The sequence below is a fragment of the Cibotium barometz genome, chromosome 22 (genome assembly GCF_041138505.1).
Source record: "Cibotium barometz isolate CiBa-2024 chromosome 22, ASM4113850v1, whole genome shotgun sequence".
In the NCBI taxonomy this organism is placed as follows: domain Eukaryota; kingdom Viridiplantae; phylum Streptophyta; class Polypodiopsida; order Cyatheales; family Cibotiaceae; genus Cibotium; species Cibotium barometz.
Genome location: NC_141067.1, coordinates 55,109,308 through 55,253,486, shown reverse-complemented (window position 1 = coordinate 55,253,486; position 144,179 = coordinate 55,109,308). Strand labels below are relative to the sequence as shown.

The 144,179-nt window shown below is 42.3% G+C and overlaps 3 protein-coding genes and 1 pseudogene across 4 annotated transcripts; 2 read left to right on the top strand and 2 right to left on the bottom strand.

Moving 5' to 3' along the window:
• Window positions 1–23,610: 23,610 nt before the first annotated feature.
• Window positions 23,611–24,057, top strand: LOC147626735 (uncharacterized). The gene is made up of 2 exons (XM_086816870.1): window positions 23,611–23,826; window positions 23,919–24,057. The coding sequence occupies exons 1-2, from the start codon at window positions 23,611–23,613 to the stop codon at window positions 24,042–24,044; spliced, it is 342 nt and encodes a 113-aa protein (XP_086672996.1). The 3' UTR covers window positions 24,045–24,057.
• Window positions 24,058–48,134: 24,077 nt separating this feature from the next.
• On the top strand, window positions 48,135–91,398 carry ISI1 (binding protein). Its single transcript, XM_086816753.1, has 5 exons — window positions 48,135–48,632; window positions 90,050–90,255; window positions 90,403–90,498; window positions 90,582–90,655; window positions 90,922–91,398. Exons 1-5 carry the CDS (start codon window positions 48,290–48,292, stop codon window positions 91,175–91,177), a joined length of 975 nt encoding a protein of 324 aa, XP_086672879.1. The 5' UTR covers window positions 48,135–48,289; the 3' UTR covers window positions 91,178–91,398.
• LOC147626734 (uncharacterized) lies at window positions 73,669–75,487 on the bottom strand. Its single transcript, XM_086816754.1, has one exon. The coding sequence runs from the start codon at window positions 74,394–74,396 to the stop codon at window positions 73,782–73,784; it is 615 nt and encodes a 204-aa protein (XP_086672880.1). The 5' UTR covers window positions 74,397–75,487; the 3' UTR covers window positions 73,669–73,781.
• Window positions 91,399–102,227: 10,829 nt separating the features above from the next.
• LOC147626732 (uncharacterized protein At5g64816 pseudogene) lies at window positions 102,228–103,071 on the bottom strand (annotated as a pseudogene). Its single transcript, XR_015268626.1, has one exon. The product of XR_015268626.1 is annotated as an uncharacterized protein At5g64816 pseudogene (transcript).
• Window positions 103,072–144,179: the final 41,108 nt, after the last annotated feature.

Below are 144,179 nucleotides of genomic sequence, written 5' to 3'. Positions count from 1 at the left end.
TTAGTATTTTGGATTGTTCTATCCAAAAGGGGGTGAGTCATAACTGCATTTTAGTGATTCAGATGTTATGACGCCGAGTGGGTTTTGCTTTTGCCTTGGTGATTCATGTATATCATGGCTCAACAAGAAGTAGCCTATAGTGGCCACTTCCAGTTGTGAAGCTGAGTACAGGGCAACTTTTACAACTACAATTGAGTGTGTGTGGCTCAAATGTCTTATGGCTTATTTGGGTGTTGGAGTCGTCTAGCACTACGATTTTCACTGACAATCACAGCACATTAGCACTTGCGAGGAACCTAATGTTTCATGTTTGCACTAAGCACATTGAGATGCATTACCACTATGTCAGGAAAAGACTCTTTGCAGTAGAGATTAGCTTAGTCTATGTGCCTACACATGACAACATGGCAGATTAATTCACGAAGGCTCTTCCTTATGAAAAGTTTGAAGCTTTTTGTAAAGCTTTAGAATTACTTTCTTTTTAGGACTGATTGACCATACCCTGTACATGTTCCCTGAACATCGACAAAATTTAAGATTTTTTTTTTCAAGCTTTTCATGTTCATAAGACTCGTTCTTTAAGCATGAGTAATGTAGATTTTTATTTATCAGCTTTACATTCGCTATCTTAATGGATTCAATAAAGCATCTTGCCCATTCAAGGATCAACAAGAAGCTACATAACTTTATACTGCTAGAGAAGATGGTGCAAACCTAATGAGAATGTCTTCTTAGAAACTTTAACTAATCGAAACATTCAAGAACTATGCACCATCTTTGATGCATATGAGAAGATGTATAAAAGTGAATTCCATAAGGTTTGATCACTTAACTCTACTTTGAGGTTTTAAGAAGAGAGAATTCACAATCTTACATAGTCAATTGATTTTTCCATACTATTTGCATGACTAACTTGTCAAAAAGTAGAAATAATATTCATGGTTGGGCCTTTAAAAAAGGAATTTTAAAGCTTCTAAAGCTTTTGGTTACAGTCATCAAGTATATTCGCCATCCCATTAAGCACTTTGCAAAGGTAAAAAACGTTGTGTTTTTCACTTTGAATATTACCTGCCATTCAACTCAAGTCACATACAACCACTTTTAAAAATATTTATTCGAGTTTTAATTCATTTAATTTGATTCATGAGATAAGACTCAACCATTCAACATCTTGTAGGCTCTTTCATAATGCTCTTGAAGTGTTTTTAGGTTACTAAAGATACAATTATTTGTGTTGTGAGTACTCAAGCTAAGTTTTACATGAAGAACGTCAAAGAGGAGTATTTTAAAAAGTATAAGACATCATTAAAGCATATGATCTCATAAAAAAATCACCATTACTTTAAAATTTTCTATTCCACTTGATTGGTGCTTCATGAGATAAGACTCAACCATTCAACATCTTGTAGGCTCTTCATAATGCTCTTGAAGTGTTTTTAGTTACTAAAGATACAATTATTTGTGTTGTGAGTACTCAAGCTAAGTTTTACATGAAGAACATCAAAGAGGAGTATTTTAAAAAGTATGACATCATTAAAGCATATGATCTCATAAAAAAATCACCACAACTTTAAAATTTTCTATTCCACTTGATTGGTGCGCTTGCTAATATGTAAACCCCAAAAGGAAAAATCTTATGTAAATTTGAGTCACTTAGTGAAAATATCTCGTGTAAAATGGAGAATAAGAGAATTTACACACTTGGATGAATGGTTGGTGAAAATTTAGTAGTATGAATCTACCCAAAATATACAAGAACCCTAAGACATTCACAAGCTGATTATATCAAGTCAAAATAGTATATAGGTTAATCCTCTATTTAAAGCAAAAGAGAATGTATCATTAAAGAAGTTCAACTGTGAGGTTTCTCCTCGTTGAATGAATATTTTTGTTAGAAAGAAATCAATCTTTGGTTTTTGCCTATTCTGTCACCTCCCTACCACAACCCAATATTAATAAGTTTTGCCTTTTCTTAAAAAAACTCAGTCCTCTAACTGTTTGTAATAATTTACATTTTTCAATAAATTTTTTGTGATGCCTTTTTTAGTTCATCCTTTCATCTATTGAAATAAAGCAACTAAACTTTCAAAGGAGAAAGACCTTCACATTCTATTACTAATCCTTTCATGCACATTGTGAGAAAAATGAATCACACAAACTTTAGAAGGAATATTGGATTTACATCTAGCAAAAAGCAATGTGTCCATACAAAATTCATAAAAGAGGAAACATCAACCACCATCACAAAACTTGCAGTGCTTAAAATTTCAACCTCCCTTGGACTTCAACATTTTCAAAGTTGGAGGCCTCTATGGTACATTGCCCTTCATTTAAGACCCATTACTCATCATAAAAATTTACTTGGGGTGGCCTTTTTTAAAACTTGGCTTTGAGGGAAATGATGCCTATTAAAGGCTACAAATTTTAGCACTGCACTACGTAAAGAAAAGTCCATGCATTTAAGAAAACCAAAGAACAAAGTGTCAAAACTAGTGCATCATGTTTACATATCTTGAAACACGAAGTTTATAGATTTTGATGGGTTTCGTAGCATTTATATGCATGCTTTAAGATTGCAAATACCATTTCTAGATACCATTAGTTTGTATATTTGTTTACTTTGTTTCCTTCCATACTAGTGAAGTATTGTCATAGTAAAGCCTAAAAGGGATATTTAAAGCATTTTATGCTTCTTGCCTTCTAATGGATTGTGCTCGTCAAGATTTCCATGAGTTCACCTCACAAACTAAATTTTATTTATAATGGATTGTGTCTCCATGAGTTCTTCTCACATATACTAAATTTTATTGATAATGGATTTTTCCTCCATGAGTTCTTCTTGCATACTAAACTTTCCTTACAAAATAAATTATTCTTTCCATGAGTACACCTCACATACTAAATTTTCCTCATAATGGATTGTGCCTCTATGAGTTCTAACATATCAAATTTTACAAAATAGAGGAGAATATATTCATCCCCTCTAAAAAACACATTGTATATGGACTTGTACATATATTCATCCCCTCTAATGAACACATTGTATATGGACTCGTATATATATATTCATCCCCCCTAATGGACTTGTATATATATATTCATCCCCCCTAATGGACTTGTATATATATATTCATCCCCCCTAATGGACTTGTATATATATTCATCCCCTCTAATAACACATTGTATATGGACTTGCATATATATTTATCCCCTCTAATAAGCACATTTATATGGACTTGGATAATATATTCATCCCCTCCACATTGTATATGGACTTGGATAAACACTTTATCTATGGACTTGAATTCAAAAATCTTGTAAAAAAAGTATTAGCCTTCCAAACCTTACATCTTGACCATAGAATTTAAAAAATGGGTTTTTATTATTATCTTGAATCACTTTTTAAGTAATTTCCCAAGTTTTAAGACGATGAAAAATCTTCATAGGTAATCAATCTATTCACGTAATTGTAAGGATGTAATGTAGACTACTTGGTTTTGTGGTTTGGCAATCTAGGCATTTAAAATTAGCAATCTAGGTATTTAGTTTTCAATGTTTCACAGAGAAATAATTATGCAAGTTAGGATGAAGTTACTATGTTCTCCTTGAAAAAATACCTCCAAATTGAAAGAGAACTCCAAAGCAGGACTTAATGGTGTCAATGAAAGTGGCAATGAGATCTCTTAACTTCATGTTATGGCTCACCCTAACCCTCCTTGAAACACATCTAATAAGAGATTACCTTGTGAACCACAACTGTCGTGATGAGGATCTTTCCAATATTCGAGCTCATAACCCTTGAGGTCTCTAAGCTCTACAACTCCTTGAGAAGCAATTCCACCACATCTCCTGCGAGCGTTGTCACACCGCCGCGTTGCACTACGTGTACTTGTCCCTCCTCTCACCTCACATCACTCACACACACACACTTACTAGCATGCATTAGAGAGAGAGAGATTAGCAAGAGCAAGACTCTATTGCACAATGGGAGTGTTCTTTGTATTATGAGAGATTTTCACTTATATAAGTATTCACACTCACTTAAATTGTGGTTGGTCAGACACTTTAGCCTCATAAGAGGCCTAATGCTATTATAATGACTAATCTCATTATATATCCATGAAGTAAATCACTTGGGACTTCATTCTAACTTACTACCACACACTCTTGAAGCGAGAATCGTCGTATTAAATATTCCACTAGACCATTACGTGCGCACGTCTAAGTTGTAGATTTGGACACCATTCCTTCATATCTTAAATGTATGAACTTTTGGTGTATCTACCTTGACTCTTTGATATAACATAATGGAAGTAGTTCTTGTTAACCCTAGGAATGGGTTAACATTTCCCCCTTCCTAATGTCGATCGCATCCTTGTGATCGCGTTGAAGTCCTTTGTGTGGGGAGAATTGACAAGCTTTGTCGATGGCTTTGATGTTGAGTGATGTTGTTCAATTGTCTTTGTTCCTCCGGAAGAATAAGAAGGGCTAGTTAGTAAATGAAAAGGTTAGAAATTGGCAGGAATTCTTAATGGGTTGGGGGTGGTGGGGTTGTTTGCAAATGATTTCATTGTTATGATTTTTTAGCATGTTTTTTTTTTGGGGTTTATATTTTTTGCTCAATTGTTTTTGGCAATCATAAACAAGGTTACATGTGATTTGTGTTAGTGAAGAAGCTAAGAGATGTTAATGATTGGGCAGAAGAGAAGGAAGGATCCAAAGAAACCTAGACATAATCATTAGAATGAGATTGTGTTTCTCAGTTCCTCAGCTGATTCATTGAAGCGACATTCATTCCTTGAAGAATTTGGTTTTGATGATGTCCCTTTTTATGCAGGATTTGTCAAATGTTGTTGAGTAGGCCCTGTTCTTGCATGCTTCTTACCATGTGCTTTTTATGCTTTTATGTATATTTAAGTGCTCTTATGAGAAGCACATATATATGAAGTACAAGAATTGAGTCACATAGACTCTTATTGAGTTGCTCGTGTTAAAATAGCCACTTGTTAGTAATGTATGAAAGAATTATATCGACTTGCAAGGCTAATATAGATATCTTCATGAAGGATTAGATATCATTGTGTTGTGAAGACTCTAACTTCTTTTGGAGAGGTTTGCAATTTGAAAGAAAGTTCCAGGTAATGGGCTATACCATTGCCCAGGCTTTCGCCCACCATGGCTCCCCCATCCAGAGATGTATCTGGAAAGTTGTTGATGGTTGAGGATTTGGTGCAAATGTCCTCCAGCTGCTACATTAAATTAGCCAAAAGAATAGTAAGCTATAAGATTAACAAAAATGTAATGGCTATTGAAGATTGTTTGGAGTTTCTTGTGATATTCTACCATATGTGTGACTCCCTTGTGTTTGTTTGTTTGTTTTTTTTTGGCTACCACCTTGCGAACAACAGGTTCTTGTGTCTACTCTCCTGTTAACCTAATTCTATGGTTAACAAGATCTACTGCCATTATCTTACATCAAAGAGTCATGATAGATACACCAAAGGATCATACATTCAAGATATGAAGCAATAGTGTCCAAAGCTACAACTTGGACGGGCACCCGTAATGGTGTGACACAGTATTTAAGGTGATTTCCACTTTAAGAGCATGTGGCAAGTTAGGATGAAGTCCTAAGTGATGTACTTCATGGATATATTATGAGAGTAGTCATTGTAATAGCATTAGGCCTCGTATGAGCTTAAAGTGCCCGACCGGGCCATAATTTGAGTGTGAACACTTATGTGGCTAGTATATAACTGAATATCTCTCATAATACAACATACTCTTCTAGTGTGCAATTGAGTCTTGCTCTTGCTAATCTCTCTCCCTAATGCATACTAGTGAGTGTGTGTGAGTGAAGTGAGGTGAGGTGAGAAGAGGGACGAGTACCCGTAGTGCAATGTGCGGTGTGATAACGCTCGCCGGACACATTGTGGACTTTCTTCTCAAGGAGTTGTAGAGCTTGGAGACCTTAAGGGTAGCTTAGCCATTGGAAAGATCCTCACGAGACAGTTGCGATTCACCAAATAATCTCTTTTTAGATGTGTTTCAAGAAGGGTTAGGGTGAGCCATAACATTCTTGGCACCGTCGGGGAGCCATCCCTTGGCTTTTTTCATTGTTTTACCTCCAATCTATGCATTACCCATTGCCTATTATCTTGATTAATGGTTTCCCATAAAAAAGATGTGGATTTGATGGTGATTTAGTGTAGAATAGCTCTCTTTTTTGTTTTTGAAAAGAATGCTTTTTGCTTAATTTTTAGCGTAATTTGTTGTTTTTGTTGTTGTTATTGTGGTTTTTCATGTTCTTAAGTCTTGTACATAGTTTCTATTAGGCTTAGTTTGCATCCATTGCATCAAACAATTTTTAGTGAATATTAGCTCTCTCTTTAGTGTTAAACATAGACCTAAGGTCATTAATTTTAGTTTAATTGTGTGTGTTTTGTTGAAATTGTTTGCATTAGAGTGTTAGCAAGCATTAGGAGTAGCTTAATCTTTCAAAAAAATTCTTAAAACCATCAAAAAACCCTTGAGTTTAACTAAGGGTGATTAATCTTGTTCAAGAGGAAAAAATTTTAGAAAATACGTTAATTGGGGTCTAAATTGATCGTTATCAGTAGTCGAAATTAGTATTTTTGAGTGTTTTGAGAGCATCTAAATACATCAAAACACCTAATTACATCAATTTCTTCATTAATTGGAGGAATTTGACTCTCTTTGCTTAGTTTTGCCTTAATAGAGGATACCAAAATTAAGAGTCTAATTAATCTCCTATTTTAGATTAATTTACACATTTGTTGATGCACATAGATTAGCATTGCCTTGCTCTATCAAATGATGTGCTCAATTTTGGAAATCCCAACTGCCCCACCAAGGTACATGTGTTGAATGTATGCTTAGAGGGAAAAGCTAGTCGATGGTTTGTCACATTGATGTAGAAATCAAGGCCAATCTCAAAACCTTAAAGTCAGCCTTTATCCATGGATTTTCAAGACAAGGTGATCAATGGAGTGCAGCAAAAGAACTCTATTCAATTGAGCGTAACCCAAATGAAACCATTAGAGACTTTATTCTTCGGATAAAACTCTTGGACTCACGATGTGAGTCATTAAACGATTCTCAATTGAAGAGATGTTTCATGATGGGCTTAAAGAAAAACAGTTTACACAACTGGATCATTATATCCAACCTAGAAACATTCGTTCAATGTTGTAAAGAAGCAATAAGACGAGTTGCTTCAATGCAACTTGTCGTACAAAATACAACTCTTAACATCTTAAGTGTACAAAACGGGAAATTGTCCATGGTACCCTAAAAAATGTGCTTACATGCTTAGCCAAGGCACGAGAGACGGTAAAAAAGAACGCAAAAGACAATACTTCAACATAGGTAGAAGAACATGCTTTAAAGTAGAACCCAAAAAAAAAACCTTCTAAACCTAAGAAAAACAAGGGACAACAAACTATCAAAACCAAGGTTGAATTAAAGGACAAGGAAAAGGAGCCCATGGAGGACATAAAACCAAAAGGGGACATAAACCTAAAAGATCCAAAAGCTACACATGATGCAAAAGCATCCACCTCAAAAGCCACTACACAAACCACAAAATCCATATGTGTGACACAGGGTACAAAAGCCCAAAAGAAAATTTAATCTCGTCACATGGGCAAACATAATGAAAAATTGACGATCCAAAGAAAGTCAAAAAATGAAACAAGTTCTAGTACATCACTACGTGAGGATGAAACAAGTTCTGACTCTTCACTCAGTGTAAGAAATTGGAACCCACCCAACCACCCCAAATTGTTGATGATCACTGTCAAAAATTCCAGACACGGAATCACCTGCCTCTATAGCTATCCATCCAATAGCCTTGGAAATACCACGAGCCTGGGGCACCACCAGCACACTGGCTGGAACACTTCTCACACAATTTACCACACCACCCACACCAGACAAACAGCACAAACAAGACTTTATTTCAGAACAAATCTTCATCTCTACAAAGTTGGATATCCAGAATATCCTCAGAACCATCCTCCTCTAACACCCACTCATAATCTACCCACTCCCTCTCATCTACGTAAATTACAAGTGACCAATACCCTGTATCACTATCAGAGGGTTGCTGGTGTGGGCGCCCTCTGGAGATTGCAGAGACCGGGAGATAGAGGCTCGGTTGTCAGACGCAAGGGTGTATTCCCTTGGCAGTAAATCCTGGCCAGAGTCCTGGTCTTTGGTGTATTTGTTGTGTTTGTACATGGTTGATGCTGTATATGTTTCTTGCTGAATGATCATCTGTCCTTCGTGGTTCTGAGCTGTCTAATGGTGTGGGTGGGTGGCAAATGTTGAGAGAGTGTTCCAGCCGGTGGTGGCTGGTGGTGCCCCGTTCGTGGTAGTGTTTCCAAGTTTGGGAGGTGGAAGAGCTATAGAGGCAGGCTTTTCTTTCTTTTTTTCACCTCACATCCTTCTGGTGCCCCCACTGAGGATAGCTCAGGGATTTCTCTTACGAGGGTGTATGCCCCAGAGTGAGAGATTGAAGGAAGGTGTTTTTGGGTTTTTGCTTGGGATTGGAAGTGAAGTTTGGGGATCAAGATGATGTCTTATCCAGAGTTTTATGGTGGTCCGGATGAGGATGTGGCAGATTTCCTGGAAAGGATGGAGGTTGCATGTATAAGCAACCATATTAATGAGTCGGTGCAGGTGTTGCGGCTACTGAGCATCTGTTTGAAGGGAGATGCAAGAACCTGGTACAGGGCTTATGAGGAGTCGTTAAGGGATGCTGTTCCACGCATGGAGATGATTGAGGATGGATTAAAGACAGCACTTAGCAATAGGTTCAAGAAGGTAGAAGACCCTGACAAGGTTTGGCATGAGGTGCAAGCTCTGACACAAGGTGAGTTTGAATCAATAGATGATTATATGAAGAAATTTTCTTTGCTATGGGAGACTCTATGCAGGGCTTTAGGAGAAGATCAGGTATCGCCTGATATGATGAAGAAAAATAAGTTTGTAGCTGGACTTAAGAGGAGTATTCGCTGGAAAGTGGAATTGAAGAAGCCCAGGTCTTATGAGGATGCGGTAGAAATTGTTAAGTCAAAAGATTGGAAACTGCAGCGAATGAATCAGCTGGGGATGATTCCAATTGTAGCACAGCCGGAGATCCGTAGAGTGGAGGCTACACCCATGAATGCAGTGATTGAGAGGATGAAGCCCACTGAAGCCCAAGCTATGTAGATGGTGCCTCAAGCTAATCAAGGAGTACCTATGGTTCCTGCAGGTTCTGATGAGGGATTGCGACAGGATATGAAACAGATGGTTGATCTTATGAAGAATCTGAGCTTAAATTTAATGGGAAGTACAGGTGGGGTGGACGTGGTAGAGGCCGTGGTAATAATCCTGAAGGGGGAGATGGACAAGCAGGGTATGGACGTGGTCGTGGAAGGGGCCGTCATTTCATTCCTACATGCTGGAATTGTGGTGAACTTGGTCATCTGAGTACAGATTGTGATAAGCCTTAGCGTATGGGTGGTGATATGTACCCATTACCTTCACAGCTACCTGACAGGTCAAATGATTATGGTATTGATATCAGGGATCAAGCAGGTCCCAGTGGAATTACAGCTGAAGAGAAGGGAAAAACTAAGGTGATAGATGTGGTCACCCTTGAGAAGACGAAGGAGGCAGAAGCAGATGTGATGCCCTTGGGGAAACGGATGCCACAGGAAAGAGAAAGCAAGGATGCTGCAGGGCCCAGCAAGAAGAAAGGAAAAGTGAAGGAAGGAGAGGATGTGAAGGTCAAGCAGAAGCGGAGGTCTCGTAGGAAGTTTCAGGTAACTGATTTTCCACTAGGGGGTGGGCAGGATAGCTACAGTTTGCAGGAGGACATGGCTGAAAGGAAGGCTAACATTACTTTGGGCAATTGATAGAGTTAGCTCCCAATTTGAAGCGTCAGTGGAAAAGACTTGTGAACCCGAGAGAGAAGGAGCTTGCCAAAGGGATAGTGACTGTTCTATCTGTTCAGGAGTTGCTTGACATATGTCCTGTGGTGAATGTGTGGTACAAAGGGAAGAATTTGGGAGAGGCATACATAGATGGTGGAGCACAGATTTGTGTGATCACATTGGCAGCTGTGGAGAGGCTTGGTCTTAATTTTGTTGAAGCGTCTGGATTCCGTATTCGGCTGGCTAATCATCAGAAGGTCAAATGCTTAGGTATGATCAAGGAATTGGAACTGCAAGCTTTTGATGTAAAGGTGCTTGTGGATTGTCATGTTATGCCTGCAGGAATGGGTGCATTCCCCATCATTTTGGGAAGACCATGGCTGAGAGCAGTGAAGGCTGTTCAGGATTGGAGGAAAGGGGTCATTACTCTGTATGACAGGAGAGGGGATAAGAAGCAGTTTAATATGGATAACCAGAAGCCTGTCAATGATGAAGAGGAGAGTGAAGCTGATTCGAGTGATGATACGACTAGTAGCACCACTACTAGTGAGGGAACAGAGGATACTTCATCTAGTGAGGAGGATGCACAGATGGATGCCGTGGTTATTGATGAGGAAGTGTTTGGTGATGAGGCTGCTGAACAAGAAGAAGCCATACATGAAGAATGCGAGGAGGTACAAATGAATCCTGAACAAAGGTATGCATGTGATGTGAAAGAGCTTGCTTTTAAGTCTTTGGATAATGAACCTGTCTGGGATGAGTGGGAAATAGACAGTCTACATGATGATGAGCCTGAGTTGGAGCTGGATGACCAGATGTGCATAAATGTTAAAAAAGCCATGACCAGAATTAAGGCCATGAAGGAAGAGAAACACCAGAAGGCTTTGAATGATGCTGCTGCTATAGGTCAGTCTATGGATGCTGTAATGGATGAATTTCTTGGTGGCTTTGATGAAGATGAGCATACAGGAACTGAGGTGGATGCTTTGGGAATAGTGTCGGTCGAAGGGGAGTTTGTTTTGCCTATGGTGGCTGGTTTTGATGGTAATGTTTCTTATGCGGATGGACAGGAAAGTGTTATGGTACAGCAGGTTTTTCTTGATGAAGCTTTCATCAATTTTTACCCTCAGCGGGAGTTGCTGCACTGGTTCTCCGATATTGGTGCTGATCATATCAGGGATTTTGGGATTGAGATGAGGCAGGATGGTGTGTATGTCAGAAGCTTTGTTTCCAGAGGTTCTGGTGATGTGTTGTGGGATATGGGATGGAAAATTATGCCTGTGGAAGATGACGGTGTTTCTTGGATCACCTGGAACAGAGATGTGTTGGTTACACTGTATGATGCTCAGAGAATTGATGGAGGGAAACGTGGTCATATGCTTTCTGCTGATCATAAATGATTCAGCAGGCTAGGGGTTGGGCAAAGTATGTCAGGCTAAAATCTGAGAGGTATTTTGGGTCCGTGTACATATGGTGTGGATGGTTTGCAAATAAACTTTGCCCTGAATGCCCTCGCAAGTGTACAGGCCGAGTGGTTTGGCAGTGAGCTGGTTTATGCACGTGTTTTGTTTTCCGGAGAGCAGACGCTGGAGATCTGAAGTTTTATGGCAATTGTGTGATGTGCGGGTGGTTACTAAAAAGAGGGCACCGACTGGAAATTGATGGGCTTGGTAGTCATGATGCTGATGAGGGTGGCCGGGAGCAGCTCTGGTATTGGAAGGTTATGGATGCGGAGATGTGATCCGAAGTACAAAGAGGAGGAGGGCATTGGTAAATGTGGCTATCATTTGGAGCCTTAAAAAAATAAATAAATAATATAAAAAAGGTGGCCACCTTGTAAAGGGGCCATGTGGCGCTTATTGTGGTTGCCAACTCACCATCTAGAAGGTGGTGGAGAGGTGAGAAGGCGTGAAAGAAGGTAGACGGGCGATGCAGAAAAAGGGACGCCAGGGAGAGCCAAGGGAGTCATCGCCCTTGCGAGTGGGCTTCAACGGAGGGGGGGTCCAAAAGACGGCGGCTTGCTGGAGTTCTGCATACAGAGAGTAGCCGCCTTGTTGTGTGAAGAGCTGGGGGCCTCGTAGGTTTTGGTGCGTGAGGCGCTGCAGGTAGGAGACCAGAGGCGAGCTGCTGGGCGAGGGCTACAGAGGCTGGCGACCTGGTGATCGCGGTCCAGAGGAAAAAGTGGCAACTGCAAGGCGTGAGGGGGCCTTACGTGGAAGGTTAGCTGGCGCTGCAGGTAATGGTCGCCTGGCGACTGGGGAGGCAAGAACTGTGTACATGAAGTTGCCGGAGAGAGAAGTGGGAAAGTGCTGGGTGTGAAGGCCGCCTGGTTGATGTGTAGCTAAAGTGGAGGCGACTGGGTGGGCACGTAAAAAGTGAAGGGGTCACCAAGTGAAAAAAGGTGCTTGGAGACGAGCGTGGAACTGTTAGAAGAGGCTAGGTGATGGTCTAGTATGGGCTGGTGATTGGAACAGCAGAGAGGGCTGCTGTTAGCAAGGGACAAGTGATGTGGCTTTGGCTGAATGCAATGAGATGGTGATGCTGTGTTGAACAGTGGTTCGTGGTGCTGAGGATTGTGCAGAGGCTCTGGTGGTTGGTAAAGCTGCTGGTCACGACATACAGAGAGTGGGAGCTGCTGATTTGAGTGAAGGTTAGCTGGTGTGGGCGCCTTTTGGTGAGAGTAGCTGGTCTTGTGTGGGCGATGATTGCAGGCAGTGCGTGGATGCTGACCAGAGAGGGAGCCTTGGGTTTTTGTGTGTGTTGGTGGATGCAGAGGAGGTGCTGATGTGTGGGCTGGAGACAGTGGACTCGCCTACGACAATTGGCAGGTAGCAGCTGGGGACAGAGAGTAGCCGAGCTACAGAGAAAGTGAAGAAGGGTTGCTGGTGTGGGCGCCCTCTGGAGATTGCAGAGACCGGGAGATAGAGGCTTGGTTGTTAGACGCAAGGGTGTATTCCCTTGGCAGTAAATCCTGGCCAGAGTCCTGGTCTTTGGTGTATTTGTTGTGTTTGTACATGGTTGATGCTGTATATGTTTTTTGCTGAATGATCATCTGTCCTTCGTGGTTCTGAGCTGTCTAATGGTGTGGGTGGGTGGCGAATGTTGAGAGAGTGTTCCAGCCGGTGGCTGGTGGTGCCCCGTTCGTGGTAGTGTTTCCAAGTTTGGGAGGTGGAAGAGCTATAGAGGCAGGCTTTTCTTTCTTTTTTTCACCTCACACCCACTTAGTTTGTATCTGACAAAATGTGCCTTTGCAGTTACCAGAGGGATTTTATTGGGCCATGTCATGTCCAAGGATGGTTTAGTGGTTGACCCAAAGAAGATGGAGGTCATCCAATAGTTGCCAGTCCTAATTAGCGAGAGCTATCCCAATTTTTAGGGTAGATCTGGTGGCACAGCTAGTTTTTGCGATACCTTGCGGATGTAGTTCGCTCGTTACATACCCTCATGAAGCATGGGATTGTTTTTGTATGGTCAAAAGAATGTGTACATGCATATAGCCAACTGAAGAAGATGCTCAGTCTGGCACCTATTTTGGTGGTCCTAGAATGGCACAAGCCTTTCCATGTCTTTGTGGATGCTTCTGATGTCACCATCGGTTGCACCTTGATGCAGGCCTCGCCCAACGGGTGGTACCGGCCTATCTACTATGCTAGTCGATTACTCTCGAAAGCTGAAAGAAATTATTCCACTACTGAGCGAGAGGCTCTAGGCATGATTTACTTGGTTAATAAGTTCCAGCACTATTTATTAGGTAATGAATTCACGTTCCATGTGGATCATCAAGCTTTGTTGTACAGGTCTGGTGAATAAGCCCAATTTGACAGGGAAGTTGGCACGTTGTATGCTATTACTGCAGGAGTTTACTTTCCAAATCCAGCACACTCCGGGGAAAGAGCATGCGGTAGCTGATTTCTTATCTTAGCTGGAATCCGACGAAGCCCCTGTTGGTGTTCCTCCAGATCAGTTCCCAGATGTCGATTTGTTCAAGATTCACACCTCCATTGATTGATACGATGACATGCTCACATTTTTGGTTGAAAGCATACTTCCGGCGCGACAATCACAAAAGATCAGTGCAAGAATCTGGCCTTAAGGAGTAAGACGTTTACAATAATAGTTAGATAACTTTATAAAATGGGGGTAGATCAGATTCTTCGCCATTGTGTACCAGCTCATGACCAAGCGGCGGTGTTACAAGAAGCACATCAAGGCATCATCAGTTAGTGACCAAGGGGGGCACTTCCTGAATAAAGTTATCCGGAGTCGCACAGAGCATCATATGATTATTTATAAGAAGTCTACAGTATACTACCCCTGGGCTAATGGACAGGCGGAATTCACCAGCAAGGTGTTGTAGAAAATAATGAAGAAGATTGTGAATGAGCATCACACCAAATGGGATCAGAAACTAGACTTGGCATTATGGGCTTTTCGGACAGCCTATAAGGTGGCTACAGGTCTTACGCCTTTCTCTCTCGTATAAGGTGGTTATAGGTCTTACACCTCTTTCTTTTGCCAGATGGGCACCTTGATCCAATTTAAGAAGACAAACGACTTCGAGTGAAGGGTAGGCTATAGCAACATGGGCAAGGAGTGTATGCTCTTATACCAAATGTTGGAAACAGGATTACAGAAATGCTCACACACACACACACACACAATGGAGAAGCTCAAGGGAGCACACAATGAGATGATAGATAGGAGATAGATAGATAATGAATGTGTGCTGTACAAAAAACAAGATAAGTATACCCCAAGATGGGCGTATACTAGCACGAGGAAAAAATTCTCCTAAAAAAGAAAAAAGTGTCCCAGCTTGTCCTTGTGTGTTTACACACATCACTACCAAGTATGGCTACAATATCAACCATAATCTCACTAACCATGCTAGTGGCATAAGTGTGGAGGTGTCATCCTGGCATATCGTCCATATCCACATTAGTTGAGCTCAATATCTCAACATTTGGCTCTAGAGTTTTAGCTCTTCTTTAATATGATCATATATACAAAACTATATATAAGATTGATTTTTTATCATTGTATCTTTCTCATTTTAAATAAATCATAAATATGAATTGCTTAAATTACTTTATCATTATGCCTTGAATGTTTCATTGGAATAATAAATTGAACTCAAGTCCTTTTATAATTGTATCTTTGAAGGATTCATTGGGATATGAATTGAACACAAGTCCTTAAGCTCTTGAATGCTAGTCTTTAGGAGGACAAGAGCCAAGGGTTCATTAGCCCAATGATAGATTTAGCACAAAAGTCTAAGAGCCAATCAATTATCAAGAAAGTGAGTAAAGGATAGGATTAAGAATAAAGTCAAGAAGATAAATAATAGGTTTAGGACTTGAGGATAAGAGATAAAGGATCGGTTTAGAACTTAAGTTTCATAGCTAAGAAATAAGTTTTCTTGCAATCTTAATACTATGGTTTACATTAGTTATCAATTACCTACATGCATTGAATATGAGGAAAGGTGGATTCTTTGTGCCTTTCTAAGTTTTCTTGTAATCTTAATAACTATGGTTTACATTAATTAATTAATTACATGCATTGAATATTAGGAAAGGTGGATTCTTTGTGCCTTTCTAAGTAAAACATTACCAATTGGAGGTCAATAGCAACTATGGAGAGCAAATATGCTATATAAACCATGGAACTTTTTGGTCTACCAAGGCTTCAAGATTAGTTTTCCAATCAAAGTGTTTTTGGCCATGTCAAGGTATTTTTTTGTACCACTAAAAAATAAAGAAATTAATGGCATTTAAGAGGATCTTGAACTAAAGATAGGATCTTATATTAGTATATAGGGTGAGATTTTTAATATATATTACAACTTCATCACATTATGATTTTATTTATTCCATTCCTTGCATCTCTCTCTCTCTCTCTCTCTCTCTAGAATTAGATTACTTTATTTGAACTAGGTTGTCTTTTGGTCTTGAAATTAAATAAAATATTATGTCTTTCTTTGTTCTTATGTTGATATTAATTGAGTTGAAGTGGTTTTATATCCTCTCTTATGTTCTTATGATAAAATTAGCTCACATTGTCTAGAAATAATTATAAAAATAACTCAAAATAACTTTGTTTTTTCTCGTATACTTTCATAATGAAGCTAGTGTGATTTTTTCTCCGGGGGTTGACCTAAAAATGTGTAAGTATACCAAGTGAGTTGAAATGAAGGGGTTTTTTTATTCAAAAACTTAAAGTAAATTTAGAGGAGGAGTTTTTTAAATGGATTCTGGAAAAGAAAATTAAGTTTATAAAAAAAGATTATTTTATTCATAAAAAACTCACGAGTAAGGGGTTTTTTAATACCCTTTGAATGCACTTGATACATAAGGTTTTTTTAGTAATGCACCCTGTGCACGCGAGGGTTTTTTGACATAATTAAGACGTCTTATAATTCTCTCACAATCTATTTGATTGTGGAGAGTCTTAAGTAAATTAAAGGCATGCAGGCTAAGTAGATATTTTCATGGGGGAGTGTGTGAATGCATGTTAGGCATGGGCGTTTCACCTAGGAGTGGGTGGGTGGGTTTTTTTAATTAAAAATTATTAAAAAAAATTAGGGTGTAGAAAGGTGGTGGTTCTTGTAGCGAACCTGAGATAGGGAAAGAGGAGAGAGAAAGCAGGTGGTTTGTTGCTGCATGGAGCGTTATGACTGACCGCCAGCTCCTCATCTCCCTCTGCAGCTCCCTCGGTTATGGCCATTCGATCATCTTCAACTCCTCCTGTCTCTTCTTCTTCTTCTTCTTATCGTCGCTTGCTCTCCCCTCACCTGCCCTAGTCTTCTCCTGCTGCAACCTGCTCCTCCAATCCCATGGCCAACACGGCGATGGCATTACTGCACGCTCCCAGGAGCTTCAACGCAAGCTCTTTGGTGATGCTTTTTCTCGTTGTTACCCTCTGTATGCGCATGCCCACCACCTGCTCCGCCGGCTATGGCTTCCCTCATCGCAACCGCCTTCATAAATCTTATCAGAAGGGCCACCGCCTCCTCTTGCTTTCTAGCGGCGACGCCCCGATCTCAGCTGCCGGCGACGGCTGCTCCGCCAACTCCACCGTCTGCCTGGACCAGGCTCTCTTCCACAGGCGATCCACCTGCTGCGCCGACTCCTGCGTCAACCCGCGCTCCGACGTGCTGAACTGCGGCGCCTGCGGCGCCACGTGCGCCGCGGGCTTCGTGTGCTGCAAGGGCTCCTGCGTCGACCTGCTCTCCGACAATCGCCACTGCGGCAAGTGTAAGAACCGCTGCCCCGACGCAGACTGCGAGCTCGGCCTGTGTGGCTATGGAAGCTGATGATACTGGTTTCTTGGAAGATCGTAAGCTTAAAAATGAACCTACCATATGTGTATTGGCCCTTGGTTAGCCTTAATTAATTAAAAACCATTACCTTACTTCAACGAGAATGTGTGTTGGCCCTTGTTTAGCCTTAATTAATTAAAAACCATCACTCCTCACCATCTTAAACCGCTTGAGATTGCTTCAATACTTATGAAATAACATTTAGTATGATAGTATTTCTTGCTTCATGTGTCAAATCCATTCATGACCCCTCCATGACCTCCATCTTGGAACAACAATGTGAGCTTTAAATTCACCCCTTGTAATGTATTAAAACTAAAAAATTAAAATTAATGGGAAAATCACACCAATAAGTCATGTGTATGAGGCCTACTTCCATTTTGTCGTATTGGCTTCAAAAGCTCACTATGACATGGATAGAAAATTGAACTCTTCCACCTTTTTATGCAAATACTCAATCAATCACTAGAAGAAAAATATTCCTTTTGACAAAGATTCTTATAACATGCTGTTTTGAAAGACGTCAAATGACACTAATGCAAATACTCATTGAATCACTAGAAGAAAAATTATACTTGTGACAAAGATTCTTAGAACATGTTATTTTGAAAGATGTTAATCATTCAAGAAAGACTTCACAGGTTTATTGATGCAAAACTATATTTGTACATGTAAGCCTTTTATTGTGTTCCCATTGTGCTTAAAAAAAACTTATGTTTGTATTTCTTAGTTAGTTTACATGTTCACTTATCTATTGCAAATGCAACCTAGAAGTGATAGATGGGGCCTTAGTTTACATGTTCACTTATCTATTGCAAATGCAACCTAGAAGTGATAGATGGCTATGTAATATTGCTCATTACTTTCGTGAAAATAAAATTAGCATGAAAACTTATCTAATGTCTTCATGATAGTTACACTTGTCATGTGATTGATCCATAAAAGTGTTAACACTCGTAATCATAAACATCGCTCACTTCATTTTCTTTCCAAAATGAAGGAAAATAAATTCACAATGCCATAAAAGTGTTAACACTTGTAATCATAAACATCGCTCACTTCATTTTCTTTCCAAAATGAAGGAAAATAAATTCACAATGCCATCAAACACTACAAGAGCTTGAGGGCATACCGACGCTAAAATACCGACGCAAATGTCGAACGTCGGTATGTCCGTCGTAATGTTGGAGGAGACAAGTCGGGCGGGGTATTTTCAAATTTTCGTTTCCCGACGCCTATACCGACGCATATACCGACGCACATTCCGACGTATATACCGATGCATATTACGTAGCATATACCGACGCATATTCCGTAGCATATACCGGCGCTCGTAAGTTTTTTACATCCGAGAGCCTATTTTCTGGTTTTTTCGCAGAGCGGCGCACAACAGTAGAGAAGGTCTCTTTCTCTCCCTCTCCTCTTTTTTCCTCTCTCCTCTTTTCTCCTTCTCTCTTCTTTTCTCCTCTTCTCCTTCTCCTAATATATTCTTGCAATTGCTTTTACTTTTTAATTTAAGAATTAGAACGTTTAGGGTTTTGTGTTTTTTTGGCTCTCTATGCATGTTGAGAGCTCTCTATGTATGCATAGATCTCCTAATGCATGCATAGAGATTTTAGGGTTTTGTATTAGTTCTTATTCTTGTGTTTAATTTACTAATTATTTTGTTTAATATTTTGTTTTGCAGCTCTTTCACCTCACCAATCTTTCACCAATCCTCTCCTTCAGCTTCGCAAAAAAGAGGTAGATCCTCTTTCGATTTTTCTTGTTTATGCTATTTTCTATGAATTATTGCATCCCTGTTTTATGGTTTAGTGTTAGTTTTGGGTTCTTGTAAGCTTATACATAGGATTAATTTAATATCTATGCATAAAACCTATCATAAGCTTGCAATCTCTATGCATAGCCTTCTTGCAAGCTTTATGCATAAGCTCTATTCATAGAGCTTGCGAGCTTGTGAAATCTCTATGCATAAGCTCTATGCATAGGCTTTATGCATAGAGTTTGCAAGCTTATAAAATCTCTATGCATAGGTTTCTTACAAGCTTATAAAATCTCTATGCATAGGTTTCTTGAAAGCTTGCATGGACATTGTACATAGAGCTTGCGTAGCCTTCTTGTTGAAAGCTCTATGCATAGCCTTCTTGTAAAAGCTCAATGCATATGCTCTATGTATAGGCTTTTATACATAGAGGTTGTAAGATTATGAAAGCTCTATACATAGGGCTTGTAAGCTTATGCAAGCTCTATACATAGAGTTTATGCATAGAGCTATATGAATCTAGCTGAATGCATGAATTAAGATCTATGCATAAAGCTTAATACATAATGTTTTATGTATAAATCTTATGGATGAGCTCTATGCATAAGGCTTCACATGCGTTATGTTTTTTTGCATAAACCTTTTTTTGATGTAGAGTGCCTTGCATAGATGGAAAGCATAAGCTTTTTGAATGTTTATACTCTCTTATACATATAACATATAAGTCTTATGCTCATGTTTTTCTATGCATAAGGTATTCTCTTTATTCATAGAGTTTATATATGTTATTAAGGTAAGATCTATTATCCATGTAAAATAAGATCATGTTTATTACACCATTGGGTGATGGGATTAAGGGTTAGCATAGTGCATAAGGCTTATAGCATAGAGCTTATGCATAAGACTTATGCATAGAGCGTATGCATAAGACTTATGCATAGAGCGTATGCATAGAGCGTATGCATAAGGCTTATGCATAGAGCGTATGCATAAGGCTTATGCATAGAGCGTGTGCATAAGGCTTATGCATAGAGCTTATGCATATGGCTTATGCATAGAGCGTGTGCATAAGACTTATGCATATGGCTTATGCATAGAGCGTATGCATAATACTTATGCATAGAGCGTATGCATAAGACTTATGCATATGGCTTATGCATAGAGCTTATGCATAGAGCGTATGCATAAGACTTATGCATAGAGCGTATGCATAAGACTTATGCATATGGCTTATGCATAAAGCGTATGCATAAGGCTTATGCATAGAGCGTATGCATATGGCTTATGCATATGGCTTATGCATAAGGCTTATGCATAGAGCGTGTGCATAAGACTTATGCATATGGCTTATGCATAGAGCTTATGCATATGGCTTATGCATAGAGCGTGTGCATAAGACTTATGCATATGGCTTATGCATAGAGCTTATGCATATGGCTTATGCATAGAGCGTGTGCATAAGACTTATGCATATGGCTTATGCATAGAGCGTGTGCATAAGGCTTATGCATAGAGCGTGTGCATAAGGCTTATGCATAGAGCTTATGCATAAGACTTATGCATATGGCTTATGCATAGAGCTTATGCATGATAAGGCTTATGCATAAGGCTTATGCAGTTGGCTTATGCATAGAGCTTATGCATAAGTCTTGCAGCCTTATTATGCAAGCTTATACTTATACTATGCATTTAGATTTTTGCATAAGGCCTTTATAAATAGCTATTTATGAATAGAGATAGCTTCTCTCTTCATCCTTGTTCAAATTCGAGTTAATTTTGTATGGAGAGGAGATAAGCTAATGTATGAGTTATTTTTAAAATCTCCCTCAACGGCTGGGGAAAAGAAGCCCGTTTGACGCTTTTTTAAATATTTGTCAAGTCTCCCTCAACGGCTGGGGAAAAGAAGCCCGTTTGCCGCTTTAAATGTTATTTTTTAAAATCTCCCTCGCGGCTGGGGAAAAGAAGCCCTGTTTTATGGTTTGCATAGTGCTTTGTGTAATGCATAATGATTTGTGTTTAATGAGCTGCATATACATGTTATCCTGCTAGATGGAGCCTCTCAATCTTGAAGAGAGAATAGCGTGTCCATGCATGCGATGTAAGTACCAAATCTTTCGAAAACGAAGGATTTGCAACCAGCATGTTCATGACGCTGGCATATTTCCAATGGAGCGCTTGCAAAATTTGCGGTTTCAATCGTACAACCAAGCAAGTGTGCAGCCGCATCTTGATAACATTGCGCCTGTGAATTCTCGTCCCCAACAAAGGATGAGGATATCGCAGGAGGGAGTGACAGATGGAGCTCAATTAACAGCACCCGAGGGAATGGAAGAAGGTCAGGAAATGGAAGAAGGTCCAATGGAAGAAATGTTGGATGCCTTCATCGAGCAACAAGAAGCTCTCTTTGAGGAGCATGAACATGAAGATCATCAACCACGACATTCTCAACGGTCAAATTATGAACCAGAGGAAGAGGCCATGCGTAAACTTGCACGCCTTCCATTATACAATGGTGCCAACATATCTGTATTGCGTGCATCTCTTACGATGCTAAATTTGTAGTCAATTTTTGGATGGTCTAATACAAGTGTCACTGAACTATTCAAGTAAGGACTTTTTTTGGAGATTACACCTACTGTTGAAATGATAAATTATCAACTTGTATTTGAGAAAATCTCCCATATCCAGAAGGTATGCAAGCTCTTCCGGACTTTCCCACAGGTAGATGGCTAGAAGCTACAATTTTAGAAGCCAAACGTGCTGGTTTACCTATAACAGAGGAGGAGGAGGAGCTTACAAAAGGATGCGATTGGCATGTAAGTGTTTAAATTCTACATGTCTCTCTTTTTTTTCTCTACATGTCTCAGTGTTTGATTCTCCATCAACAATCTTTTTGTGCTATTTGTAGTATCACAAATATGGGGCGTTTTGGTCACATGGACGTCATTTTCGAGTAGAACGAATAGACCAAAGAAGAGCAACCTTTGATTGTGGTGTCACAGCACAGTTTATTCAAGAAAGTCGTGCAAGTGCAAGTGATGATAACACAATTACTGGAATGCTTGATTACTTTGGAACCATTCAAGATATATTAAAGGTTGGCTTCAGAAGTTTTGAGTTGTTTATCTTTGATGTGAAGTGGTTCAAGGTAATCATGAATGGGCCACATGCAACTGTACGTAGAGACAAGAGTGGCCTCATCCAAGTGGACTCCACAAAGGTATGGACCGATCAGCAAGATACTTTTGTGCGCCCAGAGCATTGTGAGCAGGTTGTCTTTAAAGCGGATCCAAAAGATCCACGCTGGCTGTTTGTGGTTCAAGTCGCCCCCCGCAGTAAGCAAATTTTTGAAGAATTTGAGCTACAACAAGGTGACGTGGATGCACAGGGTGGTGGAGAGCAGCAAGAACAAGCCAATATCAACAATGAAGAGGAGCAAGCAAATGAAGAGGAGCAACTAGAGCAAGATCCAAATGAAGAGGTGCAAACCAAGGAAGCTGAAAAACAAGTTGAGGAAGAAGACATAGATGATGAAGACATCCTTCATCAAGGGACTTTTAATGATGAGGATGCTGAAATTACATAGACATAGATCTCTTTGGGGCTACTGATCTTAATGAGGATGATAGAATAGATAATGATTTTTAAAATGATGTATCTTAATGATTATGCAAATAGTTATGACATATTTGTAATGGTTTTATGACATTGAAGGTCCTTTCATTGTTTACCATTGTTAATGTTTACCATCATAATCACTACTGTAGGAGCAAGTTGATATAGTTTTACCAATGTTGTTTATCATTGTTAATGTTTGTCTTATGGTTCTTTCATTCATTGTTTACCATGTAATTTTCATTTCGCACAAGTTTGTCATATGGTTTTTTGTCCAACAGGCCATGGGTGACTCACCGCCCTACGACTACAGTCCAGATTTCTCATTTAATCCTACACCGCAGGGCATGAGTCCCCAGCAGTTATATGGTTTTCTTTCGTCCATGACTCCAGAGCAGAGAGCCATGGCTCAGAGTTATTGGGGTTCTGGAGCAGGGACATCTGCCTCACCATCTGGCTTCCCGACGCCAGTTCCCACACCCATGGGTACGACAGCAGCTCCCACACCTCATACCACACAGCCTTCCACTCCTCTTACAGCTCGATCTACCACCTCTTCACATAGACGGCGCTCACGTAGTAGGTCTTCAGGGGGAGGTTGTTGTGGTGGTAGTGCCACAGATGCTGTGACACCACCACCACGTGAGCGTCGTCCTTCGCTCTCATCTGTTGATAGCACACCCATAGGGTCACCTTCCACTCCCTGGGGTGCACATGACCATGACAACAGCAAGATTTACACAATTAGGGATGGGGAACCAATAATGGATAGTGCAGGGAAGGCAATGAAGACACGCATTCGACAATTGTGCACTATACAGTTTCATGACTCTGTCATGACTAAATGGGATCAGCAAGACAAGGGGAAGAAAATTTATATAAATACAAAGATAAAGCAAGAGTTCCAGCCATCTGACCCTATGAATGTCGTCTCTAATGAGTGGATACAGTATACAGCTCGCATTTTGATGGGGCATCATAGGTCAGAGGCGAGGGACGCATTTAGAGAGGGGAAAGAGAAACCTGTTTGGCTAGATGACAGGGAGTGGGCAGCCATTGCTCAGGAGCTCACCGAGACACCAGAGAGGTTTCAACAACAAAGAGAGGCGGCAAGGGCAAGACTCCAAACAGTAGGGGCTTCTCATCTTGGGAGTGGTGGTTACGAAACCATGCGCCATGAATTCGTAAGTGTTTGTAGCAATTTTATTTATGTAAATGTATGTATGTGGGCTAAATGTTGATTTCTAAAAGTTATAATTGTTAATCGTGTGTGCAGGAGTTGGCCATGAATCGCCCACCAAGTAGGCGAGAGGAGAAGTACGCTCACAAACATGGCCTTGTGGCCTTGTTTGAGATGCTTGAAGAAGAAGGAGAGACCGTCAATTGGGAGGCATTACCATGATGTAAGATGACCTTCAAACTAATGAAATATGATCAAAACATTCTTGAGTATTAATGTTTAATTTAATTTCTTGTTTGTCGATCAGGAAAATATAAAAACGAGCACGGTTGTTTTTGTGCTCTATTTTAGACGGAATGGTGCTGTCTGTTTGCTGTTGTTGATCCTGCTCATTGCAGGCAGCTAGGCAACAGCCAGGCAGCACTATTCTGCCCAAAAAAAAATTTCTGCTAAGCGTTGGTATATACCCCGGTACTGACGTCGGTATATGCATTGGTATATATCTCGGTATTTAAGTCGGTATATACCCCGGTATTCACCCCGGTATATAACACGGTATATACACCGGTATAGACGCCGATTTAAGCGTCGGTATTAACCCCGGTGAGCGTCGGTATATGTACCGGTATAGGCGCCGGTATTGTTACCCAACGCTTATACCGACGCTATGGTTCCGGCGCTTATACCGGCGCTTATACCGATGAACGGGGCTTTTTTAGACCCCGTTAAATAGCGCCGGTATAAGCGCCGGTATTAGGCTAACATGTAGTAGTGAAATTACTTCAAAATTCTTGATTAGTATTATACATCTAAACATGGAGAAAGTTTTAAACAACAAATTGTTTATGTAAAAACACTAAAATTGGCAATTGAATATTGTAATGGCCCTGCTTTTGAGTTGGAGAAACGTGTAAAAAGTAATTTATTAGCTTAATGGAATGCACATGCCAAGTTTATATACATATTTAAAAAAAACTATTTTTAAAACATGCTGAGAATTTAGTTTAAGACATTTTACAGAGAAAACGTTTCTAGAAAAGGATTGTCTAAATTATGACCACTAAAAATATATATTTTTTTAACTTTTCTAGAGCTTAAATTTTTTCTGCCGCTATCATTTTCCCTAGAGGAAATTTCTTTAAACATGTAAAACTAAAGAGAAATGAATATAGTGTAAAAGTATCTAAGCCCTAAAAATGGATTTAAAAGAAGAATAGTGTAACACACAGGTGATGATTTAGTCCTACTTCTTGATTGTTAAATTATAGGGTCTACATGGTTGATTGGTGTGGAAGGATTTATCAATGTTATACGTGTGTGGAATTTGTGCTTTTAGGGGAGGAGTGTGTTCTCGTTGAGTATTGAGCAAGGGGAGGTAAGGGTTCTCTCCAAACAAATGAATGGTTAATGTGCTCTAAGTTTATTTAGTGAGTGATGAATGTAAAGAGAGTGAAAAAAGTGAGAGATTCCATTTAATGTATAAAACGATGTGTACTTGAAGGTGTCATGAGAAAACATGGGCTACTGGAGAGATTATGTATGCAATGATACTTGATGGTGTCATGGGGCCACATAGGCTAATGGAGTGATTCAAGGGTGGCATGAGATGATTTAGGAAGTATGGAGGTATTTGAGGGTTTAAATTAGCAAATCATGCAGTGATTTATGGAGATGTGCTAGGGTTGAATGGAGTAAATCATGGAGTGATTTATGGAGATTCAATGGAGGAGATTACAGATCTAGATGCTTCCATTTGCAGCTATAAATTGATATAATCCCAAGCTCATTTCCTAGGGGGTTGTTGTCAGCTTATATATATGTAACATGGAGGGGTATTTTTTAATTTAAGGGACTTACACACAACATAGTAGGCCTCAAAACCTTCTTATTCTTGACGGATTGAGTTTTGATTAGTTCTCTTTTGCATTCCCAACTTTGGAGAAACTTATCTTTGATTGGATAAATGGAAACCTAAGGGTCTACACAGTTGACTTTGAACTTGAAGAGGAGGAGGACGAATTGTGCTACATTGAGGACCCTTCCTCCATAACTAAAACCAAATGATAACAAAGAGTGCCCATGAACAAGCTAGGATAGTGATAAAATGAATGCTATGACAAAAGTGCCCATGAACAAGCTAGGATAGTGACAAAATGAATGATGTGCTACCTTCTATTTATAAAGTTTATAAAGGAATGATAGTCTCCATAATCTTGGATATGGTGGTTTTGGTGTTAACATAATCACTCAGGATTGCTATGAGTCCCGGGGAAGCCCACCACAAGTTTATAGGGACAAGGCTCGTGGTCAAGCTTGTAGATGAGAACACACCTAAATGCATAGGCATCTTCCAAGATGACAAGATTAAGACTTTCAAAAACTATACTTATATGCCATATACATGTAGGAAGGAACTAAACAAATAGTTATTTCATGTAATTTATGTGTCTAAAATTGGCACACTTTCCCTCCAAAAATTTCAAGATAAACAAATATGCGCTTTCTTGGGAACATTGTTTCTTGTAAGCCTTCATGTTTAAAATATTACAAAAATTTGAATTCAAAAAGCTTATATCTTTTTGCAACACTTGATAAGCTTGATAATGCACTTTCTTAAAGTTCTAATAAGCACCTTGATACTAAGTGTGTAATATTTCAGGAGAGAACTTATGTACTAACAAAGGCATGCAAGGCTAAGCATAGAGCGACATATATGTTTTGTATCTTGCACTTCTCCAACAAGATAATGATAAATTTGGGGTCTCCAAGGCAATGAGCCACTTCCTCTAGTCTAATAAACACAAGCTAGTAGTTTCCAAATATCTATAATCCACAAGGTCAAGGTTTCTTGGCCATGCTCTATGATTTGCTTTTGATTTCCACTCCAAGGGTACTTTATAGTTTCAATGGTGACCTTCATAGATTCAATCTTCAACCACTTCAAGTTTAGGGTTCTCACTCAATATGAGAGAAACTAAGCTCTAAATGCTACTAACGTTATCACAATAGATGACAACCTACCTATCCAAATGTAGCCGAAAATCTCCAAGTAGCTTACATAAAAGTGATGTGACAGATAAAATTGTTAGTGAAAAGTTTGATAGGAACAACTTCCAGATTTGGAAGTACCACATGATAAATTGCTTGAAAAGAAAAGGGCTTTGGAATCTAGTGATAGGTGAAGAGAAAGAGCCAAGGGTTCCTACAAATGCAACTTGGCATAACTTACATCACATAGGAGGTGAATGGAAAGAGCATCAAGGTGTTGCATTATTTCTCAATTTGTGTGATAGATGGGATGTTATGTCATATGTAGGATGCAAGCAATCCTAAAGATGCATGGGATACATTAGTGAAGATGTATTCTACAAACATAAAGGTAAGGAAGATCCAATTGAAACTAAAGATGCATAATATAACATGGGATAATAGGAGTGTGCATGATTATGTATAGGAGATCAAAGCATGCGTAGATGCATTACATCTATCAACACACCAATGGATGGTGATTTGGTTGCTATTACATTAAAAGGTTTGGGCAAGGAGTACAAAACATTTGACAACTCTATCACTGTGAGAAGTGGTGACCCCCTAGACTTTGAAGAGCTAATTTCACTGCTTATGAAGCTTGCATTAGGTAGTAGTGGGCATGCAAGGGACCATGAATTTTACATATAAAGAGGTGCAAGAAGTAAGGGGAGATCCTCATTTAGTGGACGTACAAGTGGACATGGTTGGTAGGATAGATCACTAAAGGGAATGTGGGGGAGAGGGAGAGCTTGAGTTCCTTGTAAACAAACACACACACACGAGAGAATAAGACATAAGAGAGATGGTTGAATTTTCTTATATCTTCTTCTCTTCTCTATAACCATTAATATAAAGAGAGAAGAGTACATACTACTAGGGAAAGTACTCTCCTACTAGGGAAAGTACTCTCCTATGATAATATATTATGGTCAGTCCATAGTGTGAACCCATCGACTACATGAGCTGGCACTATAACTATGCCATAACTCTAGTACTCCAAAGTGGCTATCACATAGCCTATCGTCCCCACTGCGGCAGCATATCAACCATAATTTCACCAACCTTGTCACTAGCATAAGTGCAGAAGCTATCGCCGAGGCGTTCGTAGCACCAGCTAAGCTGGATATTTCAACACTCTCCCTTGAGCTCAACTCCACGTATTGCACTCTATGTAAGCTCCTAAACTTGTGGAGATTCTCTATGCCCAATGCCTTTTTGAAGATCCTCTATGTTGATATATACTAAATCTAGTTCATTTGATAGGACCTTCTCCCTCACAAGTGAGGGAGAAGGTCCTATCAAGTGATAATGAACTTTGTGAAGATCCTCTATGCTGATATATACTAAATCTAGTTCACTTGATAGGACCTTCTCCGTCACAAAGTGATAATGAACTTCAATGTGCTTTGTTCTAGCATGGTATACTAGGTTACTAGCCAACTATATACTACTAGCCAACTATATACTACTCATGTTGTCTTAATAAATGACAACAACCCTATCCATGAGCTCACCCATATCACCTAGTAACTTCTAAAACCAACTATATACTAGGTTACTAGCCAACTATATACTACTAGCCAACTATATACTACTCATGTTGTCTTAATAAATGACAATAACCCTATCCATGAGCTCACCCATATCACCTAGTAACTTCTAAAACCAACCTACCTACAAGCTGTCATAGCAACATCTCTATACTGTACCTCTGTGTACTTGACAAGGCAAGTGGTGGATATTTCTTACTGCTCCAACTCACAGTAGCACTCCTAAAAGAAAACATAAAGCCACTGGTAGATCTGTTGTCTACTACCGGCTCAATCAACATCTTTGTACCCATGTAGCTATATCTTTGTGCTAGCCTCATAGAAAAGTCCATAATTAACTATGGACTTTATGTATCTACTAGAATCTATCTAGCCACATTCAAGTGTAGCTTCTTGGCAGGGCTACATAAATTGATTCACAAGTCCAATAGCATAGCTCAAGTTTGGCCTAGTAATGGTCATGTAGATCAAGCTATCCACTATATATGCCTGTACATAGTGGGGTCCTCCAAAAACTCACATGTATCTATGGAAAACTTTGTGTTATGCTCCAATGGCACTAAAATAAGCTTATAACCTGTCATACCATACTTGGACATGTCTAAGCCATTCTGCCTCTATAATAATAAGATGCCATGAGGTGATCTCACCACCTCTATGCCCAAGAAATATAGTAGCTCACCCAAATTCTTTATCTCAAACTTTTGCTTCAAAAGCCTCTTGACATCATATATGTCAGCATCACTATCACTCATCCACATAAATGATGCATGATTCCTCTATAGGTCTTTTTCAAATAAAGTGAAAATTCTACATTGGATATCTGAAATCCAAGGGTAATAAGATACTCCCATTTGATCTTGTTTGACCATGTCTAGGTTCCTACTTCAAGTCGTGCAAGGTTGTGCATAACCTACAGAAAATTTGGGTGCATCACTCTCATAACTTGGTGGCTTTTTGCATCACTCTCATAACTTGGTGGCTTTTTGCATCATGTATACTTCTTCTTTTGTAGATTACCATGCGCAAGAAAGCATTCTTTACATCCATCTAGTGTAAAGACCAATCCTTTGCTTACAACCACGGTAATGATAGCTCTCACAATTGACATTCTCGCATAACTGGGCTGAATATCTCCTCATAGTCAATGCCCTAGGTCTGTGCATAACCCTTGGCAACCAACCTTTCCTTATAACCTACTCATTGATCCATCTTCTTTATGTTTAACCTTATACACTAATATAATTGAAATTGAGGAAGGTGAGCCTGCATTTGAAAATGTTGTCTCTGCCTTCCAAATTGTTCGTACATTGCCACCCAATGACATCTTGTACAAAATTATTAATGATTGCACATTCAAGGGTAAAGTAAAGGAGCTTCCTAAGGTGTGCAGTGAAAATTGTATTTATGAGCTTATAGATAGGAAGGGCATGGAAGGTATGGAGCACAAGTATGAGGGAAACCCATGGACAAAACCCCAGACACAGACAAGAAATATTAAATCCTTTGTTTTGAGGAAGAGTTTTTGTGGGGGTACCTTCCAGTGCATGAATGAGAGATGCACTTATCGATTGTGAAAAAACGCACCTAATAAGCTCCATTGGAATGGCCAATTTTTAAAAGCCCCAAAAGACGGGTGTTTGGCAATGGGGAGCTATGGGAACCTAGAGTGTTTTTTTTGTAAGCATGTTCCAATGTGCTTACAAACATGTCCAGTGTCTACCTATTATTTTATGCCTAAAGAGCCCTCCCACAGTCGATTGTTTCTTCACCATGGAAAACATACACATAGTTCCTACACACATGTGTCGAGCATCTATGCAAAACATTAAAGCTTTGGTGGCTCGTGTAGTTCAAATGGACCATAATGTAGGTCCATGAAAGGTGCAAATGATTCTTGCTAGGGAGCTAGTGTTAAAGGCACTGATGAGGATAAGCCCACTGGAGGTTTATGTCCGAGAGGAAATTGCAAGAGATGTCTCAAGAGCTAATATCTCTAATAACAACAAAAAGTAAGTTCGTTTCAATTCAAAGTAATTTATTTTCTATTGAATAGATGGTAGGTGATATATGTATGCAATTTTCTAACCAACTTCCAGGGTGAAGCAGATGGTAATGCAAAGTCGGAAGACAAGTCGACCACTAGGTGATGGATTTGAGGCTATCCTAGCGCTCAAGAGAAAATGTCACTTTCAGTTCTTCCATGGGTCAAGGTTTCCCTTGCAAGCAAACAAAAGTGATGAGAGGTGCTATGTGTTCAAGATGTCGACAACTGGCCCTGGCTTCATATTGTCTGTAGAATGGATGTTGTGGGTGCCTCCGACATTCATGGGTTTGTTTTGATCATGTCCACCGAGTGGAGAATGATTGGCGTACTATGGGTGCACATGTGTATGATCACATGTATGTTTTAATTTTTATGCTCTTTTTAAATGAAGTGATTGCCTGAGTTGTTATAATAATAGTAGAATAATTTTCCAAGTACTTATGGCAGGAATCGAGAGCTAAAGAAAATTGCAACTTGTGAGTTTAGAGAGGAGGATGAGCAAGCACAGATCATGTTCTGGGAGAATTTAAATGCGGTTAGGATCGAGCATACTAGGAAAGCAGCAAACTTTTTTAGCTTCATGGACCGATGAAGCTAGTGTGCAAACTGGAATGCTGTTAGGTCACTATATAACAATGGAAACGAGATGGTAGGAAAGCAGAGATCCTATCTTTTTCATTGGAAGCACAATCTTCGAATCCATACACAAAAGTATATCTATGCTCAATATATGGAAAAACACAATGAAATGTGTGAGAGGTGGAGGACAACACCAACCAAAGAGGATGCCCTAGTGCAATTTTGCAAGATACGTGTATGGTGGGCAACAGGAAAGGCAACAGACAAAAACATACCCAAGCTAGATAGCTGGCTAAGTTGGTGTTGGAGAATTTTTAAGGTACTCAATTAAATAACAGTTAAAATCCTACTAGTTTGTCTTTATGCAATGAGTTTTTGGATGTAATCGATTATATTATGGTCTTCAATGAGGATGGCGAGCCTATTGTGAATGCTTTGGTACCACGGACAAACCTCTTTGAAGCCAAGCATGCTAGTTCGCCTTATAGGAGAAGGATATAAAAATAAAATTAGTTTGTATGATGCATGTGTGTCAGATCTCATCAATGCCTACTTCCAGTGTGCTCGTCAAATTTCTTTTATGGAAGGTAAATATATAGGTGGAGGGCCTGACCTGAAGATATTGATTGAGAGAGCTCTTTCTAGATAAACTTCAAGCCCTTCTCCAGCTGCTATTTCAAGGGAAATTGATGATGCAATGATGGACACCCCAATGTTTACTAACAGGATAAATTTCAAGGGTGAGGAAAAGACTACTCGAGCTATACGTGCACTTCATGAAGTCCAAGAGGGGAATGTCGAAGTCCAAGAAGGGAATGTAGGAAGCTCTAGCCACCGGCCAGAGTTTGTGTACGTGACCGTGGACAAGCATGAGAAAGGGCAAGGATCAGTAATACCAAAAGAAGGTGATGTAGCACTTTAATTCATTAGAGACAGATATCCATGAGATAAAGTGGGCATTATGCAGCAGGATACCAATTGTCAACAGGGTAGAATGTAACCATTGGGCACGAGGAAAAAAATGCAGCACAAAGCTACGAGGGGGAGAAGTGGCACCATGTTTCTGGAGTGATTGTCAGTTATCTTCTTGGAGGAAGGAAAAGTATTGCTATTTCTGCAATATTGATGTACGGCATACTTGGAAGATTACAAAGACAATCTTACATCCACCTACAAGTGTTCCAGATGTTTGGCCAATAGTAAGAGGTACACAATTGAAAGTCAGGGAAGCTCGCAATTTAATAAGAGCTAGATTTGAGATTGGTATACAGCTTCAAAATATTTTGCAGAAAGATTGTGAGGAAGATAAGCAAAAAAGTGTTGAGGAAGATAAGCAAACATACCCCTATCGAAAAGGTATATCGAAAGCTGTGTATGCTTAAATTACTGCTGCACTAGATATGAATGCATAAATTGTGGGGGGGGGACATGTAGAAGGAAGGAAACAAGGAAGTATTCAATGTGAAGGAAATATGTAATGAAGAAGTCCTGTCGGTTGAAGTAACCATTCAAAACCACCCACTATGTTCATGTGCAGATTTCAATGACAGGTTTGTAAAAAGAAGGCCATATCTTGCCCGCAAACACATCTACTTTGTTTTCTTAATGGTTCTTGGGCAAGATTTCAATGACAGGTTTGTAAAAAGAAGGCCATATCTTGCCCGCAAACACATCTACTTTGTTTTCTTAATGGTTCTTGGGCAAGATGTGAACAACAATATGCATATCCATCAAGCTAAGATCCCCAATTATATTCTAAAAGAGATGCTCACAAAATCTTAGAGGAGCCACCCACAGCAATTATAGGCATCTCTTAGAATGTTTTGAGAATCTCATATTTTTGTATGTTAGAGAGCCACCCACAGTAGTTATAGACATCTTTTTTTTTTTAGAATCTCATATTTTTTGTACTTTATAGAGCCACCTCTCAAAATGTTTTGATAATCTCGATAAGCTTCAGCTTTTTGTATTTCATGAAGGCGAAATTAGTAAATCATTATAGTTTGCTTACCAATGTCACTCATTGAGAAATTTTGTTAACAACAGTCTTTGTATGTTTGTTTAACTATTTGTTTAATGGAGATTAGAAATATTTCAAGTTTCTTCATTCAACTATTTGCATGTCTGTTTAAAAGAGAGTTAGTAATATTTAGTTTTATCTTCAATTAAGAGTCTTTGCATGCAAAATGTTTACTTAATAGTCTGTTCAACAAAGAGACATAGAGATAGGGAGAAACAGTTGCTAATAGAAAAAAAAAATAGCTCTATTATGTTTAATAGAGAGACAGGGAGATAGAGAGACTAAGAGAGAAGCACTTGCTCATAGAAAAAAGGACTACTCTTGTTTTTGCCCATTCTTGCTAGTTTTTGTGGAGATATCAAGCAGCACTCAACCTTTTTATAGGGCAGAAAGTTATATCTGATTTGAAATTGCTATAGAAAGTTAGAAGTTATAGTCAACTATTAATATTATAACTTTATGGGTATAGTCCTTGCCCTTTATAAATTTTCATTTCAAGTTGTGAGGCATTTTAATATTACCAAGCTAGAAATCCTAGCTAGTCAAATATTAAAATGTTAATGAATTTGAGGGCGCTTTTCAAATTTGGTTATAACCACGTTAAATGTATTTTCCTCACATTGCTCGCCCATCGAGACATCCCCAGCATATCTGCTCGCTCTAAGGAACTAATATATTTTTGCTCTGTGTGATTTTTGCTTTCGGCTCGCTCTGTGGACGCACTCCTATCTAAGGAATCTCATATAGGTATTCTTCACAAAATGATATTAGTATGCACGCTTATTGAAAAAGTGGAAGAAATTTTACAAATTTACAATGGTAAAGTGGATTTTGAGTTACTGAAAGTACGTGATCCTTCATCTTCACCAATGTAAGGAATGGAGCAAGCAAAGGATGGCCATTATTGGGTGAAACCTGTGGAGAGTCACGTAAAGTTTCCCAAAGTAGTCTGAAAGAGTTGTTGTGGAGTTTTGTTTCAGTGCACTCATTCCTTGTGTGGAAGTAGGACTATGAACGGATAGAACATCATGGATTAGTAAGCTTTATACCTTAGTTCAATTCAATAAACATTGATTGATAAGAGTATTTATTGTTGCGACTTTGTATTTTTTAAAATAATAGGAAAGCTCACACAAAAATTTCCCTCACTTGGCTTTACATTGGATGGATATGGCTTGTTTTTATTGTAAGACCAAACCTATATATGAAGAAGCATGTGTGATGCTATATTGTACTATTGTATGCCTCATGACTTGCATATAAGTAGATTGATGATACATTAGGGGAACATTTATATGAGGTGAAAAGGGGCACATCAAGGCAAGCATTACATTGGATGGATATGGCCCTCTAGCTTGTTTTTATTGTAAGACCAAACCTATATATGAAGAAGCATGTGTGATGCTATATTGTACTATTGTATGCCTCATGACTTGCATATAAGTAGATTGATGATGATACATTAGGGGAACATTTATATGAGGTGAAAAGGGGCACATCAAGGCAAGCATTACAAAAGATAAGAATACTTGTGCAAGCATTACAAAAGATAAGAATACTTGTGCTACATTTATATGAGGTAGTGTCAAAGGTTGCTACAAGTGGTCCAAGGAAGATTCAAATGGATATCACAAAACAACTTATATTGGATGCAGTTGTTAGAAAGCATATAAGGGATGGATCAAATAATAGCAACATGGAATTATCACAATTATTAGAATACATGCATTCTCGGATTCAATGTCAAAGGTACGTTTAACTCTATATACATTTTAATTGTATAATTATGCTTCTCAACATGATTTTAAATAAATTGTTAAGTTGTTCCATTCTCTTGTAGATTCAAGAGGATGGTACCTGCTTCTAGAATCAATGGTACAGTGTAAGGTGCAGAGTCTAGTATTCTAGATTTGAAGAGATAATGCACTTTTGAGTTCTTCCATGATGGTAGTCGTTTTCCTAGACAAGCTTTGGATGAGTCAGAGAGGTGCTACATATTTAAAATGTCAACCACAGGGCCCGCATCAAGTTTAGACTTAGTGAACCATATGCGTCAAATAGAAGATGGTGATTTAAAAAGAGCTTGGGTTTATTTTGATCAAGTCAGGCGTGTGTAAGGATGGACAACAATGACTACACGTGTATATGATCCAAGGTACACTATGGTCTTATAAAACTCCTCAAAATTGTGAACTTCTTTACAACTGCTATATGATGGCATGCAGCTTGCAAAAGCTTCTAACAATTGCTTCTTTTTGCAAAATGAAAGAAGAAGACACAATGGCACAAGTTCTATTATAGGAGATGATCAATGATGTTATGGTGCACAAAGGTTTCCCAAACTAGATTTTTATGGCTTTATTGCCTATAAGAGGGGAGCTAATTGGAGGAGGACAGTGAGGACAATCTACAGCAATGGATTAGAAAATAAATTGGAAGGTCATGAGCAGTCATGTCTTTTTCATTGGAAATAAAGCTTGAATATCCATACAGTTCAATATGCAGTCAAGAATTCTCAAGAAGAGCACAAGTGACTTTGTCATTAGTGGCATTGTGCATTGAGTAAAGAAGATGCACTTTTGAAGTACAAACACATTAGATCATGGTGGATGAATAGTAAAGTTGCTGATGGAAAATTACTAGCCATGGATTGCTAGCTTAGTTGGTGGCATATAAGATATCCCCATTAGTGGAGGAAGCACCTTGTAGGGTTAATTATTACTTTTTGAGTTTTTTAAACATAGAGCTTGCACTTTGGATTCTCATTTGTTAAGTTAATCTTTTTCTATACGATGTGGTTGGAGCTTACACTTTGGATTCTCATATGTTAACTTAATCTTTTGTCATAGATGTGGACAATGCCACTTTATCACACATGGGAACCACTAATCTAGCAAAAACAAAACATGCAAATTGGTTGGTAGGAGAGCTTCAAGGGAACCATCGGTTTATATGATGTTGTTGTTTCAGATCTCACTAATGCCCTCTTGCAATCCACAAAGAAGCATGCATTTATGCAAGGAAAATATCATAGAGTAGGCCCTACAATAATAAATATAGCTACCATATTCAAGCATTTGGTCATTAATAAGGTTGGACAAATGGAAGAGTTTGTAATTGAGACCGAGGAATCACTTCTACATAGTGAAAAATACAAGGTGACTATTAGAAAGAATCCATCATGCACATGTCCTAATTTTCAAATCAAGGTTGGGATTAGTAGAGCATATTGCGCTTGCAAGCACCTTTACTTTGTATATTTTCAGGTTAAATGCGAACCATAATATTTTTATACATCAACCCACTCTAAAAAAGGACGACTTAATTGAATGTTTAGCAATAAGCAAACAATCTGAAAAGGAGCTCTAAGTTGATGACAATTTACTATTTTTTTGAAAATGTCCTTGATTTTGCTAGTATATATAATGTCCTTGATATCGTGGTTATATATATTTGAAAATGTCCTTGATTTTGCTAGTATATATAATGTCCTTGATCTCATGTTTTTTTAATGTCTAGTAGGACAATTGATGTGATTGTATTACAATGCTTCGAATGGAAATGAGAATACATTTTTTTTTGTTAATGTCAATGGTTGGAATATCTTCATTTTATATATTAAGTTTTTTAAAATGTTGATGTAAACATCTCCATTTTATATATTAATAATGGTTACAATAGATTTTCTTAAATAAATTATTTCTCCATGCAATTACTTTTTCTAAACAAAGCATTTATCCATGTAATTACTTTTCTAACTTTAGGAATTATCCATGCAGATCACTTTTTGCTTTTAGCATATTCTATCTTACTCTAACCCTCACTCCCATCTCTCATTGCCTCCCTCTATCTCACTATCATTCTCCCCCTCCCTATTTATCCTTATTTCCTTCTCTCTCTCTCTCAACCATCATTCTCTACCTCACCCACCCTCATTCTGACCCTCTCCCTCGTTCTCTATCTTTCTCTGGCTCATCATGTCTTCATCAAACGCTCTAAACTCTACTCTCAAGGATACCCTCAAGGATTTTTACAAGAAGTCGGATAAAGATATGCAAGAGCATCTTAGAATTATAATAGAGGTTTATAATCTTTGGGGCAAGCTTCTAGTGGTGGATGAGCCCATCGACTCAAGGGATCTATATGTGTGGAACATGAAGAATCTTCTGAGTAGAGTTCTCTCTATGATACTTCCTTGAATGACATCCCACAATTATTCTATAGTCTCATCATCGTTGTCATCAAATTGATTGAGCAACATATGGTTTAACGTTGAAGATAATAAACGTATGTGCCCGAGCATCCTTATCAAGCCAATCATTAATCTCAACCTAAGGAGAAGTCGTATTTGGCTTGGCGTCGATTACGGTAACAATACCCCATAGCCAACGATACCAGAGTAAAGTCTTCATCTGCAAAGACCAATCAAGGTAGTTGGTCCCATCTAAGATGGATTCCTTATTGGGAAGTTGGGGAATAGATGAAGAGATGATAGTCGGTGTAGAAGCCATGGAATCCTCCTCTTGAATCCCTAACTTCCCAAGAAATCCATCCTAGATGGGACCAACTACCTTGATTGGTCTTTGCAGATGAAGAAATGATAGTTGGTGTAGAAGCCATGGAATCCTCCTCTTGAATCTACAACAAAAAGGCTACAAGTAGGTACCCAGGGGCTACCCACTCCTCCCTAGATGCTAGGTGAGGTGAAAGAAAGATGTAGAACTATGCTCCTTTCGAGGATCAATGCACATGGGTGAAGTCGAGAGTCGACCTTATGCGCGATGAAATAAGGGAGGGAGAGGCTAATGGAGAAAGTGCACAATGCTAACATTAGTTCGGCATATGCATGAAATACAAAAATTAGGGAAACAAAAAATTTGCTTTAAAAAAATTGCCTCTTAAAAAATTAGGAGAGAGGGCTGGAAAAAAGAAAACGCTTGGCTAATAGTCTTCCTATAGAGTGTAGAAGCAAGGGTCGGAGAGCCACAGTGCTCTAATACCATGAGAAGATGGTTGAAGGCAGCAAGTGACATCAGTACTTAGCGGAGCTATGGCTACATTGGTAAAGAAAAGGAGTAACCCCTCCAAGAGGAGCTAAAGAATAAAGTAGTCCTTAAAAGCACTTAGGTGTAGGAACCCTTATGTAGTTATGTCATGTTGTCTTTAGCAAACAATATGTAAGGCTGTAGCCCTTAAAATCACTTAGTTGTAGGAACCATTATGTAGTTATGTCATGTTGTCTTTAGTAAACATTATGTAAGGTTGATGTAATAACCTTTTTGGAATAAAATCATATTTTAACTATAATTGTGATTGTTCTTTGCCTTGTCAATTTTACATTATTTGTTGTTTTTAGGAAATAGTATGTAACCTCGATGTAATATCTTTTGTGGAATAAAATTATCTTTTACCCACAATTGTCTATATTATTAACCTTTACAATTTCACATTGTTTATTATTTTTTATGAAACATTATGTAAGGCTAATGTAATATCTTTCCAAGAGTGAAATTATCTTATATATATAATTGTGTATATTATTTGCCTTATCAATTATACTGGCATGTAATGACATGAAGCCACATGCAAAGGCATGTAATGACATGAAGCCACATGCAAAGGCATGCAATGAAACGCAATCACATGTAAAGACATGCAATGATGCAAAGGCATACAATGACGTGTAATACTATGCAAGTGCATACAAAGGCATACAATGACGTGTAATACTATGCAAGTGCATACAAAGGCATACAATGATATTAAATCACATGCAACACTATGCAAATAACATGCAACACTATGTAAAGGCCAAGTAGTACCATGCAATGTAATGCAATGACATGTACATGTAATAGCATTCAAATGCAATGCAATGTATTGTAATGACACATACATGCATTGACATGCGGGAGAGGGTAAATAGAGATAAAGAGGGAGTGAGAGAGATAAGAGAGAGAAAGTAAGACGAGGTGAAAGAGAGACAGTTGGACAAAGGGAGGGAGAAAGTAAGACGAGGTGAAAGAGAGACAGTTGGACAAAGGGAGGGAGAAAGATTGAAGATGAGTGAGAGAGAGGTAAGAAGAGATTGTGCATAGGGAGGGATGGAGAGGGAGAAAGAGAGCGAAGAGGGAAGAGGGAAGAGGATGTGAGATGGAGAGAGAGGGAGGGTGGGAGAGAGAGAGGGAGGGAGAAGGGTGGGAGAGCGAGAGGGAAAGGAAGGAGAGAAAGAGGAAAGAGGGTGGGAGAGGGAGAGGGAGAGGGAGAGGGAGAGAGAAGAGGGTGGGAAAGGGGTAGAGAGAGAGGGGGAAGAGGGAGAGATAAGGAGAGATTATGCATAGGGAGGGTGGGAGAGGGAGAGAGAAAGGGAAGAGGATGGGAGAGAGAGAGAGAGAGAGAGAGGGAAGAGGATGGGAGAGAGAGAGAGAGAGAGAGAGAGAGAGAGGGAAGAAGGTGGGAGAGGGGGAGAGAGAGTGAGAGTGAGGGTGGGAAAGGGATAAAGAGTGAGAGAGAGGTAAGGAGAGATTATGCATAGGGAGGGTGGGAGAGGGAGAGGGAGAGGGCAAGGAAGGAGAGAGGGAAGAGGGTGGGAGAGGGAGAGAGAGAGAAAGGGAATAGGTTGGGAGAGAGAGAGAGAGAGAGAGAGAGAGAGAGAAGGAAGAGGGAGAGAGAGAGAGAGAGAGGGAAGGAGAGAGAGAGTGAGAGGGAGGGTGGGAAAGGAAGAAAGAGTGAGAGGGGGAAGAGGGTGGGAGATGGAGAGAGAAAGAGAGAGAGGAAAGAGGGTGAGAGAGAGAGAGAGAAGGGAGGAGCTAAGTTGGGCTAGAGGGGAGAAAGTGGGCAAGGCTGAGAGGTGGTAGTGGAGGTAGTAGGAGGAGATGGAGTGGTAGTGGTGGAGGGACTAGAGAGAGAATGTCCACATTTTTAAGAGAGAAGAGTTGCTGGCAAAAGCTCCCTCCACCAAGCTCCCTAAAAAATCACACTCTTAATTCAAAACACACAAACTTTGAGTTAGAGGAGTATACACACACATGGGCACACCTTCCATCCATTGCCCATCTGCATATTTCATTATGGGTATCACATTTTTTTTTCACACCTTGCATCTCATGGGCACACACATACCCATGCATCTGCATATTTCATTATGGGTATCACATTTTTTTTTCACACCTTGCATCTCATGGGCACACACATACCCATGCATCTACAACTAACCTTGTCAACGCCAACCCTCAAGGTACATCTCTGGATGGGGAGACCATGGTGAAAGAAAGTAGCTTAACTTCACCAGCCTAGATTAGCCTAGAAAATATGGATTAATAAAGATTAGAGAGCTTAGAGAGATTAGCCTATGACTAGGGAAATAAAGATTAATAAAGATTAATAAGAGCTTAGAGAGATTAGCCTATGACTAGGGAAATAAATGGTAATTTCCATCAAGAAAGTGATTATGAGGGTTAACAAGAGATTAGGGCCCATATTGACTTATATACTAGGCCACCCTTTCACACTACACTTAAAAGTGTCCATGGCATGCCCAACCCCAGTCCTAACCCTTGGCCCTGAAAAGATGTAGGGGGGAAGAGAGCTTGAGCTCTTGCAAGCATACACACACACTCACAAAACCCTAATAGAGAACACACAAGGTGAGAGGCTGAAAATCTTCTTCTTCTCTACTCAACACTCAACACCCCATATACAAGATAAGAGTACACACAATATAAAAGGTACTCAACCAATACATACACGGGTTCTCTATAGTGTGAACCCGACTAAATGAGCTGGCGCTATAACTATGCCAGTCTCTAGAATAGCTGTCACACAGCCTGTCATCCCACTGGCCGCATATCACCCAAGATCTCACCAACCATGCCAGTGGTGTAAGTGCGGGGCCTATCCCCAGGTCATCAGTGTCCACCGCCTCACTAGAGCTCGATATCTCAACACTCCCCCTCGAGCTCAACTCCATCTCATGTACACCAAGTGAAGCCCTGAATCTGCGGAGCTTCTCTGTACCCAATGCTTTGGTGAAGATGTCAGCTACCTGATCCTCTGTGTGCTGACATAAACAAGGTCAAGGTCTCCTGCCAAGACCTTCTCTCTTACGAAGTGGTAGTGGACCTCTATGTGCTTCGTACGAGCATGAAAGACTAGGTTCCTGGCCAACTGTATACTGCTAATGTTGTCACAGAAAATGACAACTTGTCTATCCACTGATAGACCCAAATCTGCAAGTAGCTTCCTCAACCAAGCTGCCTCACATGCTGCCATAGCAGCTCCTCTGTACTCGGCCTCTGTACTCGATAGAGCAACCGTAGGCTGCTTCTTGCTGCTCCAAGTCACAGCAGCACTCCCCAAAGAAAACATGAATCCACTGGTAGATCTTCTATCTGAGATACTACCGGCCCAATCAGCATCTGTGTACCCATGTACACATATCTCTGTCCCAGTCTCATAGAATAGTCCACAATGCAAAGTAGACTTCACATACCTCAGTATGCGTCTCACTGCATCCAAATGCGGTTTCCGTGGAACTTGCATAAACTGACTCACCAACCCAACAGCATAGCTCAAATCTGGTCTGGTGATCGTCATGTAGATCAAACTTCCTACTATGCTCCTGTACATAGTAGGATTCTCCAAGATCTCTCCTGAATCTGCACTCAACTTGCCATTCTGATCCAATGGCACAGAAATAGGCTTACAGCCTATCATACCATACTTGGACAACATGTCCAAGCCATACTGTCTCTGCAGTAATCCAATACCATGTGGTGACCTAATCACCTCAATGCCCAAGAAATATCTGAGCTCCCCCAGATCCTTCATCTCAAACTTCTGTCTTAGCAAGATCTTTACATCAAAGATCTCTGCATCATGGTCCCCCGTAATGATCAAGTCATCTACATAGATGACAACAAGCACAACCCCTCTATCACCATGTCTCACATACAATGAGAAATCTGCATTGGCTACATGAAAGCCAATAGTGACAAGATATTCAGAGATCTTGTCAGACCATGCTCTTGGTGCTTGCTTTAAGCCATACAAGGCTTTCTTCAACCTGCAAACATGCTCGGGGTGACCCACATCCTCATAACCAGGTGGCTGCAACATATACACCTCTTCTTGCAAATCCCCATGCAAGAATGCATTCTTTACATCCATCTGATGTAAAGACCATTGCTTTGACGCAGCCACTGCTATCACAACTCTCACCGTTGCCATCTTGGCAACTGGGCTGAAAGTTTCCTCATAATCAATCCCATATGTCTGCGCATATCCTTTGGCTACCAATCTAGCCTTGTACCTGTTTATGCTCCCATCACTGTTATTTTTAACTTTGTACACCCACTTGCATCCAATGGCTTTCTTGCCTTCAGGCAATTGCACTAAATCCCAAGTTTCATTTCCATATAGTGCATCCATCTCCTCATCCATAGCTTTCTCCCAATTCACATTTCCAACAGCCTCATCAATGCATGTGGGCTCAACAACCTGCACAACCTTTGCCATATATGCATAGTGATGTGCCACATAACCATCATATGTAAATCTCTGCACAGGGTTCTTCACTCTCCCTGATCTTCGCAGCTTTTCATTCATGGCTTCCATAGCCTTCTTTACACCAGGTGTTCTCATAGCTGGGATCCCAAGCTCCTCATCAAGGCTCATATCTGAGCCACTAGATTCTCCATCAACATGAGAATGCCCTGCAGAAATGTCAGGCATACCAAGGGGCTCAACCACTTTCTCTTTTCCTTTACGTGATGTACTAACCACATTTGCAGGACTGGTATTATGACGCAGCCTGCCACTCCATGGTCTATCAACAGACCCACTAGATGAGGACTCTCCTGGTCCACTCAAAGACTGTGATTGCTGACCTGCATTCTGTGCAACCACACTTCCACTCACATCAGCCCCAACAGCTTCTTTTTCAGCAGCATACCAGCTGCTCATCTCATCAAAAACAACATCCCTGCTTACCCTCAACTCACGTGTAGTAGGGTTATAACACCTGTATCCCTTTTGCTCAAGGGAGTATCCAATAAACACACATTTTTCAGCTTTTGGATCCAGCTTAGTTCTCAGCTCATCTGGCACATGCACATATGCAATGCATCCAAAGACTTTTAGATGAGACAAATCTGGTTTTCTACCAGTAAACCTCTCCTCTGGAGTTACATCATGTATGGCTGCAGTTGGAGTCCTGTTCATGATGTATACTGCTGTAGAAACAGCCTCAGCCCAATAGTAATGCGGCATATTCTTCTCTTCCATCAATGCTCGCGCAATCTCAGCAATGTGCCTGTTTTTCCGCTCAGCAACTCCATTTTGCTGCGGAGTGTATCTGCATGTATACTGTCTCCGAATACCATTCTTCTTCAAATATTCAGAGAACTCATTGGAGAAGTACTCTCCCCCTCCATCTGACCTTAGGCACTTTACATATTTCCCTGTTTGCTTTTCAACCAAAACTCTGAAATTCTGAAAGTGAGTGAACACCTCACTCTTCTCCTTCATGAAATATACCCACACTTTCCTTGTGTGGTCATCAATGAAAGTGACATAGTACCTGCAGCCTCCCATAGACACGGTCTTCGTAGGACCCCATACATCTGAATGCACAACATCTAGTGCATTTCTGCTCACATATCTGTTACGTGGAAACACATGCTTTGTTTGCTTCCCAAATTGGCATGCTTCACAGATTTTATGCATACCTTCCACTTTAAATTTTGGCAGCCCTGTCACAATTCCTTTTGTCTGCATAGACTTCAATCTCTGCACATTTACATGTCCAATTCTTTTATGCCATATATCTGTGTCTGCAACAATTCCTGAACCATTTGCAAACATCGCAGCACTCATCTCAGGCATGTCTACATCCAACGTAAACATTCTGCCCACTCTGTTGCCTTTTGCAACCAACCTGCACTTGTCTTTAAAGTCTTCGACATAACACCCATCAGGGTTAAACCTAACCTGCAAACCCTGCTCAATCATCTGGCCAACTGAAACCAGATTCTTTGTTATGTTCGGTACATGAAGTACATCTGCAAGGTACTTCACTTTGCCATCCTGCATAGACAATGGCACATCTCCAACGTGGGCAATTGGATGAGCAGTGTCATCCCCTGTTTCCACAAAACCTGGTCTTTCCGGGTTTTTCATCTCCTTGAACCACTCCCCATGACTCGTCATGTGGTTCGAAGCGCCTGAATCCACATACCATACATTATCTTTTTGTGCTGCATCAACATTTTCAGACATGGCATTCACAACATGCTGCATAACAAACAACCTTTCATTATCCTCATTATTTCTGCTTGAGGATGCATAGTTGTTTTGCTGCAATTTCCCATTTTGCATGTCAGCTTGCTTCTTATAACATTCTGACTGCACATGTCCAGGCTTACCACAATAATAGCATTCACGTGTATCATTATATTGCCTTTGCCAATTTCCACGGCCTCTTTGACTCCCCCTGCCTCTGAATTTTCCTCTTCCACCTGTGTGTTGTTGTTGTTGTTGTTGATTCTGGGACTGTTGTTGTTGTTGCTGCTGCTGGCCATAATTCTGATTACCTGTTCGGCCACCTCCTTGACCGCGTCCACGGCCTCCTCTACCTCGTCCTCTTCCTGAACTCGTGTAGAAGGCCTGTTGCTCTGAACTGTTTTTGCTTTGTGAAGACTGTTGGTCTTCACCCAAGCTCTTCTCTTCGATAATCAGCATAGACACCAAATCTGTAAAGTTGGGAATGTTTTCCCGAGTCTGAATAGACGTCTTGAACGCCTTGTATTGCGGCCCGAGACCACGTAGACAGACTTCCACCTTGTCATCATCATCTACTGACACACCAATAGATGCAAGGGATTCCACAATACCCTTTATCTTCAATGCATAGTCATTCACAGACATGCTCTTTTTCTCCACAGTATGAAGCTCATTCTTCAACTGTATCTTGCGTGCCTTGGTATTTGTTTCATAGAGCTTTACCAAGGTGTCCCACGCCTCCTTGGGGGACTTGGCATCCTGAATGTGCCCAATCATGGTGTCCTGTATACTAATGGAGAGCCAATACATAACCTTCCTGGCTCCTTGGTTCCAGTCTTTAAACTCTTTCACATCTGCAGCAGTCGGATTTATATCCGGTATCTCCGGTGCCTCTTCATGCTCACCTTCTATGTAGTCCCAATAGCATTTTCCCATAAGGAAATTCGTCAACCTGAACCTCCAAGCATGGAAGTTATTCTTATCCAGCTTCTCAGCCACAATCTGAGTTATCCCATCATTTGACATCTTGCCAAACACACAATTTCACCAGAAACTGCACTCTGGTTTTTCTTGCACAAATGCTGTATTTTCTGCAGCGGTACTGTAGTACTCTCAAATGTCACAACTAGTGACTTCAATGCACATACATACACCCAATGGCAACTGTAGACCTCTTTGCAGCACCCACAGTGTCTGCACAGTCAATCTGTCTTCCTGCAGTTCTTAAAACAGAGTTCTGCAGAGAATCGATGACTTACCCGCAGTGCTCGAAATCGCCTGCTTTCTGAAAAACGGAGGTCCAGACGCGCCCGAAACGCGTTTTCGGTCCTGAAAAAGGTAGTCCGTAGGACTGTATAGTTGCCCTATAGCTTCACTCCCGCGAAGAAAGCTCCTCAATCAGAGACCGTTTGCCGGTGCCTCCCGTAGAGCTCCCGACAAGGGTGTAGTCACCAACACAAATAGGGAAGAGTAGTTGCAGCTCTTACCCTCGTACCGCTTCCTGTGGTTCTCTTACTTGCAGCTCAGCCCTTAGCACGAACCAGGCTCTGATACCATGAAAAGATGCAGGGGGGAAGAGAGCTTGAGCTCTTGCAAGCATACACACACACTCACAAAACCCTAATAGAGAACACACAAGGTGAGAGGCTGAAAATCTTCTTCTTCTCTACTCAACACTCAACACCTACACACAATATGAAAGGTACTCAACCAATACATACACGGGTTCTCTATAGTGTGAACCCGACTAAATGAGCTGGCGCTATAACTATGCCAGTCTCTAGAATAGCTGTCACACAGCCTGTCATCCCACTGGCCGCATATCACCCAAGATCTCACCAACCATGCCAGTGGTGTAAGTGCGGGGCCTATCCCCCAGGCGGGTCATCAGTGTCCACCGCCTCACTAGAGCTCGATATCTCAACAGGCCCCTTGCACATCTTCGTTATCCCTTGGGCCTTGGGCCCAAATTGACTAATTCCCTTTTACTTTGTTACACATGGTGTAAGCGTGGCCTATGGTATGACCCATTGCTTGGAAAGTGTGCAAGAGCAAGCCTAGCCTATGGTGCGACCCATTGTTTGGAAACCCTTAACTTTATAGGAGTATCTCCGAAAGCTTCTATGCATGGCAACCTTTGCTGCTTCAACTCATTCAACACACATAACCTCGACCTAAAAAGGTTATGTGTGTTGAATGAGTCGAAGCAGCAAAGGTTGAGTATGACACCTAAAAAATATTTTTGCCTATTCACCCTTAGTAATGGACTAAGGTTCACATCTTGCCTAAGCTAAATACTTGGCATCTTATCCATGCTCCATGACAAGTTTTATATGAGATTCACAAAAACCTTGCTTGGCTTCACACACTAGAGTAGGACTTGGCTACTTTCCACCTTGCCTAAGTGAAACACTTGGCATCTTGTTTATGCTCCATGACAAGTTTCACTTCCCATGGAGCTTCCCACCACAAAGCTTCAATTTTGACATGAAGTACTTCCTTAGGGTCTCAAGTTATGGATTCATGGATGAACCCATTTATCTCCACATTGTACGTGGCACATACCATATGCATATAGGGATCAACCTCTTGAGTGTGGCTCACATAGGCTTTTAATAAAGATAGGTAGTGAAGAGGCACCCATAAATAGAGACGAAAACAAAAGAGCATTATATGTTTAGATGTCCATTACATTATAAGATAATGTTAAACCAATCAATGCCTTGAACTAGTCAACAAGGTTAACATGGGGATGAGTCAATGTGGAAGTGCCAAGGATACAAAAAACAACTACAAGGCCAGTATGTGTAGAAGTCAAAGCTTTATTTAAGGGATAAAGCTCATTGGATGATTTCATATGATGTAAAAGCACCAATACTAAGGCCAAGTATGTTGATTAGATGCTCTACATCGACCAAAGACAGTCTTTGAGTGCTTAAAGATTGAAACCCAACATCATGACATAAAGTTGTTTTTAACTTAGAGCTTCATTTTATCAGGTAATTATAGTGTGAGAAGCCTGTGTGATAGCACTAGGGTATTCCCAAAAATGTGCCTAGGTCTTATTTTCTAAGTTAGAAGCTAGGAGAATAAGGAGTTAAAGACAAGACTAGAAAGCAAGTAAGTTTTGGGCAGTGGACAAGTGTGAACACCCATACTTTAAGTTGTATAGAAGTCAACATCTTCACACTCAATACCCTTTTTACATGCCATTTTACACTTGGGAGCTCTTCTTTCCCTCTTTCCCTCTTGCCCTTTTGCGGATGTTTTTTGTTCTTCTTCTTGTGTGTTGCTTGCTCGGAGAAAGGGGCGAGGAAGGTGCTACGATTGGTAGGATTCATTGGACATTGGGCTTCTCTCCCGTCGTGTCATACATAGGGGGACTGGGTGTGCACATGTAGAGGGGCATCACCTTAGTATAGAAATCATTAAAGTGACCGTAGGGGCCAGTGTAATTCTTACACATTTGAAATGTGGAGGGGGTCACCTGAGTATAGAAATAATTAAAGTGGCTGTAGTCATTAGGCTCTCAGCCGTCTCTGATGGGTTGACACCTCTCTCTCTCTCTCTCTCTCTTGTAGTCATTAGGCTCTCAGCCGTCTCTGATGGGGTTGACACCTCTCTCTCTCTCTCTCTTGTAGTCATTAGGTTCTCAGCCGTCTCTGATGGGGTTGACACCTCTCTCTCTCTCTCTCTCTTCGACACTTCCCCCCTTCTCTGTCCCCTCTCTTTGTCCACCCAGCACTTTGCATTATTTGATGTTGACAAATGTCAAAAGAGACTTAGGTCTCCTTTGCACCATGCCTATTTAGAAATTGTGAAAATGCACTATTTTAGATGACAATATTAACCCCAAGATCCTCTCTCTTTCTCTCTCTCTCTCTCAATGGACAGTAGTGTTCTGCGCATGGTTCCTTTTTGTTGGCACGAGCTCAGATAGTGGAGAAATGAGGTGGGAAAGATGTTGCACCTGAAACCACCTCCGTGGGCTGAAGAATTTTCTGTCAGTGCCACCACTTCCAACAACAAGGCCGCCTCCTCGTTGGGATCCTCATCCTCGTCGTCCTCTTCGTCTGCTTCCGCGTCGCCCTTGATCGCGGAGTTGGGTACCTCCCTTACCAATCGCCGCTTGTATCGGGAAGTGGCTCTCTCCCTCCGTTCGGGCCTCCAAGATGCCAGGGCTGACTTCTCCTTTCTCCGCCTCAAGGGTCTCAAGGCACTTCTCAAGCTCCTCGCTTCTGTCTCCAAATCCGAGACCCTGATTCACCACTTCCAAGACAGCCAGACCGACAAAACATTGCAAGGTTGGTCTGTACAGTGTTTAGTCTTGGATCACCTGTAGAAATCCATTGGTAGTGAAATCATAATTAACCCACAACTGGATTATGCATGCATAAGATGTCCATACATACGTCATTGCAGTATATTAACAATACTCGGTTGAGCATCATAAAGCAGAAACACCAACATAGGCATCTCTGTAGTATTGATGTACATATCTGAAATTTTACATTTAAGAGAGGTTCCCAGACTTCATGCATTATTTTTATCTTTCTTAGTGATGTAATCCTCGTGTGGATACATGCAAAATATATTCCCCAATAATATATTACATCCTGTAAATGTAGATCATTCATAAACAGTCAAAGCTCCATGGCAGCGAAGTAGATGTGCAAAAAAATAGAGAGAGAGAGAAGAAGAAGATTGTATTATCATCCACTAGGGGCCAAATATGACCCATGGGACCAACAAACTAGTACAAGACCAAAAAAAAAAAAACTCTCCTTCTGTTACTATGAAGGGTAAAACTAGCAAGCTAGTGTGTGGTATAATGTGACTCAAGCTCCTCTCTATGTTTGAAGAGTCAAGTGATGAATGCCCCCAAAACAGTCGGTGTGGCTGTAAGCAATACTTGTGGCAGCTATGTGTGGCCTTCAAGGAGTTTGCTGAAACCGCCTCGAATATGTGTATATCGAGGACAAACCATGACCATATGTTCTTCTGTCTCCGTGGCCTTCATGTCACAAAATTTGCAAATTCTTTCTTGCCTTGGCACCTTCTGCCATGCTCCTCTTTCAATCTCAAGCTTGTGTGATCCTGTCCGAAGACATGCTATATTCCTGTGTTTATGTATGCTTGAGTGTTGTCATCTCCTTGTGTGTAGAATGACCAAAAATTAGGATTAATGGCATCACTATAGTATTCAAATTTAGCCTTTTTCTCAGCTGATTGCCACTTGTTATAGAGTGTCTCTAGGAGGGCGTGATGGAAAACTTCCATATCCATATTTGTTCTAGGTATTTGTCTACCTTCCATCATTTGAACTAGCCTTGCAAATCTTGCATCCATCCGGAAGATAGCATCTTACTTTTATGATTCTTTTGTGGCCTCTTACTTGTCTCCCAAGCCTTCTTGGGTAATCTATCATCATTATATGTTTGATCTTGATTATGTATCAGAAAACCCTCTTCATTGCATGACATTCAATTGGTTGACAGCTTGTCTCTAGGAGTAGTATTGAGTAAGGCGTTGTAGTTTGACATCCAGATGTCTTCTTAGGAAGGACTTTTGCATTTTCTCAATATCATCGCAAGTTGATTGTGAGATGCTTCCGCCCCATACTTCGACTTTGCACAATACTGTCTGCAGCACATATGAATCAAATAACATTCTGTGTACGTGCCATCTTCTTGTATCACTGTGGCTGCAATCATTTTGAAATTGGTAATATTTGCTCCACCCTGTATGCATTGGCTCCATCTATAGTTGGCAGGTATATCGATGCCAAGGTATTTGAAAGATGACACCGCCTCTATTGGCTGCCCATTGTACACAATGCATGGGAGAGTGTTTGGTTGCCGTGTTTTGACCGCCATCAGCTTAGTTTTGCTCACATTTATAGTTAGGCCGCTTTCCATGCAGAAAGTATGTAGTACAAGCATTAGCTTTTGCAAGGTAACTTCATTATGATTCATGTGCAAAAAAAACCACGTCATTTGCATATAATAACATCAAGACAACAAAGTGGCCAATGGTAGGCCCATACAAACTCTCTTTGCATGCAGTTTCCTTGATCATCTCTTCCAGTCTATCTGTGCATAAACCAAACAGAGTGGGTGAGAGCGGACAGCCTTGTTTGACGCCCATATTGCTATAAAATTTCTTGAACATACCATTTGTGCATTTCAATTGGCATATTACCCTTTCATAAAGTATGCACGCAGCCATTCTTAGCTCTTGTGGCACTTCTAGATGCTTCATCCGTTCCCATAGTCTATCCTGTGGCACAATATCAAAGGCCTTCTTAAAGTCTATGAAACAACATTAGAAGGTTTTGCCTTTTAAGCGACTCTCCTCCATCATAACCCGTAGAGCAACAAGATGGTCTATAGTGCTATGTTCAGGTTGTCAGAATATGCAGCGGAAATGATAACCAAACTTGGGTAGACAAGAGCAAGTAGAATGCAGAAAATAGACAGCACAAGAAACACAGAGAGATAGGTGTGCAAACTCTTCTCTATACACAAGATCCCGCAGAAAAACTGAATGAGGAAGTGGTGGGGGCATGGGGCCTATTTATATGCCCCATGTGAGCAGTCGGCCAGCACTGGTGGCCCTCCACGACTGCATGAGCAGTTGGCCAGCAATAAATGAAGCCCACGCTTGCTGATGGGCAGTCGGCCAGCAATAAAACACTCCACGCTTGCTAATGGGCAGTCGGCTAGTCACACGTCTGCTGATGGGACAATCGGCCAGCCATTAGGTGCTCCTGCCAACCTCTGGCATCCCTCCACACCACTGGAAAATGGGGAAAAAATACGGGGAGTGAGGAAAAATGACAAAACACCTCATAAGGGCGGGCACACCCACAACAAAGGCCCTGGTGTATAAAAGTAGACAGGAGATGACTTCTAACACAGGTCTAGAAGCAGCCTGGCCGTGAGCTCTCTTTTTCTCCTCTTTTGCCCAAGTGCTCAGCTTTTGTTCCACAATAGTGCTATATAGTTTGGCCATTGTTGAGCCTACCATGATGGTTCGGTAGTTAGTCAGTAGATTCCGGTCTCCTCCCTTGTATATTGACTTTATCTCCTCCCTTGTATATTGGCTTTATCCAATTCTCTTGCCATTCCACTGGGAAACCAAATTCTAAAGCATGGTTCAAGATCATTGACATACATTTTTGCGATTCCACTAAGAGAGAAGGAGAAGAGGACATAGTATTGGGTCCCAAATACCCTCTATAGGGCCCCCACCACGAATGGTGTATTTGCTTTATTAGAATGATGCAGATCAGAAAAATAAAGATTGAAATCTTGACTTGCACTTTTCACCTTGATTGAAGCTTTTCCCCTTGGTTGTCCTGGCCCTTGGAAGCAGCAATCCCTTGTGAATTATGAGATGATCTAATCGTTTTCTTGGCTGTGTTTATATACTCTCTCATGCTTCAAGTCGGCCAGCATAAACAAGTTGGCCAGAAGCAGAATTCTCCACAACTTGGAAAAATAGCACAAAATGTCATAAAATCCAATGTTTTCACACTATGCAAGGGCTGGCCACTCCAAGCAAACCTGTTGGTTGCTGGGCTGGCTGCTTGGGCTGTCCCACAACTGGCCGACAGCCTCTCTAGGCCCTGGGGCCCGGTGGGCTGACTATCCAGTGGCCGTAGGATTGGCTGACAACCCCTCCAGCCCAAGCCAAGGCTGGTGGGCACAACATAGGGCCCTCCTAGTCCCTTGGGGGTGGTTCTACACCTCTCCGACAGCCTCTCTAGGCCCTGGGGCCCGGTGGGCTGACTGTCCAGTGGCCGTAGGATTGGCCGACAACCCCTCTAGCCCAAGCCAAGGCTGGTGGGCATAGCATGGGGCCCTCCTGGTCCCTTGGGGGTGGTTCTACACCTCTCCCATGCCAATTCCGAATGGTTTCAACCTTAGCAGGATCCATTCTCACACTCTCTTTGGATACAATGTGCCCCAAATAGTGTATCTATGAGACAAAGAACTCACTTTTCTTGGCATTTATGAAGAGTTTATGCTTGTGCAAATCTTCAAACACTGTGGCCAAGTGAATTCTATGCTCTTGCTCATTCTTGGAGAAAACCAAGATGTCATCAAAGAATACACCCGTGAATTTACGATGGGCTCGAAATATCTTGTCCATCATACGGTTAAATGTTGCCGGGGCATTGGTAAGGCCAAAAGGCATCACCAAAAACTCATACAATCCAAAAGTTGTCCTAAATGCTGTCTTATGGACATCCTGGGGTACCACACGAATCTGGTGATAACCACTCTCCAAATCAATGTGGCTAAAACAAGTCGAACCATCAAGTTTATCCAAGATATCATCTATGCGCGGAATCGAGAACCGATTGTTGATGGTGAGCTTGTTTAGAGCTCAGTAATCCACGCACATATGGAATGAGTCATCTTTCTTTTGCACAAGAAGCACGGGAGAGCAAAAAAGGTGAGGAGCTTGGTTAAACCAAACCCTTCTCCAAAAGTACATTAACTTGTTTATGATTTCCTCTTGTTGTGCGGCACTCACATGGTATGCGGGTTTGTTAGGTGGGAAACTACTTGGCACAAGATCTATGCGATGATCCTCGGGCCTCTCAGGAGGTAGTTCTCTTGGCAATGCATCAACAAAATAATCTCTATATGCATTAAGATAATTCGGCCTATCTTGAGTCAATACATCCACATTCACATTACTTTGGTCAATCTTATCACAAACAAAAACCAAATACGAGGAAAGACTCTTTTTCATTGCCTTCTTAATCTGGATGTGTGATACAATTGGGATGGAATCCCCTTCTTTGCCAGCATCAATGACATGCATGCGGCCTTTATGCATAAAAGTGATCTTGTTTGTTTTGTACTCTTGCGGGGCTCAAGCCTATGATGCCAAGGCTTACCAAGCAATACATCACATCCATTAAGTGGAGCAATGAACAAGTGCTCATGATCTAGATAACCCTGTATATGTATGTGCAACTTCCCAATAAGAGGAGTAACCTGCACCTCTTTGCCAACAAAGGCGGCCTCAGTCTCAATCTGGGGTCCCATGTCCCCAATCTCTATACCCAAGGTGGCTGCCATCTGTGTAGAGATGAAGTTATCCGTCGCACAATCATCAAACATAAACAAGGCGGGCTGATCCTTGATTTGCCCCCAAGCTTTGCATACCACCCTCTCTTTGCCATCATGCTTAGTGCTACCTTGCACATCGGGAACGGCATGCACATTAACCTTAGGCTGCTTATCCCCTTGCTTTTGCTTGCGGGTTGGGTATTGCCTAAACATGTGCTCTTTACTACCACAAGAAAAGCATTTCCCCTCTTTTGCATATTACTCCCTTTGCTCGGGAGTCAAGCCAAACTTGTTCTTCTTTGGCTCATTATCCTTAGATGAGGTATTTTCTGCTTTACCTCCCTTTTGGGCTTCCCGAAAGTTCTTTTTAGGTGGCTGTCCATCTTTTTGTAGGTTTGGGACAGCCCTCTCTGTATGGGCTTCATGAGCAATGAAAGGTGTTTCACGAGGCACGGTGGCATGTGCTCTATGAATGTGTGGCCCAGATGCATGTGACCTCCCTGAATGATGCAATGTCTCGCTATGAGACAATTCAATGGTCAAAGTTTTTTGGCTTGCATGCCGACCACCTCACCATGAAATACATGCTTTGAATCCACTAGGCCATCATGTCTTCCATTGGCTCCAACATGTACATACCTGTTTCCTCCTGTCCCATGTGGAGTAGATGCATGGCGAGAAGTGACCGACACCTCTTCCTTGTGCACATAAGATCTCAACCGTTGAGATGCTGGGTCATCAGGCTTCAAACAAGGTGGGTTCTTGAACATTTCCTCTCCCTCTTTGAGATCACCCTTTCGGATGAGAGGAGAGTGCCAACTCCCTTGGCTGCTTGCCCACTTCACGAACCATGGACTCAAAGTGTCATCATTTGGTCCCTTCACGAGTCTTGACCAGTGTTTCACACATTGGGTGGAACCAAGGTGTGAACGGGGATTTTCTACAGAAGCAAGCGACAACATTTTATTGGCATGGTTTGGCCTGAAAGATGGCCATACAGCATGAACAGCGTGGGATTTTATTCATCAACGTGACTTCTAATATTTATAAGTCACATATCATTAATGATGGGCTGGACATATTATTGTTTTTGGGCTTGGACAGGTGGACAAAAGGAGGCGCCTAGATAAAACTTGGGCATCAAGCCAGGAAAAGCATAAAAGCTGATATATTTGGACAAGTTCAGTTATTTTTGGGCTAAAACTTGGAGTACAAGCCAAGGAAAGCATAAAGTTGATATTTTGGGCTAAAACTTGGAGTGCAAGCCAAGGAAAGCTAAAAAGTTGATATTTTTGGGCAAAAAGGGAAAAGTGTTGCAAATATAGTGTCATGTGCATCCTGCACTTGGATGCCACGTAAACATATCTGGACAGAAGGTGCAGGACCTGGGGTGGAAAACTGGTCCCATGTGAGCCCAGCTCGGGACGAGTCAGCTAGGGTTCCACTCCAATCGTCCGAGGTCAGGTCACAGTTGCATAGAAACGCGTTTCATATAGGTTCGAAACGTACGAAACGTTTCGTCCTGTATGAAACGCGTTTTTTCATCATCCCAATTTTTATTTATTAATTATTATTATTATTATTATTTTTTGTAGAGACGGATTGCATTGAGAGTTATCTCCCAGGATTGCAGTTCAGGGCCTTGTGAGAGAAACTGGAGTACATGGGCTCTTTTTCACACGAAAAAGAGAAATAGACTCTCCTCAGCACAATTGGAGAGGCTTGTCTTTTGTCATTGCAATCTCTGATTGCTAGAACAAAAGGGTCATCCCATTGAGCCTCGCCAAGTGAATCCAGATAAGATTGATATCATGAAGTGCAAGGAGATTCCCGTATTTTGTTTTTATTGAAATGAATTCAATGTGGTCTCTTATAAGTTATGTCAACAGTTTTTTCTTTTCCATATTTCAAGTAAAAAATATACATGTTTTTTCTATTTTGTATGAAACCTTTTTGTACCCGTTTCTTACCTTTTATGAAACGTTTCAAAACGTATGAAACCCGTTTCATACCTGCCGTTTCTGAAACGCCTGGCAACTATGGGTCAGGTGTGCATTGTCCTGCACATGCGTCCAAGGTCAGGTGTGCATTGTATTGCACATGAAACAGTGCCAGTCCGCACTGGGAGTCTCCCTCTGGAATGATGTTAGTGGTTCAGTGTATTTTGTATGACACCGGATGCCAAACCACGTAGACAGCTAGGGTTTGCATATAGGAATGGGGCCAGCCCATAGGGCTGCCCCAAGAACAATTATGTGGGCATGGGGGAGGTGTAGAACCACCCCCAAACCCCAAAGGGGCCAAGAGGGCCTTGGCTGTGCTCACCAGCCATGGGATGGGCTGGAAGGGCTGTAGGCCAGCCCTAGGGCCTCTGGACAGGCAGCCGACAGGGCATCCAGCCCTTAGAGGCCTGTCAGCCAAGTGTGGGGCAGCCCACACAGGCTGCCCAGCAGCCAAAGGCCATGCGCATAGGTGGCCAGCCCTCCATTGGTGTGAATCGTAGGATTTAATAGCATTAAATGCTATTTTTAATGCAGTCTTGAGGCTTTTAAATCAGCCTCCTGGATTTATACCAGCCAACCAGCACACTGAAGGGGTATAAATACCCATAGCATAAATTCAGTTCATTTATCTCATAACTCACAAGGTGCTGCTGCTACCCAAGGGCCAGGATAGCCCAAGGGTGAAGGTGTGAAGGTGAAGGGCAGAGATCTATCTCAGCCAAAACAGGTTTAGCCAGTCTTTTATTTTCAGTTTTGCATCATTCTAATAAAAGCAAATACGCCATTCGTGGTGGGGGCCCTACAGAGGGTATTCGGGACCCAATACTGTGTCCTCTTCTCCCTCTCTCTCTCTCTCTCTATTTTTTTGCACATCTACATTCAATTTTGTGCGTTAATTTCGTCGCGACAAGTGTGCTGATTTCTGAGCATTGAAGTTACCGATCTCCCCCGAAGCTTCCGCATGTTACAGTGGTATCAGAGCCTACTTCAAGTGTAAAGATTTAGCAAGAAACCATAAATTTTTTCTCGCTTGTGTGGTTGGTTTTCAAACTCCGGTGGACCACCCCTTTCGGAGTGACTCCTGTCCCTTGAAGGACGGTTGGTTTTCAGCCTCCGGAAGTCTCCCGCACACATAGTGGATGGTCAGATTGCACTCTAGAAAGGAGGTGCATTTTCCTGCTATGGCGAGCTTCGACGACGGGAGAGACCAAGAACCTTGGGAGCAAAGTGCACCAGGAGCCCGGCTAGGGCATTAGGCATGAGTGTTGAAGAGATGTTCCAACAAATGATGCGAGCAATCGTAGACCAGAGTACCAAGTTGGAAGAGCAGAAGGCGAAGATATTGGCTCTGGAAGAGCGCACCCGTTCTCCATCGTTGCGTTTTCCGTCTCCTCCTTCCTCTCCTTCCGTATCCCAAATTCCAGATCCTCTACACAGGGACCCTCTCGAAGGGTCACGACTGCAGCCGAGTTCGATGCTTGAGTTGTAGATGTGTGGATTGGAGATCCGACATCGTGAAGACGAAGCCATGCGACACATGGAACATGAGCGTTACCTTGCGGCTTTGGACGCAAGACTGACACCAGCGGCTTCCTCCAATCATTTTTCCGAGAAAATGAATTTTAGTAAGTATAATGGTAAACTCGACCCCACAACTCTTTATTCATGGTTGCATCAATTTGAAGCTTACTTTGCCGCAGATAGAAAGAATGATACTGACAGGGTGATCTTAGCTAGTTGGTACTTGGAAGGTAAGGCCATTCCTTGGTGGACCCAGTGGGCTCATGCCCACACCAGATTAGGTATGGCAGCTTATGTTTGGGACGAGTTTGTCCGTGACCTTAAGCAGCGGTTTCTACCACCCCATTACCTTGAGTGACTCGAAGACTAGTTTAAGGGAGCGTGTTAGAACGCGCAACTAGTCCTTCAGTTTGCCAACAAAATTTCGAACTTATGTTTGCAATTAGGCTTATCTGATACGGACAAGAAAGGGCAATTTTTGTATGGCCTTGACATGCAAATCCAGTGGGAGGTGCGTATGTTTCGGCTAGCCACCTTCGAAGATGCACTCTAACTTGCGCAGAGTGCTGAAATGAAGCACAATGGTGGCAAGCCCGAGACTTCCCAGCCGGTACTGCCAAGGTTACCACTTTGGGAGGAAAAGGCTAGAACCAGACGGGGTCTTCCCCAAGATAGACCATGGGAGCCTCGGGCTTCAAAAACTCGACCAATGCGCCCAAGCTTACTCTAGACCAGAAAGCGGAGGCAGGCAAGATCAGTGGCAAGTTGAGTGCTAAGGAGATTGCTTAGTACAAGAAGGAGGGTAGGTGTTTCTTTTGTCATACAAAAGGACGCACTTCTCGGGAGTGTTCTAAGAAGACTACCGCTCCAAAGACCGTTGCCTCAGCCTCCACGGCTTCAGCGGTGAGCCCAGCTCCCACATAGACCCCGGTGGTTGTCCCTAGTTCTTCGAATCCCAATGCTTCAGTTGGAGCAATCATTAGTTGGGAGTGAAAGAGTGCACAGAGCGGAAGCAGAGTGGCACTAGAATGTGCTGAACAGAGAGTGCAAGAGAGAGAGAGATATGGAGCAAACTATGCTGAATATACTGAACCAAAACAGTCCCAAGCAAGAGACAGTGATAGTCTCATAAGTGAGGGAGCAAATAAGTACAAGACTGAATGAAACAAGAGAGGCCAGCCCCACCTATTTATAGGTGAGGAGGGCTGGCCGACTGGTAAAATAGCAAAAGGGCTGGGAAAAATCCCAGAAAAATATGTAAAATAGGGGTGGCCAGCCCACAATCAAGGGCCATGCAAATGGGACCAAAAGGACACCATAAAGAGCAGAAACTGGGGATGAAAGTGCTAACACCCCCTCTCAGCACCAGATGCTGAACAAACTCCGAGAATCCGAAGATGAGGAGTCGTCCTCTGTCAAAGACAAAAGAAAGCAGCACCAACAGGTACCAGGAAAGCTCCACAAGCAATCTCCACAGCAACTCAGCTACAAGAGTAACAGTACAAGCTGCCAGGTACACTGTTCTGCTAGAAGAAATCAACCATGAATGTTGCATCGTGCTGCTCCAAATATCGGTGCCAAAGCCAAATATAAACACAGTGTCACAGGAATCCCTAGAAGCCTGTAGCTCCAAGAAGATAATACCCTCAAAAGAAATAGAGTCCATCTGCTCCAACTCTGTACCAAGAGTAGCCAAATGCTGTATAATAGCACCCTCCTCGAAGGTCGGCATCGCCAGATGTAAGAACTCAACTGCCCCCTCTGAAAACTGATGTCGGGACTCCACAGGCCGAACCAAATCCAAATCCCAATCCTTCAATCCCTGGAAGTACCACTGTGCCCCAGGCACGGTCACGGACATACCTGACCACGATCCAAAATCCTCACTTAGAGTAAGGGAAATATTCACTGTAGCGGTAACTGAAGTAGTAGTAGCCTCCTCAATAGCATCACAGAGCGTAGAAGCAGGCTCCTCCATAGAAGGCAAAGGGACCAGCAACACATCCTGGTCACTGGTTGTCGAAGAAAGAATCGGAGGCGAAGCAATAGGAGAAAAATCCCCCTCAGAAGTTGTGAGCAAAGATAGCCCACTGTCTTCCTCAAAAACATTACCAGAGATATCATCCTGGCAAGGAGAAGTATGCATGGAAACTGAAGGCAGGGCAACAGGAGAAACAAACTCCTCAGATGCAATGAGCAAAATTGGCCCAATATCCTTCGCTGCAGGAACATCTCCAAAAGAAGTATCCACAAAATCACTGGCTGCACAACACCCAGAAGCAGAAAGCATCTGCCGATCACTGGCATCACCATACAGGTCACAAAGCAACTGCCACACATAGAAGGTAGAAGCATCATCAGGAGCATAGATGAAGTGTCGAAGAACCGAATCCTGACAATTCAGGAGAAGAAAGCCATAGATCTGTCCGTCAGTCTTCCTCCACCGACACACATCCTCCGCAGAGGCAAGGTCCGGCAAGCACCGATTCTTGTACGAGAGAAACTCCATCAAACCATACTCCCTGAGAATAGAAGTAACCTGCAACTTCCATGACTGAAAGTTACCACCATCCAACTTGTCTGCCTCATCAAGGAAATAACAAGAGAGTGGTACGGGAGCCAAATCTGAAGTTGTCATCATTGATCCAATCAATAGGACCAACCCTCATAAGATAAAACTGTCCAAATCAGAAAACGCTGATATAGGGTCTTTCCTCCCACCAAAACGCAGCCCTAAGAGGCTGGACAGCACCCGAGAATCCTCCTGTAGCAAAAAACGCAGAAGCTTCTGTCGACTGTACCACCAACCTTGAGGTCACTAGAAGAGGGAAGCAGAAAAAATGCGGATTTGATATAGAGAGAAAAGGTAGCCACACAGGGCCAGGGAATATGCTGTAAGAGGGTGCAAGAGGGAAAGGCAACAACAAAGACAGTAGCTTGGACTCTCCTCAAAAAAACGCACAATCTCTGAAGAAAAGGTGTCCTCCACAGGTACCAAGAGTGCCACCAAAGCCTGCAACACCACAAGCCCCCTCTGCAAAGGGAAAGGACCACTGGAGAGGAAAACGCAGCAATGAACAAGTGCTGTCCTGTAGAAAACAGGCCGCCTGCAGTCCAATCTCCAAGTGGGCAATGAAACGCTGATCTCCAAGAGCCAGACGGCTGAATCGGTGAAGCCAATCTGAAGAAAAAATGACCAGCAGAGTGCTGTCCAGAAAACGCAGCAGCAAAAAGCTATGGATCTGGAAGAAAACGCAGAGGAGAAGGTGCTGAAAACAGGGCTGAATCTGGGGCAGCAGAAAGGTTGCTAAACCTAGAGCGATGATACCATGAAAGAGTGCACAGAGCGGAAGCAGAGTGGCACTAGAATGTGCTGAACAGAGAGTGCAAGAGAGAGAGAGATATGGAGCAAACTATGCTGAATATACTGAACCAAAACAGTCCCAAGCAAGAGACAGTGATAGTCTCATAAGTGAGGGAGCAAATAAGTACAAGACTGAATGAAACAAGAGAGGCCAGCCCCACCTATTTATAGGTGAGGAGGGCTGGCCGACTGGTAAAATAGCAAAAGGGCTGGGAAAAATCCCAGAAAAATATGTAAAATAGGGGTGGCCAGCCCACAATCAAGGGCCATGCAAATGGGACCAAAAGGACACCATAAAGAGCAGAAACTGGGGATGAAAGTGCTAACAGGGAGCTCGAAGATAAGAAGAAGGGTGCCCATGACTAGGAGTACGAGCGCAACGAATTGCTCAAGACCTTTGGCTACATAGGTGGTCAGAGAGTCGTTGTCTTGTTTGACAGCGGCAGCACGGAGGACGTGGTCACGGAACAAGCCGCTCAGCGTGCCCGTTCGTCCTGACTTAGGTGGACAAACAAGTTGAGGGTTTTAGCACAGGCATGACAACGAGTGTCAAGTATGAAGCCCTAGGTGCTAAATTAGTTATTCAAGGCATAGAGTTTGTGCGTGATTTTATGGTTGCCCCTCTTGTAGGAGCAGACATAATATTGGGCATTCAGTGGTTTCACAAGTTCCTTCCTGATGTCAAGTGGGACGAGCACACTTTCCAGATAAGTCGGAATGTGTCAAACGCCCCAATGACCATTAAGTGTGAGCTAGGAATTCCGAACTTTCCGCTCATAAGCCACTTGTAGGCTAAACGAGCAATTAGGAAAGGCGCACATTGTGCGATGATATACATCAAGACTGCTTAGACGGTGGTCAGTGCTTTCGAGAAGTATTTGGCTCTCCATGAAAAGTTCCAGAAGATTTTTCTTCGAGACAATCTCTCTCCTCAGCTCTCCCCGTCCAGACCGGAGGACCACAAGATCGATCTCCTCCCAGGCTCGGAACCCGTGAGCAAATTTCCATATCGCCTTTCCAAGGCAATGGAATTGGAGTTAGACCGCCAACTCCAAGAAATCTGGCTTTATTCACCCCAGCGTGTCGTCGTTTGTAGCACCGATCCTATTTGTCAAGAAGAAAGATGGGTCTTCTCGTTTGTGTGTCGATTATCGTGCACTCAATAAGCTGACTATCAAGAGTAGATTCCCGATGCCTCGAATAGATTATATTCTCGAGAGGCTAAATGGGGCTAAGGTGTTCTCGAAACTCGATTTAAAGAGTGGGTACCACCAGGTGAGGATTGTTGAGGGGGACATCCCCAAGACAGCCTTCCGTACAGAACGGGCCCCCTTATGAATTTGTGGTCATGCCTTTTGGCTTAACGAACGTCCCAGCCACATTCAACCGCATGATGATGCGTGTGTTCGTCATATGCTTGATATGATTGATTACATGCAGTGTGCAATCGAGGAAAATGAAAGAATGGACCCTAGCATTGACACGATTCCACAACTGTGCCTGTGCCTCGCATTCCTTCCAAATCGAGGGTAACTCCCCTTCCTCTAACTCTGGCCGTGTAAGCCCTGCAAAGTCGTTGACGATGCGGGAGCATATTAACAAGCTGCAGGCTCTTCAGCAGGAAGTTCTTCAAGCTGGGAAGGAGATATCATCAGAGGACATGGCCATAACGTTGCTGTCGCACCAGGAGAACAATTCACGAACCCTCCTCAAGGTGGAGGTTCAGAGGCCTTAACTGGCCAACGGTCGAAAGGCCGTAACACGGGCAAAGGGAAGGCTTCGTCAGAGAAGTCTTCTGAGAAGAAGTCCGTTTTACTGATCGCGAGAAACTAAAGGCAGAGAGGACCTGTAATGATTGTGGCGAGAAAGGCCACTATTGGAGGCAGTGTCCCAAGCGGAAGACCGAGAAGGGTGAAGATTCCTCAGCAGCAATCATGAAGACTCCGGCTTTTGTGCACCTGGAGGTGATGGACACCGATGTTTCGTTTTCTTCAGGCAGGGAGGAGGTTGGAGGATTCTCCGCAACGGATACTCGAGAGTGGATTCTAGACAGTGGTGCTTCTAGGCACATGACTCCTTCCCGTTCTGATTTACAAGATCTCTGCAAGTATTCTGGTCACATTCTTACTCGGGATACATCCACTATCCCAGTTCACAATGAGGACAGGATGGAGATAGTTCCCGATGGCAGAGGGGGGAAGCATTTCTCCCAGGTGTTGTATGTTCCGTCACTTGGTTTTCATCTGTTGTCAGTGCATCAGGTTTGCAAGACTGGCATACGGGTGGAGTTTGATGAGCATTTTGTTGCTCTCCGGGACAAAGCAACAGGCCAGGTGGTTTGGGAAGGCGGAGTGGAGAATGGAGTTTACAAGCTTTCAGCACTCTCTCTCTCAGGTCCTCAGGTTTGTGATGAGTGGCAGTCTGGTAATGGCCACTTCAGTGTGGATACACTGCAGGTGCAGGCTTTCCGGGACCAGATGGTGGATAGCTTGCCAGTAGATGGCAGCAGTTGGCAGGAACTTTCCAGTACTGATGTTGGTGGTTCTTGTGTTCGTCAATCAGAGGAAACTGAACAGGTAACTTATGCTCTAATGTCTCGTAGTATTCGGGACAAAGAACCTCCTATAGTTAAGAATGTTCTTTCCACGGGGACCTTTCGGAAAGCCAAGCACGTGGCAGTTGATTACTTGCAGAAGGAGGTGCATACTCCAAGCTTTGTGGTTCCGGATTCAGAGGGGGTGGTTGACAGGTTTCAAAAGGCCTTGCGTGGTCTTCAGCAGGTTTCCAAGACTAGGCTTTGCACCGTAACAGGTGTTGATCCTTGTGAGCAGTGTGATGCCTCTTTGACTCGGAAGCAGAATGGTTCATTGATCTGGTTGATGGACACCAGATTGGACGGGAGCTTCCTGATGAGGCAGCTGAGCTCATGGTTCCAGATGACTCTTTGGGAGGTAGGATTGCGTTTCCTGTGGTTTCTGCGACATGCGAAGGATCATGGACTCTTTTACACAGGAGGGGGATTGATGGATGGAGTCCAACTCCACGGTTGGAGTGACTCGGTTTGGGGAGGAGATCCGGACACGAGGAGATCTACTTCAAGCCCAGGAGCAGTTTTACGGAGCAGTAAGAGGCAGTCATCTTTTGCCTTGTCGACGACAAAGGCAGAGTACCGGGCTGCTTGTGATGCTGCTTGTGAGGTGGTGAGGATGCAGAGGTTGCATTGCAGGATTGGGCTTCCACTGGAGGAACCCATGGTCATCCAGAGGCACTTTGTTCGTGAACAGATCGTTGCTGATAACATCTTGCTAGAGTTTTGTTCGACGGAGGACAGTACAGTGGACCTCTTCACGAAGTCGCTAAGTCATCGACGATGCGGGAGCACATTAACAAGCTGCAGGCTCTTCAAGAGGAAGTTCTTCAGGCTGGGAAAGAGATATCATCGGAGGATATGGCCATCATGTTGCTGTCGCATTTGCCCTCTCAGTACTCAGCATTCTACTCTTCGTTGATTACCAATGGCAGGCTTAGCACCATCACATGGGAGGAGCTTGTGCCCATGGTCTTGGACCAAGAGGAAAGATTCACGAACCCTCCCACAGGGCGGAGGTTCGGAGGCCTTAACTTGCCAACGGTCGAAAGGCCGTAACAACAAGGGCAAAGGGAAGGCTTCATCGGAGAAGTCTTCTGAGAAGATGTCTGACTCAGACCGCGAGAAACTCAAGGCAGAGAGGACTTGTAATGATTGTGGCGAGAGAGGCCACTATTGGAGGCAATGTCCCAAGCAGAACACCGAGAAGGGTGCCGAATCCTCAGCAGCAACTGTGAAGACTCCAGCTTTTGTGCACATGGAGGTTATGGACACCGGTGTTTCATTTTCTTCGTGCAGGGAGGAGGTTGGAGGACTCTCCGCTCTACGGATACTCGGGAGTGGATTCTAGACAATGGTCCTTCCAGGCACATGACTCCTTCCCATTTAGATTTACAGGATCTGTGCAGGTATTCTGGTCACATTCTTACTGGGGATACATTCACTATCCCAGTTCACAGTGAGGGCAGGCTGGAAATGGTTCCCGATGGCAGAGGGGGGAAGCATTCCTCCTAGGTGTTGTATGTTATATCACTTGGTTTTCATCTGTTTTCAGTGCATTAGGTTTGCAAGACTAGCGTACGGGTGGAGTTTGATGAGCATTTTGTTGCTCTCCGGGACAAGGCAACAGGCCAGGTAGGTTGGGAAGGCGGAGTGGAGAATGGAGTTTACAAACTTTCAGCACTCTCTCTCCTAGGTTCTCAGTTTTGTGATGAGTGGCAGTTTGGTAATGGCCACTTAAGTGTGGATACGCTGCAGGTGCGGGCTTTCCGGGAGCAGATGGTGGATAGCTTACCAGATGATGGCAGCAGTTGGCAGGAACTTTCCGGTACAGATGTTGGCAGGAACTTTCCGGTACAGATGTTGGTAGTTCTTGTGTTCGTCAGTCAGAGGAAACTTTATAGGTAACTTATGCTCTGATGTCTCGTAGCATTCGGGACAAAGAAACTCCTGTAGATGAGGAAGTTCTTTCCACGAGGACCTATTGGAAGGCCAGGCAAGTAGCAGTTGATTACTTGCAGGTGAAGGTGGATGTTGCACATTCTCCAGGCTTTGTGGTTCCGGATTCAGAGGGGGTTGGTGTCATGTGCAAGCATTGCCATGAACATTCCCAGAGCTAATCCAGAAGGGGCCAACAAGAAAAAGATCATTAGAGCTAGGATTTGGAGCACAAGGTGCAGAATGTGGCTAGGGTGGACTTGGAGAAGGACGTGGATACTCTATCGGCTGCATGACTTGGTGCTGTCGGCTGCATACAGATGTTGTCGGCTGTACCAGAGGGGCAAGGCGGCTGCAGGCGCTCCAGATTCAGGCACTTATGACCAGTCGGCTGGCCGACTGCTGGTTGGCCAGCACTCCAAGAAAATCCAAGAGCCTATAAATAGGCGTGTATGCCCATTGATGAACGCATTCATTCCACTAGGGAATGGGTCCAAGTTAGGGACAGATTTTGGTGATGTTCACCTTTTGTATGAAGGCAGCCTAGGGCTGTAGAAGTAGGTACCTTTTTGTACCATATGAATATACTGAATTTCCAGCCCCTCTCTCTCTACTCTCCCTTCTGTCTGCGTTTTTGCATCAGCATGTTCTAGATGGTGTTTAGGGCTGAAAGAAGACCCCCAGAGCTTCCGCGTGTGATAGACTCATTTCTCAGGAATGAAGACCAAGACAATGTTCAGAGTTAGGGCAAGAATGGATTGGGGACATAGATATTATTGGAGACCGGGCCGAGTTTTCAGTGAAAAGGGTTGCCAGAGTTGGATGGATGATAGAGGGACTCCGGGAATAGAGTGGGATGATGACAGTCATCCAAGAAACAAGTTGGAAGCCCGTCATCAAGTTTAGTAGAGGGGGATGTCATGCGCAAGCATTGCCATGAACATTCCCAGAGCTAATCCAGAAGGGGCAACCAAGAAAAAGATCATTAGAGCTAGGATTTGGAGCACAAGGTGCATAATGTGGCTAGGGTGGACTTGGAGAAGGAGGTGGATACTCTGTCAGCTGCATATAGATGTTGTCGGCTGTACTAGAGGGGCAAGGCGGCTGCAGGCGCTCCAGATTCAGGCATTTATGACTAGTCGGCTGGCCGACTGCTGGTCGGCCAGCACTCCAAGAAAATCCAAGAGCCTATAAATAGGCGTGTATGCCCATTGATGAACACATTCATTCCACTAGGGAATGGGTCCAAGTTAGGGACAGATTTTGGTGATGTTCACCTTTTGTATGAAGGCAGCCTAGGGCTGTAGAAGTAGTTACCTTTTTGTACCATATGAATATACTGAATTTCCAGCCTCTCTCTCTCTCTCTCTCTACTCTCCCTTCTGTCTGCATTTTTGCATCAGCATGTTCTAGATGGTGTTTAGGGCTGAAAGAAGACCCCCATAGCTTCCGCGTGTGATAGTTGGTTACAGGTTTCCGAAGGCCTTGAGTGGTCTTCAGCAGGTTTCTAGGACTTGGCATCCCACCGTAATAGTGTTGGAAGGTTGGCGATTTCGAGCGTGTGATCTATGGCTAGAAGGTGCCTTGGATTATCCCATAAGTGGAAGCATGGGAAGTTGAAGAGCCATATATAGGCTAGAGTGGCACCTTGTCATAGTCATCTCCTCCGGTCGGTGTTTTGGGAGGCAGCTCACCGGGAGATGGGAGCCCGGTGGAGGGATGCTGCAGTGCTCGTTGGGGGTGTTCGTGGAGCTTGATGGTGATGCGTCTCCTACGTGCGTTAGTCTTCCGCTGCGCATTTTGACATGGTATCAAAGCTCGGGCGTGTGTGGTCCTGGACGGCTCAGGCGTGTGTGGTCCTGGGCGACCCCCTCGCGCCTCAGTGGCTTGCGGAGCTCGAATCGAGGGAGGGTGTTGGAAGGTTGGCGATTTCGAGCATGTGATCTATGGCTAGAAGGTGCCTTGGATTATCCCATAAGTGGAAGCATGGGAAGTTGAAGAGCCATACATAGGCTAGAGTGGCACCTTGTCATAGTCATCTCCTCCGACCGGTGTTTTGGGAGGCAGCTCACCGGGAGATGGGAGCCCGGTGGAGGGATGCTGCAATGCCTGTTGGGGGTGTTCGTGGAGCTCGATGGTGATGCATCTCCTGCGTGCGTTGGTCTTCCGCTGCACATTCTGACAAATAGGTGTTGATTCTTGTGAGCAATATGATGCCTCTTTGACTTGGAAGCAAAATGGTTCATTGATTTGGTTGATGCATACCAGATTGGACGGGAGCTTCCTAATGAGGCTGTTGAGCTCATGTTTGCAGAGGACTCTTTGGGAGGCAGGATTGCGTATCTTGTGGTTTCTGCAGCATGCGAAGGGTCTTGGACTCTTTTACATAGGAGGGGGATTGACGGATGCAGTCAGACTCCACGGTTGGAGTGACTTAGATTGGGGAGGAGATCCAGACATGAGGACCTTGACATCAGGCTACAGTTTTTCCCTTGGCTCGGGAGCAGTTTTATGGAGCAGTAAGAGGCAACCATCTTTTGCCTTGTCGTCGATAGAGGCAGAGTACCAGGCTGCTTGTGGTGCTGCTTGCGAGGTGGTGAGGTTGCAAAGGTTACTTGGCAGGATAGGGCTTCCACTGGTGGAACCCACGGTCATCCAGAGGCATTTTGTTCGTGAAAAGATTGTTGCTGATGACATCTTGCTAGAGTTCTGTTCGACGGAGGACAGTGCGGTGGACCTCTTCACGAAGTCTCTATCTCAGGCTTTGCTCCGGCGGCACTCCAGCTCACTGGGGTTGGTTCCACATCCAGGAGCTGAGAGGGGGTGTTAGCAGTCATCTCCTGTCTGTATATTTACAGTAGGGCCTCTGTTGTGGGTGTGCCGGCCCGATTTAGGTGTTTTCTCATTTTTCCCCACTCTCCATATTTTTTCCCTATTTTTTCCTATTTTTACTAGGTGTGGGAGGCTGTCCTGTGGTTTTGGGATTGATCCAGGTGATGGCCGACTGCTCTTGTTGCTCCCCGTCTCTCTCTATGGTTGGCATGATGTTTTCCATGTTTCTTGGCTAAAACCATATGTTGGACCAGAAGTGTTTGATGTTTCAGATGAACAGCATCCAGACGTGGTAGACGAAGCAGAAGTCATTGAGCCCGAGGAGATCCTTCTTCATTGTTGGAAGCATGGTTCCGATCGACGGATACGTGAGTTCTATACGAAATTCCGAGATCGAGGTACCCATGAAGTCATATGGCTAGACGAGGAGTTCTTTCAAGAGTACCTCCAGTTGTTGGCGGACTACTTGGAAGCCATGAACCTGCCGCCAAGCTAAGCAGGAGGGAATGTCACATGCACTCTGCACTGTAGTGTATGGTGACAAACTGGCTGATCATCATCAGTGCAACATCTGTACATTATTAGAACCCACTAGGGTGATATTTGTCGTACGCCGTGACCCCATTGTATATCCTCAATCCAGGATAAGTCAGGCATGAGCTACGTCGGTCATTCTCGGCCATAGTCAGTCAGTCAGTCTAAGTCCCTTAACCCACTTAAAAAGACACATTCATGCAATATACAGTTAGTAGAAACCTTAGGGTTTGCATCAGAAAGCATCCTGCATATTGCACAGCATTCATGCATAGCATCTAGACCATTGCAAGAACCTCAGATAGTATCCAAGATTTATATGTGAGGATTACTGTTATTGCTTAGTATTTCATCCACTTATCTGTGTATTTAAGACTGAAAGTAGACTCGAGAGACTTGAACACAGATGTTTGATTGATTGATTGAATGATTGAAATTGTGATACAACAGGCTCCTTATATAGGAGTTCAAGAGACACGAATGAAAAGACACATCCCATGACCAATAGTCATGACTCTAGGCGAAGAGACACATCCTTTGGATGAATAGCTGCAACCATTGGGTGAAGAGTTGCAACCCTAGAGCGAAGGGGTGTGACCAGTCGTCGAAGGAGTGTGGCTCTTGATGAAGAGGCATGTCTCTAGAGTGAATAGTTGTGACCATCCGAGTGTAGGGGTCCTCTATAATCATGTCTCTAGAGTGAATAGTCGTGACCATCCGAGTGTAGGGGTCCTCTGTAATCATGTCACTTCAGTATCTGTAACCATGAGGAGACTGTGTATAATGAACTAAGTCACAATCGTGACATTTCCTCCCATTTAAAATAAAACCCATGTGATTAAATGAGAGTCGGTCGTCTGCCAAAGAATTCTTGGAGGAGTTGAGGATATTGTTGCATTTCTTCATCTGTCTGCCAAGTAGAATCTGACTCATCCAAGTCCATCCACTTAACAAGAAATTCTGTAGTAATCTTCCGTCTTGTTTCTTTCTGACGAACGTCAAGAATCTTCTCAGGAACAAGAATAATGTGATCATCTTCAATCTCAGGAACATAAGAAGATAACTCCGGAATAGATGAATCTCCTTTTATGTATTCCTTGAGCCAAGAGATGTGAAATGTCGGATGAATTTTTTCCCAAGATGGTGGAAGATCCAACTTATAAAATTGACAACTGAAATCTTCTTTATAACTTTAAATGGACCATAGAAACGCGGTCGCAACTTCGGAAAGACTTGACTTTACTGTCTTATATCGATGCGGTGCAACATAAAGCAAAACCAAGTCACCTTCTTGAAACTCAGTATGCCTTCTGTGCTTATTTGCATACTTTTGATACTTCTGCTGAACATGAACCAGTCTGTCTCGAACTTGCACAAGAATATCTTGCATTTCTTGAATCAACTGATCTGCTAATGCCACCTTGTGTTGAAGAACAAAGTTTGTAGGCACAAGCAGAGTGTGACCATATGCTGCTTGAAAAGGAGTCATTCCAGTGACTGAATGCGGAGAATTATTATAAGCAAACTCCACAAGAGGCAAATATTCTTCCCAAGAAGCTAATCTTGTCTGAATATAATGTCTAAGCATTTCTTCCAAAATTTGATTTACTCGTTCTGTCTGTCCGTCTGTCTGAGGATGATAAGCAGAACTGAACAAGAGATTCGTACCAAGAGATTTGAATAAGGAAATCCAAAAATGTCCAGTAAACTTCGGATCTCTGTCTGAAACAATAGATCTTGGCAATCCATGAATTCTGAAAATATGCTGTACGAACAACGCTGCAAGATCTGGAGCAGAAACTGTCTTCTTGCAAGGAATAAAATGTGCCATTTTGGAAAACCGATCAACCACTACTAAAATTTGAGCATTGCCTTTCTGCGAACGTGGCAAAGTAGTGATGAAATCCATGCTTATGCTTTCCCATCTTTCCTGAGGAACTGGCAAAGGCTGAAGCAATCCTTGAGGAAGTTGTCGTGAGGCTTTCATAATTTGACAAGAGTGACAAGCTTTAACAAACTTAATAACATCCTGTTGCATCTGAGGCCAAAAGTATGTTGCTGATAACAGACGATATGTCTTTTTAATTCCAGGATGAGCTGCAAGGGGTACTTCATGATGCTCTTGAATAAGGAGTTTCCGCAAAGATGCATTGTGAGGAACACAAATGCGATCTAAGTAATAAAGTAAATCATCTGCAATTGTATATGCGGCAAACATATTCATTTCTGCAACAGTAGGATGAAGAGATTTGAGAGCTCGAAAGACATCTCCAAAGTCTCTATCTGTCAAATACTCATGCTTAAAACATGCAGGAATCTCCATCTGCACATTTGAGATAGCAAAGTTCGTAGCTCGAGGCATGCGGCTCAAAGCATCTGCTACCACATTCTGTAATCCAGGAACATAGAGTATCGCCATGTGAAAATTCGCCAAAAATTCAACCCATCGTCCTTGACGAGGATTCATCACTGGATGAGTAAAGATGTAGGTCAAAGACTGATGATCTGTCTTAACCACTGAATCTGCACCAAGAAGATAATGCTTCCACGTTCTATAAGCATGAACAATTGCCAAAAATTCCTTGTCATAAACGGGATATCGCATTTGAATAGCCGAAAATTTATGACTATCAAAAGCAATAACACGATCATTCTGCATAAGAACGCCTCCAGATGCTCTATCCGAAGCATCTGTCATGACGTCAAACGCCTGAGTTGGATCCGCAATAGCCAAAACAGGCGTAGTTGTCAACGCATGCTTAAGATCATTAAAGGACTTTTCAGCTTCAAGTGACCAATGCAATTTATCTAACTTTGTAAGGGCCGTCAAAGGAGCAGCAATATCTGAGAACTTGTGAACCTTGGTGTGGTAAAAATTTGCTAATCCCAAGAAAGATCGCACATCTGAAATTGTAAGTGGCAAAGGCCAATCAACAATGACCTTTATCTTCTTAGGATCAACTGCAATACCATGTCCAGAGATGATGTGTCCAAGATATTCCACATGATCTTTGAAAAACTGACTCTTCTTCTTGTTGATGTACAAGACATTCGTACGGAGTACGTCGAAGACAATCTGCAAATGCTGCTTGTGATCTACTAAAGTCTTACTAAAGACCAAAATGTCATCCAGATAAACGATGACAAACTTATCCAAGTAAGGACCAAAGATGTCATTCATCAAAGTCATGAAAGTAGCTGGGGCATTGGTTAACCCAAAAGGAATGACCAAAAATTCATAATGTCCATACTTTGTTCTGAAAGCTGTCTTATACTCATCTCCAATTCGAATCCTGATTTGATGATAGCTTGACTTCAGATCAATCTTCGAAAATACCTTCGCACCAAGCAACTGATCAAAGAGCTCATCGATGCGAGGCAAGGGAAACTTATTCTTGATTGTCTGCTTATTAAGGGCACGATAATCAATGCAAAGTCGCATAGATCCATCCTTCTTCTTGACCAATAAAACTGGAGCACCAAAAGGACTTTTGCTTGGACGTATATGACCTTTATCCAACAACTCTGCCAATTGTCTCTGAATTTCTTGAGATTCTGAATAAGAAACTCGATAAGGAGCTCGAACTGGCGGTGGTTGTCCAGGAATTAGATCAATCGTATGATCTACAGAACGTCGAGGAGGCAATGTCGTTGGCAGCTCGTCAGGAAATAAATCCTTATAAGGTTGAAAGAAGGGCTGCTATAAATAAGAAATATCTGATGGCGAGGATTCCGATTGGTCAACTGTATTATCTTCTGCTTCTCGCAACATAACTAAGGCAGAAGTGCTGTCGCGTTTACGCACTAAGCGTTTGACTTGCATAGCAGAAACCACAGTAATCGGCTTAGAATTAAACAGACCTCGTAATTCCATTTCTCGATGATTATGATAAAGTCGAATGGAATGATCTCGAAAGCTGATCAAAGGATCATACTCATATAACCAAGACTGTCCAAGAATCATGTCATAGTGTGACAAAGGCATAATAGAGAAATTCAGCTGATCCTGATAATCTTGAATCTGAAAATGCAACTGCTGAATCCGTTTACTGCAATGCAAGAAAGAACCATCTGCAAGTTCCACTTGGAAAACTTCCGCACTCTGCTGAGTAGGTAATCGTAACTTGCTGACGAGAGTAGTTCCCACAAAATTAGTCGAGCATCCACTATCAACAAGAACATTGATAGGATGCTGGCCAATAAATCCCAATAAGCTCAAAACTTGATTGGAAAGGTTAACAGGCACTGAAGTATGGTTGTGGGCATTTAGCATTAAAGCACTGACAACTTTAGAAACTCGCACTGCATGAACCACCTGCTTGCCTTTTTCTGACGCAGAAGGATGATGATGTCCATGTTCACCTTCTGGGAAACATTCCATGTTGGAATTCTGGCGAGAATTACGCTTTGGGCACTCATACCACCTGTGTGGTCCATTGCAAATTGTGTAAAGACCTGGAGGGTTGCCTGGAGAGGTTGAAGGTGCCGATGAAGAGGCTTGCTGACCCGCTGAGGTATCGCGGCGAAAATTGCGGCGATTGTTGGGTCGGCGACCTTGCCAGTTGCGTCCTCGATTCCGATTGTTGTTGTTGGAAGAGGATCCTGTTTGGGAGGCTGCTGCCTGACCTGAAAATCTAGGCCGAAAGGGCTGTTGCCGAGTAGATTGCTGACCAGAGGATTGGGAATATTGAGACTCAGGTTGAGATAAATTTCCTCTGCGATTGTGCTGGGAGAAACGAGCACTGTTTGAGGACCGATTGCCAAAGAAGGATGTCCTGGGTTGTCGTCGTAGATCTCCAAGGCGCTCTACGTAGGCAATGGCAGCATCTATGGTGAGAGGGTTAAACTTCTGCACATCTTCCTGTAAGTTGGGTTCAAGCCCATCGATGAAGCTGTGTAGCTTGTCAGCGGGGCTGAGGCTCTCAATTTCCAGAGTTAAACGTTGGAACTCTGTGATATACGCGGCTGAGGATCCTGTTTGCCTCAGGCAGCGGAGAGCAGACCGGGCATGGTAGTCCGCACTGGCAGGTTCAAAGGCCTTGCGGAGGGCGCGCCGGAATTTATCCCAAGTAGGAGTGTGCTTACCATCTGCAACACGTCGTTGCCACCATAGAAGTGCTGTATCCTTGAGTAGTGAACTGGCTAAAGCAACCTTCTTGCTTTCGACCAAATCGGTATTGGTCAAATATACCTCCATTTTGAATATCCATTGGTCAAGCACGCGCTTGTCGCGGGCGACCATTATAAGGGGCAGGCAGTTTGACATCGAGTTTCTTTTTTTGTGCAGCATTAAATATTTTATAAAGAAGTTGGAGTTCTGCATTGTTTACCTCGGCAGTTGGATCTGGTTCATCTTCATTTTCTGCTACCGAAGTCTCTGAAGAAGATGGTTGTGGATCACTGGCTGGTGTGCGCGCTGGATGGGGCCGCTGCAACTGGTCGAGTCGTCTGCTGATGGTAGAGAGACTTGTCGAAAAAGTCTGCTCGAAAAAGTCTCCATCTGCTCGCGTAATGATGTAATGGCCTGCATTTGCTCGTCTTGTTGCGGGCCCTCCTCCTCTGAGATAGATGGCATGTTGGAGCTGCTAGAGTGAGTAGCGCGGAGAAGCTGGTGAAATATGTGGTACTGCTGGAGGAGAGAGTGACAGTGAATCGTCTCCCAATTCTGCTAAGAAATTGGAGCCTAACTCTGAAGGCTCGAAGTCTTCCACCTCGTCGAGAGGAGGTGTCTCTGCAGGGGTTAAGGGAGTGTAATCTGGCACAATGAGCTCGCTGTATACTCGAACCAAGGGCTGAAGGGAGATGATCCGGTTTACTGCATCCACACGGCACTCGTCCAGGAAATATGCAAGATGTGGGTACCGTCCCAAAATAAACTCGTAATGAGCAAGATGGTGTGCTGGACACGTCAAGTAAATATGCCAGATCACCCACGCCTGTAACTGAGTGGCGTGGCGGTGACTGACGTACAATAAAAAGTCCAGGGGACCTGGTACATGAACTGGAGCCGGAACGGGCGCAGGTTCGGGTGCCGGAACAGGCTCTGCAACAGGTTCGGGTAATGGGGCGGGCTCCGGTGTGGGTGTATCGGGAATAATAATTATTTCCGGGGCTGGGCGAGGATTCTCGGGCAATATGGCCTCCGGGACCTCGTCTATGTACGAGATGTAAAGCTCTGGCTGATTGCTGTTGGGTTCCATTGGACGCCTGGTTGAGAAGGGGAATGTGTGCCAGAGTGGAGAGAATTCCCTGGCGTGGCAGCGTGGGAGAGGAGCGAACCTTCCCTGGAACAGCGTGCGAGAGGAGCGAATGGGCTGGCCTGCGGACTAATTCGTTGCGCTGGCCCCATATTCGCTTTGTTGTTTTTTTTTTGACTTATCGAAAGGGCACGTGGGTTTAATAAAAAGGGCCACCCAAGTTAATTAATGGGCTGGCCGGCTGGTAAGATCGCCGTTTAGTAAACCCACGAAGGGCTGCGCTGGCTGAATTGTGGGACGTAGCGCTTATGCACTGGCGGCCAAGAGGTGCGCAGCCATGAGGAATAGCGAAGAGGTGCCATGCGAAGAGGTGCCATCTCTTGGTGCCACCGTTCGTGTGAAGGGATGCGAACCCATGCACGAAAGGGCACAACCCGATGAAGAGGCACACGAAGGGCTACCAGCAGGAAATCTCTGCGCACTCACCGGGTACGCCACACACACATCTGTGCATCTGTCTTCTATATGTGAATTGAGAAAGAAGGTTTAGGTTACCTCATACTCGTAGATGTAGGTTCCATCTTTCTTCTGCTTCCATACAACGCCGGGTAGGGGAGTAGAGCGGAGAGGGTGAGAGGCTCACAACCGTAGGCCTGGGAAAATTTTTTGCTCTGATACCACTGTGAGGATTACTGTTATTACTTAGTATTTCATCCACTTATCTGTGTATTTAAGACTGAAAGTAGACTCGAGAGACTTGAACACAGATGTTTGATTGATTGATTGAATGATTGAAATTGTGATACAACAGGCTCCTTATATAGGAGTTCAAGAGACACGAATGAAAAGACACATCCCATGACCAATAGTCATGACTCTAGGCGAAGAGACACATCCTTTGGACGAATAGCTGCAACCATTGGGTGAAGAGTTGCAACCCTAGAGCGAAGGGGTGTGACCAGTCGTCGAAGGAGTGTGGCTCTTGATGAAGAGGCATGTCTCTAGAGTGAATAGTTGTGACCATCCGAGTGTAGGGGTCCTCTGTAATCATGTCACTTCAGTATCTGTAACCATGAGGAGACTGTGTATAATGAACTAAGTCACAATCGTGACATTATCTAGGATTTTTTGGGTATTTTTCCCAGCATTTTTAGCATTTTATACATCATTTAGACATTTTATTTGGACATGTGCAATTGGCCAGCACTGTAGCCAGCCGACTGGCACACTTGTCCATATAAATAGAGGCTTTGCATAATCATTTAGTCATTCATCATATTCAGCAAGCGAGACATCAAGCGCTTGTCATCCTCAGCCTCAGGAGCATAAACGATTGCAGTTTCAGCCCTCTCTCTTCAGCGTTTGTCTCCTACAGCCCTAGGCGCCTCAAACGCATGAGCATTCAGCCATCTACATCAGTCAAACGCATCAGTTCAGCATTCAGCCAGCATTCAGCCTTGCGTTTTCTGCATCCATACAGTTTTCAGCATTCATCCATTCATCGTTTTGCTCCAGCCACTTGGTGAAGGTAAAACGCAACAGTCTCTATCTCAGGCTTTACTCCGGCGGCACTCCAGCTCACTGGGGTTGGTTCCACATCCAGGAGCTGAGAGGGGGTGTTAGCAGTCATCTCCTGTATGTATATTTACAGCAGGGCCTCTGTTGTGGGTGTGCCCACCCGATTTAGGTGTTTTCTCATTTTTTTCCACTCTCCATATTTTTTCCCTATTTTTCTCTATTTTTACCAGGTGTGGGAGGCTGTCCTATGGTTTTGGGATTGATCCAGGTGATAGCCGACTGCTCTTGCTGCTCCCCGTCTCTCTCTGTGGTTGGCCGACTTCACACGTGTTGGCACATGCACTCTGCACTGTAGTGCATGGTGACAAACTGGCTCATCATCAGCAGTGCAACATTTGTACATTATTAGAACCCAGTAGGATGATATTTGTCGTACGCCGTGACCCCATTGTATATCCTCAGTCCAGGATAAGTCAGGCACGAGCTACGTAGTCATTCTCAGCCATAGTTAGTAAGTCAATCAGTCTAAGTCCCTTAACCCACTTAAAGAGACGCATTCATGCATATACAGTCAGTAGAAACCTTAAGGTTTCTACTGACTGTATATGCTTAAAGAGACGCATTCATGCATATACAGTCAGTAGAAACCTTAAGGTTTGCATCAGAAATCATCCTGCATATTGCACAGCATTCATGCATAGCATCTAGTGTCACCAGCCTGGACATTTCCTAGTATGAAAAGGGGTCTGGTGGACTCCAGGATGTCTAAATATTTGGAAAGTACAAGCTGTGGGAATGGGGGATTATCCTAGAATACAAAGGACCACACTCCTAAAATTTAGGAGAGTTGCTATTTTTGGCCTGACTCCGATGGAAATTCTGTTCGCGTCATTACATCTGGAATTGAGCAGATACCAGGCGTTGGCAAAGTGCCTATGACAGAATGTCTACTAGTTGGGATATTTTTAGAGATAAAGTTTATGGAAGGACCCATCTCTTAGATTGGGACATGTGGCAAGAAAGTGGACCAAAGTGAGACAAGTGGCCTGACACTTGTTAGAAAGTGGATCAAAGTGAGACAAGTGGCCTCACACTTGTCACTTCAGCTATTGTGTGGCTCTCCACTTGTCATTGTAGCCTTCTCTTGCCATTTTAGCTCATGGGAGGCCCAAATCTATAAATTGGAGCCCTCTCTCTTCATTAATGGAGGCTCTCTTGCTGCACACTAGCCTCTACCACCGTTACAGGCTGCCCTAATGATGGCTACTCTCTTTCTCTCTCTCTTGAAGGCTGCCCATGAAGAATACCGGCTGTTGGGGACTGTTTTGGAGGCTTCCATCGCGAAGAAATACTGAAGGCAAGGGTATTTAATCATTTATTATGATTTCTAGCCATTGTACTTGTTGTACCAGTCTTTGTACTTGTTGTACCAACCATTGTACTGGCCGTACCAGTCCTTGTACTTGTTGTACTTGCTGTACCACCCATTGTACCGACTGTATCAGCTTCTGTACTTGCTGTACCAACCACTGTACCTACTATACTAGTCACTGTACATGCTGTACCAGCATTTGTACTTGCTGTACCTGTTATACCAGTCAACCATTGTACATGCTGTACCAGCCATTATACCTGTTGTACCGGCTGAATGGAGAGTTGTACTTGCTGTACCAGCTCTATTGCATGAAGACCCGTGGTTTTTGGGGAAGAATCAGTACCCACACGGAGGTAAGTGGATTATGTTGTTGGCTCGGCTTTTCTACAGCCTATGTTCCGGCTTGGTTGCCTTGTGTTGGGCTGTGTTATGGCATTTGTATATGGATAATCCGGCATCTCCCGTGGGGAGAGTAAGGCCCTCAAAGCTTGTACATGATATTATTCTCTTTGGGTAATAAAATACTCCAAGGGGGGGGTCGGCCCATTCCGGCCTCTATGCGGTGTCACACGTGCAAGCTCCATTTTCAGTATTTGTGGATGTTATGTCCAAACTTTTATGTTTTATGCAAAGTGATGATGGATATGTGTTAAGGCTGTGGCCATGTTTAAATATTTTAACATGCATTGATGGTATCAACAAGTGTGTCAAAGGCCCTAGTCCCTCGGGCATCCGCCGCAAGTTACATTGGTATCAGAGCATGGGCTTTCTTGGAAGCGGAGGCTTCCTTCTATCAATAAGGAAGAGAAAAGATCTCAAGTGGGGACCACACTTACCATCATTGCTTTTAAGCATGGCGAGCCGCTTCATAGCTTATGAAGCAAGAGCATGAGCAGTAGATAGCTTGTTGGTCTAAGGATTTATGAATTCACAGAATTTATCTTGGAAGTATGGAGTTGGCTTTATGAGCACATGTTTAGCACTCTTTCCATATGGATATTGTGGATTATATTATCAAGCTTACAAGCAAGCTATATGGAGATATATCTCAGGATATCTTAAGGATATGGTGACGAGATATTTCTCTTGGCTTCATGACCAACCTGGCAAAGAAAAGCTAAGTATACTTTGAGTTTGCAAAGTTAGTGCTTTTGCTATGAAGTGTTTTTTATGTTCACTAATCCTTGTGTAGCCATGCAAGGAGAAAGGTGGTGTTGTTTGCCTTGACATGGTTTCAGGGAATCATTGTTTATTGGCTCCCTTTATTCGGATGGATTATATCTATGGAGATTTCTTTCTTGGACGAGATTTATATAGATATTGGGCTTCACAAGCAATTTCTATGGACGAATCTATCCGAGTTTATAGAGAAGAAATATTTGGATATCTCATGGATATAATGCTTTTATGAATAAAAGTCTACCTCTACTCCAAGGTGTGTGGTTAGCACGGAGTATGTGGTAAGAGTTATGGTATACAAGAATTATGGTATACAGGTCTATGGATTCCTGGTCTTCTTTTCTAGGGATTTGGATCCATCCTCAGGTTTATGGATTATGTTTATGACTCCCTTTTATTGGGATGGATTATTCTATATGGCTCCCTTTATTTGGGATGCATTGGACTTATGGAACTCATGGTTCACATACCTTGTGTAGTGTTCTCTTGTTCTACGTGCTCTCTTGAAGATTGTTTCTACCATGTGTGGGTGGAACAATAGAGAGCAGATGGAAGGGAACATGGGCACTTCAAAGGGTAGTGACAAGCACAACATACCCTGTGTAGTGTTCTCTTGTCCTACGTGCTCTCTTGAAGATTGTTTCCACCATGTGTGGGTGGAACAATAGAGAGTAGATGGAAGGGAACATGGGCACTTGAGAGGGTAGTGTGAGTTGGTGGCCAAAATGCCTATAAACTATGTGTAGCAGAAATGCTTATGGAACACCAGGTTATCTATGCCTGTGAGTGATTGTTTTATCTTGTTACTTGAGTCCACCTCTCATCCAAGGTGTGTGGTCAGAGTACCAACACGGAGTGCAAGTGGTAAAGTGGACATGACGCCTGGTTGGCACGGGACTTATGTCTATGCCAAGGGTCATGTGGACCGATGCCTTGTTGGTAGGAGACTTATTTTGTCTCGCCCATTTACTTGGGACATGATTATGATATCTTGACTTATGGGACTGTTTTGGCTCGCCCATTTATTTGGGACATGGATTTATTTATCTTTATGCCATATTAGAATCACTATCTCCCCATACAGAGGCCAAGAGGTTCATTGTTAATCTCACCATGCATGTGGATTCATGTTGGGATTGTGAGAGGGTAATTCAATGAACACTCCACCATACACGTGGATTAGTGTTGCGATTGTGGAGTGAGTGTTTCATTGTTTCCACACCATGCTTGTTGATCAGAGTTGGGATTGTATGGGAGAACATGGGAACTGTTGGGATTGGGAGAAAGGATTGCCAGATGAAACCGATCCCGTCAAGTGGGAAGACTCCGTTGGACACCCACACGCGTAATAGCACAACTTTAAAACCACAATTTGAAATGGACAACTTAATACAACTTGAAATTGAATTGAAATGAAATGGAAAGATGGACACCAGCACTGGGGCCGGAACAGGCCGACCCCCCCTCAATATATGATATATTTATTGGGAGTATTTAACAAATACAATGCTCCATGGGTTCCAAGAACCGGATGATGTCCATGTACATATGAATACAGTACCAAACAAAATAGGCTTGAAGTCGAAATTCGATGTATATGCTCGAAGCAGAATGACCACTAGCGTGGTCCAATCTCTACAGTCCTGTGCTTTCACTGGACTCCGCGGAGAGCGCCTCACTGGTGTTCTGAGACCACGCACAAACAGGCGCTCTCGTACTAACGCCTGGCTCTCCCCATCTCAGCACCTTTGGACCGAGGTTCTTCAATAGCTTGGACTACTCGGCACCGAACGGGTGTTTCCGTGGGGGGTGAATCCCTTATCAGATTTAACACACAGTACTTTATTTAAATCTGAAAAAAAAAATTCACTTACTTGTGTTTGCCTGCTTGACGTGTCACTTACTGAGCGGGGACGCGTGCCAGTGAGTCGTGAAGTCTGCTCTGTCTTCTGACGAGTTTTAGTGCATGTGAACAGGTGGTAAGTATATTGCACATGTTATTTTAATATTTCATATTCTAACCTTTTGTTTTATAACGTATGTTCACATTCATTTAGAAGTGGGCACCCACTTAGGGGCCAAGGTGGGGAGTCCCACTTAAGTGTGTGTGGGGGTGGGTGCATGGGCACCTACCCAAGCCACCTTGGAACTGGCCACCCACATGCAAACGTGGGGAGCCAGCCCAAATCTAATGGTTTAACTCCACTTTATTTTTTATAAAAAAAAGCCTTCACCTCCATCGTAGTCACCCCCGACGATTGGCTTCCATCATCTTTCGTAAAAGAAAAACAATTCGGCGACCACCTCCTGCGCTTGTTTTCCCAGGCGGCTGGCTGCCCTATCGACTGCACTACAGGCTGCTGCGTTCATGCAGCCAGGCGGCTGCAGCCAGGTGGTGATTGCTCTTCATAACAGGCTGTGCAGCCTCCTCTTGCAGGCAGCTGTGTGTGTCCACTCCCTTCATAACAGGCTGCACTTCATCCCCAGCAGGCGGCTGTCCTTCACAGCAGACGGCTGCCCTCCACCTCCAGTGGGCGGCTGCCCTTTCCTCTGCAGGCAGCCATAACAAGCGGGTTCTGCACGCTTCCTCCTTCTCACGCTGCACATACACTCCAGAGGGTTGTGCGCCTCCTCCTCCTCCTCCTCTGCACAGCAGCTGCCATCACCAGAAGGATACAGCCGGTTGCTCCTCCACGCCATCTTCTCTCCACGGTAATGAAATCCATGGAAATGCTTTCCCATTTCCCTTGAGGAATCTCCAGCGGATGGAGTAGTCCTCCAACCTTAAGACGTTCGTGTTTATTGACCTGGCACTTACTGCATTTCAGCACATAAGTTTGGACGTCCTTAAACAAACTAGGCCAATAAAACTGTCTTTTTACTAGTGCATAGGTCTTCTGAACCCCGGGATGACCCGCACTTGGACTATCATGACTTTCTTTAAGAATTTGGGTCCGAAAGTCACCAATAGTTGGTACACATACTCTATCCTTGTAGAGTAAGTACCCGTCGTCAATGGAGTAATTAGCATATTTCTCCCCCTTGACGAAGTTTATCACTCCCCTTTGAAGCCGTGGCAGTCAAAGGTGATGAAGGGCCTACGTCAGAGCTCTCCGGCTCCAAACTATACCCAGAAGACACGGCTAGTCTCTCCGGACTAACTCTCGCTTCCCTTCCCGTTGCACCTTCGGCCAGTCTCTCCGGACTAGCAATCCGTGCCAACGAGGGAGGTGGTCGCGTCTGTGAAGAAGTGCGTACGCGTACAGCGTGCCAGACCTGTGTAAAAGATGGATCGTGCTCACATAAACCACGTAGTGACTCCAAGAAATCATTCTTGAAGACTGTGAAACTAAGTTCATTAATCTGTGGCATGCGACTAAGTGCATCTGCCACCACGTTATACTTACCTTTCTGGTAACGTATCTGAAGGTCAAACTCCTGTAGAATCTCCGCCCACCGAGCTTTTCTACCCTTCAGTTCACTTTGACTTGAAAGCCATTTCAGACTTTCATGGTCCGTCCGGACCTCAAAAGAAGCACCATATAAATAGTGTCTCCACTTTTTCAGTGTATGAACTATCGCTAGTAACTCTCGCTCGTAAGCCGAGTAGTTACGTCGCGCACGATCTAACTTTTTACTCTCAAATGCAATTGGGCGTCCTTTTTGCATAAGTACGGCCCCAATGGCCTCATTACTAGCGTCTGTTTCCAAGACAAACGGCTCATTTGGATCGACAATAGTCAAAACAGGTGCAGCTGCTACGGTCACCTTGAGCTTATCAAAGCTCTTCTGTTGGGCTTCCCCCCAACTAATGTTTTTAGTTTTTGACCGTAACTGGTTAGTCAACGGGACTGCGATCTTCGCGTAGTCCTTCACATACTGTCGGTAGAACCCCGACATGCCAAGAAAAATCTGCAGTTCCTCGAGATTCTTCGGCGCTAGCCATTTAAGAATAGCCTCTACTTTTTCTGGCTCCATCCGCGTACCATCGGCGGATAAAATATGGCCAAGGTAGTGAATTTCTGTTTCAAAAAATTCACATTTGCTCTTCTTTGCAAATAGTTTGTGCTCTCGCAACAACTCGAACACTAGACGCAAATGCTCTGTGTTCTTTCTGTGTCTTACTGTACACAAGAATATCATCTAGGAAAACTACTGCGAATTTTCCCAGATATGGACGTAAAATGCTGTCCATCAGCGTCATAAACGTCTCTGGAGCATTGGTTAGCCCAAATGGCATAACCAAAAACTCAAAATGCCCGAAACGGGTCCTAAATGCTGTCTTCGTAACATCTTCTGCTTTAATTCTAACCTGATGATACCTTGATCTTAGGTCTACTTTTGTAAAGTATCTCGATCCATAGAGTTGATCAAACAACTCATCCATGCGTGACATCGGATACTTGTTCTTAATCGTTATCTGATTAAGAGCTCTATAGTCTATGCACATCCGCATAGATCCGTCTTTCTTCTTTACCAGAAGAATAGGTGATGCCCACGGACTTGAACTAGGCCGAATAAAGCCTTTGTTCAAATATTCCATCAATTGTTTTTCCACCTCCTGTGCCTCGGAGTGGCTTAATCTATAAGCACTAAGCAGGTTTGCTTATAGGTTTTGATCCTGGCATAACTTCGATGCCATGGTCTACTTCTCTAGATGGTGGTAAGCCATCTGGCAAATCATCAGGAAAAACATCCTGAAATTCCTCTAATAAATTCATTAAAGTATCTACGTACTTTTTCTTTAATGTCTCTTTCACCTTGGATTTTTTCTTGTTTGAATCGCATGCATGCCAAACAGGGTTTTCAAACAGTGGGTCTCGTCCAAGGCTATTTTGTTTTCCTTGTTTATCTACGTAAACATCATCTACAGTTTCATCTACGGAAACAGAATTTAAAAGAGGGTAACAAGCATATAACTCTGCTATCTGGTCTCTGCGGACCGCTGTGCACAGCTCCATGGAGGAAATAAGTGGTGTGGCGGGGACAGTACGGTCGCTCTGCAGGGTAATGACTCTACCTCCATGCTCAAAACGTAGCGTATTATGTAGGTAATTCCGAGCTAGACTAGGGCCCAAGCCATACAGCCACTCCCTGCCTAGATATACGTCTGCTCTGGCTAAGTGCATGACCTGAAAGTCAAGCGGAGCCTCGTAGTCCTGCATAGATAATGGGACCCCCAATACTACGGTATTCCATACTATTTTGTCATATCCGTTGGCTAGGCCAACAGTATACTCATGATCGCTCCGGGTCTCAATCAACCCCAACTTCTTGACTAACGAGTAGTTCAAGAAGTTGTGGCTAGCTTCATCATCGATAAAAACTGTGACTCTACGGCCACCTATGGTGCCATACATGCGCACCATGTCATGCGGACCTACAGTAGGCTGCCACATCGCTGGTGTCACCGAACAAGCGTGATGCTCATCACTATGACACACTGTCACCTCTTTGAACTCTACGGAACTGAGAGGGAGTCTGCACTGTGTGCAACTGCCTAGAGGATTTACCATCTCTTTTGGGCTCGTTGCCACTCGTGCTGGCTTTAGGCTTTGGACACTCAGCCTTCGTGTGCCCTACATCGTTGCAATTAAAGCAGCGATTTTCCTTTTGCGCTTTAATATACTGCTCTTTCTTTTGGATTTCGCTGTCTCTTTTCTTCTTGGATGGTCGCAGTTTTTTAGACCAATGACCACCCTGTTCTTCTTGGTCCATCCTATCCCCTTGCTTATCACTGCGGAACCCTTTTCTTTTAAGGCATGACCTCTTCTTCTCACTACCTTCGGCCCTGCTAGAACCACCACGCGCACTACGGCGCTTGATGTCATCAAATATCTGCGCATACTTAATTGCCTCTGCTAAGTTTTTAGGCTATAAGGGCTCTACGTACTCAAGGTAATCATCTTTGAGGCCTCTTTTAAAGCCTCGCAATGTCTGGAATGCATCGATCCCCTTTAGCTTGAGTACTATCTCCCTATAGTCTGAGATGTATTGAGTAAGGGATTTGTTCTCCATCGAGCACTTGTCCCATAACTCCCAGCTTCTCTCCACCTCATTAACAGGCAAAAACTCTTTTCGAAACATCGTTTCAAACTCCGTCCAAGTGGCAGGACGAGTTGTTAAACCCATCCACCTTTTGTACGCTTTGCCGGTTAATGAGAGGCTAGTCTCTACGGGCTGTATCCGGCTAGGCTGCTGTCGCAGCGCGTGCAAATCTGACCACTTCGCTCTAGAAACAGGTTGACCGAGTCCTTGTTTCTTTCCTTCTCCTCGCCACCAAAACTAGGCGGCTTTAAGTCTTTTAATAACGACGAAGCTGTCTCTACGGACGGCCCCGCAGGCGCATCGGCCTGTACTCCTGCAACCACTGGCGAGGCTACGCTCACCCGTGCCGCAGGAGCTCGGCTACCACGAGGAGTCGGAGTACTAGCCGAGGCGGTTGTCAGTGCATCTAACCGTGTGGAGATGCTCTGTAGCATCGTGACTAAGTCAGCCTGGACTTAACCCATATTGTTCAGTTTTGCATTAAGATATTTAAAAAGTCCACTAGAGAGCTCCGTCTCTGTCAGGACGTCGGCAGGGTCCAATAGGTCATAATCGTCATCGTCATATTCCAAGAGGTCCTCCTCGGTCCCCTCGGCGACGTCGGTGTTTATGTCCTCTGGCTCATCGGCCAGAAAGGGGTCATCTGCTACTGCGGCCGCTGCGGGCTCGCTGGGTCCTAAGGCGGGGTCAACAGACGAGGAGGGATTGGCGGATCACGCGTGATCGACGAGCGCACTCCGGACCGGACAACGGTCGGGCGTATACGGCCTGACAATTCGGTCGGGGTCAAACTCGCGACCGAGGACAAGAGACTTGAAAACCCTAGAGAAGTAGAAGGCGGTGGGGACACACTACGCCTAGCAGACATCTTTAATTCTTGCACAAAAGACAATGCGAGAACTCGGAAATTACAAAAAAAAAATGCTAATAAAATGAGCAGTGGTGGAGAGAGAATAGTCACCCCCCTTACGGTCGATTGCGACTGTCGTCGACTGCCGATTTGTGTTGCGCTGCGAGCCTCTACAATCGTCGCTACTCCGGGATGCTCCGATCCGAGAGAAAGATGTTAGAAGTCATCTCCTGTCCAGTTTTATACACCAGGGCCTTTGTTGTGGGTGTGCCCGCCCTTATGAGGTGTTTTATCATTTTTCCCCACTCTCCGCATTTTTTCCTTATTTTTTCTATTTTTTCTGTGGCTTGGGAGGCAGCCCATGTGCTGGCCGACTGCTGAACTGGTCCACGACTGCATCTATGAGGTGGCCGATTGCTGATGATCTGGCTGACTGGAGATGTGTGCTGGTCGTGGAGTTCTCAGGGCCAGTCGGCTGCCTACAGCAGGCCGATTGCTGATGTGGGGGCATATAAATAGGCCCCCAGCCCCATACCACTTATTGTATCAACTACGGGATCTTCTTGTGTATATAGAGCAGAGTTACACGCCTTCTCTCTTGTGCTGTGATTTTCTGCACTGCGTTTTGCTCTTGTGTTCCCAGATCTGGTCATCATCTCCGCTGCGTATTCTGACATGGTATCAGAGCATAGGCTCTAGATAGGTCTTGGGATTTGTGTGAGCAAGAGGGGGACTGTTGTGTGGCTGATTGGTGGACTGTTTTGGACTGTTTGGGAAGAGGAGAAGCAAGAGGACGACGGGCAGATTTACTGGACAGCCACTTGCAGGTTTTAGTTCTTCTTTGTTCCCACCCACCCACCCTATTCAGAGTACATCCCCGCAATGGCAGATCTGTTTGACATGGCCGAGAGACATGTGAAGAACCCGACACTCCCCACGTTCCCGGTGGACCGTCAGTTGGACGGGAGCAACTACGGCATATGGAAGGTTATGATGGAATCTGTTCTGGAGTCTTACGACCTCGCTGATTTCGTCGTTGTTGGTAATCCACGGCCGGAAGTAGAGGAAGGGGAGTTACCGTCAATCCGAAAGGACCGGGAGGCCCAGACACAGATATGGGACCGTGTCAACGCCAGGGTCCGTTCGTTTATCTTTCTCAACTGCACACCGCAGGTAATCAATCATGTAAAGCACATGACGCTGGCCAGAGGTATATGGCAGCATTTGGCCTCACTTTACAACAGGGTATCGCCCATGAAGAGGATTTCCTTGGAAGTACAGATGCGGGTTATGAACCCTGCAAAGTCGTCGACGATGCGGGAGCATATTAACAAGCTGCCTGCTCTTCAGCAGGAAGTTCTTCAGGCTGGGAAGGAGATATCGTCAGAGGACATGGCCATCACGTTGCTGTCACATTTGCTTTCTTCGTACTCAGCATTTTACTCGTCTTTGATTACCAGTGGCAGGCTCAGCACCATCACGTGGGAGGAGCTTGTGCCCATGGTCCTGGACCAGGAGAAACGATTCACGAACCCTCCTCAGGGTGGAGGTTCAGAGGCCTTAACTGGCCAACGGTCGAAAGGCCGTAACTCGGGCAAAGGGAAAGCTTCATCGGAGAAGTCTTCTGAGAAGAATTCCGACGCTGACCGCGAGAAACTGAAGGCAGAGAGGACCTGTAATGATTGTGGCGAGAAAGGCCACTATTGGAGGCAGTGTTCCAAGCGGAAGACCGAGAAGGGTGAAGATTCCTCAGCAGCAATCATGAAGACTCCGGCTTTTGTGCACCTGGAGGTGATGGACACTGATGTTTCATTTTCTTCAGGCAGGGAGGAGATTGGAGGACTCTCCGCAACGGATACTCGGGAGTGGATTCTCGATAGTGGTGCTTCCAGGCACATGACTCCTCCTCGTTCCGGTTTACAGGATCTCTGCAGGTGTTCTGGTTATATTCTTACTGGGGATACGTCCACTATCCCAGTTCACAGTGAGGGCAGGATGGAGATAGTTCCCGATGGCAGAGGGAGGAAGCATTCCTCCCAGGTGTTGTATGCTCCGACACTTGGTTTTCATCTGTTGTCAGTGCATCAGGTTTGCAAGACTGGCGTACGGGTGGAGTTTGATGAGCATTTTGTTGCTCTCCGTGACAAAGCAACAGGCCAAGTGGTTTGGGAAGGCGGAGTGGAGAATGGAGTTTACAAGCTTTCAGCACTCTCTCTCCCAGGTCCTCAGGTTTGTGATGAGTGGCAGTCTGGTAATGGCCACTTAAGTGTGGATACGCTGCAGGTACAGGCTTTTTGGGACCAGATGGTGGATAGCTTACCACTAGATGGCAGCAGTTGGCAGGAACTCTCCAGTACTGATGTTGGTGGTTCTTGTGTTCGTCAGTCAGAGGAAACTGAACAGGTCACTTATGCTCTGATGTCTCGTAGTATTCGGGACAAAGAACCTCTAGTAGATGAGGATGTTCTTTCCACGGGGACCTTTCGGAAAGCCAGGCAGGTGGCAGGTGATTACTTGCAGAAGGAGGTGGTTTCTCCAGGCTTTGTGGTTCCGGATTCAAAGGGAGTGGTTGACAGGTTTCAGAAGGCCTTGCGTGGTCTTCAGGAGGTTTCCAGGACTTGTTTTTGCAACGTAACAGGTGTTGATCCTTGTGAGCAGTGTGATGCCTTTTTGACTCAGAAGCTGTATGGTTCATGGATCTGGTTGATGGACACCAGATTGGACGGGAGCTTCCTGATGAGGCGGTTGAGCTCATGGTTGCAGATGACTCTTTGGGAGGCAGGATTGCGTTTCCTGTGGTTTCTGCGGCATGCGAAGGATCATGGACTCTTGTACACAGGAGGGGGATTGTTGGATGGAGTCCGACTCCACGGTTGGAGTGACTTAGTTTGGGGAGGAGATCCGGACACGAGGAGGTCTACTTCAGGCCCAGGAGCATTTTTTTGCAGCAGTAGGAGACGGTCATCTTTTGCCTTGTCGAGAACAGAGGCAGAGTACCGAGCTGTTTGTGATGCTGCTTGTGAGGTGGTGCGGATGCAGAGGTTGCATTGCAAGTTTGGACTTCCACTGGAGGAACCCATGGTCATCCAGAGGCACTTTGTTCGTGAACAGATCGTTTCTTGCTAGAGTTCTGTTCGACGGAGGACAGTACGGTGGACCTCTTCACGAAGTCGCTCTCTCAGGATTTGCTCAGGCGGCACCCCAGCTCCCAGTGGTTGGTTTCACAGCCAAGAGCTGAGGGGGGTGTTAGAAGTCATCTCCTGTCCAGTTTTATACACCAGGGCCTTTGTTGTGGGTGTGTCCGCCCTTATGAGGTGTTTTATCATTTTTCCCCACTCTCCGCATTTTTTCCTTATTTTTCCTATTTTTTTTGTGGCTTGGGAGGCAGCCCATGTGCTGGCCGACTATTGAACTGGTCCACGACTGCATCTATGAGGTGGCCGACTGGAGATGTGTGCTGGTCGTGGAGTTCTCAGGGCCAGTCGGCTGCCTACAGCAGGCCGACTGCTGATGTGGGGGCATATAAATAGGCCCCCAGCCCCATACCACTTATTGTATCAACTACGGGATCTTCTTGTGTATATAGAGCAGAGTTACACGCCTATATCTCTCTCTCTCTTGTGCTGTGATTTTCTACACTGCGTTTTGCTCGTGTTCCCAGATCTGGTCATCATCTCCGCTGCGTATTCTGACAAAAGATGCCTGCAACTCATTAAAAAAAATCAATCTCCGCGGGAACCTTTGCCTGCTAGTACCAGATCCAATATCCAATATCCAAATCCAGATCCAAGTCCAAGTCTAGCAAGTTATGGAGAAGCCCAACAGCCCCCAAAACAGGTTGACCAACATTAACCCCCTTACATAAACAGTGTTGGGGAATTCATCCCCTATCTCATCCTTTCTAGAGCACATCTTGTCAGGAGGGATTATCTGACCTGTGTGTTACAGAAAATGATCTACATTAAATGTTGGGCTGATCACCTTTTTTGGAGTGAGCAATGGAATCACAAATGCAAGCACACATAAGTAGACCTAAACCTACTATATATTTATGTGCAAGAAAAGGTTACAGTGAATGTTCCCTAAGTGCATAATAGAACCACCCGGACACCTGCATCATCATACAAATACTGTGCAGGACTGGCACAATGGGACTGTGCGGGACTTGCGCAACATGACTAGACCACCCTGGCGGTACACTAGCAACTCATCCCTAGACAAGGGCTCACAAAACAGTCTTCCTTCGGGTCTGTAGAGCACGTCCAATGTGGGGTGCATGGGATAGATAAGTAGCCTTTGTACTGGAAGAGAAACAGTAGGCTACTTCTTGCTGGACCATAAGATTCTTCTGCAGCTTCTTTTCTGAAATAAAGGAGTAACTAGAGGTTGAGCCTGAGTCATTCACTTTGCCTGCCCAATCTACACAAGGAGTCTCGTAGCTGGAAACCTTTGCTGGCTTTTTTTTTTTGAATCTCGTAGTACTTCGTAATGTGAAGATATTGTGGGGTTCTCTCTGCTGGAATGAAGTTAATCAAATGCAATTTTTTAGTTGGAATGATGTAAATAGAATGCAATTTTCTAGTTGGAATGAAGCAATGCCTGTTTTCTGAGTGTTATGAAGCAGGAAAGCTGTGGGCTGATAATGATACCTTGACAGTTTTCATGTTTCTTGGATGGATGGCACAGTCGTACCGGTTTTATTTCAGTACAGCTTGGCACCTATGAGGAGTCCGCCTGTGCTTCCAAATGATCGTGTTTCTTTTGAGGAGCCATTGCAAGTTGAAAGTCCTCCAACGGACTATGAAGTTGCACTTGCTCTAAGGGTCTTAGAAGGGTGTTGTCTTCTTGACAAAGGCAGCAGAATTGTTGCATCTCAACATATGGCCATAAAGGTATCTCTTGTTTCAAACTAAGCAGTATCAGGCTCCTCATTATACTTGCATTGCAAAGTAGTTGGACTCCACTTTTTAGCACGTGTGGGGATTTCTATTTTGGAAGAAACTACGACATTTGTGAAGTGGGATCCTTATGCTGGCCAGGAGCTGATTGAGTTGCTGTCGGCAGGAGTACTTGAGCAGGGTGCATGCTTAGATGCTTTGCCTGCTTTGATGCTTGATACACCCATCAATCAGCAGGTTCTCTTTGTTAAGATTTTGAAGCTTTACATGTTGTTATTGGGTCCTTTTTTTATTTTTCTCTTTTCAAATTCGAGCCTCAGGAATTCATAATTCATGAAGGTGTTAAAAAGATTTCTGATCTGGTGAAACATGGCCATGTAGACGAAATGATGAGGTGCATCTTCCCTCTCTCTCTCTCTCTCTCTCTCTCGGTCTGTGTGTGTGCATGTGTTTTTGTGTGAGCACGCGTGTTTGTATGTGCATGTATGTGTGTGGTAGTGTAGCGGTTTAGGTCCATTCCTTGCACTTGCTGTCATGTATGATGATAAAAGACTCCACTGTGCGTGTTTGTGCATGCATGTATGCTCCTGCAAAGACATTTTCTGGTAGATGTCTAGGCCCAACTCAAAGCTCAGCATATTGTTTTTTGATGAGTTGCAGGTTGAAGTGTGCAGAGTTCTTACTTCTACTAGTTGGGAACTTGCTACCACACGGTATTGATGATGATAGAGGGATCCACCTATCTGGTGAAGATGCACTGATGGAGTTGCAAGAGTTGCTTGGGGATGCATTTGTCTCAGTCTTAAAAGAAGCAGAGCAGGTTGCGACTTCCTTTTCTGACAGTCAAGAAAGGGCAGATGCTCTACATTCACAGGCCAAACAACTGTTAGACTTGTTAGATTCCAGCAGTTGGTGACAAACGGTTTTTTCTTTCTACTCTTTTACCTCTTTTACTCCCTATTGGGATTGTATCTTACGATTGGGTTTGGTTTGTGGATCTTTTTGATGTGTTTGAGATGTATTTCTTGTACTAAGAAGCAAAAGCCAGGACTTCTTGTGTGCACAAGGCATTAGGTTTGCAAATTTTTTTAGTCAGCAACTCAACATTCTATGGAATAGACATCTCTTATTTAGGTTCAGGATAGCTATGAATGGCATATGATGGGAAGTGAAAACGAAGAAGGGCACGTATGCGAAGAATCACATTTTGAAATTATGTTGCCAAGGGATTATGGAGCAACCTAAGGGAGATGCGGATTATGCATATCTTCCATGTCTCTCTCATATTAGGATGGCTCTCAAGGTATTCAAATGAGCGAGTGAATGTTCTAACAAAGTCGCCATTCTACACTGATCATTTCTTGCACATTTCCAATGGTTTTCACAAGTGGTATCATCTAGCAACAACCAGCATGTTTGAGGAGACACACGTCTTATGCAATGGGGACTGCCACAAGCCACATAAGAGTGTGCTCACACTGCCTATGGGAGGCAAGGATATACAGGGACTCACTTTCAGTCCACAAGCAAAATTTATAAGATTTTTGAGATGAGAGGTAGAGATAGAGAAGTACTTTTTCAAATGATTAGTACTCACAAGGAATGTTCACATACTATGGTTATACGCTACCCTTGACTTTGAAACTTGTACAATGATAAATAGCAAGAAAACATGTGTTGCCTCCAACATCTCTCTTACAATATATGTTCTAATGTCCATGGATTAATACAGTGCTAGATACACACGTTCTATGTAGTGATACATATCTGGATACATTAAAGATCTAATTCTCATAGGATTGATACGAATCTTGGTTGGAGGTTGCTTGTCAAATGTTAGGTCAAGATGTCCTTGGTAGCAAGAGTAGCCTAAAAAGCTCAATCTGAGTCAACGATAAGATTGAGCTCTTTTGGTTAGGCCTATACTTCATCATCTTTTTCTTAATTATCTTCAACAATCAAAGCTTTGGTCTTTTGCTTTAAAAATAATTTTCTTATTTATGATTCTTCTTATCATAGAATTCACATCTATTATTGGTTTTGTTGGTGAAGTCTTTGGAAAAATTCTTGGTGTTGGTGTAGCTCTTTTGCTTCTGCTTTCGTGAAATAAGTCTCCTCTTCATTGTAGTTGGAGTTGAAATTTTTTTGCTTGATCTTTTTTTCTTCTTCTATGAGAAGCTTCAATATGCATTAATTTTGATGTTGGTAAATTTGTAAGAGTGGTAACAATACTATCATACTCTTCATCTAAGAAACGTTCTTAGTTTCATTTTGAGCTCAAAAAACTTTATTAGTAAGTTAAACTTGGAGCACTTTCCTTGTACACCAAATACAGTTTTAAGATGTATCCAAGCCTCATGTGATGCATCACACCCATCAATATGATGGTTGAACGAGTCACTTAATCCTAAGACTATGATAGCAAGAATCTTCTCGTCTTTGACTAGCCAAGCAACTTATCCTTCTCGAGTTATTGAATTTTTCTCTTTTTCATTTGTCATATTCTATATCCCTTTTCTTATAAGGGTAAATTTGACCTTTATTTATCGGTATGAAAACCTTGTTCTTTAAATTTATCATTTTTTTCCCTTGAGTGTCCATAATTAATGAATGAGGATAGGTCTTACTCTTTATAGGTCAAGAGCAATGTCTAAATCCTTTCCAAAATTTGAGATTACTTCACATAATTTTTTTCCTTGATCGAAAATTCAATGAAAATATTAATGATTTGACGAGGATCTAAGGCTTGATAGCTTGTATTTATCTCGTTTACATTAACAACATAAATGTACACTGAAATTATGCATCCCAAAAAACTCTCAAAATCGATTGTGAAGCTCAATAAAAGAAGCTTTAAGCTAAATGATTTTAAAAAAAAGGCTTAACGCTAGATTCATTTGAATAGTCTCTTATTGTTTTCTTTTTTTATTATTTTTAATGATCAAAACATTAAAAAAAGCCTTATCTAGAAGTTATCGTTGGTTGGCAATGAGTCATTGCTGTTGACGGTAGGATGATCAGAATCGGAGAGGATAGCGAAGATTCAATCTTATCTGCATTGTGTAGCCAATACGTCACCAACTACAATAATAAAAGTACTTGACCTTCCGTTGCTCCTGGTACTGCTGACCAAAGTTTACGATCACTGTGGCGATTGTTACGACCACTGGCGATTGTTGCTCTCTTAGATGGCGCCACTTAATTATCCCGCTTCTTCACAAGCAAGCACATGTTGCAAAATCTGGGCATGTTGGTGGGTGGCCATAGCTATGGCTGAAGTGTCTCCAAGGAGACGAGTAGTACCTCAGGCTGTTGAAGTCAACTAGCAGAGTCAGTAGTTAGCGTTGATGGTAGGAGCGATCGAAGGGCTGACACGTGTCGAACTAGAGGCTTTGCAACACGTTGATTTGATATGTCGGAGCTAAACCACCACTTCTCAATGTTGAAGTGGCAAGAGCTTTACAACAGAGTGTGGGTGGGTGGAGGGGAGGCAAAGCCCGTCAAGCAATAAGGTCACGGTGAGTTGCATGTTGATGATGTGTATTGATGACATGCAAAAAAAATGATAGCAAAAGAAAAATGACACTGATAGATAGTGAACAATAAAAGAAAAATGACAGTGCCCTCAAATCTGTAGGAGACTCTGATACCAGCTTGGAACTCTAGGGTTTGCAAGTGAGCAACTATGGAGGATGGAATTCCATAGCTACTGTGTGGAGAGAGAGAGAGAGAGAGAGAGAGAGAGAGAGAGAGAGAGAGAGGGAGATGTAACAACAATGCTAAAAAAAGAACAAGATTGCACGATTCAATGAGTGTTTGATATATTAAAACCCTATACCAAATACATGCTTTTATAGGCATAAAGCCTTATCTTTTGACTCAATCAAACTTGGACTAGTTCTTCCCATACACACTTCACACTTGCAAAATATCTAATGCTAAGAGATTGTTCTCACACAAACACACACTAGTACATATTAGCATACTCACAAGGAATGTTCACACACTATGGCTGCACGTTACCCTTTGACTTTGGAACCCATACAATGATAAATAACAGGAGAACATGTGTTGTTTCCAACATCAATGCCAATAGCAACATACTCTCTTTGGTGATCAATATATGGGACCACAATGGGTAGTTGGTCACGTCAAGATTATCCTCATGGAAATCTATCTGCAAATAACTAACCTCTAACACAGAATGCAAATATTCCAACTACATGCAGTACTGCCAATTCTCATTGAATGCAACCAAAATGGTTGCTCTGCTAGTAGATCACTGATGCCAATGAAAACTTGCAAAGTGTATGAAAAATTACAGTGTGGAAATGATACTTTAATGATAATGTTGACGATGTTATTGAAGATGAACTCGAAGATGTGATGTAAAAGATGATGATGGCCGTAACTGCACACCAAATGTTGTGAAAAAAATCCAAATTTGAATAAAAAGAGTTCTAATTGACACTCCCTTGGGATGCATGCAAAAACCTTACAGCATGCTAACGAGTCCCAAAACGTGCCTTAAACACTCCAAAACGTGCAAAATTATTGTTAATACAGAGTTCATAGCACACTATATGGTATATCTTCTCTATCTAAGAGGATAGCTTAATGCGAGACAAAAGAGCAACTCGTGGGCAAGGGGGGTGAGAGCCAAGAGAACTTACTTTGATACCAATTGTGGAGTGGAGATCAATGTAGCAACATACACATAGATGCAGTAAACAAGGAGATAGATAGAAGCACAACACTCAACGTAGATTGATGAGAATGAGCGACTTGACATGATAATGTCACTTACACTCATAAGAGTATGTACATACGCTCAAGGAAAAAGTGTCCACACATCACTACCATATAAATGCTACAAAGATATGCCAAAACATATTGCAAAAAGGCTTATTTATAGGCTAGCATTGAACGATCCTTTCTTTCCTCGCCCCATTACTTTCTTCACATGGCCCTCTCACCCTTCACATGTGAGAAAAAGTTTTTTTGAGTGTATGAACAACCGAGTTCTTATACAACCTCCTTAACTTCCAAGTATTATGAACAAAGTCCACTTTGGTCTATCTTAGCATATGCCATTATATTTTCTACGCTAAGGTCGCAAATCTATCCAACCTCAAGGTGCACACAACCAATTTAGTTTCCATCAATGATTTATGATTCCCTAGGTCAATTGCTCCTAGTTTGTAGGGAGAGGAACTATGGTTAAGGAAGTGTAATTTTTGCGTTATTATTGAATGAACAAGTTTACTGATTCATTTTCAAAATCCATATATTCCAATATTCTTAAAATATTTGAGAATTTTTTTTGTAAGTTACATGACCCAATTTTGATTTCGAATAGCCAATTTCCAAATTTCCACCATGAGGGTTTACTTTATGTTTTACCTGCACAACCAACTTGTTTATTAAAAATCTATGGACTACAAATTTAGTTTCGTTTTGACACAAATATACGGGTCCCTGGGACTAAATATAAATTTTTCATTCATACAAATTTCGAAGGTGCAACTTTTTCTCTCTAGACTTATTTTCTCGCTCTAGCTTTTGACTTAGCAAATGAAGGGATTTGGACATACAAATTTAGGGTCGACAAGGAGGGATCTTACATGAATCATATGCCTATAATGATGATGTATGGAATGGCACACATGAAAACCATGCACTTGTGGTTTATGTTATGGCTTGCGTTGAAAAATACCTTAATAGATGCTTGTAATATGATTAATAAAGTCAATACATATGATGATGTGGAAGGACCATGTGAACGTAATCAACTTCTTGATCTAGAACTTGCAGTTTCCACAAGATGGGCCATATAATGATAGTTGTGATGATTCCTCACACTCATTCCTTGATGATGATGATGCCTTGAGTTTGGATGCCCTTGTTGCACATGATTATCAGATCTATGATGCTTCTTCTTATGAGACTTTGGATGGGTTGCCTTTCCCTACTCCACAACATTCCTAGTCTCTACTAAGGAATCCCTACTTCACAGGAACCCTACTCCACATGATTCCTATCCTCTAATCCATAGGATCCCTAGGTAGAGGCGAGCTACCTTTCCTTACTCCAAAGGATCCCTAGCCTCTACTAAGCACCCAAGCCTCATCGGGCTTACAAACCTCTTCATCGAAGTCCTACATTTTATCCCTACCCTAGCCAATGTCCTTCCCCCACTAAACTTGTGGTTGGTCCTACCCCCCATCCCCTCAAACCTCATGGCCAATTGGTGTTTCCCTACCTCATCTAATCCTAGACTTGTGAGGCACCCCACCCATGCCGCCCTCTTCTTTACTAGGATCCTACCCCTTAAAGACGCTTCACCCCAAAACCCTTTCCTCTCTACCTCTCCACCTATGTCCACCAAGCACAACCCTTGGTGAGGTTCTTAGAGGATCAACTCCCGTGCTAAAGCTAGTCCCTCATGACCCCCTTTGACTCTCTTTTCCCCTCAACCTCTCATTCAAGTACCACAAGGTGGTAGAGAAAAGGGTGATCATGAAGACTAGTGGATCCTGAGCAAGGCAGAGATCAATCCATCTAATCTCCTAGTGGGATAAAGGATCCATTGAATGTTTGGACATTCAAAGATACCCTCACCAAAGACATCCTCTATGACGACCAACCAAGATCCCAGCTCCAAGGGCACCGATCAACTTTGTACCTATCCTTAGCCCTTCAGCTGACACAATCGGACACCTCAACACTCCCCAATCTGACCCAGCTGATTTCTCTAACTGTCCTCCCAAGTTAGACCTGACCTCCAACACCTCTGATATTCAACCTATAAGCATCAACCTTCTCTGACAGTCTGCTGACTTGAATCCTCCCCAGCTGACACATAGCTGATTGTAAGCTGAATCAGATGGTTGATGCTGACCCCATTCCAATATGAGTCCTCCAGGCTCTTTTATTATCCTCCAACATCAGCTAACTTCAAACCTACAACCCTGGCATCTTCCTAAACACTTTGCTGACTCTCTGTTGACCTTCTGCTGACACCTATCTCACTGTCTGACCCAGCTAACTGAAATAGACCCAACATCAGCTAACTTCAAACCTACAACCCTGGCATCTTCCTAAACACTTTGCTGACTCTCTGTTGACCTTCTGCTGACACCTATCTCACTGTCTGACCCAGCTAACTGAAATAGACCCAATTGATCTTTAACTGACTAAAATCTAACTCAAAAAACTTGCTCTTATCCCTAGTCAGATAAATGCTCTCCACGCTCTCCAACCCTCCTCCAACATCAACTAACCTCAAGTTCTTACCCTCAAAACCTCTCTGAACCAGTTAGTTGCTCTATGCTAACACCCTGTTGATTCAGATATGATACAACTGACTGAGCTGAATTAGATAACTCCACCATAGTGTCCTCTGACACACACAAGTCCTCAAACTCCATAGATCCTAGCAAGACTCAACTTAATAGACTCAAAATTGACAACAGTTGATCCTGAGCTGATACCTGAACCACCCTACAACCCAAATTCAAACTTTTTTGATTGTTGAAGTCTTGACTGTTAGACCAAACACCAAAGAGGTTCCTCTCAATGTAGAAAGACTAGTTCTCACCTTCTACACACACATTTGATAAGATCTGATGTTTAACTGACTTAGTTTGACTCTGTAGTCTCTCAATTGAAGGTGATTGACTCAATTCTGATACAACAATCTATAGATTTGCAATCACAAGTGTTCCTCTTCCATAATCTCAATCAAAACAACAAAAGTATAGCACCATAGCACACAATCTTATCAATTCACACAGAACTCAAACTCCACACACTCTATTCTTCATTAAAACAAAACCAAATAGTCTCAACATCCCTAAGACTTGGGACTCAAAGAAAATAGAAGAAAACACAAAAAGAAAGTGAACCTCCACAAGTGTATTCAAGAAAAAACCCTTCAAACATGCATCCTCATCTTCTCAAGTACAATCTGTATTGAAACTGCAGCCTTCTTCTTCAAACACATAAAACCAAACATTCTTTTTCAAAAGACACTTGCAGCTGAGAAGATATTGAGTAAACCCATGTATCTAACACAGTTGTCTACTACAGAGAACCTAGGGTAATCACATTCTAGCAAACTCTCTGTCTCCTTCGGACAACCTCTGCTTTGACTTTACCCAAACTTGCTCATGGCATTGCTACGTCTTCAATTCTGTAACATCTAAACATTGCAGGATCCCGAACATGCAAGCTTACAAACCTGCAAGAAACTTGCAGCTCAACCTCTGTAGCCAAAACCCCTAAAATTGTAAAACTAACCTCTCGTCCTTAAAAAAAAAACCCGTTGCCATCTCTCTTCTTCGAGAAAAAATTATGCCACCTTCCTTCCTTTATTCACCATACTCTTTCCTTTTTCCTTTCACACCTGCGCATATCCACTTGGCTGCCACACATTGCTTTTCCCACCAAGGACCCTCTACACACCATCATATATACATTACATCTTTCTATACATCATGTTTAGATTGGGCTTGGGATTCTCTCACAACGTGCAATATACTTCATGTAATGATTTTGGGAGAACACTAAGCTTAAGACTTGTGTAATGCCAGTTGATCCATTATTACTGAGCTTATGACGTGTAACACTAGTAGTCTCCCAAGAAAATTAGCTCATTCTAGTTTTTGGACCTCCGAACATTACTTGGACAGCTCGGCGTTGTAAACATGAGGCATGTATATAGGTCATCTTTGGCTAATGAGAATACATATATCCTATTATCACAATTAAGTCTATTCTTGTACTCTTGTGGTGAGGTTGCTTGCTTGCAAGTGAGGTTGTAAACATGAGGTATGTATATAGGTCATCTTTGGCTAATGAGAATACATATATCCTATTATCACAATTAAGTCTATTTTTGTACCCTTGTGGTGAGGTTGCTTGCTTGCTTGCAAGTGAAGTGTGAGCATGAGTGTATTGACTCATATTCCTTTGATCTCGCCCTCTCCATCTCTCCTCCATTCTTGCACTGATGATTAGCATTGAGGTAGAGAAAGAGCTCTCCATAGCTGTCTCCCTCTTTGCTCCTTACCAACTGCAAAGCTCCAGTGTGGTACCATTGTGTGATACCAATGGAGGCAAGGTTGAGAACCCTTGCTTGTTGACAAGAAAGGGTTGTTCAATCTTGAATGGCTAAGGGTGCAAACCGGCCATGATTCCTTACTTCTTCTCCCTCGCGCAAGGCACAAGTGTTCCCATTTAGGTGAACACATTTCAAGGGCTAGGAACAAAACACTACAAGAGAAAGATTACAAGACAAGAAACCTTAAGAAAAGACTGGAGAAAACACTAGAAGAGCAAGGACATGAGCCAAGAAACTACAAGGAAAATAGTGAAGAAAAAGAATATTCGAGTTACCCATAGCATATCGTGTGAACAAGAATATTCAAGTTACACATAGCTACGTTATCTTGTTAACAATTTGGAAACTTGAAATTATTTATCATTGTGAGACAACCCATGGCTTCACACTACTTGAGGAAACGAGAGATATTAGTACAAGGGCTTATACACTCATGGTTGATCATGAAAGCTTTACTATTACCATATAGGACAAAGGATATAAAGTTGAGAGCATGATTCATCAATAAAGGATCTAGGGTGAATATCTTAAAACAAGCAGACTTGGCAAAGACTAAAGCGAAAAGGATTGCAAAAGGCACCTTTTTCAAGTGAAGATGGTAGATCAACACTCACTTCATCCCATGTAGTTTTTGGAGAAGATGACAATTACAATTGAGGGAGTTGATTTTGAGTCACCTTCATTGTCTTTAAGATTGGAAGACATACCAAAACAAGATGGACAAAGAGTGTTGGCGTCAACCACTAATCTAGAACATCCTATTTCTCCCCACAAGATATCTTCTTAGCTCTCACACCCACATCCCTTTGGGAAGTCACTCTAAACTTATAAGGCACGCGCACGGGAAGTAAAGTTGTCTCAAGTCATCTCAATTGCAACTCATGGCTTTGATCCCTCTAATGTTCACCCAATTCTTTTACTCCCACGCCTTTCATTGATCTTCATGTCATTGGACTCCTTGTCGGTAGAATTCTTCTACTATGATGAAAGCCTTTAATCGATACGAGAATAGGTCCTCAACATGAGAATATACTCCATGTCTGCCATATTTACTTGGAGAAGAAAATGCACACATTTGATGAACCAATTTCCTACTTCACCTTGACCTAGCCTACATGCGAACTTTTGCTACATGCATCTATGTAGGGAACACTTAACACACATACCCAAAGCTGGTTGCAAATGCAAAAATTAAAAACCCTTGTTTGGTCGTCTATGCAATACACAAACCCTAATTTGTTGTGCAAGCTAAAAAAAGATTGAAAACATTGATGTCAGGAATGAATTAATGCAAAACAAGAAACCCCTAATATTGGCATGTAAATCGAAAACACAAACCTTAATTTCAAAAACTATAGTTCAACATGCACAATTGCCCTATACCAATGTAATATGCTAGCTTATGCAGAAGCCAATTAATGACTAAGCAAGAGATTAATGCTAAACACATGAGCATTGATGACATAGAGAAGTAGAGAGAAGAAGAAGAGACAAACTCTTTACCTAATCTACTCCTTGCTGGTCCATATGTTGTGGCTACATGCCTTTGGTCTAGGCTCTCTTGCCCCTAGTCGTGGCCCTACATCTTGTCACTAAATGCTCTTGAATGACCCTTTACATAGGGATTTTGATAGCAAGTCCTATTCATGTTGTGAAGCCCTTTCCAACCCATAAAAAGTCATCAAAAAATGTGTCCATATTGCACCCATAATACAACCACTAGTGCATGCCCTTGGCACCTTTTGGCACCTACAGGCCTATCAAAACTGCTCCATAAATGCCCATTTGCGGTCCCTAACTTTGCCTCTATGGTGGCTACAAGGAATAATTATGTCTATGTGACACTTGATTGAGGTGTGCATGCGACAAGGCAAAAGAGGCCACCCCACACAATGGTGGTGGGCCACAATGAGTTGTTCATGATTGGGGATGTGAAGAGGGATTAGGAAGCAGGTGAGGAAGAGGACATTGGCTTGTTGCTTCCAAATTTCAAAACCAAACCTGCTGCACAAAAATAAGCCCTTCCATGGCTAGCAGGAGGTCCAAGAATGGCGAAGCTGCAGAGGATGAAGGGGAAGGGAAAACCTCTTATGGCTCAAGGTTGATGTTCATTGCATCTCCATTAGTTTAATACATGTCTGATTGTGGTAGTTCTTACTAAACTCCTAAACGTCCTCCTTGTGGGCTTTCCTCTTCAACTTACTCACACAAACCTCGCCAGTAAATCCAAGACGGAGTCTTGTTTGAAAAGCATAGCTATCCTTCCACATTACCTCCACAATGGCATGCTCAGAAAAAACAACTACCTACAGTGACAATGAAGCATGACACAACTAACTTGAGTATGTTTGATCTAAACGTGTATGGTTTAACGCAGATTCAGACAAGAACACATGGCAAGTCCAAATTTGCACATGCGCATATAGTGATTTCTGCCTTCTGTAAACATGGACTCTACCCCCACAGCTTGATCCTGTCGTACAATTAAAACCCTCATATTGCCTCAATCCACCTAAGCCTTAAGGCAATAGAAACAAATGAACATGCACAAATAGCTTTAGATCTGTTCTCCACCACAAGTAGTGAGCTGAAATGGCTTACTATAAAACAGTCTGATTTGCCTATAATTTGTAAGAACCGCATGAACGACAATAAAAACTGATTCAGCTGCAAGATAATATGGATGAAAGGAGGAGCCATTACTGAAAGAGATTTTTATGTGGTAAAACCACTCATGCACCCACAAGCACACCCAAGCATGCACACAGATACCCATGCGGGAACGTTCACACATTTGGCTCCACATTTTGGTTTTAAAGAATTTGATAAGACAAAACAAAGAGACCAAAAAAACATCAATTCAACTGCTAGATGGTAATGATGAAAGAGGCAGACTTGCCCATAGCAAGTACCCCAACCCTTGCATTCACCCACAGCATATCCCATGCCATGCCCCCATATCATATCATGTACATACTGCTATGACACCATACAAATTCATGACCTTCACATTGCCTGTGCTATGACTTGACATAGACAATGCGCAGCACATAGCCCATGGCATGGCATGGCATGACACATCCATGGCATGCGCACAGCCCATGCCATGGCTTGATACAAACAGCACATAGCACATGACCTACAAGATCCATACACAAAGACAAGCTCCTCAATAACTGTCGTGTTTTAATGGAGGAAGTGCACACGCTGAGAGAGGGCTAAAGTAAACCCTAAATTTGACCTGGAGGAAATTTCAAGGGCTGGCGGGCTGGAGCTGGAGGCACTGGTTCTGGCAGCGACGCAGGCAGATATCGTTCCAGTTGGGGATGTGGTGCTGGTTGGAGCAAACGGAGCGAGCGCACGCATCGGCGCAGGCGTCCACTTGCGACACCCCGCAGACCGTGACACATGTGTTGGAAGGATTGGGGTCCTTGGCAAAGGCGCCTACCTTGTTGAGCATCCGCTTGGAGGTGCACACGCGCTCGCACACGAACACGTTGTTGTCGTCCGCCACAACAGGACCCACGCCCACAACGCCACCCTTCTCGCGCGCTCCGCTGGCCCCTCGCACGCCGCCCTCCTCCGCCTTCCGCCGACTCACCCGCACCGCCACCGCCGGCAACGCCGCCCCGATAACCCCCCACCACCACTCTACCATCGTGCTCGGGGCTCCAATTAAAATGACTTTAGACACTATATAGGTGGTGGAAAGAGTAAGGGGCCACTAATATGCACCCAATTTTTTTAAATTAAGGTCTTGTTATTTTTGGCACACTGGAGATTACTTGTTGTGCCTAACGTTCATGCTCACCATGTGCTCGCACGTTTGAACAACATTAATTACACGTGTCCGTTTGGTTGTCATCTTTTTGTGCGCCGTTCCCGTTCTATTGCGTTGTTGCGATTTGTCTTCAGCTGCTGCTCCCCTTGCTCTAGTGGTCGTCTTCATTGGTCATCACGTATGGGAGATGCTGTTCCCCATGCTCTTCCATCCGATTGACGAGGTTGCTCTGGTGCTCGTGCTCCCCATGCTCGTCAACTGTGAATGGATGATCGTCAGCTGTGTAGTCGTCTTCATTGGTCATTGCGTATGGGAGATGTTGCTCCCCTGGTGCTCGTCTTTGTCGGTCATCGCGTATGGGAGCTATTGCTCCCCATGCTCGTCAACTGTGTATGGTATTTTTTTTCAGTCTTTGCTTTCGTTCGTGTTGTTTGTGAATATGTTTGATAGGGCCGCCGACCTTCTTGCTGTCGTTCATGTTTGTGAATTTGACAGGGCTCCGATCTTGACGTTCTTGTGAATTTGACAGGGCCATCGACCTTTATGTTCGTGGTTGTGGATGCACTCCATTTCTGTTTGCATCATGGGCTTCGATGTTCACGTTCCTGTGAATTTGATTTGGTCCACGTGGTTCTTCTTCATTCTTTAGTTTCCTTTTTTTGATTTCATGTCGGATGTAACTAAACAATTCATACAGTGTTCATTTTGCCCAAAAAAAAATTATGGCTTTGACATGTACGTGAATTACTTCTAAACATTGTAACTTGTGTTGATTTGCGTTTTTTATTTTGCATGCAGGCATGATAGCACATGCCTGGTATGCTGTACGAATCATTCAACCCATACTGTGCTGTTGGTTTCTTATTCTAGACATAGCATTGCTTATTTAAGAACTTTGAGCATAATTATTTCTTAGTTACTTCGATTTCTACAGTGCTTTTATTCTGTAACCGTGATGCCTCCCAGAAGAAAGCCCTTTGATGACATTAGTAATATAATGAAAATAGATCGAGGCACTTGCTCTTTGTCTATATGTTATGTCGACGCATGGACCCCGGCCCCATCTTGTACGCCGTTGCTGTGTCATGAGGCTCAACCTTCTGGTATCGACTGTTCCAAGAGTTGGGTGCATTCCCACAACGTCCATAATAGCGACGTCCCCAGAAGGCTCCTTCGTTGTTCGTAATCTGCGTGCAGTGAAGTAGAAAGCTTGGTCCTTAGGTGTGGATGTAATGTAGCCCATGAAGTATTATACTACTGTCTTTTTTTCATGTCGCTTGATGATTTATTAGTACATTTGCATCTTGTTTTCATTGCAGGTTCGTCTGAAGCTCCAGAAAAAGGCAAAAAGCTAATACTGCCACCTTCTATTGGCCCTCTGCCCAATGATAGGAATACATAGTCTGAGCCCTCTGTTCACAAAATCCCTAAATTTCCATATCAGGAAAAAAAAACTAAACTGTTTGAAGTCTCTGTAACAGTTGCTATAGGGAATAGAGATATTAATGTTTGCTCCTGGGAACCGCTAGAAGAATTTGTTAGGATGGAAGGCCTGAAGGGTTTATTTGCCCTTGAAAAAGAAGGTACTCTAAATCACCTCCATTTCCAGATGGTGATAACTATCATGGCTCCTTCACTCATTAGTATTGGTAAAACCATCAGACGATACCTAGGATGGGAGTTTTGTAAACCAGAAGGAGCCATAGTCATGTGCAGAGGGCTACGACAGATTCGAATGCATACATTCGAAGGCATCGTTGGTTATTGCATGAAAGATCTTTACAAAGCACACTTCAAATTCTTCTCCCACAATGTATCAATAGAAGAAATAACTAGAGGCAGACAACTTTACACAATGTACGGACATATAGATCTTAAAAATAAAGTTTGTTTATCTCTTGTAAATCTTTTTGAGAGAACCTATGTTTTTATGGACAACTATGTATCTAACAAGCTAGGTGCATCACTTGAAAGCACACTTCTGAAAATGGTACGCACAGGCAAGTACTCCCCTGCTGCTTCTTGAATAATACCAAAGACAGGAAACGGCATGAGCAGGAGGAGGTCAACAGCGATTTGGAAGGTAATAAAATTGCCTCACCTAACACAATGCATCAAAATTGATGAGATTTTCTTTGCAGAGAACGCTGGGGGTAGAGAGAGAGATTTTGATCCACTGTATCAACATCCAGACAGCGATGAAGATGAAAATCCAAGGAATAATGGAACAGATGCTGACATGCAACCTGGGAGTCAAAACAACCCTATTATTATAGATGATAATGATGGAAGTTCCCAAGCAGAGCCAAATTACAGTCAATCTTATCTCTCTATTTTTGAGAAAACATATAACTTTAAAAAAGCTACATCAGTCATATGTATTCCCATCGTCCATCCATTCTCATCCAGTCACATCATATTACATCTCATCACATCTATCCTCATCTCATCATATTACATCTCATCACATCTATCCTCATCACATCACGTCACAACATATCCACATCACATCCATCTCATCCATTCATATCACATCACATCCATCTACATTCATTTAGATCCACATCACATCCACATATCATCACATCACGTTCACGTCTATTTACATAATTTCACATCCATTCACATCTACCCAAGTCCACATCACATCACATCTCATCTATCCACATCATATCTCATCCATTCATATCTAACCAGATCCACATCACATCACATCCATTCACATCCATTCATATCACATTCACATCTCACCACATCCACTCACATCACATCACATCCATTCACATCACATTCACATCTCACCACATTCACATCTCATCACATATCCATTCACATCCATCACACCCATTCACATCCCACATTCATTCACATCTCATCACATCCATCCTCATCTCATCACATCCATCTCATCACATCCATCCTCATCTTATCACATCTTGTTCACATCCATCCACATCACATCACATTCATTCCATCCACATATATCCATATCACACCACATCCATTCACAGCTCATCGCATTCATCCATATCCATTCAGTCATTCACATTCACATCTATCCACATCTATCCATTTATTCACATGCACATCTATCACATCACATCTCATTCTTATCTATTTACATCACATCACATCCTTTCACATATCATCACATTCTTATCTATTTACATCACATCACATCCTTTCACATATCATCACATTCACATCCACATCCATTTACACCACATCACACCTCATCCACACCTCATCCACATCGCATCTCATCCTTTCACATATCATCACATTCACATCCACATCCATTTACACCACATCACACCTCATCCACACCTCATCCACATCGCATCTCATTACATCACATTCACATCTTATCACATCACCTTTTAGTACCAGTTTTTACTTTTGATATTAATACAACTTTTCTAAGTTTTTGTCAATTGCTTGGCCTGGTTAAAGGTGCTTTTTCTCGATCCCATTGAATCTACGTGTATCAGAGTGTTGTTAAAGGTTTAAAAAGGGAAAATAAACCTTATCAGAATTGAATAGTAAAAAATCAGAAAGAGCATTTACGTATTGTTTTTCATTCCTTAAGCTTCATTAATGAGAATTAATTTTAAACTTCCATTTACTCATTGGATCCTCGATCCTCCCAGGGATTCCAAATTCTCTTTTTTGAATAAGAATTATCCAAGTTTTCTCGATGGATATTTTCATATTCTTTCTCAAATTTCTCAAGTAAGATATATTCAATATTCTTCTTTTTTAGTAAAAGATTCATGGGATTTACAAAAATCAATTCTACCCATATTTCCTAATAAAATTAATAATGCTCAAAATTTCACGTTTGATAAATACTCATAATTTGAATTATGCCAAAAATTTCTCTTTTACCATTTAATTACTTGGATCTCAAATATCATGGAAATTCCTCTTTTTGCATAAAAATAAATTTACCAAAAATTACCCTTTTCTCATAATCAATTAATTATGCATAATTACAAAAAAAATCTCATGAATATGATGAAAATCATTCTTTTTACATAGAATGTCTAATCCTAGAATATGGTAGGAAGTCCTCTTTTAGCATTATGCATAAAAATAAGATGTGTATTATTTTCTAAAAATTTTACCATAGCTTCGCTTCCTGCTATTACTAATAATTCTCAAAAAATTTTAAAAACGAATAAAAGCTTGTAATGAAAATATGATAATAGTTCCTCTTTTATGCTTAAAATCAAACTATGAATTTAAATCATAAAATTAAACATAACTATGATTATCCCACTAGATTAAGCTAATTTCAACATTCCTCTTTTTCCAAATTGTTAGGATAATCCATTTCTCATTTAGAATGAATTAGAGTAGTTTTCAACTACTCATAAACAATCTAAAAGAATTTACTATTATTTTAATAGCACAAAATGATAAAAATATCATTTTCTTAATCTATAGCTTATCAAGCCTAGAGTTTAGCTTTGAATTAAGAGACTATCATTGAGAAGCATCCTTTTTCAAGGGATTTAGCCATAAAGATGGCTATTCTTTTAGAGAGAGAGAGATTTACTTAAAGAAAGCATTACAAATAAGTATAAAGATTAACTTTCTCTTTATTAAACATTAAGACTTTTAGGAAAAGCTTGATTTGAATTAAAACAATCATTTAGAAAGCTTCAAAAGCTTGAGAGGGGTTGAGAAGAAGAAAGTTATTGAGAAAATTGAAAAAAACCATAAAATTTGATTTCACCTCCAAGTTTGGCTTGATTCTCTAATTTGTAGTGAAGCTCCTGACCAATCAATTAGTCCACCAAGAGGAGAAGAGTAACTCCAAGAGTTTTTGTAGAGAGAGAGAGCTCCAAGCTCCCAAGAGAGAGAAAAATTTAAGGGATAATAGAAAATATGATTATTTTAATATAATACTAGCATGGTATAGCTCCAATATTCTATTACAAATGACTGAGGGTCTATTTATAGGTGAGGGAGGCCACTACCGAGTCCAACTGGGTTCTAAAATTTTCTAGGTTCAGTTTGACTCAATTTGGATAAGATTTGGACCAGTTTGGTTTCCTTTTTTATTTGGTTTGATCCAGGAGAGAGGAGAGATAAAAATATCATAATTTTTTTAAATTAAAAACCCTTCCACACATGTGAAAGAGACGCCTACCTCAACAGTCCCCCTTTACTTACCAAGGTATCAAAAATGCATCATTATTCTAAAATATCTCATTTTTTTAGTAATATCTCATAATTTTTAACTAATAAACGTTGTACTCAGTTAACTCTTTATTTTATGTGAGTATTTACTCATTTTTGGGTATTTTCTTTTATTCTCTTGGATTTATCTCATCCCACACTTGGATTAATCCAGTTGGCCCATTGGAATCTTAATTGGACCATAATCCAAAAAATTCTAAAAATGTAGACCCTTAGGCTAAGGTCCCTTATACCAATTTCAATTAATTCCTAATGCACATTGGAAAGTTCATTTTGAACTTCTGTTTCAAGGGAATCCATTTTAGACATTAGGAGGATTTTTATATCCAAAGATATCTCAATTTTGGATTATCTCTCTCTAGACATTTTCTCTCTCTAGGCCAAAACAGGGTAAAACAAGATCTTTTTTCTGTTTCAGAGAGGACAAGATTAGAAGGGGAGGTTCTTACACCTTTACACCTCAAAATCTGGAGGGAGGAATCTTACAGAAATCCACAGTGGGGTGTTGGCAGCATAGCCCAAGGATACAAAACCTGACTCAGGGTGCCAAAAAAAAAACTTCCACGGCCATACCAAATCTATCATGGTCGTGTTGAGAGATGTAATCGCGGTGTTGTGTGTATGTGTGAAAGTACCCTAGAGGTGCAAGATATTATGGTAAGATATGAATGCCACATGTAATCGCGGTGTTGTGTGTATGTGTGAAAGTACCCTAGAGGTGCAAGATATTGTGGTAAGATATGAATGCCACATGTAATATTGAATGGTGCGTGAGTGTTGACCAAAAGAGTGGAAAAGGGAATGCCACATGGATGATGACGTGTAAAGTGGGATAAGGCTAGAGGGCCTATATCATTGTATGGTTCATTTGTGATATGCAATATATTGAGATATGCAATATGTTGAGATATGAATGCCACATATAATATTGAATGGTGTGTGAGTGTTGACCAAAAGAGTGGAAAAGGGAATGCCACATGGATGATGACATGTAAAGTGGGATAAGGCTAGAGGGCCTATATCATTGTATGGTTCATTTGTGATATGCAATATGTTGAGATATCAAGCTCAACTAGTGCTACGACATACATTGATGACCCGCCTGGGTGATAACTTCTACATTTACACCACTGGCATGGTTGGTGAGATTATGGGTGATATGCGACCAATGGGATGACATGCTGTGTGACAATCATTTTGGATTACTAGAGACTGGCATAGTTATAACACCAGCTCATTTAGTTGGGTTCACATTATGGACCGACCCTTGTATGTTGTAGCAGTTGAGTACTAACCCATATAGTGTGTAATCTTATCTTTATGTTATGTAGGTTGAGTAGAGAAGAAGAAGATAGAAGAAAATTCAGCTATCCATCTCTCTCTTGTCTTGCTCTCTCTTGTGTGTGTGTGTGTTTGCTTGCTAGGGTTTGAAGCTCTCCCTCTCCCCCACATTCTCTTTATGGTATTAGAGCCTGGTTTGTGTGAGAGCTAAGGAGGCAAGCAAGAGGCAAGAACAAGCAAGGAAGGAAGCAGTACTACACGAGTAAGAACACCATCATCTCTTTCCCCTTCTTGGTTTAGGTATAACACCCCCTCAGTAGCTCTGGGAGCTACACATCTCCGATTGAGGAGCTGTCTCGCGGGAGCGGAGCTACAAGGCAGGTATACTATCCTAATGGACAAGACATAATTGTTTTTGGCCTAGATTCTTGTTTTGGGTGCGTTACGAGCCCCGTTTCATCACTGCAGGGTATTTTTGATAGTTTTCTAGAAGTTTTGGTAGAGAATCATTTCTACTCGAAATCTGGTTATTGCAGTGCAGTAGTGCATTTTGGAAGTGTAGATAGGGTTTGCACATGTATTGTTGATATTGGGTGTATGTACATGTACTCTGGTCACATTTGGTGGCACACAGGTTGTGCTGAAGTACCACTGATGTAGTAGTTATAAGAGATACTGCTATATTACAGGTTGCATACAGAAGTTGTCTATTTGCAGGTTATTTGAGTGTTGCAAGAAAACATGTCTGACGAAATTAATCAAATTGTTAGTGAGAAGCTGGACAAAAATAACTTCCATGCCTGGAAGTTCAGAATGACCAATTTCCTAATGGGTAAAGGATTTTGGGATTATGTAGAAGGAGACAATGAGGAGCCTCCAGAGTTATCTGAGGAGAATGCCACTCCTACACATATAAAGGCATTCAAGTATTGGAATCAGGGTGTAAGAAAAGTCATGTACAAGCTTTCAATTAATGTCACAAACACTATAATAAGACACATATAGGATGCAAACACTCCAACAGTTGCACAACAGAATCTGGTTTAGATGTTCTAGACTAACACAAAGGCAAGGAAGTTCAGCAAGAATTGCATAATGTGGAAAAGAAAAGCATGTCCATCAATGAATATGCCTTAAAGATCAAGGGCATTGTTGAATCGCTTGGGTCTATCAATGTATCAGTGGTGGAGGATGATGATTTGGTGAGTGTCTGTCCTGAATGAGCTTGGAAAAGAGTACAAGCCATTCAAGACCTCCATCACACTTAGGAAGAATATTCCTAACTTTCGAGACTTGATATCTATGCTGATCATAGAAGAAAAGGCTTTAGGTGAGGATTCTTCTTCACAAAGCAAGAACACATCGGAACATGCCTTCTACTCTAATTTAGGTAGAGGCAGAGGTAGAGGCCATGGTGGTTGAGGCCGTGGTGGTGGCTGACAAGGAAATCAAAATTCTAGACAACAACAATCTAATGATTCACAACAGCAATCATTCACAGGTGGAAGAGGCCAGTCTAGAGGTAGGGGGAGCCAAAGAGGCCGAAGTGGTTGGCAAAGAAATCAAAATGCAAATAGCATAGAGTGTTATTATTGTGGCAAACCAGGACACATGTCAAAGGGCTGCTACAAAAAGCAAAATGACATTAAAAGTGGGAAGTTGCAGCAAGGCAACGATGCATCATCTACTAGGAAACATGGAGGTGATGACAAAAGTGAGCAGTTGTTTGTGACAGATGGTTGAGTAGGGTCTGCAAGTGAGGTTTAATCCTCAAGGATGTTTTGTGGAAGACTTCAAAAATAAGTGTTGCTTGGTTGCAAAGGGTAACAAAAATGGTAGGATGTTTACTTTGGATGTGAACATGCCTGAGATAAAGGCAGCCATGTTTACGCATGGAACATGTGTCATTATAGATATTGACATATGGCACAAGTGCATTGGTCATGTGAATGTACATCGACTGAAGTTTATGCAGGCCCAAAATATTGTTGCAGGTTTGCCAAAGTTTAAGGTTGATGGTATGCATAAGGTATGTGAAGCATACCAACTTGGTAAGCAGGCCAAACATGCTTTCCCACATGAAAAGCATGTTAGTGCAAGGCCATTGGATGTTATATATTCAGATGGATGGGGACCGACCAAGACTGCAACAATTGCAGGTTGTAGGTACTATGTTACATTCATTGATGACCACACTAGGAAAGTGTGGGTTTATTACATGAAGGAAAAAAGTGAGGTGTTTGCTCACTTTCAGAGATTTAAAGCCTTGGTCAAGAAGGAAAAAGACGTAAATAAAATTCCTAAGATCAGATGGTCGGGGATAATATTTCTCCAATGACTTCAGTAATTTCTTAAGAAAGCAAGGAATCAAGAGGCAGTTTACATGTAGGTACACTCCGCAACAGAATGGTGTTGTAGAAAAGAAAAACAGACACATTTCAGAAGTGGCATGTGCCTTGATGGTAGGGCTAAAAAGAATATGCCACATTACTTTTGGGTAGAAGCAGTAGCAACTATTGTGTACATTATGAACAGGACACCTATTGCAGCTATTCATGATATGACTCCTAAATAGAAGTTTACAGGACCAGATGTGTCTCACTTGAAAGTGTTTGGTTGTATTGCATATGTACATGACATGTTCCTGATGAAGTGAGAACAAAGTTGGATCCAAAGGCAAAGAAATGCAATGCTATGGAGCAAAAAGGTTATAGATGCTATAACCCTACCACTCGTGAGATGAAAGTAAGCAGAGATGTTGTCTTTGATGAGATGAGTAGCTGGTATGCACCAGTAGTAGTGAAGGCAACAGAAGATGCAGATGTAAGAAGTGCTGATGTTGCACCACATGTAGAGCAGCAGACATAGGTGCTGAGTGGACCTAGGGAGTCCTCAAGCAGTGGATCCAATGTTAGCCCATGGTCAGGCACGTTGAGGAATGATGTAGGTACACATGTATCATGAAAAGGGAAGGAAAAGGTAGATCAACCTTTTGTTCCTGATCTATCAGCAAGTCACTCATATGTGGACAGTGGTGACTCATATGTGGACAGTGGTGACTCATATGTGGACAGTGGTGACTCTAGTGGCTCTTAGAAGAGCCTTGATGAGGAGCTTGGCATTCTGTCTATGGTTACTCTTGGTGTAAGGAGAACTAGGGCTTTTTTGAGGACACCTAGCAGTGATCCAGGTGTACACAAGTCTACGAGGGTTAGATACCCTGTTGATAGGTTGAGATATATAGCCCATCATTATGCTTACATGGTAAAGGCAATACAAGAGGTTGAGCCCACTTGCTTTGATCAGGCAATTGGAAATAAGAAATGGGAAGATGCCATGGATGAGGAGATGTTAGCATTGGATGTAAATGCAACATGGGAGTTAGTGCCTTTGCCTAAGGAAAAGAAGGTAATTGGATGTAAGTGGGTGTATAAAGTCAAGCACAATGCTGATGGTTTAGTGAGAAGGTACAAGGCAAGATTGGTTGCCAAGGGCTATGCGTAGACTTATGGCATAGACTATGAGGAGACATTCAGCCCGATTCAAGAATGGCAATCGCGAGAGCTGTCATTGCTATGGCTACAATAAAGGGTTGGTCTTTACATCAAATGGATGTAAAGAATGCTTTCTTGCATGGTGATTTACAAGAATAAGTGTACATGATGCAACCACCAGGTTATGAGAGTGATGCACATCCAAATTTTGTGTGCAGGTTACATAAAGCCTTGTATGGCTTGAAGCAAGCACCCAGAGCTTGGTCAAACAAGATCGGGGAGTATCTTGTTACCATTGGATTTCAGATATCCAATGCAAAATTTTCACTATATGTGAAAAATATAGATAGAGGGATCATGCTATTAGTCATCTATGTGGAGGGATGACTTGATTATCACTGGTGATAGTGATGCAGACATACATAATGTTAGGATGCTTTTGAAGTAGAAGTTTGAGATGAAGGATTTGGGTGAGCTATGGTATTTCTTGGGCATAGAGTTGGTGAGATCACCTCATGGCATTTTGCTATTGCAGAGGCAGTATGGCTTGGACATGTTGTCCAAGTATGGTACGACATACTATAAGCCTATTTTAGTGCCATTGGAGCAAAACACAAAGCTTTCTACAGATACAGGTGAGCTTTTGGAGGACCCCACTACATACAAGCACATAGTGGGTAGTTTGATCACATGACCATTACAAGGCCAGACTTGATGCAAGCCCCTAGGAAGCTACACTTGGATGCGGCTAGACGGATCCTCAGGAACATAAAGTCCACAGTTAATTATGGACTTTTCTATGAGGCTGGTACAAAGATACAGTTGCATGGGTACACAGATGCTGATTGCAAAGACAGGAGATCTACCAGTGGTTTTATGTTCTCATTTGGGAGTGCTGCTATGAGTTGGAGCAGTAAGAAGCAGCCAACAGTTGCCTTGTTGAGTATAGAAGTAGAGTACAGGGGTGCTGCTATGATGGCAGCTTGTGAGGTAGCTTGGTTTCAGAAGCTACTTGGTGACATGGGAGAGCCCATGGCTAGGGAAGTTATCATATATTGTGACAACATGAGCATCATATAGTTGACTAGTAACCCAATATATCATGCTAGAACGAAGAACATTGAGGTGCATTATCACTTTGTGAGGGAGAAGGTTCTAGCAGGAGATGTAGATCTGGTATATGTCACCACAGAGGATCAGGTGGCTGACATCTTCATGAAGGCATTGGGCACACATAGAAGTTCCACAAGTTTAGGAGCTTACTTGGAGTGCAGTGTGTGGTGGAGTTGAGCTCGAGGGGAAGTGTTGAGATATCGAGCTCAACTAGTGCTACAATGGCAGACATTGATGACCCACTTGGGTGATAGCTTCCGCATCTACACCACTGGCATGGTTGGTGAGACTATGGGTGATATGCGGTCAGTGGGATGATAGGCTGTGTGACAGCCAATTTGGATTACTAGAGACTGGCATAGTTATAGTGCCAGCTCATTTAGTCAGGTTCACATTATGGACCGACCCTTGTATGTTGTAGTCATTGAGTACTAACCCATATAGTGTGTACTCTTATATTTATGTTATGTTGGTTGAGTAGAGAAGAAGAAGATAGAAGAAAATTCACCTATCCATCTCTCTCTTGTGTGTGTTTGCGTGCTAGGGTTTGAAGCTCTCCCTGTCCCCCGCATTCTCTTTGCAATAGAACTTGTGTTGAGTGTGCAATCTCTCTCTCTCTCTCTTATGGAGTTCTTGGTGTGGTACAATCTACCTTAATTATGTTGCTTAATCTATGTCTATCACCATGATCAATCCCATTTTTTGACTATTAACATGGTATCAGAGCTTGGGTGATCTCTTGGTTATGAATATTTATGTTTAGTTTTTTCTTGGTTATGAGTTCTTTGATTAAGCATTATTTTCAGTTATTATGAAAAAAAAATGCACTCGTATTATCATTTGGATTTGCATTTGTGAGGATTTGAGAGAGATTTGGAGATGCCATTTTCCAGTTTGAGAGGAGATTTGTAACAAGGAGGTTGCATAGAAGCTGCCCAAGAGAGTTGCAAATGGGATTTTTGCAACATGGAAAGCCTACTCATCATCAAAGAAGCTGAAAATGGAGATTTCAACAAGTATGAAGGAAGCTACCAAGAAGTTTGTGGAGGTAATTTGTGAAGTTTTGTCTCAATGTTTTTGGCTATTAAGCATGGGAGAATGCTCTTGTGGAGATGCATGCTTGTCAAGATAATGGCAAGTGAGATGGTGGACTCAATGGAGTTCACATGTGTGTACATCAAGGAGAGGATGCACTTGTGAAATTGCTCAAACAAGGTTGAGTATGTGAATTCTTTCACTTGGAACAAAGTATGGTTGAGTTCTTCAAGAAGGGAAAAGAATTCTGCTCCAATGCTTGAAAATAGTATTCCAAAGCTTTCGCATGTTTCCCATTACTAGTATGAGTAAGACCTATATTATGAAGTATGTAACTCCAATTGTAAGAATCAATCTCTAAACGCATAGCTTTGTAGTAATTTTATGAAGCACAATGGTAGTGCACAAAAGGGTGCACAATTGGAAGCTTAGACAACAAAATTGTGAAAAGAGAGTGGACTCTCTCTAATCACTTATGGTAGTGAAGGCCATAGTGACCTTAAGAGCTTTGACACAAAGGCTATTGGAGCTTGACTCTCAACTAAGGAGAAGATCAAGAAGTTTGTAGAAAAATGAAAGGCTTTGAGAAGCCTTGGGAGCTTATGGAGCTAAGTCCTAAATGGAGGACTTTGGAAGAGCTTGTTTCCTAGTTGAAGGACATGGAGTACAACCAATGGCAGAGAGAGACAGCTACAAAGAAGGGCCACAAGAGAACAACATTTGGTAGAAGCTAGCAGTAGAGAGATAATAGCTATGGAGAGCTGTTGATGAGAAAGAAGCAAGTAGCAAAAGCAAACTCGAAGTAACAAATCTAGCCGCAACAAAAGGCATCTTAGAGCCATCAACCAGCCCAAGCATTCAAGCACTTCATCTCCATCAGCAAGGAGAGGATTCTAGCACCCATAGCAACCAAAAGCAACAAGAGCAGCAAGCCTCTAGATAGACATCGTGCAGCCCAAGCATTCAGGCACTTCATCTCCATCAGCAAGGAGAGGATTCTAGCACGCATAGCAACCTCAAGCAACAAGCGCAGCAAGCCACCGATAGACATCGTGCAGCCACCAACGTGCAGCCACCAATAGTCAGGAGTGCATCTCATAGCCAGCAAGTGTCGAAGCCCTCTCTAGGCATGCTTAACACTACGATGGCTAAGAGAGGTGGTGAACTCGACTGCAGTGATAGGGTAGCTAGGTAGCTCAGAGAAAGAATAAGGAAACTAGTTACATAACATGAGTAGTGAAGAGCACCAAGGAGAAGTGAAAGGAGGAGACAACTGCAAGCACAACCCCAAGAAGGCTATGACCTCCATGACTACAATAGAACCAAGGCCACCTCAACGACAACAACAAGCAGCATTCTCACCACCATCGCCAACAACAGACGTCTCTCCAAGTAGATGCCACACAAGACGATAATAAAATTTGATATCACAAATGAGAGGATAGCATTATTGTGGTTAGGGTTTAAAACCCTAAAGGTTCATTCTAGACTTTTTCTTTAAATTGGTGTAAATTGCCCCATATAAGGGTTGATTCACATGCCTACACATGGCTTGGAATATTTTTCTATTTCTACCACACACATACTGTTAAGAGGTCGATCAAAATGGAATGCTATTGTGAGGATGCATTCACATGCGGGTCCCTTGCCTGATTGTGACCAAAATGGTTTGTATAATTTTTATTTTTCATCCACAATTGATGATGGGCAATCATCCCCGAGCCTGCGTGCTCAAAACAAGAATATTTTGTAATCACCCACATTGGTATGAGGGTTGCCCTGCCCGAGCTCATCGAGCAGCTCAAAATGGTTGTCATGTGTGAGGTTCATGCTTATGGGTTAGTTCCCACCCAAACTTCTACATTTAAATTGGACTCAGTGGTTCCGAGTCAGCTCAAAATGGACTTGGTGTCTAAGATGGTAGACACGTGTACACATGTTCGTTTGATTGACACTCCAATGTATCATTGAGGGGGAGTGTTGAGAGGTAGCGATTACGGTTGTGAAATGCTACATTGATGGGTGATGGGTGAGTTGTGGAACACCTCAATTAAGAGGGGGTGTTGAGAGATGTAATCACGGTGTTGTGTGTATGTGTGAAAGCACCCTCCTAGAGGTGCAAGATATTGTGGTAAGATATGAATGCCACATGTAATATTAAATGGTGTGTGAGTGTTGACCAAAAGAGTGGAAAAGGGAATGCCATATGGATGATATGTTGACCAAAAGAGTGGAAAAGGGAATGCCACATGGATGATGACATGTAAAGTGGGATAAGGCTAGAGGGCCTATATATCATTGTATGGTTCATTTGTGATATGTAATAGAACTTGTGTTGAGTGTGCAATCTCTCTCTCTCTCTTATGGAGTTCTTAGTGTGGTATAATCCACCTTAATCATGTTGCTTAATCTATGTCTATCACCATGATCAATCTCATTTTTGGATTGTTAACAGGTCGTACTCCCCCATTTGCCATGGCCATACCAAGCAAAACTTCAGATTCCAACATTCACTGAAACTGCCATAGCTGTCCCAACTTTTGATTAGCTTGCCCCGACCTTACCAACCCACCAAATGAAGTGCCACAGACATTCCCAATGTGCCACATCTGCACCAAATGTTTCTCAAAATGCCACAGTTGTACCATTCCCACAACTCAAGTGCCATGCATGTTCCCTTCTCAGCCAAAGCTTGGTATGTCCGTTCCAATAACTACCATGCTCGTACCAAATCCAAATCGGGTTGCCACACCAGTTTGCTGAGGATGCCACACCCATTTGTTGCGAATGCCATGCCTATACCATCCAGGTTTTGCGGTCGTGTCCTTTTGGAAAGGCCACCACACCCTATAGTTGTCACAAAGTTGGAGTAGCTAGGACTTGGAGGATTGCCTACTTTGGAGCCATGAAGAGGGGGGGCAGACCTCTACAACTATCTTTATTTCACCAAGACATATGATGTAAATCTTCATATAGGGGAAGTATTGGACAATGATGACCATCCACAATAAGTGCAACCGATATGCAGCATGTCCACTCTGGACAGGGTGCACCAAGGCAGATGGTTAACTAGGCAGAATATCTGCACAAAGAGATCCATGTCGTGTGCTCTAATCCGCAGGGGAAGCTCGCAACGGCCACTCTCCTGACAAAGGTCCTTTATCATGCTAGCGGGTGGGAGGAGCTACCCTGTGCAATCCAATGCAGTGGCTCGGATGTCATGCCCATCTCCATGCCCCTGTCGCAATCCTCTCCCAAATCACCGCCCGCAAAGCGCCACCACCCCAAAACTAAGGGCAAGGAGCAAGTACCACCCAATCAAGGCCCTACATAAGAGGAGCTGGCAGCTGAGAAAGGCTAAAGAGGAGGGAGAGACAAAAGAAGAGGAGGGAGAGACAAAAGAAGGATTTTTTCTAGCAAAATCTTTATGAAACAACGCCCCTAGATAGCTTCACAGATTTCCCCCCTCATTTCACAGAGGCAGGACCCTCCTCCCCTCATTCTTCTCATCTCAACACACTAGAGACCCTCTGTGGGCGGCACGATTAAGGAGCTCTCAATCGAGTCAGGCGTACTGAGAGTGTGCATGCGGCCCATGGTGCATTGCCCAATTTTTGCACTTGGCTTTTCTCATATGGCCAGGGAGATGATTACTCAGATGGCGGATTGTATCTACCGCCAAATAGGAGGTGGCCACCATTTCACAAAGGGAGATGTTGCTCTAGAAAATGCGCAGGAGCGACACCATCCGCGAGATGGAGGACCAACTGGGTGAAGCCGAAGCTAGAGCCGCACAACCACCACTAACTCTCTCTGTTCCCTCCTCCATTACCATAGACCAAAAGGTGGAAACCCTTATGGATACAGCCACAAAGCTACCCCTTCTTGCCCTCCTCCCATAGAATCCCTTCCACCTCCTTGACCTCCATTACAAGAGTGTCCGGCTCAACTTACTCTAGCATAATGTCTTTTTGGACGAGTCACTCTCCCGTCAAACATATACATATATCCTCACCAGTCTCCCTCTCACCAACATAACACCCACCCCTATGACTTCTATGAGCTGCCTCCCCACCCTCTCCAAGCCACATTGATCAATTTGTGTCATCTCCTTCAATTAAATATTGTTGGATAAATGTAATCCCAACTCCTTAGTCCAATTTAATGTGTGGTGGCTAGGCTAGTGGTGGTCAGTGGGGTTGGTGTAAAGCCTACAAACGGTTGGTGCATATGGTTCATGCAACTCATGCAACTAAAAATAAGGTAGAGGGGTCTCTAAATAAGGTACAAGTTGTGATCAAGTGATTATGTAAGTTTGGTTCATGCCTAATCATAATTAGAGTCTTTTTGTGTTAATCTCAAAGCAATTTCTGCATATACTAGTTTTTGTCCCTCATGTTCATGATGTTTTGTACAAGCTTTGATCCACCTTGAGTATGTTTTGATCAATATTCATAGTTGAATTATCATATCCAACATTTGGTATCAGAGCATGATCCAATTAGGTTTAGTTTATTAGCAAAAACTCTAATCTCTCTCTTAAACACCATAGCCTGTTTTTTCCTTTGGACAACATGCTGTAGATTGCCTCCATGCTTGCATTTGAGGAGATTATACTTCAATACTTTGATATAGGCCTCTTGTTTTGATCCCACGCAAGCCCTAAAATGAAGCTCGAAGGTGGATTTGGTCGCTTCTTCACGAAATCATCGTCGCCATATCAAAACAGATAGCGTTTTGCTAATCACGTTCATTCGGCGCCGTCTCCATGAATTTGTCTAATTCCTCTTAGGTGCTTCAAGTCTATAATGTAAGGATTCAGCATACCAAATCTTGTAGTAATTGGTCCACAGGAGTTGCTGTACGGAGTCTTTTTTTAGTCGCCTGTTTTTTGCCTCTCTTGCTCCAACAACATGGTGCTTATTATTTTGATCTATATTGATGATATTATTATTATTTGGGCTTAAATCATCTATATGAGCAAGTTATCAACATCAAGCATCATATTGCATCATCATGAGCTCCAAATTTCCTGACAAATTCAACGGAACTGGGTTTCATACCTAGCAAATCAAGGTGAAGGGCTACCTCATGAAGAAAAATCTGTGGAGTACGGTCAAGCCACTTCCTGAAGATGAAGCAGATATTTCTGTTGCAATTACAAGAGCTACACAACGGCTGCACTTCAAACAAAAGATGAGCAAGCACTTGGTATTATCATTACTTCTTTAGAAGATGATATTATTCATTATTTTGATAATGTTGAGTCAGCTATGGAAGCTTGGGAATTACTAGAGCGTATTTTTGGTGCAAAGGCAAAGCATTCCAAGATCAGTTTGAAGATGCAACTCTTTGATCTAACCATGGAGAGTAATGAAAATTTAACAGCTTTGATTAATAGGTTAAAGAGCTTAATGACACAATTGGTTTATGTTAAGTCTCCTGTTCCTGAAGAGGATGCTATTGCTATCTTGCTTAAAAGCTTACCTTTAAGCTTTAGGCAAATTGTGACGGTACTTAAAGAGAAGGAGCCAGTCCCTTCCTTGGAAAGTATCATAAATTCTTTGCATGAAGAAGACAAGAAGATTACAAAGGATGTGATAGATCCTTATTCACATGCATATACTACTACTTCGACATCCGGCAAAGAAGAAGTGTACTATTTGTGGTCGTACAAATCATCTTACTAAGGATTGTTTCTCTAAACATCCTTGACAAATCATCCATCCGCAAAGTGCTACCAAAGAGATCAACAGCTAGCAAAGGCACATGTGGCTGAAGAAGTCAACCAAGTGGAAGAAACAAATCTTTGTTCTAGTCTTAGTATAAAAGATGTAGATGATGATTATGCTTTTTAAATTATGTCATGTATGTGGTTGAGTCAAGACTTATGTTGTTCCAACTTGACGAGTTGTAGAGGAGGGTACACCACCCTATGTTGTTAAGGTGGGACTCTTACTCATTGTGTCAAAGAGGTATGTTAGACTTGTTCATGTTCTTGTTGTAAGAAGTTGGTCTTAAGAGGGAATTGTTGGATAAATGTAATCCTAACTCCTTAGTCCAATTTAATGTGTGGTGGCTAGGCATATCATCAAAGAAAACAAGAACAAAATCTTCCAAGTATTCTTTGAGAATTTCTTGCATTAGGCGATTGAATGTAGCTAGGGCATTAGTCAATCCAAATGGCATGACAGTAAATTCATAGTGCCCATAGCGAGTATTGATGGATGTCTTCGGGATATCTTGCTCATTAATCCTGATCTAACACCATATTGGGGAATATGGGAATTTCCCACAAGTTTGGGACACGTGGTCAAAAGTTTGGATTAATCATAACTTGAACACCACTAATCCAAAATGAGCGCTTTATAGCTCTTTAGATTCCATTTTTCAAGCGCTTTCCAACGATAGGTCATATGATAGGGTTTTGAGAAACTTACAAACATGTTATCCATGTCCCCTTTTTTAAGTATTCAAAAATGGGAATTGGGAAATTCCCAAATTCACTAATATGGTGTTATCTGGTAATACCGGGATTTGAGATCTATCTTTGTGAAGATCTGGGCTCTATTTAGCCTGCCCAGAAGCTCATCAATTCCGGGGATAGGATACTTATTCTTAACTTTCAGCTGATTGAGACCTCTGTAATCCACACAGAGTCTTAACGCTCCATCCTTCTTTTTCTGAAAGAGAACTAGCGCTCTTTTAGCTTTCAACAAAGCTCTGATACCAACAGCAGCTGTGAGACCCCTGCCCCCTCCGGCGATGCCCCCTTCGAGGGCGCTGGCGGCGGAAGCAGCGTCAGTCTCTCACGCGGGATAGGGATCCACACTCGGGGCCTCACCCACAGATATTCGGACAAGAGACTAGCTCGGCGGTTCCTCCGAAACCGAGCCCGCAAAACCTTCCCTCTCCCGAAAGGCACGGGCGATTCCACCAGGGAAATCATCTAACGGGAGAATTGATCTAACGAGTCAAAGTCTTAACTATCCAAACTAATCTGACTAAACCTAAAAGTCACATGGTCAGATCAAAGAAGAGACTTGCACTTGGTCCATAAAATCACCGCTTTTTTCTCCTTTAGCGAGGCACAGCCCCACTGATTCTCTCCCACAGAACAAGGGTCTTCCTAGGACTTAATCTAACTAACGTAACTTAATCGTAACTATTTGTATCGCAGGTATCCCCTGATCTAGCCTATGGGTTAGCCAACCGCCCAACCACTGTATTGGTGAGCACTGAGGAAAAGAGTTCCTAGGCCCCCTAGTTGGCGCTTCAAGCAAAATTTAAGGTAGGCATACTACTTACACACCCAATATGAAATTGCCATTATAACATATTTGGCTGTCTTTAAAACAATCTTTCCATGAAATCATAGCATTACTGATCATAATCCTTGTTAGAATTAGGGTTGCAGGAAAGCACACAAAGCTTGGAGGAGAAGAAGCAAGAATGCACACAACACAAAGTGTATTAGATTGTGTCAATGTACAAAGATAAGTTAGCCCTAGAATGATGGGCGTATATACAAGCTGGGGAAAAAAACCTCCTAAAGAGGGAAAAAGTGCCCCGGCGGTCCTAAGTGTGTTCACACACAGTGCCATGCTTGAAGTAGATCAATCCACAAAGGGGAGCAAGCCCAAAGCTTTGCGGAAAGCTTCGAACTTCTCATGAGGAAGCGCCTTTGTGAAAAGATCGGCGAGGTTATCCTGTGTTGGCACATAGGCCAAGCTGATCTCTCCTGCTGAGAGTCTCTCCCTGACATAGTGATAATGCACCTCAATGTGCTTTGTGCGAGCATGAAAAACTGGATTTCTCGCAACTACCAATGCGCTCTGGCTGTCAGTGAAGATAGAGGTGGCAGACTCCTGTCCAACACCCAAGTCAGCCACCATAAGCCGTCTGAGCCCACACACACTCAACCGTAGCTGTGAAAGCTTCCCTGTACTCAGCTTCACAACTAGAAGTGGCCACAGTAGGTTGCTTCTTGCTCAACCAAGATATGCATGAGCTACCGAGCATGAAACAAAAACCACTTGTGGACACTCTTGTGTCATAGCAACCAGCCCAATCTAAGTCCGAAAAAGCATGCAAATCTGGCGGCAACGATCCCCCCTTGGGATAAAACAACCCAAGATGTATGGTGCCACTCAAGTAGTGAAAGATGCATTTAACTGCCTTCCAATGCTGAGACCCTGGGCTATGCATAAACCTGCTCACCTGTGAGACTGCAAACTGAATGTCCGGCCTCGTAATGCATACATAAATGAGACAACCAACAGCTGTCTGATAGAGTGTGACATCAAAGTGATCTCCAGCATCATGAAGACTCAACTTCAAACCTATCTCCATTGGAGTAGCAATAGGCTTGCAGTCTTCAAGGCCAAATCTCTGCAACAATGTCTCAATATACTTTGTCTGACATAAAGCAATACCTCCATCACACTGCTTAAATTGTATCCCCAAATAATGATGCAAATGCCCCAAATCTGACATCTCAAAAGAGGCATTCAAATCAGCCTTAAAATCAGCAATATGACTCTCATTTGGTCCTGTGAGCAGCATGTCATCGACATAGAGAGCAATGATTAGATGTACACCATCCACACGTTTAACGTACAAAGTGCTTTCTGTTGGACTATTCTGAAACCCATGTGCAGTCAAATATGCATGTATCTTTCATACCAAGCTCGTGGAGCTTGCTTTAAACCATATAAAGCCTTTTTCAACCTGCACACTTTGTTTTCCTGCCCTCTTTGAACAAAACCACGAGGCTGCGATACATACACCTCCTCATGCAAATCTCCATTCAAGAACGCAGTCTTTATGTCCAGCTGATGTACATTCCAACCATTATGAGCTGCCAATGCACAAATGCTACGAATGGTAGTCATACGACAAGTGGGAGCAAAGGTCTCATCAAAATCAATGCCCTTTTCTTGAGCATAACCCTTTGCAACAAGTCTAGCCTTATAGCGATCAACACTGCCATCTAGCTTTCGTTTCAACTTAAAAACCCACTTACATCCAATGGCCTTTTTACCAATAGGCAAATCACACAAAGACCATGTACCATTCTTCATTATAGCATCATATTCACTTTGCATTGTAGCCAACCAATTTTCTGAATTTTGTGCCTCATTAAATGAAAGAGGTTATTCCTCTTCACACATACTAGACACAGCCAAAGCATAACAATCTGATGTATAAGAGGCATGCTGAAAACCTGAACGAGTATGACTAGTCATAGGTGCATCAATCTTACTATCACGCAAGGTTTGCACCAGCCATTTAGGCATACCTCTAGCCTACTCATTTTCAGCCCTATCCTCATGAATTACATCCTGTAAATCTGCATCAGAAATAGGCTGATCTATGATGTCGTTTGAAATCTGCATAGGCTGAATATTTGCCTCATTAGGACTTACATTTGAATTCCCACCTGTAAACAGAGGCAACAATGTATCAAATACATCCCGTGAGCTCACACCTGTCTCTTTGGTACATGATATCAAAGGCTGCACAGCATCTTCCACAAAAACAACATCTCGACTAATCAAGATACGCTTTGACTGCGGATGATACAATCTGTAACCCTTGCTCTCAGCACTATAACCAACAAAAATGCATTTGACAGCCTTATCATCCAATTTTCTGCGTTGTTGCACAGGCACTAAAGCATAGGCCAAGTAACCAAAGACACGCAAGTGACCAATAGAAGGCTTCCTGCCATGCCAAGCTTCGTATGGAGTAATAGACTGCAAGGCCTTAGTGGGACACCTGTTGAGTACATATGCAGCACACATGACAGCCTCAAGCCAAAACGCATGTGGCAAAGCTTGGCTCTTGACCATACATCATGCCATCTCCATAAGTGACCTGTTTTTCCTCTCAGCAACACCATTTTGCTAAGGGGTATACGGCACTGTACATTGGTGTTTTATACCACGACTAGCCAAAAATGCATGAAACTCTTTAGACATGTACTCCCCCCCTTAATCAGAACGGAGGGTGCCCACAATACAATTGGATACATTTTCAACCATAAGCATAAACTGTTTGAAGCACAAAAACACTTCGGACTTTGCCTTCAGTGGATATACCCATGCATGCCTTGAGTAATCATCAATGAAAGTCACGAAGTACAAGTGTTTACCAAATGACGGAGTTTGCATAGGCCCACATACATCACTATGTACAAGCTGCAATTTGCGAGTTTGCATAGGCCCACATACATCACTATGTACAAGCTGCAATTTGCGAGTGGCCCGCACAGAACCATCCTTTGGAAACGCAGAACGCTGCATTTTGCCCAAAATACAGCCTTCACAAACATGTTTCAATGGTGCCTCAAGAGGGGGCAATGAAGCAACCATATCAAATTTCTGCAAACGCAGCAAACTAGCAAAGTTCAGATGACCAAAACGAGCATGCCATAGTTTTGCATCTGAAAGTGCCTTTTCATCAAAAACTGCATTTGCTGAATCTTCCACACACTTGTCATAAGAATTGAGCCTATACAGCCCACGAAACAAGGTGCCAGATACAATAATCGTATCACCAGAAGTCAAATCATGAACAGTACATCTGTCATCCACAAATTTGACTACAAGTCCAAGTCTAGCAAGCGCAGAGACAGACAATAGATTCTTCTTTATCCCTGGCACATACAAAGCATCTGAAAGTGTGAAAGCGCTGCCATTTGTAGCAGTAAGCATAATTTTACCAATGCCCTTCACTGGGTAAGAACCATTATTGGCACATGTGACAGTATTCCTATTAGGGACAGCCTCAAGATAAGTGAACATATCGCGATGCGAGGTAATGTGCTTTGTAGCACCACTGTCAAAATACCATACATGAGAGTCAACAGAAACTGCCAAACATGCATCATGTACAGATGGGTCATACTAGCAATACACGCTAAACGCCCATTCTGTATCCTGCACAATATTTACAGAATCTGCATTTGTAGAAGCATCCGCTATTGTGGCTGCATTTGACTCTTTCTTCTTTGTCTCTTTAGCCTTTAGCTTAGGACATGATCATTTGCCTTATAATAGTTGCACCTGGTCTTTTTCTTGCCTTTATCAAGAGTCTTCTTAGACTTATTGTTGCTACCTGTGGAAGGAGAAGAAGTTGCAGACCTACTAATAGGAGAAGAAACACTGGAAGGGGCTGCCTTATCACTTCTTCTTTGCTGCTGGGCAGCAATAAATGCTTGATCAACTGCACGCTGCCTGGCCCTGTTTTGCCTGGACTGCGCTTCTTGCAAGAGCTTGTTGACTAAAGTATCATACTTGACAGCATCAGGTCTGTCCTCATTAAGAAGTCTCCACGTGGAAGCAAAAGTTTGATATGTCTCAGGTAAAGCATCAAGAACAGTTTGCACAAGAGAATGATCAGGAATAATCTCACCTGCAGAAATCAACTGTTCTTTGAGATCTTTAATCTCAGCAAGAAAAACATTCAGGTCATCATCTTCTTGCATAATCTTCAATTCTAGCTCTTTACGCAGGTAAGCGATTTTTGCCTCGTTACGACCTGCATACAAACCAGCTAGAATATCCCAAGCTTGTTTTGCTATTTTAGCTGAACGAATATGTGGGGTGATGTTACGTTTGACAGAAAGTGCAATCAAGGTATGAGCCTGCGCATCTTTACCATCCCAACAACGAGCTTGTTCAGCAGAGTGGGTAAAACAGCAGCAACAGTAGAGCTGCTAGAACCTGCAACATCCTCAACAGATCCCACATCCACAGAACCTGGATGTACATCCGTACCCTGCACAATGTTCCACACTCCTTTTGCAACCAAAACCATGCTGCATCATGTATGCCCAAAGTGGGTAGTTGCTGTCTCCATCCAACAGGACAACATGCGAAATACATCATTGCTATTATCAGCCATGGCCACTGACTGAAACTGATGTAAAAGCTACCTGTAATGAAGCAAAGACTGAACAGAAGACAACTTGTGCTATGTAGCACGGTCCACAATAGAACACGTATGCCTGTTTTGTAGAAAACTGCACTGTCAAAATTTCTGTAGAAAATGACGAAAACACCTGTGCAGAACTTGAAATGCAAAAACAGAGCCCGAAACGACCTCAGACCTCAGAGTATAGGGACCTGTAAGCACTCGTGAAAACTCACCTCAATCGGAGAACGTGAGTCGGAGGGTGCTAGCGGCGTAGCCCTGGGAGCCGATGCCTGCTCTGATACCAATTGTTGGAATTAGGGTTGCAAGAAAGCACACAAAGCTTGGAGAAGAAGAAGCAAGAATGCACACAACACAAAGTGTATTAGATTGTGTCAATGTACAAAGATAAGTTAGCCCTAGAATGATGGGCGTATATACAAGCCGGGGGGAAAAAACCTCCTAAAGAGGAAAAAAGTGCCCCGGCGGTCCTAAGTGTGTTCACACACATCACTGCCTATATATATGGCAACAATCCTCCAAAATATTGAGTCCATTGTTTTACAAAATATATCATCTGGACTCTCCGTTGAAGACCAGCTGGTCAACCAATGAGATCCAATATCAAAATTCAAGTCATTCTTTTCAGTTCATCCGTATCTTCCTCGACGTACGCATGGGTGTCCTAGTAACCACGACCCCGTGCATCACCTGGTCAGAACCCTCTAGGATCCTCCTTAGGTGTCCTAGCACTTCACTCAGGGACCGCTTCGTCGATATTTGTCCATTTTGGCCGAGCGACGTCCCTTGACAACCCCCGCCAGTTGTTGCCAACGAGTCTCTTCTTAGTTAAACACATACCAAATGCTTCCTCTAGCATTCTGGCATAAAACAGTCCTTTAAAAGAAAATAGGGGTTCTATGCAAGTAGAATTTTTGGTTTGAGATTGGTTCCACAAAACCCTTTTCCCGTAATCCACATTTTCTTAATGAGAAACATTGATCTCTCATCAAGATAATCTACCCATCATTTGACTGAATTTACAACTAGATTCTTGGTGATTTCGGTTAAGGGAAAACTATGCTAATTTAACAGTAGTCTATTCTTTATGTCTATATTTCGTATCAGCATATACCATGGCTAGCCCTTCATGCTCAGTTGTGGTATAGTTAATTTCTACATCCTTTAAACCGGGTAATCTAATTTGAATTCCCCAGGTTGCACCAATACATGTCCTATAGCAATATTTGATGCATCAATGTGCACAAGGTCCTAGTTGGGTGGTCTCAAGATTGGTGCACTAGCAAGTGCTTGCTTCAACTCATCATATGCTTTTTGGCACTCTTTAGTCCATTCAAAGATAATGAGTAGTCTATATAATGGCCTGGCAATTTCAGCATAGAATATGATGAATCTTTGATAGTACCTAACATGTCCCATAAACCATTGCACACCCTTGTAGTTTGTTGGCGCGCGGTGGTAATCCCAGAATCAACTTAACTTTGCTCTCATCCGTGGAAATACCATTCTTAGACACAATGTGTCCTAATATAACACTGTGCTTGACCCAAAATTGGCATTTTAAAGGGTTTAAGGATATGCGATATAATTGACATCTCTTAAACACCTTATTTAAGCAAGCCATATGTTCAGTCCATTGTGAGTGTGCACACATATCATCAATGAATACCTCAAGCCACTTTTGCAAGTAATCCTTGAAAGCTATGCACATCAATCATTGGAAAGTTGTAGGGAATTAGTGAGGCCAAAAGGCATAACCTTATAAGTATAGGTCCCCCACACTGTGTCAAAGGATGTCTTGTGTTGGTCTTCTGGTGCAAGGGACACTTGATTGTAGCTTGAGAAATCATCTAAGAAGCTGTAGGCTTCTTCACCTACTATCCATTCTAATACATGCTCCATATATGGTAATGCGTAGTGTTCTTTCCGTTAGCTGCATTCACCTTTGAGATCAACACACACTCTTAGTTTTCCATTCTTCTTTGTCATGATCACAATTGGTGATAGCCAATATGTGTGCTCAATCTTGTAGATGAGATCTATAGCTATGAGTTTATTAATTTTCTCCTTTACAATAGCTGTGTAGTTAGGATTCATTTGGTAAGGTTTTTGCTTGAATGGTCTCGATCCTTTCCATGATCAGGATAGTGTGTTGAACCACCTCGGGTGGTACACCTTTCATTTTTGTGTACTTCTAAGCAAAAAAACCCTTGAACTCCTTCAAGAGAGCGATGAGCTCCTTTTCTTTCGCAGCTACCGTCATTAGCAATGTAGATAGGTTTGGGATCCTCCCATGGCTTAGCAATGTCTACCTCTTTAATTTATGTCGGTCCATCATAAGATATGGACTCGCCATTCTCCTTCACTCTTTTGGCCATCAACTAGACTACTTTCCGCTCATCAACAATGGTGTAATTTTTGAAATGGTATGGCACTGAGAGTAGGTCTATCTTGTTGTCCTCATCATCCTCATTCCAATCCATTGCCTTCCTTGCCTCTCACTAAGCCTTATTTAGTTTCCTTCATCCAACCTTAGTAAGTTTAGGTGGATCAAGCTCTTGATGAAGAGTATTTTTCTCTTCTTGTTTCCCTTCCAAGGTAATCTTGCTCAGCTCCTCACCCTAGTTCTTGGAGAATTCATCGTGCACCTTAGTGACCTTGAGATATCTTAGGCACTTTGCAACAGGGCATTATGTCAAGTGATATACCTCTTTTGTTTTTGCCACTTCCTGAGGTGTTGAGTGATGTTGCAACCATGCAGTCTAGGCCCTTTTGTGCTTAAGGCTTCATCCTCCATTTCCTCTTCCATGAGTTGCACATCCACCATGTGCATTGAGGTAGTGGGAATGGTTCCTGATTCAACATACTTTGTTCCTTTGGGGGGAAACACATCTATGGTGGCAAGTACATGCATCCAGTTTTCACTGAAGTCCGGAGGTGGAAGAGACCCGTACATCTCGTTCTCTTCCTCTTCCCAACCATGAGTGTTCTTTAACTGGTTATAGACTTGTAAGGCTATGGTTTGTTCTATCATCTCTAAACAATTTCCCTTCCATGGGGTATGCCTTCCACTATGGAGATCAATCTTTAGAATTTGTGAATCTTGTCGTACATACACTTGATCTAATACTTGAAAAGATGCAGGGGGGAAGAGAGCTTGAGCTCTTGCAAACACACACACACACTCACAAAACCCTAATAGAGAACACATAAGGTGAGAGGCTGAAATCTTCTACTTCTCTTCTCAACACTCAACACACCATATACAAGAATAAGAGTACACACAATATGAAAGGTACTCAACCAAATACACACACGGGTTCTCTATAGTGTGAACCCGACTAAAATGAGCTGGCGCTATAACTATGCCAGTCTCTAGAATGGCTGTCACACAGCCTGTCATCCCACTGGCCGCATATCACCCAAGATCTCACCAACCATGCCAGTGGTGTAAGTGTGGGGCCTATCCCCCAGGCAGGTCATCAGTGTCCACCGCCTCACTAGACGAGCTCGATATCTCAACACTCCCCCTCGAGCTCAACTCCATCTCATGTACACCAAGCGAAGCCCTGAATCTGCGGAGCTTTTCTGTACCCAATGCTTTGGTGAAGATGTCAGCTACCTGATTCTCTGTGCTGACATAAACAAGGTCAAGATCTCCTGCCAAGACCTTCTCTCTGACGAAGTGGTAGTGAACCTCTATGTGCTTCGTACGAGCATGAAAGACTGGGTTCCTGGCCAACTGTATACTGCTAATGTTGTCACAGACAATGACAACTTGTCTATCCACTGATAGACCCAAATCTGCAAATAGCTTTCTCAACCAAGCTACCTCACATGCTGCCATAGCAGCTCCTCTGTACTCGGCCTCTGTACTCGATAGAGCAACCATAGGCTACTTCTTGCTGCTCCAAGTCACAGCAGCACTCCCCAAAGAAAACATGAATCCACTGGTAGATCTTCTATCTGAGATACTACGAGCCCAATCAGCATCTGTGTACCCATGTACACATATCTCTGTCCCAGTCTCATAGAATAGTCCACAATGCAAAGTAGACCTCACATACCTCAGTATGCGTCTCACTGCATCCAAATGCGGTTTCCGTGAAACCTGCATAAACTGACTCACCAACCCAACAGCATAGCTCAAATCTGGTCTGGTGATCGTCATGTAGATCAAACTTCCTACTATGCGCCTATACATAGTAGGATCCTCCAAGATCTCTCCTGAATCTGCACTCAACTTGCCATTCTGATCCAATGGCACAGAAATAGGCTTACAGCCTGTTATACCATACTTGGACAACATGTCCAAGCTATACTGTCTCTGCAGTAATCCAATACCATGTGGTGACCTAATCACCTCAATGCCCAAGAAATATCTGAGCTCCCCCAAATCCTTCATCTCGAATTTCTGTCTAAGCAAGATCTTTACATCAAAGATCTCTGCATCATGGTCCCCCGTAATGATCAAGTCATCTACATAGATGACAACAAGCACAACTCCTCTATCACCATGTCTCACATACAATGAGAAATCTGCATTGGCTACATGAAAGCCAATAGTGACAAGATATTCAGAAATCTTGTCAGACCATGCTCATGGTGCTTGCTTTAAGCCATACAAGGCTTTCTTCAACCTACAAACATGTTCGGGGTGACCCTCATCCTCATAACCAGGTGGCTGCAACATATACACCTCTTCTTGTAAATCCCCATGCAAGAATGCATTCTTTACATCCATCTGATGTAAAGACCATTGCTTTGATGTAGCCACTGCTATCACAACTCTCACCGTTGCCATCTTGGCAACCGGGCTGAAAGTTTCCTCATAATCAATCCCATATGTCTGCGCATATCCTTTGGCTACCAATCTATCCTTGTACCTGTTTATGCTTCCATCACTGTTATGTTTAACTTTGTACACCCACTTGCATCCAATGGATTTCTTGCCTTCAGGCAATTGCACTAAATCCCAAGTTTCATTTCCATATAGTGCATCCATCTCCTCATCCATGTCTTTCTCCCAATACACATTTCCAACAGCCTCATCAATGCATGTGGGCTCAACAACCTGCACAACCTTTGCCATATATGCATAGTGATGTGCCACATAACCATCATAGGTAAATCTCTGCACATGATTTTTCACTCTCCCAGATCTTCGCAGCTTCTCATTCATGGCTTCCATAGCCTTCTTTACACCCGGTGTTCTCATAACTGGGATCCCAAGTTCCTCATCAAGGCTCATATCTGAGCCACTAGACTCTCCATCAACATGAGAATGCCCTGCAGAAATGTCAGGCATACCAAGGGGCTCAACCACTTTCTCTTTTTCTTTACGTGATGTAGTAATCACATTTGCAGGGCTGGTATTATGACGCAGCCTACCACTCCATGGTCTATCAATAGACCCACTAGATGAGGACTCTCCTGGTCCACTCAAAGATTGTGATTGCTGACCTGCATTCTGCGCAACCACACTTCCACTCACATCAGCCCCAACAGCTTCTTTTTCAGCAACATACCAGCTGCTCATCTCATCAAACACAACATCCCTGCTTACCCTCAGCTCACGTGTAGCAGCAGGGTTATAACACCTGTATCCCTTTTGCTCAAGGGAATATCCAATAAACACACATTTTTCAGCTTTCGGATCCAGCTTAGTTCTCAGCTCATCTGGCACATGCACATATGCAATGCATCCAGATGAGACAAATCTGGTTTTCTACCAGTAAACCTCTCCTCTGGAGTTACATCATGTATGGCTGTAGTTGGAGTCCTGTTCATGATGTATACTGCTGTAGAAACAGCCTCAGTCCAATAGCAATGCGGCATATTCTTCTCTTCCATCAATGCTCGCGCAATCTCAGCAATGTGCCTGTTTTTCCGCTCAGCAACTCCATTCTGCTGTGGAGTGTATCTGCATGTGAACTGTCTCCGAATACCATTCTTCTTAAAAAATTCAGAGAACTCATTGGAGAAGTACTCTTCCCCTCCATCTGACCTTAGGCACTTTACATATTTCCCTGTTTGCTTTTCAACCAAAACTCTGAAATTCTGAAAGTGAGTGAACACCTCACTCTTCTCCTTCACTTTCCTTGTGTGGTCATCAATGAAAGTCACATAATACCTACAACCTCCCATAGATATGGTCTTCGTAGGACCCCATACATCTGAATGCACAACATCTAGTGCATTTCTGCTCACATATCTGTTACGTGGAAACACATGCTTTGTTTGCTTCCCAAATTGGCATGCTTCACATATTTTCTGCATACCTTCCACTTTAAATTTTGGCAGCCCTGTCACAATTCCTTTTGTCTACATAGACTTCAATCTCTGCATATTTACATGTCCAATCCTTTTATGCCAAATGTCTGTGTCTACAACAATTCCTGAACCATTTGCAAACATCGCAGCACTCATTTCAGGCATGTCTACATTTAATGTAAACATTCTGCCCACTCTGTTGCCTTTTGCAACCAACCTGCACTTGTCTTTGAAATCTTCAACATAACACCCATCAGGGTTAAACCGAACCTGCAAACCCTGCTCAATCATCTGGCCAACTGAAACCAGATTCTTTGTTATGTTCGGAACGTGAAGTACATCTGCAAGGTACTTCACTTTGCCATCCTGCATAGACAATGGCACATCTCCAACATGGGCAATTGGATGAGCAGTGTCATCTCCCATTTCCACAAAACCTGGTCTTTCCGGGTTTTTCATCTCCTTGAACCACTCCCCATGACTTGTCATGTGGTTCGAAGCACCTGAATCCATATACCATACGTTATCTTTTTGTGCTGCATCAACATTTTCAGACATGGCATTCACGACATGCTGCATAACAAACAACCTTTCATTATCCTCATTATTTCTGCTTGAGGATGCATAGTTGTTTTGCCGCACTTTCCCATTTTGCATGTCAGCCTGCTTCTTATAACATTCTGCCTGCACATGTCCAGGCTTACCACAATAATAGCATTCATGTGCATCATTATATTGCCTTTGCCAATTTCCACAGCCTCTTTGACTCCCCCTGCCTCTGAATTTACCTCTTCCACCTGCGTGTTGTTGTTGTTGTTGTTGTTGTTGATTCTGGGATTGTTGTTGTTGCTGCTGCTGCTGACCATAATTCAGATTACCTGTTCGGCCACCTCCTTGACCGCGTCCACGGCCTCCTCTACCTCGTCCTCTTCCTGAACTCGTGTAGAAGGCCTGTTGCTCTGAATTGTTTTTGCTTTGTGAAGACTGTTGGTCTTCACCCAAGCTCTTCTCTTCGATAATCAGCATAGACACCAAATCTGTAAAGTTGGGAATGTTTTCCCGAGTCTGAATAGACGTCTTGAATGCCTTGTATTGTGGCCCGAGACCACGTAGACAGACTTCCACCTTATCATCATCATCTACTGACACACCAATAGATGCAAGGGATTCCACAATACCCTTTATCTTCAGCGCATAGTCATTCACAGACATGCTCTTTTTCTCCACAGTATGAAGTTCATTCTTCAACTGTATCTTACGTGCCTTGGTATTTGTTTCATAGAGCTTTACCAAGGTGTCCCACGCCTCCTTGGGGGACTTGGCATCTTGAATGTGCCCAATCATGGTGTCCTGTATACTAATGGAAAGCCAATTCATAACCTTCCTGGCTCCTTGGTTCCAGTCTTTAAACTCTTTCACATCTGTAGCAGTCGGATTTATATCCGATATCTCCGGTGCCTCTTCATGCTCACCTTCTATGTAGTCCCAATAGCCTTTTCCCATCAGGAAATTCGTCAACCTGAACCTCCAAACATGGAAGTTATTCTTATCAAGCTTCTCAGCCACAATCTGTGTTATGCCATCATTAGACATCTTGCCAAACACACAATTTTACCAGAAACTGCACTCTGGTTTTTCCTGCACAAATGCTGTATTTTTTACGGCGGGACTGTAGTACTCTCAAATGTCACAACCAGTGACTTCAATGTGCATACATACACCCAATGGCAACTGTAGACCTCTTCGCAGCACCCACAGTGTCTGCACAGTCAATCTGTCTTCCTGCAGTTCTTAAAACAGAGTTCTGCAGAGAATCGATGACTTACCCGCAGTGCTCGAAATTGCCTGCTTTCTGAAAAACGGAGGTCCACACGCGCCCGAAACGCGTTTTCGGCCCAAAAATGCAGTCCTATCGGACTGCATAGTTGCCCTATAGCTTTACTCCCGCGAAGAAAGCTCCTCAATCAGAGACCGTTTGCCGGTGCCTCCCGTAAAGCTCCCGACAAGGGTGTAGTCACCAACACAATAGGGAAGAGTAGTTGAAGCTCTTACCCTCGTACCGCTTCCTGTGGTTCTCTTGCTTGCAGCTCAGCCCTTAGCACGAACCAGGCTCTGATACCATGAAAAGATGCAGGGGGGAAGAGAGCTTGAGCTCTTGCAAGCACACACACACACTCACAAAACCCTAATAGAGAACACATAAGGTGAGAGGCTGAAATCTTCTACTTCTCTTCTCAACACTCAACACACCATATACAAGAATAAGAGTACACACAATATGAAAGGTACTCAACCAAATACATACACGGGTTCTCTATAGTGTGAACCCGACTAAAATGAGCTGGCGCTATAACTATGCCAGTCTCTAGAATGGCTGTCACACAGCCTGTCATCCCACTGGCCGCATATCACCCAAGATCTCACCAACCATGCCAGTGGTGTAAGTGTGGGGCCTATCCCCCAGGCAGGTCATCAGTGTCCACCGCCTCACTAGACGAGCTCGATATCTCAACAATACCCAATTGTGCACCACCTTGGCTTTCTTCATGAAGGATCTGCCTAAGATAATATCATATGAATCTAGTTGGCATAGAAAGTCCATTATAACAAATGCATGATGGTAACTGTAAGATCCCTGTCCCCACCGCGCAACAATTTCAAGGGTGCTAGCAGCGGAAGTAGCACTTCTTGCGCGGGGCAGGGTCCCACACTCGGGGCATGCCTTGCCCACGGATATCCGGACAAGAGACTAATCCATCGGTTTTTCCAAAACCGAACCCGAAAAAACTTCCTTTGCCCGGAAAGCACAGGCGATTCCACCAGGATAACTTTTCCCTAACGTAGTCAAAAGCCTTAACTAACTGAGCTCATCTGACCAAACCCGTAAGTCCCATAGTCAGATCAGGGAAAAAGACTATACTTGGATCATAGAGACCAACGCTTTTTTCCTCATTAAGAGGCATAGCCGCCGTTGATTCTTTTCCATAGAACAATTTTTGTCCGGGATTTACTTCATCTATCGAACTAAACAAAAATTGAGTCTCGATTTACGGATCCATCAGTCCAGCCTAACCCCACGGTGTACTTATGGCATCATTGGCAAACCAGAACGCTCACCACCTGTTCACTCAGGGGCCTTTTCGATAGTTCCTAGCTCATAGTAACTGGCAATATATTCACATAACAAAATAGAATCTCCATGGAAGATCAGCAAGATCAACCAACAGATCCATATAAAAGAGCCATGGACTCATCCGTTTTTGAGGACCAGCAAGGTCAATCAACTAGATCCATGCCCAGTTTCAGAAAACAACTCTTACTCCTTGATTCAATATCTTCCACGATGCACGTGTGGGTATCTTCGGTGACCCAGAGCCCGAGCATCGTATGGTCAGCACCCTCTAGGATCCTTCGCAGGTCACCTAGCACTTCACTCATAGGCCGCTTCCTTGGTCCCTCATCCACCGTACCGGAAGCTCACCATTTAAATCAAACCGAGGCTGGTCAAGACCTCGACCGACCATGTTACGCGAGACGTCCTCCGTTGACTCTCCGTCAGCTATTGCAACTTTATCAGTTAGGTCTCCACGACCTTAATCATAAGACGGTCAAAATGCTTCCTCGGCATTCTTGACATAAAACAGTCATTTACAAACAGGTCATAAAGAGAGAAGCAAGGTAACAGTCATTTACAAACAGTCATAAAGGGAGAAGCAGGGTAACAATGCAAAAAACACTATTAAGCTTCAACAAAGAGGGAGGCTTCTATTTATAGGAAAAAGTGAGCCTCTAACCAAGCAAACTGATTCTAGAATTTTCCAGATCAGTTTGGTCAATTTTTGACCATTTTTAGGTCAGTTTAGCTCACTTTTTGGATCTAGTTGAAATGGGAGAGAGGAGAGAAAAAAAATATCTCATTATTTGGGAGTTTAAAACTCTCCCCCACATGTGAAATAGGCACCTCCTTCATGAGGGGAATTCCCCCATACTGAGGTGTCAAAAGTGCATCATTTCTTCTAAATATCTCTCTTTTTTAACTATTAACCTTGTCCTTAGTCAACTCTTCAACTTATGTGAGTATTTACTCATTTTTGGGAGATTTTCCTTTTATTCTTCCATTTATCTCCTCCCTACATTTGGATGAATCTTATTGGTCCATAGGAACCTTAATTTAAAATTTTGAAAAAAAATCTTAACCCTCAAAATAAGGCCTGTTGAACAGATTATACTTGATTTCTAATGCACCTTCTGAAAATCTTTTTGAACTTCTGTTTCGGGGGAACTTATTTTAATAAGAAGAGATATTTTTCCATCCAAAAATATTTAAAAATTGAATTACCACTCTCTAGAAGATTTTCTCTCTCTAGGCCAAAACTAGTAGAAACAAGATCTTTTATATTTTTGAAGAGGGATTTGACTACAGGGAAAGATACTGGATATCCTGAGAGGTTGGGGAGGAATCTTACAGTAATGAAATGAAAAGACATTAAGCTCAAAGTTTTTCAATAACCCCATTGGCTTTGAGGATGTTCCATCTACCATCTTAATGATTAGGTCTGCTCTTTCTAGCTCTAGTTTTCTCCAGTTTTCCCAACATTGCTCAGTGATAATTCTCACACCCGAACCTCCATCCAAGATAGCAAGTGCTTGGTACCCAGTATTGGATAAATCTGGGTGCTTCCCTTTCCTCCTCAGGTACTAGATTTTCTCAGCCAGAGGTGTTTGTCTCTCCTTTGTAGTGGTCATTGGGTTCGTCCTTCCTTCTACCCAATCCTTGACATCTACCCACAATGCTTGCGTGTTGCGTAGCAATGGTCCAAGCGGTATTTTGACAGTTGTGGACAATATTGTTGAGAGACTTCCTATATCTATGGGTTCCCTAGCAAGTGAAGGCTCCTTCCATGTATTTGTCTCGTACTCCATCCTAGGGAATGAATGAGTCGGCAGTTCTTGATCTACTTCTGCAAAGATTCTTGCCAGTTCAATCCTTAAGCTCTTCTCTGGAATTGGAGTAGGCACCTCCAACTTTCTTTCTTTTAGCAACTCATTATGTGGATCAATGTATCCCTAGTCTTGTTAGCCCTCAATTTGGCTTCATGGTTGCGTTGACATTCCTCTACCTTATCTTCTTCGAGCTTTCTTATTTCCTCTTCCACATTCAGATATTCTCCAACACCCTTGGGGTGGTTGATCTCTCACTTGCAGTTTCTTGGGCCTGGTCATTTGGTCTTGGTGCTTGATCACCTCCTTCCTCTAACTGGGAGGAGCCGGTTTCAATGGTATCTTCCTCAGATTCATCCTAAATTACAACCAAGGTGTCACCCTTGCTGCCCACCTTTTTCGCTCTTCTCCTTCTCCCAGTCTTAGAAGTTGTGATAACTCCTTGCTGCCCACCTTTTTTGCTCTTTTCCTTCTTCAAGTCTTAGAAGTTGTGATAACTCCTTGGTTTTTCCCTTTGTCCATCTGTTTCACTTGTGCACGTGTCATACATTCACTGGCATGATATTTCCAGGCTACACACTTATAGTCTTGATGGTGGCATGGTTAGATGTAGAAGCAGATGCACTTCCAGAATGCAAAGGCAACCATGAATCTTGCATAGTGGGAGTTGGAGCTCTGAGAAGATGGAGGAAATAATGGTGGTTTCCCCAGTAACGGTGGCAAAAATATTATGGCCTATTGCACCTTCCAAGAGAACTCCACACATTCACCAATGGAACAAGCAATAGACAACAACCGTCGTAGGGTACTTACTAATGCTCCGAGCTCACGTCCCTTGAGGCTCTCCAAGCTCGCTTGTAGAAGCTCCAATCCTCCAATCTCCACCTCCACTCTGTCACCGTGGAGTCGCTCATCACACCACAATCCAAGGCAATCTTCCTCTCTCTCCCACACACAAGTATAGAAGAGGCACATGCACTAGAGTACTCTCTCTCTCTCTCTCTCTCTCTCTCTCTCTCTCTCTCTCTCTCTCTCTCTCTCTCTCTCTCTCTCAGCACAAAGGGGGATCATATCTTTCCATTATGAGAAATTGTCTTATATACAGCTGGCCCTTATTCAGACTTGGGCACCCAAAACTTACTAACTAAAGCCTTGGCTAGCTAATATCTCATAATGTATAACCTTTATAGTACCATTACATAACACTTATTAATGTCCTTAAATGGAGGATCATCTTTGTTAATCCAAAGTGGGATTAACAGTGTCTACCGACCCGCAAATGAAATTCTTGGGAGAGAATAGTTATTTTCAATAGAGAAAATACTTTTGAGAAACTATTTACATAATACACTAACATTTGAGCATAAAGGAAAATTTATTACATTGCAAGGAGAGCACAATGTACCATATTCTCCTTTGATATATAATATTGAGCTCCAAAAGCTTCATCGAGATAATGAAATCATAGCAAATGTTTCTCTGTTATGCAATGCCTCAATTTAAAAACCATTGTGAAAAGCTTGATTCAAGTATTTGGGAAGTAGTTAATTTTCTTTGAACAATTTATTAGAAGAATTTAAAGGTGTTTTTTTCCAGAAACATTGCCAAAAGGTTTACCTCTGGGGATAGAAGGATAAATCATCCCCCATAGAAGTTTTAAAGGATTCAAAGCCAATTAGTAAGCCACCTTATAGAGTAAGTTTGTCTGAAAGACAAGAAGTTAAAAAATAGTTGGTTGAATATTTAGAACAAGGCTTTATTAGGCCAAGTAAGTCTCACTGGGCTTCACCAATATTATTGGTGAAGAAAAAAGATAGATCTATGCGCTTGTGCATAGATTATTGTGGATTGAATGCAATCACAATAAAAAATAAATTTCCTATTCCGAGGATAGATGAGTTGTTTGATCAACTAAAAAGTTATTTTCAATAGGGGAAACACTTTTGAGAAGCTATTTACATAATACACTAACATTTGAGCATAAAGGAAAATTTATTACATTGCAAGGAGAGCACAATGTACCATCTTCTCCTTTGATATGTAATATTGAGCTCCAAAAGCTTCATCAAGATAATGAAATAGAACAAATGTTTTTCTATTATGTAATGCCTCAATTTAAAAACCATTGTGATGAAAAGCTTGATTCAAGTATTTGTTGTGAAATAGTTAATTCTTCTTTGAACAATTTATTAGAAGAATTTAAAGATGTTTTTCCAAAAACATTGCCAAAAGGTTTACCTCCGGACAGAGGGATAAATCATCCCATATAAGTTTTAAAGGATTCAAATCCAATTAGTAAGCCACATCCTAAATGTGATTTCTTCAAAAAAGAAGTGCAATATCTTGGACACATAGTGTCTGAGGAAGGGATTTGTATGGATCTCGATAAACTTGAAGCTATATTGAGATGGAAGGCCACATCTAATATAGATGAGTTACAAACCTTTCTAGGACTTACAGGGTTCTATCAAAAGTTTATAAGGAATTACGCTAAGATAGTTGTTCCAATTACGAATCAACTTAAAGCAAAAGGAAAACAATTTAGTTAGACTCATAATCAACAAACTAATTTTGAAAAATTGAAAGTAGTAATAGTTATTGCTCGTGTTGATCCAAATGAACCATTTTTATTGGAAACGGATGCTAGTATTTTGCTTTAGGAGTAGTATTATTGTTGCAAAAGGGAAGGCTAGTTGTATTTGAAAGTGAAAAGTTGAATAAAGCTCAAAGTAACTATTCAACTTATGAAAAAGAACTATTTGCAATTGTGCATGCTTTTAAAAAGTGGTGTTATTATTTGTATGGTGTCAATTTTGAAGTATTATCTGACCATGAAAGTCTTAAATGGTTTACTCAAAAGGAGTTAAAAGGTAGGAAGACTAGAGGGGTTGAAATCCTACAAGAGTTTTATTTTCAAATCAGATATAGAAAAGGAAAATTTAATGTCGTGGCAGAAAGGTAAAAGAAGACCAATTAATTTTGAGGAAGGTGATGATTTAGTATATGTAAAGGTTTCTGAAAAGGCAAAAACTTTTAAAAGTGGAAAAGTTCCAAAGTTAATTCCAAGATATTGTGGTGCTTATACAATACTTAAAAAAGTTGGAAGTGTATCTTACAAGGTAGCTTTACCTGAAGGATCCAAAGTACATCCTGTGTTTCATGTAAGTAAACTCTGAAACACAAGATGGGAAACAATGATAACATCATTCGAAAAGAAGCAATACTTCATTTTATAAAACCACCTATTCTTCCACATGAGCCTGAAAAGATTCTTGAATATCGAGAAAAGAAAACTAGACATTCTGTGTTTAAAGAATGTTTAGTAAAGTGGAAAGATAGACCAAAAGAAGGATCAACTTAGGAAAGAGTGGCTACACTAAAGAAAAGTTTTCCTTAGTTTGTTTTCCTGGATGAAAACTTTTCTTTCAAGGGGGAGGAAATGTTATGAGACTGACAGGAAACACTAAAAGGTAAGAATAGGAAAGATTATTTATATATAAAAGGTTTCATATAAATATGGTTCAAGGGATTTCAAATAGGAAATACCTAAGCAATCGTTAATAGGCATTAAAGTTAAAGTAAAAAGGGAAGTAGATGGTGTGCAATGGAAGCCCAAGGGACACAGAAGTAGGTGCCCCCTTCTAGGGGTAGTTGAAGAGGCATTGGACAAGAAAAAAGCAATGTCTAGCCATTGAAAGGTCAAGGGGCTGGAGTTGGAAGGTCATGCACCCCTTAGACCTATATAGGCATGAGTTTAGGAATTATTTGGGATATGGCTAGGTGGAGAACCAAAGTACTAGTCTTACAAGTTCTCAAGCTTATAATCCAAGGAGCATTACAAATCTACCTGAATCCTTTTGAACTTAGGTAGTTATTACATAGTTATGTACATTCTTAATAAAAGTGGAACAAATATTTTTAAAGGGATGATTCCATTAATATTACATGCCTACTCGGGCAAGAAACCTTCAGTTGCACACTTATAAAAGTGTTTGGGTGTGAATGTTATATACATATTCCAGATGTTCATAGGACTAAATTGGATGCCAAAAGCCAAAAATTGTGTCTTCTTGGGTTATAGCATGTAGTCCAGGGGATATCAAGCCTACAACCCTCATTTAAAGAAGGTTATAGTGGGTTGTGCATTTATTTTCTCATACCATGCTCTGAGAGCCTACTTAAGGCCATATAAAGCTTTTCTTAACCTACATACTTTAGACTCCTATCCCTTCTCAAAAGAAAGCAATGAGGCAAAGATGCATATACCTTCTCATGATGTAACCACCATTCAAGAAGGTAGTCTTGATATCCAATTGATGCACTTCCACTTCCAATGCAATAATACACCTGATTATCATCATACAAAGACATAGGTGTAAAGGTCTCATAGGTGTAAAGGTCTCATAATCTATGCCCTTCTCCTGAGCATAACACAAGCCTTGCCTTAATATCCAATTGATGTACATTCTAACATGATGCACTTCCAATGCAATAATACACCTAATCGTCATCATACAGGACATAGGTGTAAAGGTCTCTTCATAATCTATGCCCTTCTCCTGAGCATAACCCTTTGCAACACAAGCCTTACCTTGTAGCGGTCTCAACATCTACCATTAGTTTTACACTTTATCTTATAAAGACACTTCATACCAATGACCTTTTTATCTCATAAAACAAATTTGCTAAATACCAAGTGTCATTTTTGGGAATTCAGTTATACCCATCATGCATGGCCTACATCCAAATGATCATTTTCGTGTGCTTTCTCAAAGGAGATAGGTTTCTCTCCATTGCTATGAGATCATGAACCACCAAAGGATAAGATACATCATGAGAACTTGCATGTGTCCAACTAGGTAAAAGAGTAGCTAATTTGCTATCCTATAATGTCTACACTAGCCATTTTGGCATACTCTTGGATGCATGTATGGCTTCCCTTCCCTCATTCACTGCATCACCCATGATTATGTCATTAATAGGTTGATCTATGGGCTAAAATTTGATTTTATTTTTAGATGAGTATAGGTTGATTTGAAAAATATTTTTGAGCATTCATTTTCTCTACACATAGCTACTCGACATTGTAAAAAGGTAGGAGTGTATCAAAGATGTCATGTGAGCATACATTTTGTTGTTTTTTGCATGAATGCATGGATTGAACTCAGCTCTCAACAAAGACAAGATCTCTACTCACCAAAATCTGCTTTGTGTCCCGATGGTAGAGCCTATATTCTTTGTTTTTTAGCTATATCCCACAAAAATACATTTTACCACCTTATCATCCAGCTTATTACATTGTTCTTGCTCGAGCACAAGAGCATAAGCAAGATATTGAAAAACATTGAAATGATCCACATAGGGCTTCCCGCCATTCCATGCTTTTAAAGGTTATTTTATGTGTAAAGGCCTTTACACATAAAATAATCTTGTGCACACACACATAAAATAACCTTGTGCACATTTACACATAAAATAATATTGTGCACACTCACACATAAAATCTAGCCACATGTGATAGTCTATAAATGATTAATGAAATACTAATACATGGATGATTAGCACATGATCTTCATCTTCACACCACCACTGCTCTCTTGATTATTGGGAATTATATTTCTTATTCTATATTGGAGATGCCCGTGTGATTTAATATTATGGTTGCCCATTCCTCATGACGACATTGGGATTAATTTATGAATTCAATTGATTTTTTAACTAACATGGA

Coding starts and splice junctions, on each gene's coding strand:
- ISI1 (XM_086816753.1), top strand. CDS start 48,290: ATGTTGCACCTGAAACCACCTCCGTGGGCTGAAGAATTTTCTGTCAGT. Junction 48,633..90,049: donor GACCGACAAAACATTGCAAG/GTTGGTCTGTAC, acceptor TGGATGGCACAG/TCGTACCGGTTTTATTTCAG. Junction 90,656..90,921: donor CATGTAGACGAAATGATGAG/GTGCATCTTCCC, acceptor GATGAGTTGCAG/GTTGAAGTGTGCAGAGTTCT.
- LOC147626734 (XM_086816754.1), bottom strand. CDS start 74,396: ATGGAACCCAACAGCAATCAGCCAGAGCTTTACATCTCGTACATAGAC.
- LOC147626735 (XM_086816870.1), top strand. CDS start 23,611: ATGGGGCATCATAGGTCAGAGGCGAGGGACGCATTTAGAGAGGGGAAA. Junction 23,827..23,918: donor AAACCATGCGCCATGAATTC/GTAAGTGTTTGT, acceptor TCGTGTGTGCAG/GAGTTGGCCATGAATCGCCC.